This window comes from Apus apus, chromosome 10 (assembly GCF_020740795.1).
Source record: "Apus apus isolate bApuApu2 chromosome 10, bApuApu2.pri.cur, whole genome shotgun sequence".
Taxonomy (NCBI): domain Eukaryota; kingdom Metazoa; phylum Chordata; class Aves; order Apodiformes; family Apodidae; genus Apus; species Apus apus.
In genome coordinates this window covers 19,540,626-19,683,290 of record NC_067291.1, presented here as the reverse complement: position 1 = coordinate 19,683,290, position 142,665 = coordinate 19,540,626, and the positions used below count along the sequence as shown (strand labels likewise).

At 41.7% G+C, this 142,665-nt stretch overlaps 5 protein-coding genes, 1 long non-coding RNA gene and 4 other non-coding genes across 16 annotated transcripts; 7 read left to right on the top strand and 3 right to left on the bottom strand.

Annotated features, from left to right (window-relative positions):
* Nucleotides 1-23,429: 23,429 nt before the first annotated feature.
* LOC127388628 (uncharacterized) lies at nt 23,430-71,368 on the bottom strand. Its single transcript, XR_007890419.1, has 5 exons — nt 71,011-71,368; nt 70,235-70,457; nt 67,302-67,405; nt 24,680-24,831; nt 23,430-23,545 (listed from the first exon to the last, which is right to left on the bottom strand). It is a non-coding gene; the product is annotated as an uncharacterized LOC127388628 (long non-coding RNA).
* A 5,505-nt stretch (nt 71,369-76,873) lies between these two features.
* On the top strand, nt 76,874-85,462 carry LCTL (lactase like). 3 transcript variants are annotated; one of them, XM_051628327.1, is made up of 13 exons: nt 76,874-77,309; nt 78,370-78,530; nt 79,073-79,160; nt 79,415-79,521; nt 79,801-79,929; nt 80,461-80,556; nt 81,218-81,272; nt 81,366-81,527; nt 82,099-82,373; nt 82,715-82,841; nt 83,299-83,498; nt 84,037-84,100; nt 85,347-85,462. In XM_051628327.1, the coding sequence occupies exons 1-13, from the start codon at nt 76,943-76,945 to the stop codon at nt 85,460-85,462; spliced, it is 1,947 nt and encodes a 648-aa protein (XP_051484287.1). In that variant the 5' UTR covers nt 76,874-76,942. The 3 variants fall into 3 exon arrangements, with proteins under 3 accessions (XP_051484287.1, XP_051484288.1, XP_051484290.1); XM_051628328.1 differs by lacking the exons at nt 76,874-77,309; nt 78,370-78,530; nt 79,073-79,160; ... (1 more) ...; nt 83,299-83,498; nt 84,037-84,100 and having other exon boundaries at nt 79,840-79,929; XM_051628330.1 differs by lacking the exons at nt 76,874-77,309; nt 78,370-78,530; nt 79,073-79,160; ... (2 more) ...; nt 83,299-83,498; nt 84,037-84,100 and having other exon boundaries at nt 79,840-79,929.
* Nucleotides 85,463-87,050: 1,588 nt separating this feature from the next.
* ZWILCH (zwilch kinetochore protein) lies at nt 87,051-97,123 on the bottom strand. Of its 3 annotated transcripts, XM_051628325.1 has the most exons (19): nt 97,044-97,058; nt 96,749-96,800; nt 96,368-96,498; nt 95,517-95,612; nt 95,293-95,411; nt 94,409-94,605; nt 93,869-93,948; nt 93,468-93,623; nt 93,154-93,225; nt 92,716-92,809; nt 91,800-91,855; nt 90,432-90,534; nt 90,054-90,133; nt 89,682-89,838; nt 89,227-89,255; nt 88,695-88,831; nt 88,299-88,394; nt 88,091-88,209; nt 87,051-87,437 (listed from the first exon to the last, which is right to left on the bottom strand). In XM_051628325.1, the coding sequence occupies exons 3-19, from the start codon at nt 96,443-96,445 to the stop codon at nt 87,346-87,348; spliced, it is 1,761 nt and encodes a 586-aa protein (XP_051484285.1). In that variant the 5' UTR covers nt 96,446-96,498; nt 96,749-96,800; nt 97,044-97,058; the 3' UTR covers nt 87,051-87,345. The 3 variants fall into 3 exon arrangements, with proteins under 3 accessions (XP_051484285.1, XP_051484284.1, XP_051484286.1); XM_051628324.1 differs by lacking the exon at nt 96,368-96,498 and having other exon boundaries at nt 97,044-97,123; XM_051628326.1 differs by lacking the exons at nt 90,054-90,133; nt 90,432-90,534; nt 96,368-96,498 and having other exon boundaries at nt 97,044-97,123.
* A 402-nt stretch (nt 97,124-97,525) lies between these two features.
* RPL4 (ribosomal protein L4) lies at nt 97,526-103,279 on the top strand. Its single transcript, XM_051628286.1, has 10 exons — nt 97,526-97,602; nt 99,121-99,292; nt 99,962-100,068; nt 100,500-100,638; nt 101,172-101,296; nt 101,685-101,814; nt 102,243-102,399; nt 102,570-102,653; nt 102,869-102,989; nt 103,068-103,279. The coding sequence occupies exons 1-10, from the start codon at nt 97,600-97,602 to the stop codon at nt 103,194-103,196; spliced, it is 1,167 nt and encodes a 388-aa protein (XP_051484246.1). The 5' UTR covers nt 97,526-97,599; the 3' UTR covers nt 103,197-103,279.
* On the top strand, nt 98,951-99,051 carry LOC127388984 (small nucleolar RNA SNORD16). Its single transcript, XR_007890532.1, has one exon. It is a non-coding gene; the product is annotated as a small nucleolar RNA SNORD16 (small nucleolar RNA).
* LOC127388980 (small nucleolar RNA SNORD18) lies at nt 99,812-99,883 on the top strand. The gene has a single exon (XR_007890529.1). It is a non-coding gene; the product is annotated as a small nucleolar RNA SNORD18 (small nucleolar RNA).
* On the top strand, nt 100,337-100,436 carry LOC127388982 (small nucleolar RNA SNORD16). Its single transcript, XR_007890531.1, has one exon. It is a non-coding gene; the product is annotated as a small nucleolar RNA SNORD16 (small nucleolar RNA).
* LOC127388981 (small nucleolar RNA SNORD18) lies at nt 101,860-101,930 on the top strand. Its single transcript, XR_007890530.1, has one exon. It is a non-coding gene; the product is annotated as a small nucleolar RNA SNORD18 (small nucleolar RNA).
* Nucleotides 103,280-103,510: 231 nt separating the features above from the next.
* On the top strand, nt 103,511-126,096 carry SNAPC5 (small nuclear RNA activating complex polypeptide 5). 3 transcript variants are annotated; one of them, XR_007890404.1, is made up of 5 exons: nt 103,511-103,622; nt 104,353-104,442; nt 122,314-122,428; nt 123,025-123,343; nt 126,058-126,096. XR_007890404.1 is itself a non-coding variant. In XM_051628205.1 (3 exons), exons 1-3 carry the CDS (start codon nt 103,533-103,535, stop codon nt 105,153-105,155), a joined length of 288 nt encoding a protein of 95 aa, XP_051484165.1. In that variant the 5' UTR covers nt 103,511-103,532; the 3' UTR covers nt 105,156-106,215. The 3 variants fall into 3 exon arrangements, 1 of the variants encoding a protein (XP_051484165.1); XR_007890405.1 differs by having other exon boundaries at nt 123,025-123,158; nt 126,058-126,092; XM_051628205.1 differs by lacking the exons at nt 122,314-122,428; nt 123,025-123,343; nt 126,058-126,096 and adding an exon at nt 105,048-106,215.
* On the bottom strand, nt 107,765-141,663 carry MAP2K1 (mitogen-activated protein kinase kinase 1). Its single transcript, XM_051628204.1, has 11 exons — nt 141,321-141,663; nt 127,581-127,791; nt 125,705-125,851; nt 122,550-122,627; nt 121,984-122,035; nt 115,984-116,108; nt 112,911-113,118; nt 112,371-112,435; nt 110,636-110,697; nt 109,631-109,676; nt 107,765-108,679 (listed from the first exon to the last, which is right to left on the bottom strand). The coding sequence occupies exons 1-11, from the start codon at nt 141,398-141,400 to the stop codon at nt 108,566-108,568; spliced, it is 1,188 nt and encodes a 395-aa protein (XP_051484164.1). The 5' UTR covers nt 141,401-141,663; the 3' UTR covers nt 107,765-108,565.
* Nucleotides 141,664-142,665: the final 1,002 nt, after the last annotated feature.

Here is a 142,665-nt window from a genome sequence, read left to right as displayed (position 1 = left end):
TGAGTAAAAAAAAAATTAAATGGGCAAAGTCCAGGAGACTTTGTTAGAACAGCTGCATGGCTAATGCCTTATGGGTCTATTTTCAAAATTTTTCAACAGTGTGGCACAATCTGAGAAGCTCACATAAATAAAAAATAACCTTGACATACTTTGCAGCATGAAGAAGGCAGCTGGAGTGCATAGAAAAGGTACTAGAAACAACCATTGCGGCAGAGGCCAGGCTGATTGCAGCTGAGACAGTGAGGATGTAACCAAAGAGGTGAACCATTCTCAACACTGCTTTCCAGTCACTTCAATTGGGCAGATACTACAATACTTTGGAGGCAAAGGGGATGCTGTCGTCTCCTAGTTCCTCCCAGTAAACCCACCCCAGAAGAGGAGAGCAATGCTGCCCGCCTTGGTGATACCCTGTTTGCACCCCAGGCACTTCCCTGCTGTCTTCAGGTACGCTGAGGTAGCCATGGTGTTTCCCCGGCCCCGTAACATAATTCCTCCAACACTGCAGAACTTGATTTTCATAGTAACTTTTGTTCCTCCAGCATCTGGTAAACATTGGCCTGGAATCCCTGTGCTGCACTGGAAGCAGAGCAGCTCTGCTGCACAGGGCCCAGAGGAGCCCAGCCACAAACATACAAGCCGCGGACTAAGGTAGTAAATACCTCCAAACCAGATGTGCCAGCCTCCCCTGAGCCATCACATTTCTGAGCACACGGCATGAATCAGGTCCAGATAAAAGCTATTTACTGCCTTCATTTGCTACTAGGTGCAATAAGCCAGGAGGCCTGGTGGCTGGACAAACCCCGGTGCCCAGGCTCTCGAGAGAAGCGCAGCTGGAGGGACACGCTCCCGCTCACTGAGCCACGATCCAAGCTCCTACCTGAGCTATACACAGGTTTTCTGCTAGCCCACCGGGTCACAGATAAGCTCAGCCTGCAAGCAGTGCCCTCCTTCCTCATTTGGCTTAAGTTTCTCAGAAAATTTCATCCACTTCAGAAGGTTTAAAATGAAACCCAAAGACTCAACCACTGCAGCAGCATGGCTGGCAGCTTCTCCCAGACATGCACGAAGTGAGCACGTCCCTCCCCCGGGCCCACCTCGGTGAGGGATGGCTGCCAGGCAACACGGGCCTGAGGAAAACCAGACTTCAGTGCCATTAATGGAGTAGCAGTTTTGCATTCTTTGAGAGTTAAATAACCAGTAGAAATAATCATAAATTGATCAAGCTGTAACCTTCTTTTTATGCCCATACATATATTCACATGTATCCATCTGTGTGTGTATACACACACATATATATAGATATGTGCATATATATATATGTATGCATATATGTATGTATGCATATAAAACCTTATGCTTGCAGTATTCCCTACAGAGTAACAAGCAGTTGAGCTGGGGAACAGCCAGACACCCCAGAGCTGACACACCATCCCTGCGTGGCTGTGAGGGACAGCTTCAGTGAGGATCCAGCCCTTGACACAGGCTGGGATATCCACAAGGTGAAGGTTGGATGAACAGCCCAAAAATTGCATTTTTAATTCCTTTAAGTCAGGGAAATTTTAGCATTCACCACCAAGTACTATCAGCTACAAATTATTCTTTTAGTACTTTCACCATCTGGGTTGTGATCTTCCAAGCAAGTGTCTCTGCTAGTTGATTTGTGTACAGTAATTTAAACCCAAATTGGTTCCAAAAGCGAGTATAGGAAATAAAATTTATTTGTCCCTGCGTCCACATAGTTGCAACATCTCCTTTGGGACGGCTTTGCACTCTCATCCTTTGTTATAGGAAACTGGTATTTGCCTGGGGATGAGACAGGCAGGCTTTTGTGGCAGGCACACACTTTCTCCTGGTCTTAAACCAGTCTGCCCAAATTCAGGTAAGAAAGTACACGTATCTACATTGCAGAGACAGTGGCACTTCAATAGCTGAAGTCTTCAGTGACTCCATTCTCCCAGATCATACTCCATTTCCCAGTATCTCTCCCATGTTGGAGCAGCAAATGAGTATGGTCCTTCCATCCCAAGGCTGGGGACCACAGACATGAATGACCAGCCAGCTGGGATGGCAGCCGGTGCCTGAGCCAGACACTCCTGTGTCCTCACTAATGCCAGAGCCAGTGCCTGGGCAGCCTGGAAAAGGAGGAGCCCACCTGATGCAGACGTATACAGAGACTGCAGAAAGAGTATTTATTAAGGCTGCAAAGTCAAAACCAAGGAAATTACAGGAAAAAAAAAGAAAAAAGCTGCCTTTGCCTGTTCAACCTCTGTCTGACCTCTCCGAGTGTGTACATTATGACACAGTCTAATTACAGGATAACATGCTATTTTTCCATAGGACCTGCTTATAGGATGGTCTGGCTCCAGGAGCCTAGTGAGGCAAACTGTTGTCCACAGAAGCCTTTTTGTTGAAGAAATGGTATAAAATGAACAGTGAACAAAGTAAGAAATTTCATTAAGACAGAGGCTGGTGTTAGCCTCAAACAGATGGCTGGTCGAGAGTCTATCAAGCACATGTCATAGTGTTAAATGCTGTATTAAAGAGTTCAATGACACAAACGTAAAAGATTCTGATTCTAGCTGTTTCAGACTAATCAGTAAATAGTTCTGCCAGTCATGGTTGGGATGCGGAGTTTTGCTGCCTGAGTGTCTGTACCTTGCACCACAGTGACTCTCTCACAGCACAGAACAGGCGTTAGGGATGTGGCAGCTGAAGACGGCAAGAAAATGTTGGATGGGCTCACCTGAAAGTTTTCCCCACAATGGGTTAAAAATATAAAATTAAATCTGGGGGGTTTCTGCTGTGAAGGATAAGGCTTTCAAAGATTATCCCTTTTACCTGGACACCCAAATGCCCTCTGTAAATTTGAGCACCCCAATCCTGCAGGAAATACACATGTCTATTTAAAGGAGCAGTTCTCTTACATTTCCTCTAGTGAACCTTAGCCAGGATGGACACCTGAAGGGACAGGCAGGAGGAGGCTGAAGGGCTCCTTCAGGCCCACCATCCTGACACATATGGACAAGCTACAGGCTGCTTAGGAACGGCCTGGTGGAATTACAAGCACTTGAAATGACAGCCCAAAAAGTGGCAACCTAAAGGGCTCCACTGTGACTCATAGATGTGACAACATTGAACCAAGCCACCTTCTGTCCCTCCCCAATACTGCCCAGCCCTGCTTCTTGGTGATCCCTGTGTTGTGTCACCTCCACTCACTACTTCCCCCAGGTATTAAGACTTACCCGTTCCACACGAACCCCAAAGGGCTTCAGAAGGTGTAAGTCTTGGTTTGCAGGTTTGTTTGTTTACTTGTTTTTAAACGGGAAACTGCCAAAATTCAGGACCTGTTTTCTAATTATAACATTTCATTTTCAACAGGGGAAAACCAAATCCCCACACTACAAGTAATTGCCATTCAATCTATACACTGGGTAAGATTTCCCAGTTGGTTTCTCATCTTCCAGGGCTGAAAGAAAAGATTTCCTTTGGGACTTGCAAACGATCCCTCCATTACGAGAATGCAGTGCATGCACATTCGTACTATTACAAGTCTGAGTTTACTTGAATGACTCTGGCATGGCTATCATGAATCTATATTAAGGTATTCCCCAATATTTATTGTCAACAGCACTGAGATTAGAAGATGCCTGCCTCCTGTTTCAAAACTTAATGGCCCATTGACCGCACTTCCTCCGAAGCACAAACTCTATGTCCCACGACACTAAATCTGTGCCACGCTAATGAAAAGCCCTCTTTCTTTCAGGCTAGGATCCAGAATGGGAATGATTTAGGTCACAGTCACTGCGTATTTTAACTCACTAACTCACTATTTCTTTAGTAATTAGAGATGAGGACCACAGCAATGCCAAATAGTATGCTGACCTAAACATGCCTATCTATTCTGGATACTCTCCTGGAGACTTTTATTTAACACATTTCAAATTAGAGCTGAGGTGGGAATGAAAAATTCTTTGGCACAAACCAGGGACACAGATGAGTGCATTTTCCACTTTTTTTTTTTTTTTGGTCCTTCACACAGCAGTATTTTATTTCATATTACAGACACCCAGATGAGACGTGACAACAGTGACAAGCATGGATTTAAATGGGGTCCTGCTTAGCACAACAAAAGAATTATTTCCCCTCACCTCCCCTGAGCAGAACCTTTGGGCTTGTTCTGCAGGGTGACTGGGGCAGCATTACACACAGAGGTTAGCAATAGCTTTCTTCCTGTTTTTATGTTTGTTATTTTTCTGAAGCAGAGGAAATGAGGTAAATTGGTCCTAACACAGGCCAGAAATTGCTGTCCTAGTACTGACGTGGGGTTTAAAGATACTGTAAGAGTGGAACAGTAAATCTCTGGAGCACAAATTTCTTGAGATAGCACTAAATTTACCCAATATTTATTGCTAAGATACAAAGTGTTATGGCAACATGAAGAAAAACAAGTTATAAGCTTTTCCTTTAAGGCATAAAACCCCACAAAACTCCGCATACTGCTGCCTACATTTAGCAAAGACACAGTGATATTTCAGTGACGTAACTATGCACTTGCATGCTCTTTCTCCCTTCTCTGACACCAGAATTCAGTTTTCATTGCTCATCATGCAGATATAAAAACCTGCTATATTTTGCAACCCAGGATCAACTTCCTTCTGCTAGATTTGAAAGCATCACCTTGTTTCCATTGTGGGTGCATCAACCAATCCTTCCAGTATCTTGGGTTGAGTATTAACTTACATGAGAAGCAGATGTTTCCCCTTTGCAAGGCAAAGCATCTTCTCAAAGGTTCTCGATGGGAGAGAAAGACTTCCAAAATTAACAAAAGGCAGTGGCAGCTGCCACTGTCCCTTCTGGTTTTAAGACCTTTTCTAAACAGCTTTACACTACTAATAGTTTTAAAGAAGTTGTTTCATCCTTCTATTTGTAGAAGGTATTTTCAATACTTTCATTGCGTTAAGATTCATGTCGTGGGCCATTCCTAAAACCACAAAGATTATTTTCTTGAACAAATCCAATCCCTCTGTTCATCCCTAAACATAACTCAAAACATCTCAATGGTGCCTCCCCTTCTTTAGATGTTTTTTATATTGGATAGGGAGATTTGCAGGACGTAAGCTTTATAGCCTGTGAAGTTTTCACATCTCCAGGTGGAATTGCTTAACTGTTACAAAAAAAGAAAACTTTAAAAACCCCAAAAAAACAAAGAGAGAGAGAGAGAGAGAAGAGAAGAACTGGAGCTGCTGGTCCACAAAATAAAAGTTAATAAAATACAAGCAACTGTGAAATTAGTAAAGTTATCCTCACTCATTAAATTTAATGGAATTAATTATCTGAGTTTCAGTGATACCTAAAGTATTGTACTACTGTGTATAAGGAATAAACAGGCTCTGTCCCCTTACACTCTCACACCCTCTTCAGGAGGGCAACAAAGAACATTCATAAATAATAATGTATAACTATGCATATGTGCAATGATAAATGGCACATGCAGACAGACAGGCAAAGAAAATCTCAGACCAAAATTAGAGATCAGCACCCACAGAATTAAGAGAATCTCATGAGGAATCCTTGATCTCAGCATATGAATAAATTGGGTTTGAGGAAAAGGTAGATCTAAACTGAGATGTTCAATGTGGATCTGTTAACCGAGTGTGAGGCAGGCAATAGCACTGGAATTCTTTACACTGTCAGCCATGGGAATATTAAATCTTTGAACGAGGAGACTGAGAATCTGTGAATGGAGAACTCTCTCTTAGCCTTTGCTAACAGGCTGCTCCTCACTGATCTTATCTGATCCCACTGAAGGTCTCAGACCTGTTCATGGAAGACTTCACACATGCAGGGCAGCACAGTCCCAGTATCAGTATGGCTCAGATCCACCCCTGCAACCCCTCATTTAAGATTACCAGATTTTTTCCCAAAGCACAAGGTTTCCACAGGACTTCCTGCCCCCTGCCCACGCCAGCTGTGGGCTGTGGTCCTGTGCTTAGGAGAGGGAGAAGCATCCCCAGCCTGGCGGCTGTGGCCCATGGCTACCCTGACAACACCCACTGTACCTCCCAGAGCGGAGGCAGAAGCACACCAGGGAAGAGCAGAGTGATGCCAAACCACAGGGCGGGGCAGGGAGAGTGTCGGCACGAATTCTGCAGCACCACCAGAGATAGCATCAGTGACTAATGATTCCAGCATCTTGCACATTTGGAATTATCAGCAAGTCACCCGTTGGGAGTGCACAAACAACACTGCACGGCAACGCGCTGACTTGGGCTGGTCCCGAGCCTTTTTTAGGCTTTAAATAAACAGAATCAAAGTCCAAGAGTTAAAACTCTATTTCGGCTCTTATAAACTGCCAGTTTTTGAAATTATACAAGCAAACAATGCTAAAACAAACAAAACCTAAAAGCGAACCCTTTCTAAGAGCCCATACCATTGTTAATGTCAGTACCAGAGAGCGTTTGTCTTTTGTAAAGTTATATGAAGCCTTGGTTTGGCTGAACTCACATTGTCTGGTCACTTCTAGCTTCCCTAGTGAGAATATGAATGGTTTCTATTTAGAGGAGCTTACAGGTAGCCATAAATTATCACCTAAGTGTGGGTCTGCCCTGCTGGCCTGAGCACCTTGCCAGCTCTTCACATCACTTGATGGCTGATGCTTTGGCAGCAAAACCTGCCAAGTCTTGGTTCACGTAAACTCAGTTTTTGACATGTGTTATGTTGATCACAGGGAACCATTACAGAGACCTAGTTATGGAAGAATGAAGCATTTTTTCCCCATCTATCATAGGTACTTTTCAGATGACTGCATTCCTGCATGACTACATCATCCTTTTTTAAAAACCATCTTCGCTTCCTTGCTGCCCTTCCCTAAAATATCAGCTCTGAGCAGGCAGCTCAGCCTGTCAGTATCATCAGCTGCTAGACACAGCATACAGAACAAGCTTAATTATCATCTGGACATTATGGTTACTTGTGGAGCTTTGGCTTTCAGGCACAAAACAATATTAATTACCACATTTAAGTTTCTGGCTCAAAGAAGCAGTGAGTTGCCATAAAATACTGCCATGAGTGGAGATGCACACCAAGACCTTTTCCAAAGTATACAGTCACTTAACACCCTTGGTATAAAGCTACTTATACATAATGCATATGACATATGTTAGTAGACTGATCTTCTGTAGCACATTAAGGAAAGTACTTTAAAGACACAGATTAATTAAGCTTTATAACACTCCTTTGGGAGGATAAAATAATCATCCCTGTTTTGCAGTCAAGTGCTAAAAAAAGTAAATTAAATTACAAGAGCAAGACAGTGACTTAAAGGCAAAGAAAAGAGGTCGAAAGACTCAGTTTCAGTCCCAGTGGATAGGAAACTCTCCCCAGTGAATGAACCAGCTCAAGTCCAATTTCATCCGATTGCAGATGATACTTCAAACCTCGTATTTTAATGAAGAGGTGGCTTGAACAGTGAGAGATGTTGCTTTTCAATAGAAATAATTTAATATTTTAGGTAATGCAAAATGGTAACAACGATAAAAGAATACTTTGTATTCCAAACCTCAAAAACTCAGGAAAAAATCCCAACATTAAAATGACAGATATTAAGCAAAGCTGCAAGAACCTGATTAAAGGCAACACAATAATTGATTTGTTTGGATTTTGAAACTTATGAAGGGTTCTGCCCTTTTTCTTTCCTTTATCAAGTCCAAAACAATCAGAAATGCACAAATGGTTATTACTGGATATGAAGAAACTGTTTGAAAGAAAAACTGAGCTGGAGGGCAACTGTTAAAATGATCCAGGTAGAAGGTCCACTGATTTACATAGAGATTATTTGTTATTATCATATTCATGATGTCATTTTTTTTATCAAGTCACGACACAAACCAAGCCAAGTGTTTGGCAGGTGACTAAAGAAAAGCTGTTCACCAAGTTAAAGTGCACAGTTTCATCCTTGCAGAAGAAAGTTTGTATATTCAGGTCACTGTGCAAGCATTAGTTTGATTGGGTTGATTAAGTGAATTATGTAAAAACCTTCTTCCTTGCCAGGGTAGGCCAGACTGGAGGAGCAGTGGTACATACACACACACACCTCTGCATCTATTTGTATGTCTCAGCTCCCTCAGTCTTTCTCATTCTCATTTATCCTCAAACAGCTTGTGAGAAAGAAAATACACTTGTTCTGAAAAATCCTCATTGAGCAGATCTTGGGCCAGGACTCCAAGTGTTGCTGCTCATTCAAACACAGATTGGAGTTAATCTAGTGGCAGATCCAGTCTAGGACAAACACACACACCATGGAGAAAGGAGCAGTTCAACTACATGAGAATTTCAAGCAACATTGACTCAAAAATATTTTCAGGATCAGGATCATTAAAAACCGAGGAAAAGTCCATCTGCTCTGTGCTTTCCAAGGGCAAAGCACTGCAACGTATCTGAGCAGAAGGGCCCTCCCCACAGAAAGGATCTGGCAGCCAAATTCCACCCTCTACCACACTATTAATAATAGCTATTATTCCCTGAGCTCCCCCAGCTATCCTGGGTGGTGCTCAGAAAACAATGGCACAGTCTTTGCCTTGAAATGGTAATCTTCCATGGAGACATGATACAACAGGCCAGATGAGCAAAAATGAAAGAGGTGGGTGAGGACCAGGGAAGGCAGGACAACGGTCACAGTAATAGGTTCAGTCGTTAGATCCTGTAACTATCTTGATGCTCCCATTAAGTGATTTCAGTAATGACTTAAGATATATTTCCAGGAAGGACTGAAAAGAGTATAGAGAAGGAGGGTGTGGCAAAAATGTTTAGGAGCAATAACCGGGCAGGCAGACGGGTGAAAGCAAAACCAGTAGTTCATGAACACTGGAATTAGGGAAACTTGGATGGATTTTGGTGGATGACACAGCCTGTGGTCGAGACATTACGATGCCTCAACTCTCATGTGGATTCTTGGTGTCTAGCAAGGTGTGAGACCATGTCACAGCCAAAACATTTATGGCATCTCCCTCACCAGTGCAGCTTCTTTCTATCACAAAACTTGAAGACAACTCTTTGGTGAACAGCTTCAGCACTTGAGAGGCAGGGAGGCAGATATGCAAAAAGCAAATGAGACTGAGAAAAAAAGCTTTTCCTTGGGAAACCAGCTTCCAAACATGCAGGGTGTTAGAAACCCTGTGTCATGAGTGTGAAGGTAAGTGCATCCTCCAGGCATCCCTAGAGAGAGGCTGGGCAAACTGCGAGGCTCTGGAGAAACACACCACTTGGATTTGCCCTATGGATACACTAAAGGATATTTTGTTGCTTTTCAAGACTGCCAAGCAGCACTTCCCCTAAAACCAGCAAGTCTCACAGCCTGGCCTGATTTCCTGCTGTCTCTGACATCATCCAGCTCAAAATAACTTGCAAAAATGGAGCAGGTAAAAATGAAAACATAGGAGCCCGTATTACAGATCATCTTTCTGTTCCATATAAAAAGTAGCCACACCTTTGCCTTTAAGCTCTCAGGACAGCTGAGGAAGACATTAAGTTTTATTTAATGGTGGGTATACGGGTTCTTCTTGAAAAGTTACTTTGATTTAAAAAGAAAATCTATGATGCTTTCATTAGCAAAAGCAAATTTTAACACAAAAAATCCCTGTGAAAAACTCTCTTTGGGCTGAAAAGGTACTTCTTGTACCTAACAAGTTTTGCCTGACTTGGTCGTTACTCTCTACCAGCACTTCAATGAGGAAACCTCATGTCTCCTCCTGTGAACAGGACTCCCCATGTGCAGATGGAGATGTGAGCAGGACACAGAGCCTGTGTACCCTCCCAGCAGCGTGTAACAGAACCATGGGGCACAGCAGGAGGTTCCTGCTGCACGTGCTTGTCCTGGAGAAGCTGGGACACACACAATGACTCCTGAGCCAGAGCCACCCTGTGCAGCACACCCTGGGTCCTTTCTGCAGGCAGACCTCACTTTTGGTCAGTGCTGGAAGAGCTGTCCTGCACAACACAGAAATGCAGACCTCCCCATCACCAGGCGTGCCCCCCCACCCCAGCTTGGGCAAACACTATTGCATGGAATAAGCAAAGAGATTTGGGGAAGCAGGAAGTTTTCTCCTGGCTCAGTCTGTCTGTTCGTTGGCCTTGTCTACTCCCCAGGTGCAGAGGTGAGCATGAAGTAATCACACCTAGTGAGAAGAGGTTTAGTCTATAGGAAACCAGGAGTATTTCTGTGATTTTGGCATGCAGTGGCTTTCTTTGCTGTAAACGTAGCAGGGAGCAACACGCTCAGCTCCAGAACAGTGTGTGCACTATATCACCTGTGGATCCTCCCAACCTCACTGCATTAGAGGAGACCCTCAGTGGGGAGAAAGGGCTATGAACGTGGGCATCAGTCACCAAATACTCCTGTCTTCCTCAGCACTGCAGTACCCCCATCTGAGCTGGAATACCTGATTCACACTCAAAAAAAGGGATTTGGACAGAAACTATATTTATTTGCTGCCAGAGTCTAAACTCTGTGTTAGGGGTACATTTCCCAAATGATGCTAAAAGAACAGGATTTATCCCAGCTTTGTGGAGAGCTGGAAAAGAATGTTCAAGGATAGGAAGAATCATTCAAGCTACCAGGCTCAGGGGAGACGAGGAGGGAGGGAAAGACCCATCTCTTTTATATTCTTTAATTCTCCTGAGTGATTCAAAGCTTTTGAGGTAGCAACTGAATTAATGTCGTATCTCCAGGCTAGGCACAGCTCATATCCAAGCAATAATAATCCAACAGCTGGAAAAATCCACTGAGACAGAGTGGACTTCCTTCTGAATGGCTTTTTTTCAGATCTCATTCACAGCCCACATAAGTGAATGCTCAAGTCAGTGCAGCTCTGCCTGCAACGGGGCTGCTCTCACCCTGGTGAGTTTACTTAACTCCCACCAAGGTTAAGAGACTCCCCTGCCTCGCAACAACCCATAATCGCCTGGAGCTCTCTGCCTCACCCCATGCCTGTGACATTAACAGAGCACTTCAATCTGCAGGTCAAAAGCACCCTTGAGATAGATCCCACAGCCCAGCTGAGACAATCCATAGCAGCCATCGAGCAGACCCAGTAATCTTTTATACTGGCTGTGGCAGAAGGAAACTAAATCACTGCAAGCACACAGGCACAGAGAGAGTGACAATATACAGAAAGAATTGCTGTTATTCTCTCTACTCAGCCTTCATGAGGCTCCAACATAGTGGCCAGATTTGGGCCCTCTGATATGGATTTTGGCATATGATATGGATATATTTGCACATAGACAAACTGGAAGGAGTCTAGTAGAGGGTCACTAGGATGGCTGGGGCTGACAAAGAGAAGCTGAGGGCTTGTTCAGCCTGAGGAAGAGGAGGAGCTGACACCATACTGCACTCTTCACCTGCCTGAGAGGTTGTTGAGAGCGGTGATGGAACCAGGCGATTCTCAGAGGTGCTCAAGAAGGGACAGGAGGCAACAGACATGACACGGGAGATCCTGCCTGGACGTGAGGAAAAATATTCCTCACAATGACAGTGGCTCAGTGCTGGAAGGGGGACCAGGGAGGTTAGAAAATAATCTCCAATTTTCGCTATCAAAACTCAGTAACACCCTGCACCCCTTCATCTAGCTTGGAAGATAGCTCTGAGCAGATGGTTCACCTCCAGGCCTACAGAGATCTTTCTAAATTCAGTTTTCGTATGAGTTTATGATCACTGAGCCTTTCTGAGGTGTTGCTAAACACACAGCTGCACATTGAGGCTGCTTTAATTTACCTCAGTGGAAAACATACCTCTGTCTCCTGACAAAATGCTTCCCAAAATGGTACATCATCACAGATTTCTTCTTCTCCCCCCCTCCGCCCCTACAGAATATATCCACATAGGTGCTTCCCAAGCAATAGTAACAGAAGGCAATCCTATTTGGAATTAAAATGTCATGATAACAACTACAGCAAAAGCTGTCATCTCTTCCATTCAAAGGGCTGAGGATCTGGGGGAGGATTTTGCATTTTTGTGATTTCAGGGTTTTTTTTTTAATTGCAAAATGCTTTTGTAGATACAGGTCCCTTACCAAGTTTAAAGTCTAAATTACATTTTGACTCCTAACTCCCCATCTCAGAAATCAGCAGAGCCCTTTCAATGAATCAAAGGAACTTAAAGGAATGAAACTTACTGTTCCAAAGGTAAATACATTCCCCAGCTTATTAGAGTTATTAATCCTCACACTCATAGACAATGAGTTTTAGAGGTTTTGCAAAGTCATTGAGCCATCAGTCCTGTGATTAGATTTTAAAAATGTATTAAGCTCCTCATTCTGTGGCTACACAGTCCCCTGTGCTATGGCACATGTGCCGTATCAGAAGCTGTGAACTTCTGCACACTGGTGTTTCTGGGTTCTTTATTTTGTTTTACCAATGAGAAACATTTCATAGAAATACAAGACTTTATTGTAAAAAAATTTTATATTTCCCCAGTGCCTTTTGTGTCAACAAAGGACTTGACTGGCAAGTAATGACTTTGCACTAAGTGGGCAAACACAAATAAATGAAATCTATGTGGGTAACCACGTGTGGTGTATGCATATATTGCATTTCCAAGAATTTAAAAGAAAAAACAAAACAGCACAAGAAATCTGGTCTTTTTATAAAACAATAGACATTTATGTAACATTTTTTGCCCCTTATATTTCCAGAGAAAAATTAAACTCCAGCCCATACGCCCTGGTTTTTAATTAGTCATTATATACCAAATCATGTATATGGCGACCTATCAAAAGGATATGTGCTAAATACCTATGGATTATAACAGAAGAGCAGTTCACAAAGACTGCAAGTTACAAAAGGGTTTGCATAACCAGAGCTGTGCCACATGCCTACCCTTTTCCTAGTTCTCCTTAGGATAAAGGATATTTGGCTCACAGAGGCACAGTCTAGCTGATATGATTGACCTTCTCAACATGTCTGAACAAAATCCAGAATTTGTTAAATATTCAGAATACTTAACCTAGGATTGTCTCTGAGAACTGAGAATTTCTGTGCATTGCAAAAGCAGCAAATCTGTGCATGTGTTTGGTTCCTTTCAGACAGACTGCTGGACTAGACAGTCCTCCAGTCGGTCCCAGGACACCACTGGCATGTTCTTTTGCTCACTTCAAACACTACAGTGTTACAATTCTCCCCAGCACTCTTCACTGGTTCACCAGCATGCCAGTCATTTTGCTCCAGTCGTGCTTGCTTCAAAAGGGAGCTGGAACAGCTATTCTGGTGGGAAGGTCAGCCAACAACACAGAAAATTGATGGGCACAACCCATTTTGGAAGGCAAAGGGAAAGGACAACCAGAGACTGAGAGTAGGCTCCAGTTACCCTCTCCGGCAAAGGAAATCACACTTATCACCAAGATTCAGCTTGTTCAGATGGAGAAAGACAAACTGTGCCAGCCCCAGCAGCACTGGCAGGTTCTGCTTGGTGCAGGTCAGTGTGTGTCTGTCCCCAGGTGTGACTCTACCCCAGGCAGGGATGGGGCAGCTCCCCACTCTGCACTGGGCTGTGCAAAGGGGCTGGGAGAGACCCCTCCTCATCCGCCCTGCAGCAAAAGCAGCAAGGCAGGTTTTTATTTCTTGCATCTTACTTGGAACTACCTCCCAAACACCACAGTTTGCTTATTGCAGGCATTCCCAAAGAGAACAGGCTGGATGGAGGCTTGGAGCTGATGCAGGGTCATGAGCATGGCCTTTCAGCAGCTCCAACCTGGAATTCCCAAGGCCACTGAAAGACTGAGGTGCCAACATCCCGCTGATTTCAACGGAGACAAAGGGTTAAGCTTCTCCAAAAGTTTAAAAATCCCGGCATAGACATTGGACTGGCTTCACCACCACTGTGCTGGAACTTGGCAGGGGTTTAAGAGGACACATCAACACTAAACAACAGTTTGGAACAGCAAGAGAAGATGAATACCTAATCCGATTGAAACTCCAGAGGTAGTATCACACAGGCTGACTGGAAAGGACCCCGGAGTCTCGGGCTAACAGCTCCGCTCTTCCGAAAAGTTCTGCTCTGCTCAGGGTCTCTCACCACCACTCATCGATACCACCCATCAGCATCTGGAAGCCATGATGCATTTTTAGTAGCCAGAACCTCAGGCTTGCAGCACAGCTAAAAAGATCAGTCATGGATCTTTTAAAATCAAAAGCAGTCTGTTAATAGGCTCAGCCGGGGATGTTTGGGAGGAGGTGGCAGTCAAACTCATTTTTTTTGTTTCTCTTATACAGAATGTCTGAAACAAGTGTCTTCCAAAACATAAATGATCCCTAGTTAGGATATAAGTAGTGGGAGCACTGCCTTGTTGCTTCCAAAGGAAAAATAAATATCTAATGTCTCCACCCAGAAGTCCCAGAGGACTCCAAATTTCCTGGTTATCTAGGAAAAACCATTTACACAAATGCTATTTCCCAACACACAAGCTATAAATCACCTCCAACTTCTGTACAAGGCCATCCCAAGAACTGAAACACCAGAAAACTGGGAAGCCAGCCAAAACCCTAAGGAGCAGTTGATCAAGGTTCCCACACCAAAGCTGTTACATATGAAGTCTGTGGTGTCTTGGCGTTCTTCCTGAAGGCTGTTCTCATGCAGATACAGTAGAATGTGAAGAAACCTGTCTCTCCTAACCTGTGCCCATGGAAAAAAAATGCTAATGCACTGAAGCAAGGAGAAGATTCCACACAGAAGAAACTACACCAGGGAATTGCTGCACACAGAGGTTTGTCCTGGCAAGGTTTTTGGATGCAGGGAGTCGATGCTTTGAGGGAAAAGAAGTTGGCATTTGAGTTTCCCACAATTCATTTCTTAGCATGTTTCCCTCCTAGACCTTTATGGGTAAATTTTAACAGTTCTGTCCTGACTTTTACTCCTACAAGCTGCAAACTGCAGAGGCACTAGGGTCTTGGCCTAAGACCAAGTTGGTGGGTTTGTATTTATTTATTTATTTGTTTAATAATCTAGCTAGTTTTTAGCTGGATCAGTTTTCTGATGTAGGTCATCCCATGAAGACAAATGCTGGAGCAAGGGAAGCTGCACAAATAAACATCTGGGGCTAGAAGAGAGTGGGATGGGATTTCCCTTTTGCTGACAGCTGACCCTTATTTCAGGATGCAATGACCATAGAGCAGCTTCCTTACTTGCTTTTGTGAATACCTTCTCCACACGCCACCACAAACTGCATCTATTCCATTGCTTGTGAAACCATCCTAGTTTCACTGTATCTGAGCAGTATCTCCTAGGCAGCTTTAAATGGTTTTTAACTGCATCTACCTGAGCAAGCGTGTTCCCCCAGGGCTTGACACACACACTGGCTTCCAGCCACTCTGCAGACACCTGATGGACCCTGTCCAGGTATTGATATTCTCCTCAGGGCAATATGTGACCACTGGGTTTTCATGGACGTACCAGTAGAAGAGAGGGAGCAATAGTATATTTTAGATTCTGGGCATTTTGCTATTTTTCATAAAGCAGTATGTCTATTTAAGAAATAGAAGACTTCAAAAGGGAAATGGACTAACCACAGGAAATTCAGGGGTTCAAAAGACAACAATTGTTAGTGTTCAGGAATGCCTGGTTCTACAGCTTTTGTTCATTCACTTCAGAAATAGAATATACCTACACTGCCTTATTCCAAATTCCCATTGGTCTCCTCTGCTACACCAGCTCATGGTACACTTTTAAAAATCCCATGTATATGTGATACAGAGCTTTCCAGCCCGAGGCAGGGCATAAAGCCTTGGCAGCTGCAGACACAGGCAGGGCTGGCTGAAGGACGGCTCCCTCTCCTGCTGCTCCCTCCCAGGCAGCCCCTGCCCAGAGGTGAGGCTGCCTTGCTCACAGCTGCACACACACAGTGCCGTGTGATACAGAGATCAAAGTCTCTGATGTACAAGGATTATATTTAACAAAGGTCACTTACATCTCAAGTCCTTATTAAAACGTATTTCAGAACTGAAATCTCATGAAACATGGTTTTATCAAGGGGATCCGGTCAGGGTGAGGTCTTGCATGGCAGGGATTTTGCTCTACTGAACGTGTCTAATGCTTTCTTACAGGAAACAAGCAAAACAAGGGTCAGTATTAATAGCCACTGCCTAAGGAGCAGCAGTTTTTGTGCTGGCAGTTCCTGGGTGAGCACTGCTATGGGATGTGCTGAAGTTTAGTAACTGTTGTCCAGCTAGCCACCCTTCTGAGACAAACACAAACCATCACCCTTTGCTTATTTCTGCACCATAGTCTGTGTCTAAGCAATGGGAAACTATTTGCCCTCAAAATTTCAGATAGATGCAGAAAAAAATGAAATAAATGAAAGGGAACAGATACGTGTTTTACCTGGATAGCCCCTTAGGGAAGCTATTTGAGCTCAAGGCTGCAGCAGTTGCATACTGAGATTAGACACTGCACTTTGTTCCACAGATACCCCAAAAAGTGGTCAGTTTTAAACCAGGGACATATGTACCTTTCTGAGGAGAAAAAGTTGGCCCAAGTCAGGTTTGGATTATTCCAAAAATTATCTATCCCACCAGGACTTCATTAAGCTTAGATGGGCACTTTCTATTTACATCCCACTGTCAAGGTCCAGAAAAAGATCTGTTCCTAATAAAACATCTTCATACTATGGCTTCAAACTCTGGGACTTCCCCTCCTTTCTCTACATGCATACATCATTTTCACCTACAGGACAATTTTTATGCAGCTTTTCAACACTCTTGACAAAACCAAAGGCATTTTTTGCATAACCCACTTTCTTCTCAAGTCACAAATCCCACTTGGAAACAGTGTGACTTGCACACACACTAATTAACAGCCAGACAATTATTTTAATGGAAAACACACCTGAAGATTGGAAAACAACAAGAGATTAAGCTCTGGTGGCTTTAAGCTGCACAGAGACATGAACCTGCAAAGTAGTACCTTAAACAGAACTTCTGCTACCAGTCTCCACCCTTCTCTCTCCAGGCTCCAGACACTCACTTTCACAACACATTGACACTTCTTCCTGTGAAGATGCAGTCTCAGCTCGTGTAGAGGGCAACCAGGTGGACACATGGAGATACAGATGACAGCATGATAATCCAAAATTCTTCAGGACAAAACCCAGCTCTCACTAATAGTACAGTACACAAGGTTGCCTGGAACTTAAGAGATTTGAGGCCATACCCGAGTATAAATGACAACATCTGACAAAAATGGCCATTAGCAGTTTTCTGATGTGCAGAATCTCCATCCCTGTTTCCTTGAGCTAGATGATGTTTTATGGACATAAGCCTGCAAGAGGACTTTTGCCATAACTATTCTATATTTCTTCACTCTCGGTCAGATGGTGGGAGAATTTTTTTGGGGGGTGCCTCTCATGTAAAATTGCCAAATATAACTGTTCCTTCTCCTAAAATGGCAGCTGTAACCCTGTGAAAACAGCCCCGGCGGGTTCCTTTCTGAAGTGACAGCAGGTCTTACCAACATCAAAGGGCATGTGAGGTTTTTAGTGAGGGCTGTTTGTTGATTTTTTCTCCAGTGAAGTGATATTACATGGCATTTCCAACCCTCAATCCTATTAAGTGACAGAACTACCTAATAGCACTCATTAAATAACATAACTTGGTGTCAGAAATTCACTGACAGGCTCATGCAATTGAAGTGGTAGATTTATGTCCTGAAACAATGTGGGTTTGGTGTTACTGTACTGGTTTTTTAAATAAATGTCATTTACTTTAACAGGTGAAAGCGTAAGAGCCAGGACAGTTCATGAAAAGGTTATCACCGATCAGCACATAACTGAGTAGAAAAGCAGGTACCTGAATTTTATATTTAGAGGGAAGAAAGCATTAAAAACATGTTCCTTGCTGCATTTCTGGACCTCTTCATTACTTTGAGATAATTTCTTTTATGACACCAACCTACTCTGCAGTGTTGTCACAAGGCAGTCATAAGTTGTAACATTATTCAGGAACATTCCATCTTTCTGTCCAATAAGATATGCAAATTTATGCATAAATGAACATATTGATATTTTTTCTTTTTTTTAAAGTTATCTGTTGCTTATGTACCAAGAGCAAACACAGAAAATAAAGACACTGAGGTTTCAAATACCACCATCATTCCTTGCTCTCAGTCAACCACTAATTGCACGTTTTAAACCTCTAACCCAATGTATTTATCTCATAGAGTTGATGACAAAGTTCGTCAGTGTTCACAGAAATAAGTTCATCTATGATTTCTTGCTTTGTTCCTTCTACAGCTCTCATCCCACTGGAGCCCTAAAGGTCTGTAACCTGTACACACAAATCCTCCCAAGGTCTGCCCCTCTACACTGAAAATTCATGTTTTTCATTATTTCTCCACTTGCCCTTTCTTACCACCCATGCAGCAGAAATCTCTCTAGGTTATTCTATCATCTTAGCCAGCCCATCTCTGGAAAGACATAGGACATTATGAGGCCATTCTCAGCCATGAGTAGCATAAATCAAATATTCATCCTCTTGATGCTGTGAGGAATTTTTCATTTTTAGTCACTGGGAGATGGTCAAGCCTACAAGAGCAGTTTACAAAAATCCCCTATTATATTCTTACAGTCTCATACACTCTTAAAGACAGAGAAAGAAGTAGCATCATCAGCAGTGAATGCAGAGAGAGACCAGATCACATCAGTGACAGAGTCCTGAACCATTGCTCTCAGAAACTGCCAGCCTTTGACTGCCTTTCCACTACAGTTTATCATCCATGCAATGATGTAACAGAGCACACTGCAAACAGGTTCCCTTTCTCCATTTAAAACAAATCATCAAAAGAGAGCAGGGAATTATTGTTAGCAGAGAGCACACAGTGATCTACTCTGCACGACGGTCTGGCAAGTAGTGGCAGTGAAACACCTCCAGGGGAGGTTAAACCCAACAGGCTCAACTAGCAGCCTGTGCCACCTCAGCCACGGTCTCATCCCTCCCTCCCGTGCTGCTGGCTCCAGTACTTGTCTGACCCTGCAGTGAACTGCCTCAACTGACTGAACTGGTTGAATACTAACCAGGAGGGAAGAAGTTAATCAGCTCACAGGGTCATATGAGCACCAGTGCTGATGGGAGGGAGAGGATAAGCTGCAGCCTGAGGAAACTGCAGGATGGAAATGAGTAGCCACAAACTTCTTCAACCAGCCTCACCAGTGAAACTGCTGAAGGACAATCCCTGCAGGGCTGCTCGCTTCCTTGTGCCAGGCTGAGCCAGGGCAATGACAGTCATGTTTTCCATTGTCGTGATAAAATCATAATATGGGTATGTTGACATCAGGTGAAAACTGAATAGTCAAATCAAGGAGACCACAACCTGGAAAGAGTCTGTCTCCGTATGTCCCTGCTCAGGAACAGTAAGAGATGTGACCTGCCCCTGATACAACCAAACCCATCTGGAGGTAAGGACAGTAACCCAGCTGAGCTGCTACAGCAGCCCAGCGCTGCCCAAAGGTCTGACCCACGGCCTTCTCTTTCCCCACAGCACTCCCCGTCACCCAATCCTGTCCCTTCCATTACACTGGCTTCAACATTCCCTGGACCTTCACTGAGCACTCCCAACCTGCCAACTGCACTGGAAATCCACAGGTTAGTTTTCTGCAGATGTTGTGAGTTGAATCTGCTCTAACAGGATTAAAAGTGCCAGAACAGCACATGGGAAGTGGTGGAAGGGAAGACACAAGAAGGAAAATGAGGGGAACCTACCATTTTCAAGGGATCACAAATTAATGTAGGTGTAAAGGAACTTCGGGAGGTCATCAAATCCAGTCACAGTCAATCACTGCCTTGCTAGATCATTGAGGTGAGGAGGCAAACCAGCCAGCAGCCTTCTGGCTTGGGCATCAAAACCCAACTTTCACCATTTTCCAATGACATTTTTCTTTTTTTTTTTTAATGGAACATGAATGTTGTTGCAAAAGTGACTTATTTTTGTACCCTAAAGGAATAAAATAAAATATTCTTCCTGGAAATAACAATTAACAGTTAAATCCCTGACTACAACGCTCCAAGTAAAGGCAGAATGCTCTAAGGAATAAGGAAACAATGCAGTGAGTATTTGTGCTGCAGGAAGAGTTTGGAAATATTTACCATACAGTTTGTTCCTACTTGACAGATTCCTAAAGAACCCATAGAAAGAGCTCTGATTATTAATAGAGTCAGATGACATGACACAGTATTTCTAACCTCTTTACAAATGGTTTAAAGGAAATTACAAACACATAAAAAACAAAACCAAGTTTACAGTAAAAGGCTAGTGAGCTAAATTTGTTCTTCCAGTAAGCAATATCTCCTGTGAAACAGAGCTGAGTACATCTGCCATCCTTTTACCTGGAAAAAAGCAAAGCTGGATGGGGAGGAAAGATTTGGAGTTTGCCAGTTTTTTGCAAAAGCAAAACAAAAGGAATAAGCCCCATATATTGCACTGACTTATTGTACATATGGATAAGTAGTTTACATAACACGCAACGATTTCACAATGTGCTTTGAAATGATTCGTTAATGTCTTTGGAAATATGGGAAAGTAATTTATAACACCACATAAAAAAGTAAACGAGGGCCTGATCCTGTCACCACTAACTTAAACTGGGCAGAGTTGAGCTTGCACGACCTTCTGACAGATTTAGAACATTTTTCAACAGCCTAGTTCAGATATTAGCAAACCCCAGCCTGGCTGGCTCCCACCACATCCCCACTTGCTAAATTACTCCCCTTTCCTCTCCCCCCCCCTTTATTATAATTTAAAACAAAAATATTTTTTATGCGTTGAGCATTTGTATATTTGGAAACAATGCCTGTTTTTTCTCCATTCTGACAGCTGTGAGCACTGCTAGCCATTAGCAGCCTGCAAATCAAGAGATGCAGACCAGCCAGATACACCAAGTTGGAGCAGTCCACCCTCAACAGCATCCCTGAAACCACCAGCGTTCTGTGAACTTCTGATTTTCTGCATAATACTGCCATAAAAACCAATGTTTCCTACACAATCAGAGGGCAATTCTTCAAATACCAAAGGGAATTGAGTTTCCAGAGCCCTTTATGATCTGAAATAAACGTTTTCCCTTTGTCTACACAGTAAGAGAAATGACAAGGATAAATGCAAGGACTGAGAGGCTGGGTTAGGGAACCAGCTGTTGTCCCCAACAGTAACATCTGAATATGGCCCATTTTACAATGTGATCCTGCACCAAAGAAAGAGCCTTTCTCTTGCTCATCTCACATCAACACTGCAGCTCCAAGTGGCTGCTGGAAATACCAAACCTCTGCATGTGGCACATGAGATTGAAATCATTATCCTGTCAACCTGTTGCACTTTCACAAGGTGCTGCTCACCAGACCAAAATTCTGCTGCAATTTATTTAAAAAGAGGAAAAAAACCAACCACCAAACAAATGAATAGTAAGTTATTCTTTATCATGCAATCCCTGGCCAAGTCTGCATTGCAGAGCACATCCATGACTCTCTTCCCTGGCTTCCATCTGGAACAGACCCAGCATGCTCAGATTCAAAGGCACCAAATCATGAATTAGGCAGTTAAATGCAACAAATACAAGGGCCATGATCTAGAGTTCTCATATACCTTCTGCTTGTCTTGCAGCATTCATTTGTCCAGGAGAATTTCTTCATTTGTGTCTAAAACTTATTTTTTTCAGTCAACTGATGCCACTTGTGAACTGAAGCTGAAAACCTGAAGTCATGCAAACGTGGCAGGACTGCTTACAACATGCACTGAAACTCAGGAGTCCTCTAGGCTGCCTTTTTTGAAGCCAATTTTCCTTCACCACCAAAGTGTTACACTCTACAAGTCAGATGAAACCAACCACAGCCTCTAAAAGATCAAGTGGTTTCTTCTGATCCCTGAACCAGGGGCAGCCAGCCAGAGGCTGGTACACCCAGCTGTACCACAGCATCTCACAGTGTCCCTTCCAGCCCTGAAGAGTCCCAGGACCTCTAGTTAAGCTTCAGTTGAGACAATCTGGACACATGCCCCATCAGTTGTAGGACACAGATCACAGCTTCTCCCATAGGGTTTTGAAACTGCTTTCTGGTTCATTAACTTCTGTTCCCCTGCTGCATGGCTTGGCTCAGACTGAAATGCAGTGCTAGCTTCTAAGCTCAGCTCCACTGCAAATGCGTCTATCAGTGCCTGGCAGTTCTTTCCATTTACAAGACAGCTCATTAAGGCAATGAAGGCTGCTACCTCTTTCTTCCAGTTTGATACTACCCACAAACAATAGAACTTTTCCTACTCAATTCTCTTGCTATTCTTGAAAATCTGAAACAACGTGGTAAAAAAGCTCCACCATAGTGCAGTAGGACTTCATTTTACTTCTTGTGCCTTTTATTACCTTGCTGCCATTTCCTATCCGTAGGCTGGAAGTGTTAAATTATAAAAAATACAATATTAATCAAGCAATTGAATTGCCAGTTCTAATTCTGGATAGAAAAAATAGACAAAGAAATAATCAAAGAGTTACCAAAAAAGCAGATGGCTGGAGAGCACTTCTGGCAGTCATGCTACTCGCACATGGGACCACTTGAGTTTAATAAATTGGACAACAGAGAGAGAACTGAAATGGAAACTGGGGCTCTACTCCATTCAAATTCTTCAAAATGTTTGTTTTGGACTTGTACCTCTGCTGCAATTTATAACTGTAGATTAGATATAGCAAGAGTAATATTCTTGACTAGAAGAAAAACAGAATGACTAAACCATTTGCCAAATCACACAGATTGTCTCCCTGTATACAAATAATACCAACATATAAATGGTTTCCTAAATAAAACCTAGTACTAAACATGTCTTTTACTAACACAGCAATAAATGTCCACCAGCAGTAGTTAGAGCATAAGACACTTCCCTGACTTAAACTGCAAAACTTACTCAAGCAAGGCCTGTATCTGTAAATAAACATGTCTAAGTTCCTTCAGCATGAAAAAAAAACCTCTACAGGAACTTGAGATTTCATGGCCATCCCCAGGCAGCAGGGACAGACATTGCCAGAGAGACAACAGCCCAGAGCTGTTGTTCTTACAGCAGGCCCATCACTGCCCACGAGCTAAAGGGCAGTTGCTTATAACTTCAGCCAGTTTTGAGACTGTAAGGCACAGTGCAGCACTTCCTACTCAAGCAGGGAGGGCAAATCACTACCATGATAGTTATATCAAGACAAAGGCACATAGGTAGTAGACAACACCAAAAAAAAGACTCATTCCATCGGTCTTGCAAGAAACCAGTTGCCTCAGTGTTCAACAGGAAAAACATGAAGGTCTTTGTGAGCGAGATGCCAGTTGCAGCTCAAAGTCAATGTATGGCCAACTATGACGTCACCTACCAGCACCAAAAATTAAGAGGAAAGTTCTGCTGGTCTCAGGGACCAGTCACTCACCAGGGAACCAGTGGTTTTATATGCACGCCTTCCTGGAGAGTCCAAAAATAACATTTTTCCATAGTGTAGAAATTCCTGTAGTGTTCAGGCTTCTCGTTTCAGTAATGTTGCAATCCAGCCCCCTGTAATGAGGTAATCCAACAGTGTAATTTGTAGTACTTTATGCTGTCAAAATTGATCTTAGTATTTCTATAGCAACCAGATCCAAACAAAAGATGGAGCAGACAGAATAATTCTCTCCCTGCCACCACCCAGATTTTTATATAAATATATATGTATAGAGAGAGAGCATTACATATATAGAAAGTTAATGTTCATGATTCATCATTATACAACACTAGGAAAACAGCACTGGAGAAACAGCAACACAGTAGGATAATGTTTTAAAAAACAGAGAAAAGCTAGCAAATGTGTAAACTGGCAACAATAAAATATATGAAAAATAAGTAATTGTTCAGTTACCAAACACCTGGGAGTATGTCTTTCCCATTAAATCCAGTCAGGAAAAGGTTTTATCCATTTCTGGCTGGGATAGACTGAAGTGAACACTGGCTTTGCTGATGTGAGGTGAAGAATACAATATCTTCCCCCAGAGAAAATCACATTTTAACCTCTGCTGTTAACATATTAAGCTTAAGAAAGCTTGACTGACATTTAGCTACCTAAGCTTAGCTGTGGAAGGGCTGTGTGCAATAGTCTTGTAAATATCTGTCAATTTATTTTAGTGCCCTTGTAGGAGATGAGCTCAGACCAGACACTGTGATTACTCTGGATGTGGAATCCAATGCCATTTCCAATCAACCAGTATGATTAATTAGCAACAGCATCCAGCCCCTTCCTCTTGAAATAACGATTGACCTGCTGCAGTAGTGGGACAAAAAGCTTGATTTTCCTACAGACCACTTCTCCTTAACACCAGAGTAGCGTCTGAACACTTCTCAGGAGATCTGAGTGAGATCCTGAACACAGATTGCCAGGCACACTGTGTGCAGTGCACACCTACACCTGCAGGCTCCACGTGTTACAGCTACATGGGTCCTAGCTTGGGCTCTAAGGAGAGGATGATCCTCTCCTCACATGTGACATGCACCTGCCTCTAGAAATCTGTGCAGTGTCCCAGAACAATTTTCTGAATATCACATAGTATCACTTACAGCCCCTGGTATAAAAACATGTGACAGTCTTAGATCTCTAAAATGCTCTGGAAGGAATTTCTGAGAAGGGCATGTTGGCTGGGTAGAGGATGATACACTCACTTTTGGTGTGCTGCATCACTGCAGGTCCAACCTTGGGTTTCCTGCTGGCTGCCATCCTTGGAGGCCATCATGTCTCTGCTTCCCAAGCACGATATATCAGCCACAGTAAGACTGGAAGGCAGTTTGTCTTCTAGGCCAAGAGCTACTGCTTGCTAAGAAAAATGAGAGAATGTTGAGTTAGAGAAATACTGGTCATTGAAAAGCAACAAGCCAACTCAAAAGCAGGATATTTCTTTGATCCCAAGCTCTCCTGTTAGAAAACAGAATTTCCCCATCAGTTTAAGAAGGGAGGTTTGATGGACAAAAAATTACTGGTGAATACAAGAACAAAATTGTGTGCATGCATAATGTGAAGCCTAGGAGTGTTTCCACAGATTACTCACCCTCCTAAAATGAAACACACTCAAGTCTTTCACCTGAGTAAAGACCCTGATCCCAAGAAGCACTCTTCCACTTGACGGCAATTCCCTCAAGTAAGGACAGTGAAAAATTCAATACTGGTGGAGGCTGAACTACATTTTCATACTGAAATCCCTGACACTTCTGTGATAGCTTCTGTCCATATATGGGTTTGTCATATTGGCATTCCAAAGCTTGTCTTACCACTGACACAGACATTGGCATGTTTTCAGCTGAACATAAAGGTAGCAACAAGCTGTTACCTTTTCTGTAACTTCAGAAATCACTGATCTCCTACTACTGCAGCAGACGCAAAGTGCTCATTTAGGCAAGTGTTTAAAAAGTATAAAAATAAAGTCCGGATTTCTTCCTGATTATCACTAGTTTCTGTCAGAGAAGATGTACCTTTTCTGTGTGAACCCCCTCGTTACCCCTTCCTTCCAATAAAGGCAATCAACATTGAACTTAAAAGTTCCCATCTGCACCCAGTTTACAGGCTGCACCATCCTGCCCTTTGAAATGGAGTCTTGTACAAGGCACATCAGAAAAACTGGAGGAAATTTGAGATAAAAAAGATTTAAAAATAAAAACAGTATTTATGTCTCCCAAATGGGAAGTTTGGAGCAGCAAGGGCAGGAAACGGGCCGGTATTTAAGCTGATTACCCAAGCAAAGTCCTCTGCCTTTTCAGCAGCGCCAGGGTCCCTCAGTGAAACCATTTAAACTAATTGGAGCTTGCAGAAGGGGGAGGGAGGAGGAAGATGTCAAATTTTATCTGGAGTGTTAGTGATGGCTGGCTGGAGAGGGGCCTTCAGGCCTGTTAATTGGGGCTGTTTGCTCCGAGGCCACAAACACGCCGACATGGAACGTTCTGATCAGCCGGCGGCGCAGGTGGCCGCGCGGCCGGGCCTGTCGCTTCCACTCAGGGCCGGCCCGGCTGAGCCGGCGGCGCTGGGCCCGTCCGGCCTCCGCCCGGGGTTCTCCCCCTGCCGCTTCGCAACCAATTAAGTAGCCGGGATCTCTAACATTTGTACCAGAAATTCACACAAGTAGAAGTCTCTTGGGCCACGCCGGCCTGATAGACATGGATCTTATTATGCTTTTTACCTAATTATCAGCTTGGCTTTTCTCTGGACGCGTCTGGAGCAGGCCGGGCGGCGGGCAGGCCCCGCTGAGCGCCCCGCGCCCCGGGCAGCACTTCCAGGGGTGTTTGCATGCACGGACAAATGGCATCTCCTCACTCACACTTGCACGTAACTGACTAGATAAATAAGACGATCGTAGAGGGAAGAGCCAGAATTAGAAAGGAAATACTGTAACATTTAGATTTAATCTGGCGAGCATTAGATCATGATTCACTTTGACATAAAAGCTCAAGAGCACATTTAGCTGGGGCGAAACACAGTGCAGTGTTTAAATGAGAAGGAAATAAGTCTAATGTTTCATGGGCTGCATTATTTGCTGTTGAAATCCTAATAATTGCCTATGCTCTACACTTGCATTGTGCCTTATGAATTGCTTTTAAATTTCAGAAAGCTTCAGCAAAAAATTGGAAGATCTTATTTGCTTCAGGCTTTCGAACAAAGAGGAGTTTTTTGGTAGACTAGAACAGAATATTGACAACAAAAAAAAAACCCAGTCACAAACACCACACTCCGATTATCTTCACCGCATTTCACAGCAGCATTTTTAAAATAAGCATTTTTTTTTTTTTTTAATAAAATATGTTTTAAAGCAGGTAAATATTCAAACACTGTAAGCAGAACTGGTATCATTGTTTTTAAATATCCACAGGCAAATATGGAGCAATGCTTTTCAAAGGCTAGTGCCTGTTCAAGTCCCAGAAGTTTTGCTCTACCAAAAACCCCACGGGATTACTGAATTAATGCTCCATATACACCAGGGGCTGACTCAACACAAGTTTTACAACTGGCTTAACCCAATCTTCTGCTTTCTTCTCACCCACATCCACAAGATCCCATTGCTTCCTTCCCATTGCCTCTTGCTTTTTGGTGGCCACAGGAAAAAATAAATCCCTGCAGCCTCCTCCCTGCTCATTCTCCATCACATCAGCTGACAAGGCAGTGGATCATTTCAGATGGTGGTAGAGTCCTGCCCTGGCTTAATACAAAACCTGAAAGGGCAGGCTCCAGATAGACATTTTTCATGGTACATAACCAGGCCCAGATGTGTTTTCCAACCATGCCTCTCCATCAACAGTCCCCAGTGCTCTCTCAACAAGACAGAATACACTCCATTTCACCTCTGTGGGATTCATAGGAGGAAGTTAGAAATGTCTTTATAGTTGAGATGTAAGCCACAATGTGTGAAACCAAGTCTGTCAAGCTGGGCTGACTTTCTACTAATACGTCTGTGCCTTCCTCAGTCTGAGACATACCAACAAAACTCCAATGTCTGGGTCTCCAGCTTAACTTTTTTTACTTCCTATTTGTGTTCATCTCAACACATTCCTTCATGTAGCAACTGGAATGAGCGTATCTAGAAGGAAACCAGATCACTCTTTCTCACATATACAACGACGATGCCAGCTCCCAGAAGCTGATGTGTTCTCTGACAACCCCAACTGAGTGTTGGGGCTCTGGAAGTATCTGCAGTTTCAAGGCAGATAAATGTCACATAAACTCACATCTTGCCACTTGTGTATTATTTCATGCCAAGTTGTTCTTTACATGGAAAGCAAACATCATTTAACTTTATTTTTTTTTTTAGAAAAAGCAAAATAAAGTTTACAGTTCTGCTTGGCATAAATTTTGTTTATAAACATAGGAACAGACTGGTCTTATTACAATGGGAATAGCAGAAAAAAAAAAACCATCTTCAAGCTGAATATGAGCCAACAGCATGTTCCCAGCAGGTGAGCCAAAGTGGAGGCAGGGCTTCATCTGAAGCACGGCCCTGGCCTGTCTGGTCTGAGATGATGACCTAGGAAAAACTTTTACAGAAGAAAGGTGATGCAGCCCTAGGGCAGGTCACTAGAGAAGCAGAGGACCTCAGTTCTCAGAGATGTTTCATGCTAAACATGTACCTTTTGACACACTGCTATTTTTGGTGATGAAGTGTCCTGTTCAGAAATTCTTGACAAGGTACTGGAAGAAACCCAGATGTTTGGCACCTAACCACCCAGTAAAATTCTTCAAAGCACCTGCCCATCTTTTTAAAAACCCAAATGCCTTTATAAGCGTTATCATCAAATGCCTAATAACTATGGCTCCATGCCCTGAATCCCAGAAGACTAGACCATTTTGGGGTTTCATTTACATGCAAACCCTTGCACTTCATTCTGGTGGACTATTCCCTATGAATACAGACTAAAGAATAAAAATGCAGGATCTGGCCATGTAACTTGCATCACGAGAGCAAACTCCACATATTTTAGAAGATTATCAGTCAACTACAGTTCTTTCCACTGTAGAAACAGTTACTCAGTTAAGATAAACAAAGAAATTCCCATGCACTGAAAAGGAAAACCTATTAACTGATTAAACATGTGAATCTGTTGATAAACTGGTTATCAAAGTTCTGAAAACATTTTTAACAATGACCCTTCCTGCCATTTTTAACAATGACCCATAAAAGCTAGAATAATTCAGCACTTTACAGGAAACCAGCTGGAGAGAAAACAGAACTTATTTCTGATCTAAGAAGCTGCAGCTATGCCATATGAGCTGACAAATGTAGACACTAATTATCAGTAGTGATAAACATTTAAAATACCAATTAAAAGCTTTGGATAAAATCTTTCAAAGGATTCTAACTCTTCTCAGCACACAGAAAAAATTAGCAGTCCTATCACATCTGATGTATACTTTTAATTCATTCTTTGTCTCACACTTTTCAAATAAATACAAAAATGTTATTAAAAAGAAAACAACAGCAATAAACCCCCTCAATTTTCAGGACAAGTTGAAGATTGAAAGCAGAATAGGAATGCAAATACCTGTGTTTTTCTTACAACTGATCATGCAAATCTCATCTCAGAAAAAACTCCACCTCAAAAATAATTGCAGGCAGGGCAAAGCAGAATGTCACATATTGTGATAACTAGACTTCACTTCCTGGAGAACTCAATTTTACTTCTTAGTACAATTTAATTAAAAAAAAAAAAAAAGTAAAAAGCTTAAAAAAACTGCTAGACCCAGCTCTTGTGATAGATGAAAGTTCCCCATAGACAACTCCAGATCCATAAGAGAGCTCGGAGCAATGTTCTGGTCAAGAGAAAACTCTAGTGCCCAATTAGTGTCCTCATTCCTCAATAACATTTCAAGTGCTCAAGTGCAAAGCATGGACAGAACCTGCTGTATTTAAAGAAAGTGCCAGCCATAAACTTCAAGTAGAGATGTACATTTTCCCCAAATTCAGAGAAATATTCAGGTCTAAGGCACTCTTCAGACCATTCTATACAAATGCTTAACATCTATTCCCCTTCCTCATATCCTTTGTATTAAGCATGTAAAACACCTGGTAACCAAAATATACCCAAATCTTGAATCTTACTTCTGCACGGCTTCATGGCAGGTAAACTGTCTATAGCCTTCATTTTTATTTCATTATCAGAAAGCTAAAAAGCAGTATCACAAGTCAAAGAAATCCCAGAACGCATTTCCACCAGGATCTTGTACACCACTCTAACAGTTAGACAAGATTTTGACATAAAACTTTTCCATCAACTAAGGACTTTTTAAGAAGTCATAGAAAAAGATTCAAGCTCTGCACCAATTACTGCAGAGCATGGGAAGTAAGTTAAAACAGTCAGAATTTAAACATTCAGCTATACAATGATATTAAAACAATCCATTCTTTGTAAAAAAAACCCAACAAAACAAACCTCTCAGCCTTCACACAAGCTGAAATAATAAGGCACACAGAATTAAAAGCTAGAGTTAAAAGCCAGTATTCTATTTTTGTTCCAGAAATACAACATTTAAAAGTAATCAAGCAAGCCATTTGTTAACAGAGGAGCATAAATAAAGTGACTAGAGTTTTTTAATTCTGAAGAGTTTGCTACCATTTCTGGGAAGACCATATCTCAAAAGCATGGTTTGCTCATGGTATAGAAAGATTGTATTTTTCTGGCTCCAACCCTCATCCCAGTAAGTCCTGATGCCTGTGCTTTTGGAAGAGGAAGAAAACAAGAAATCTGGAGAGTTATTTTTAAAAGATTTAAATGTATGCCAAGGCTATGATGGATCCAGACTACAGCTGAAACCTATGCAGACCTGGGTTTGGAAGGAGATGATGCACTCAGCACCTCTATAAAGAACTCTTCAGTTCACCAAATCTAAAAAGAGATGAATACACAAAGAATTTGATACTTTCAGTTCTGTAATTTGCAAAAGATGCAGAAACTACCCAGTTCGTATACTTAAGGTCATGTTGCACTTCTTTGGTCTACAGAACCAAAGCACTAGTAGAACAGCATGTTCTCTCCACCATCTTCCTCCCACTGGAGGAAGAGAATTTCCAGTGAAAAGCTAAGCACTTTGGATTTCTAAAGAAAAAAAAAAAGAGGGGGGAAGCTTTCCAAAATAATTCTGAGATCACAAATCCCCTTTGCAACCTCTGATCCCTTTTTGTAAATGACAGCATCCTTTTCTGAAATAGGCTTCAGGCTTTGCAGATGAAGGCAGAAGGACTAGACAAACAACATGCAGGTCTAGTCCTTGCCATAGTTCAGGCCAGATCAGAGACAGCAGGTCCGGCATGCCAGACTTTCCTGCAGCTCCTTTTTGCTACTGGGAATCCCTGACAACTCCTGTGCAGCACTGAAGGGTGTTTTACTGCTCACACACTCAGCCTGACTCATCATTGGCAGTTTGGTCAGCATCAGGCATTCCTTTGATTGTCAGCAAGGCCAGTTTGTTCTGAAATGGCAACTGAAAGGTGCACTTGGAGCACTTTGATGTGTGGTCACCTCACCACAACCAAACAGCTGAGCAGATGCTTAAGTTGGTGACTGTTCAGAGGACAAAGTAAAACATGGGCATCTGCTTAAGTCTCCCTTGAGCCTTTACCCAACCAATGGCTGCCGTGGATCACATGTCAGGGGCTGGAATAGATGTATGACAACTTATGAGGATGTCTCAGCTGGATCCAGGGCTCAGCACCTGGCTGCTGCCCTCAGTGACTCCGCAGCCCAAAGGGAACGTGTGTCCCAGCAAGTTGACACGAGTGGGGATCAAGACTTGTAGGTGACCACAAGCCTGTGGGCCAGGGCAGCCTGCAGACATACCCACCCTGGCTGGCTCAGACCCACAGCCCAGGAGCAGCCCGGGGTGACCAACAGATTTTTCTTATTAATTAGTCATTCTGGATTAGAAAAGCAGACTAAGTTCAGATAAAAGTAAAATTTTTAATTCATGGTAAAGTAAAACTTGAAGGAAAAAAAAGCTGTCTTTGTTATCCAGGCTTTGCTTGAGCATTGAAAGCATTTCGTTTTGTTTTTGAAATTATAGAAAAAATCAAAACAAGTTGCAGTTTTGTTTTAGAAATTTCACAATGAAACATTTCAGCTCTTTGCACCCTTGAGGCAATTTTTCAAATTGAATAATTCAGTGAAATCACCCCAGACTGACAAAACAAAGCAACTGTGTTAAACTTGCACTTTCCCTAAAAGAACTTAGGGGGGAAAAAAGAGTTGACAATGACCCCATTCTGTCTCAGAATGCCTTGATTTAAAAATAAACCATGTGTTAAAAAAAAAAAAGAGAAATGAAGGGAAGGAAGGGAAGGAGGAAGAAAGGGAGGGAGGAAGGGAGGAAGAGAGAAAGAGAGAGAAAGAGAGAGAAAGAGAGAGAAAGAGAGAGAAAGAGAGAGAAAGAGAGAGAAAGAGAGAGAAAGAGAAGGAAGAGAAGGAAGAGAAGGAAGGAAGGAAGGAAGGAAGGAAGGAAGGAAGGAAGGAAGGAAGGAAGGAAGGAAGGAAGGAAGGAAGGAAGGAAGGAAGGAAGGAAGGAAGGAAGGAAGGAAGGAAGGAAGGAAGGAAGGAAGGAAGGAAGGAAGGAAGGAAGGAAGGAAGGAAGGAAGGAAGGAAGGAAGGAAGGAAGGAAGGAAGGAAGGAAAGAAGGAAAGAAAGAAAGAAAGAAAGAAAGAAAGAAAGAAAGAAAGAAAGAAAGAAAGAAAGAAAGAAAGAAAGAAAGAAAGAAAGAAAGAAAGAAAGAAAGAAAGAAAGAAAGAAAGAAAGAAAGAAAGAAAGAAAGAAAGAAAGAAAGAAAGAAAGAAAGAAAGAAAGAAAGAAAGAAAGAAAGAAAGAAAGAAAGAAAGAAAGAAAGAAAGAAAGAAGAAGGAAGAAGGAAGGAAGGAAGGAAGGAAGGAAGGAAGGAAGGAAGGAAGGAAGGAAGGAAGGAAGGAAGGAAGGAAGGAAGGAAGGAAGGAAGGAAGGAAGGAAGGAAGGAAGGAAGGAAGGAAGGAAGGAAGGAAGGAAGGAAGGAAGGAAGGAAGGAAGGAAGGAAGGAAGGAAGGAAGGAAGGAAGGAAGGAAGGAAGGAAGGAAGGAAGGAAGGAAGGAAGGAAGGAAGGAAGGAAGGAAGGAAGGAAGGAAGGAAGGAAGGAAGGAAAGAAGGAAGGAAAGAAGGAAGGAAAGAAGGAAGGAAAGAAAGAAAGAAAGAAAGAAAGAAAGAAAGAAAGAAAGAAAGAAAGAAAGAAAGAAAAGAAAGAAAGAAAGAAAGAAAGAAAGAAAGAAAGAAAGAAAGAAAGAAAGAAAGAAAGAAAGAAAGAAAGAAAGAAAGAAAGAAAGAAAGAAAGAAAGAGAGAAAGAGAGAAAGAGAGAAAGAGAGAAAGAGAGAGAGAGAGAAAGAGAGAAAGAGAGAAAGAGAGAAAGAGAGAAAGAGAGAAAGAGAGAAAGAGAGAAAGAGAGAAAGAGAGAAAGAGAGAAAGAGAGAAAGAGAGAAAGAGAGAGAAAGAGAGAAAGAGAGAGAAAGAGAGAAAGAGAGAGAAAGAGAAAGAAAGAAAGAAAGAAAGAAAGAAAGAAAGAAAGAAAGAAAGAAAGAAAGAAAGAAAGAAAGAAAGAAAGAAAGAAAGAAAGAAAGAAAGAAAGAAAGAAAGAAAGAAAGAAAGAAAGAAAGAAAGAAAGAAAGAAAGAAAGAAAGAAAGAAAGAAAGAAAGAAAGAAAGAAAGAAAGAAAGAAAGAAAGAAAGAAAGAAAGAAAGAAAGATCACTGCCTGTAATATTATAGTTTTCAAAGACTGTGCAGCCAGGAATTACAGATAAGCTCTCTTAAGACCATAAAGAAAAATCTTTTGATAGTGCTCAGCTTATTGAACTGGTTTCTTCTAGTGCTTGCAGTAATAAAGCTGTCAAGCAACACAGAAAAGGAGAGCTAAGCATTTCAAGACTCAGACAGATGAACTTCTATTAACCTACATTAACATGTAATTGTTGCTGTGAGCACACTGTGCTCAGTGTCAAGTGCTTGTAAAGGACACAAGGAGAGTCTTTCCATGTGAGACAGACAGGGTAACTGCTGCACTGTCCTACAGCTTTCTGAAAGAGTCTTCCTGCCAAGCACTGCATCGATATGTATGAGTTATTCCTGGAAACTTCCCATATGGTTAGTAAATTTCAGAATGGAAATATATGTTATTTCACTTTAATAACTTCCATGTTTTACATCACACCAAGTAGTTGCTGGTTTGCTGAAGTCTAAGAGCCGAATGCACAATGTCAGGTTGATCATGTATGACTGCTTCAAGAACAGCCTGCAGTCCTGGAAGGCAGCAGGGGGCTGGTGATCATCTGCTTCAAAGCTTTGAGACACCATGGCCAAATCAAAGAAGTAGTATGGCAGGAGGAGATTCAGGACACAACTTCAACAGTTTCATCCTCCATTCACTGAAGCTGGCTGTGTCCTTCTGGACATGAACCCAAGCTACAAAGCACCTCAGCTCAGACAGCTTTTTGGACCTGGCTGCACAGGCCCCACAAAGCCTGTCTCACATCACCTGGACTCAGCAGCATAGAGGCCTCAGCACCACTCCCTTGGGCACTGCAAAGATGCATCTTTAAAGATGCAGCAGAAGTGAGGTGGAGAGGAGGTACCCGAGGCTGTCTGTAAATAAATCAGAAAGGCAAACAGCAGGAAGAAGAGCCATTTAGTCTGAAGGAAAACATTTGCACAACAAGCAGTGGATATAAGCCAGCCATTAATAAATTTCAGCTAGAAATTAAAAAAAGGTGCAGAAAGATTCTGGCATAGCCTTTCAACAGGATGGAAGAAACACAAACCACACAAAAATCTTACTGGGTTTTAAAATGGTTGTTTGGAAATCTACAGAGAGGATAAGAGGACATAGTGACCTGGGACCGTAGGGACATGACTGTCTCAGTTCTTACTTTCGACTTGTGCTTCATGTTTCCTTGAATACCCTTTCCCTCCAGCCCGGGTGATGATCTGGCATTTGTTGAACACTCATGAACTACAAGGGTGGCACTAAAAAGATGATGTAGGACTATTACCAGAGAGAAAGATATGATGGGATAGAGTGGATGTGTTCACATGGAGATGATTGTTCTGTTGTGGATGTTGCTGCTGCAGGTCAACAGGTTCCCGTGTCTAGCAGGCTGCTCATCAGGTCCTCTGCCCATCCTTCAGACCTTACCAGGCAGGTTTACAAACAAAGCTGCACAGGTAATGGTGCCCTAACTGCAAGTCACAGTGTGACAGAGGTTAAGAAGTGCTCCAAGCTGAGCTGGGATGAGATTACAAATGCTCCAAGACCAGTGGATCCAAGGGATGGTGCTATCCTGTAAAGCATAGCAGCTAGGAAAAGGAAGGTCTGATAACCCCCACCCAGTGCAGGATCTGCCAGAGTAAGGGCAGTTTACAGGGAAAAAAAAAAAATAGTGCTGTCCTATCAAAATAGGTTGTATTTTCTGGAATTCCTCCTGAGCATCCTGACACTTCCTTGAAGAGACTGCTTCTGCACAGGCTGTTCTGGTGAAAATTCCACTGACTGGAAGTAAAGGCCAGCAGATCAAGATATAGTGCTGAGCAGGTAATTATGAAGTCGACTCTAGGTTTTGTAAAAACACAGCAGAAGCTTAAGGTGCATTTATTCCTTTGGGTTTCATTCCATGCATTGTAATCTGCCTCCCTCACCTTTCACCATCCTGCTTTAACAAATACAGCCAAGGGGGATTGCAGAGCCCGTGTCCTCACCTCAGGTAAAGTGGTTGCTGATGACAGACAGCTAAGCACCCGCGTTCAGACCCTGGGCTCTTCAGGCAAGAAGCACGTAGCTCAACTTTGCCAAATTACTTTCAGAAAAGCCCTGACTGAAAGGGAGCTTCATTGTACAATGCTGAAAGACACAAACACAGAAATCCCCCAAACCACGGAATTGCACAGACAACCAGCAGGAACCAGCCTGGGTTTTCTGACTCTCACGGAACTGCTCATTTTCAGCTGATGACCACATCGGTTTAATGCGTTTCAGAGCAAATGCCCTTCCCACAGGATTCACACACAATCCAACCCAAAAGCCAGCCTAGTTTCCACTGTAGCTAGACAGGCTGAAGAGTCCCTTAGAGCTGGAAGAAGCTTAGGTCTGCTGAAATTTATGCAAGCAGTGAAAATAGTGTCTCTTTCCATGGATTTGTTCAAATCACTTTTGCTCCCTTGTTTTTTGTCCTGACTCAACACAACTGCTGCTCAAAGATTCAGCCATCAGACTTGTAACTGTGGCTGTCTAATGATCTTCCTCTGTTACAGTACCATCCTCATCATGGGAGACTTCAGGAGAAGCTGAAGATGCTCTGGGGATGAGGCTAACAAAGAAAGAAATAGAACAAATACATATTCCCAATTCAGCTATTTCCGTGGCATCTCCAGCAGTGGAAATGCCTCAAGGCTGTATTAGAACTGCTTGTGCACAACCTACCTAAATCCATCTGATGAAAATCCCCCAGAAGATGGTATGTAAAGTTACAGGTTTGGTAAAGAGGAGCTCTCTTGATGAGCACAAGCTTCCCCTTCTCAGTATACAAGAGCAGACAAAGAGAAGGATTAAACACTGTTAACACAGGCCATTCTCCTTCACTTCCTTGGCACTGATGCCTTTTCATGTGGTTGCTCGTTCTCCTACACCATGATTTCTGAAATACATCTCTCCAAACATCTGGAAAACATCCATCATTTGCTCTGCCCACCATAGCAGGAACCAGAGAAAATTAGATTGTCTGTGTACTCCACCAGGGCCACGTTTGTGGATTACCTCTGCCCTCCTCTAAAGGCTGGCTTCAGAGCTCATGTTGTGGTCACCTGAAAGCCTGCCATTGCCCCAAGAGAGCTTTTCACAACACAGCTCCTGACGTGTTGAAGGCTTTGGTGCCTCTGTCCCTGACAGCCATGCCTCCTTTCAACTCTCCGCAGTTGCCATACATCACCCTGGGATGAAAGAACTCACGATATACTCTACCATATGTTTAAATCTGGAAACAAAGAACAAGCAGCAGCGCACCTCTGAGGACTGAACACTAATTTTCATGTAGAAAAGGCTCTTTTCTTAGCCCTGGGTAAAGCCCACTTCCATACTGGGCAGAAAGGGGAGCAGGGAAGGCCTAGGGTTCTCCTAAAGGTAGTGGCAAGGAAGAGGCTGTAGCGTCTTCCTGCTGTTTCAATATCCACAGCACCACCAACCACTTTGTAAGTGATCCACACTCCTGCCTCTACCAAGTGCAGATCTAAGTGCCTTTTCCATTCTGATCCAACATCCCTGTGGACTGAGAGCCACAAGAAGCTCACTGCCTACGCACACAGAACGTGGACTGTCTTGAGGGATGTGCGTCCAAGTGGTTTCACCTTCATTCCCAAGACACACTTCAGCCTGAGTGACCTTCTTCAAAACTTCTTGGGAGAAGGGACAGGACACACAGCAGGTTTCCCACAATGACTGCAGAATTCACCATCTGACTGTTCTCTTTTGTGATTCCAGAGCTCTAGCAACCAACAGTGACCAAGATCTGGGAGACGATGGCATTCACTAACCATTTCATTGAGTTGAATGTATACGAACAGCAAAAGGAAACATCAACAAATTCCAGATGCAGAATGTAATTATGCTTGGATGGCAGAATGTTTCATATTGTTTTCTATAGGAAAAAAAGTCATCATTAAAGCAGTGGAATTTCAGTAAACTATGTTTTGGGTTACAGCCCGGAATAGTTACACTTGGCAGTTCAGAGGCATGGGTAAAATATTCCAAGGTTCATAAATCCTTGACTTTAATTTGTAGATATAGGTTACAGCTTTAGTATCACTGCAAGGGGGTAAATCATGCTCCCACCTAAGCAGCTGCCAAAGGGCCCTGTACCAAGCTTTTCAGCTCTATTGGGCAGCTTTTAGGAAAACTATACATCAATGTCTTTCAGGTTCCCATGCCACTCAGATACTATATACTCATAGCACAAGGCTTCCTTGGCTGGAGCAGGCTCTGCAGCACCTATTTTTAACTCGTACACTTAGAGGGGAATGAACCATCAAGGAAAAGACACCCAAAGGTGGACTGGACATGAATAAGGTGATCCCCCTTTCATAGCAGGTTACATCAACTATGTCAGTGTGAGGAGGCATCTTGGAATTGTTAGGAATTAATTTGTAAAACAAAAAAACCAGCAGCATTCAGTGGCCTATAAAGAATTGTGTTTAATTTGCATTCTCTGGAAAAAAATGAGTGGTTCCAACAGCACATGCCTATGAAAAAACAGCTAATAATGTCTGGGAAGAGTTACTTGACTAGATCCCATTAGATATTAGACACATAATCTGCATGCTTTTTTCAGAGCTTGGGTTCTTTGCTGAGTTAAATTAAGGGTTTAAGAAAATGGTACAGAGGACTTACTGGTAAGACGCAGGTCTGTACAACAAAGGCCAGACCACTAAGATCTGTCACACAGGCAATGTATCCTGCCAGGGTAATAAAGTTGTAGGATGAAGCACAAGCCTGTCTCAAAAGACTGTACTCTACAGCTAGCACCCAATTTGCCCTATTTTGTTAAAATCCTTTGCTACAACAAAGCTTTTACACAGCTAAAAGAAAAGTAATTTAGAGATTATAACTTAAACTACTGAAGAATGAAGGGCTGAGTACTGAAAATGTAAGCACATGCTTTAGAAGCACCTGAAGAAATCCCAGTGAAGTCAGTGTCAGTTCTGAAGTGTTTAAAAGTAGGTCCTTGATCTAACAAATCACAGCGTCAGTACTGGGAAAGCCAGGAAGTTGCTTGTAACCATGTGAAGTGTGAGTTTAGGAAAATATCACTCCTCCTTCTACCAGGTCTCAGTCACTGCTTGGATGATTTCAGTTCACTTTTGTACTAGCTGCATAATTATTCCATTCATATTCCCTCTCAGAAGTCTTTCCCGAAATCTTTTCTTTGGAAATTGTGATTTCCCTAGCATCAGGCCATGCTCTGAAGCCCTGTGCTCTGCATGTAAACCCTATTTCTACCAAAGGGTCTCTAGAATTCAGTACCTACAGTTCTTCATGTTTTCACATGGTGACAAGAAGAGCAATCCTTCATTCCAGGACATTTTGAGCCTTTGGTTTTCAATCAGTTACAACAAGGTTATGAGAAAGGCTTTCTTTAAAGAGCAAAGAAAACTAACAAACTAAAGAGCAGTCTATTTTACTTGTGTGTCCTACCACACCTTTATCTTAGTCTAGGCAGTACTGGTTTCTTCAAAACATGCACATTGACACCAGTGTTAACCCAGCTCTCTCAAACAGTTTCCAAATTTTGGAGAAAAGGAGTCCCTTATAATCTAGCCAGACTTCCTTTGTTCTTTGAATTCCTGCTCACCCAACATGCAGTCTGAGGTCAAGCCAGACTCCTCCAAGCCATAGGTCCTACAATTGTCCCATAAAAGCACCAGGCATTTGGGTGGTTCACACTGAGACATTGTTTCCTTGCTGCTTGTTTTTTCAGACAGCCTCCTATTAAACTGAAGCAACATGTCCACACAGTAAACATCCAATAACCAGGTCACCACCTAACATTCAGAAATTAGAGAGCAGCTCCACTTCCACTACTGAGCCAAACCCCTAAATGAAGAGCTGGCCCAGAATAAAAACTCTCCCAGAGAGGGAGAAATTTGTGGCCTCATGTATTATGGTCTTGCAGGGCTTGGAGGCTTGCACCAAGCTGTGCCAGACAGACAGTAAATCTGTGCTGGAGACAAACGTGCTTCTCTAGAGAAATCTACTTTCTTGAAACCAGTGCTAGATAAAACACAGTTGTCCTGCATCACAGCCTGTCATGCCAAATGTATCTTCTCCAATAAATGTTCTGAAAGAAGTTGAAAAATAAGTAAAGACATTTCCAATAAATCCACATTTATATATAATATATATTAGACTGCAGATGTCAGAGGACTGTAAAATGCTTTTCTAATGGAAAAATTCAAGGAAAAAGCCAGAGCTCCAACATGTAAAGAATGCAAATATCCTGCAAGGTCTGCAGATGCGTGGCCCATTAAGTGTTCAAATCAAATGATTGGGTGTGCAAAAGGCTGTCTAGAAACCCAAGTGCCATTTGTACTTTCATGTTACTAACTGACACCCTCAATTACTATAATGTCTCACTATTTGGGTTCTCACAGACCCAGATCCTCAAACACATTCAAGTCTGTGAGGCTTGGGACTCACGATGATGATACACAGCACCTCTGGTCAGAAACCAGGCATTGAAAACGCACTTTACAAAATGACAGTTCTGGCTACAAAGTCTGAATTTGGAACAGGAAAAGAGATGGATATAAACAGGCAGGAGAATGCAAGGAAATGCTTCCAGCTCAGGAGGACAAGCAATATTGGCAACCCAACTTTATCAGCCCAGCCAACAAAATCCCCAGCTCAGCAGAAGGCTGAGCCAGGTACGTCAAAGCCATTGGTTCTAACATCCCCCTACAGCAACCACCCGTCGTGTAGGTGGCTCACCTTCAGACACTGGGCGGATTTTCAACCCCCGTAAAGATCCAAGCATCAACTGTATGGAACACAACAAGGGAGTTTTAAGGGACTGTGCCTGCAGAGCCAGGCAGTCTTTTGCACAAGCAAAGGTCAAAACCAGGACACCCAGTACTGCGTTGGAAAAGGTCTCTGCTTTCCGGTTCACATCCGGCCCGTAACAATTTCTTTTTTGTATCTTATTTACATCTTTTTTTTAATAGATACACAGTAAACGAGGCAAAGTGAAAACAGTAAACAAGAATTTCAGCTCTAAGTTTTGATTCAGATGATCTGTTTTCTGATAGGGCTTACGTGAATTGTGCAGTTCGGCTATTTCTGGAAGAACAGCAGGCAGAGTTTGTAAACAGGTAACCTACAACAATGTTTCTTATTGCCCCCACCCACTTAATAAAGTGAAGGATCACCTAAATTTAAAACAATATATTTAAAACTTTAAGAATCATTTCCTGGAGTGTCGCCTACTTTGTTTTACATTTTTTTTAACAACAAAAAATAGAAGCCCAAACTGTGAATGTTTGTTTATTGCTTTTATGTTTCAATTGTACTTATTTCTGTGCTTGTACAACTGGAAGCAAATAACTTTTCTTTATTTTTACAGCAGCCCTTTCAAAATAGGAAGTCACTTGTGCTCCTAATTGTGTGTGTTTTTCAGCTAAGGACTACAAGATATGAGAAGGTGGACCAAGAATGATAACAATGATAACTAATGATAACTAATTTTAAAGGTTTTTTGCTATACACTAATGAGTAACTTGCAGCCACATTCAGACACACCTACTTACAAGAAGCACATCCAATTTCTCTCTTTTTTTTAAATTTTATTTCAGACTTCCCCAAATTCTTAAATTTCCTAATCTAAATATCTGAAGACTTTAAAGTCTCCCTCCCCCAGCTTCCCCATTTCCTAATGCACCAAGAATTACAAGATAAGCACCCTGTGATGGTGTTCACACTGTTTGCTGCATTGTTTTGTTTCCCCCCAGTTTTCAAAGAAATACATACAATCAGGAAAACACCTCTCTCAGTGAGAACATTTGTTCCCACCAACACAAGACAGCAAAACAAGCAAGGAAAAAAACCCCAAATTAAAACTTTGTCCATGTTGCAGTCCTAAGCATTATGATTTTCAAAATATGCACAGTTTACTACCTAAAATGGAGCCCCCAAGACTCAAAGTGAGTTTCTGCCACACCTTCACCTCCTACTGAAAGTATTTTTTAAAGGTTTTTCTTTAGGATTCAAACACAACAGATGCAAAGCTGCAACTATGGAATAAGGATAAAGGTCCATCATAAAGTGATGACAGGAGGAAAGCAACAAGAATTGTCTCTCCCTTACGATTCCTTCAACATATGTTTCTTCCCTGGCATGGAGGACTTCATGCTAAGCCCCATGAAGATACTGCTTCCTTTTAAAAGCATGTCTTCTATATGCAGCTGTGGTTGGGCCACCTCTGTCATGAGATTGACCCCTGGCCCTGCACTGCCTGCCATACCACAGGCTGCCTTGCCCCAGGGACAGGCAGGACAGGGTAGTATTTCGCAGCTGCCATTCCAAAGCAAAAGCTAGAAATCCAAGAGACTTTGCTTAATAAATAAAATTCCAGCACTATTCACTGCAGTGATGTCTCAGTTTACATGGAGAGTTGACAGTTTTCTTCTAGCCAAGGGGCTCAAGTGAGTTACGGCGATGAAGGAAGACCCAAGAATGTTGATTAATAGATACAGCATTCAACAAAAAAGGAGGACCCAAATTCCCATCCACTCCAGCCGTCAGGAAAAGCAAGACAGCAGAGCTGAAGCAGCAGAGGTGGAGCCATGTGCAATATCAGTGACACTCTTACTGATCAAGTAACACTCGGCTCTTTGCAAACCCAGGAACAACTCACGTTTAAAAAATTCTAAATATCAGTACTTCCAACTGCACTAGACAAGGCTGTGAGGACACTGCACTCACTGCAGGGCATGTGATGGTTTTCAGGCACTGACCAGAAGCACGGACAGACACTTTATTGCTCTGTACTTTTTTTCTTGAATCCATTTGCACAAGCACTAGTTCAGTTTCTACTTCGTTGGGTTCTACATTTCCGGGGTTAAACTATTTTTAAAAAAGGAAAAAAAAAAAGCCTGCCTGTTAATGATATGGCACACTGCAAGTCCATACAGCACATTCTACTTCCAAACCTGCATATCTCAGTTCCTACAGAAAAAGGAAACCTCTTGCCTGCAGCCAGCAGCTTCCAGCTCTGCTGGCTGCCAAGGAGCTCCTGGAGCCCCTCGGTACAAGCCTCCCGTGGCTCAGCAGGGAGACCCTGAGCTGCCACCACAGCAGCTTTGAGAATGGCTTGGAGTGACACTGGTGTAGGTGTTCAATGGAAGGGACTCTCTGATGATCTGAGAAGCCTCCTAACCCTATCTTCCAATACAATGAGCATTTTTTCACATTAACAGCTATAGTAATTCCATTCTTTCTCCCTACCTAATTTTACAGTAACAAACGCACGTCCAGCATCCTCAGTTTCACTGATGACTGACAGTCTTCCTGCTACATCGTCTATAAAACAGATATCTTTCAGTTTACAGCTGCAGTGAAGAAAGGGAGCTGACACATCTAACCCTAACAGAAATTACCTGCCAGCCTCAGACATCCCAGCAGAGCATCTAGCTCATGGTTATTACAGATCACTCTCCTGAAACTGAGATGATTATGAGAAGCTGTTTTCACAAATTTCATACGAACGGCGAGTTCTGGCATGGTGACAATGCAATAAACACACATTTCAAAGCCATTTTTGTCAGGTTCCTCTGTTGTTTGCTGGACAGTTGCCAAAAAGAATAAAAATGTTACCCAGGGGTGAGCTCTCTGAAGGCATTAGGTGCTGAAGCCGAACTGCTGCACTGATGGATCTTACAGAGCCTCAATCATAGGGATGCCAGTAATTCTGAATCCAATCTTAGGTTTATGGAAAACAAGATGATACTTTTATTATGTTATTAGACAAAGCAAAACACAATCAGTGTTTCAATACTGTGATTGCAAGTTCCTCAAAATGAAAAAAAAAAAACAAACATATAAAACTCCAAAAACTCACACTCTCAGGGAAGCTAATAACCATGAGTCATCTGTTAAATGAAACCTGCTCTCTCTTTCAGATTAGCTACTGTCTAGTGGTACATAATTAATATTGATTTGAAAGGCAGTCTGCCCAAGGGATGCAGAACAAGTGATTGTAGTACATGCTGACAAATGAAATATAATAGCCAGTCTACAGCATGACTTGAATGCATATCTATCAGTAGGAGGGGTTTTCCCCCCTCAGACTTCCAAAAGGCTAAATTCTAATATGACCAGATTTCAAACACTGGAAAATGGAAATGATATCTGAGGAAACTGGAAAGTACTGTTCTACTTTCTTCAAATACTTTAATCAGTTTTTCCTGTCAAGCCCAGACTGCATGTCTCAGTGCAGGAATTCCTTGGAGAAAGTCAATGGACTCAAGGATGGCATTAAAACTTGCATTCCTGTGTGGGGTTTTTGTGCACGTTCTGTTAGCCAGAGACATCCAAACGCAGTGAGGGGAAGGAAGGCTTGAGGTCAGTGCTGTCACCTGGGATTTTAGCAACCTGAATTTCATTTCTTGCCCTGCCCCAGACTTTCTGTGACACATAAGCCAAGTGTCTATCTTTTTGTGGCTTACTTTCATACCTGTGAATTGGGGATAACAGGATCACCTCACAGAGACATGGAAGTGATAAAAACTGAAGAGCTTAGGAAAACTAGGCCTCTAACATAGAACTGATTTACTAGTGGGTCAGAAGACCCTAATCTTCTGCAGACAGTGCTGTCTGACACACTTGCTTTCAGAGATTCAGTGGAGGGACCAAACTTCAAAATAGGGAGTGCTTTTAATTGATATTTTGTTTTGTAAATACAAGGAGAAATTTCCTTGGAGGAAAACACAGAGGCAAAAAAGCCCCCTAGGGTTATCATTTCTCCCTGTCAAGCCTCCTCCCTCACATATCAATTCAGCATTTGGCTCTTCAGAGGGAGTGAGACTGGTGGGAGGAAGGAGAGAGCCCCTCTTGCTGCCTTCTGTCCATCCTTCCCTCGCCTGACTGGAGGGTTCAGGGAAAGGGTAGGAACATACTGGGGTTGAGAACATCCTGAAGTGATAATTAAAAGAATAAAGCAAAAATTGTTTGCACAAGTAAACAAGCTGTTGTATAAGAGACCTATTTACACCTTGCATTGGGCTTTCTTTCATCTCTCTAATGACAGAATGCAAGAAGCATTATCAGAGCTACGCAGGCTTCTTACCCTGGCAGCTTTGCCACACTGAAATATCAACACCTGAAATGCAATTACTCTGAGAATGCAAGAGAGACAACTAAAGCAGGCAGCAACATGACATGATGCAATAGAAGCTGTGGTCACTATGAGGACAGGAGCTGGAAAGATTTCTTATGTTTCCATAAAACATCCCGTTTCCCTCTATACAATCCTATCTCAGGAAACAAACAAAACAAAACAAATCTATTCATTCTAGGTTCTAAGACTAAAGAAAGAAATGACAAATTATATTAAGAAAAACAGGGTGGCACTTTAAAAAAGAAAAAACCAAGATGTCCCCATTTACTAGAAGCAGATACGTGTGTCCCCTTTGGCACAGAAGCAAAACTGAAACAATTCTGGAACTACTCTGTTTTCTTCAGCTTACTTTGAAACAAGAACACTGAAACAGAAATTTGTCTGAATAAAAAAAATTCAGGATTAATCCCAGAAATTAACAACATATTTCAATAAGATTGTTTAATCTCCTTAAACTGTTTGTTTTCAAGTCCAAAACAGTTTAAAGCTTACTATGTAAATATGGGGCTACCAAGCATCCTGCTGAATTCACTACAACAGAAAGTCTAAGGAATCATTAAAAATAACACGTTGTTTGCATTTTTCATAAAGACATCAAGAGTATTTCATCTCTCTGAAACACAATCTCCCCTGGGGAATTATGGATGAGCAAAAACAGAACAAGTGGCAGTTAATTTTTTTTTTTTTTTTTTTAAATGCCAAGAAGCCAATGGGTTAAGCTCTCAATTTATCTTTGTTTCTCCAAAGATACAACACTATTCCAGAGACATTAAGAGCCAGACCACACCTGTGTTTCTTTAGTGGTGGCCTGCTGAAAATATTTGTCAGGCATTGTGTCAGAATCCAGAGCACATTCTTTCACTTTATGATTAACCTTTAAAGAGATTACGTTGGGAAAACGCTCCGAGTGACATTTATACTAAATTAACTATGTTCATACTGGGAAGGGTTTACCCTTGAAGGTAGGGGTGTTTTTCAGACAAAGCCTAAGTCCACAGAGGACATGTCAGTAGGAAACAGAATATGCAACCAAATGCTGAAAACAAGCCAGGAATGTTTTGGTATTTAGACAGTAGTAAATTCAATATTCCATAGAAAAAAAAAACCACAACAAAAAAACCCAAAAAATACAGATCAAAGAAACTGACCCTTCATTTAATAAAGAGTTGGTTGTAGAGATGAGCAAATCAGCTTAAATTAAGTAAAACCAGATCAGAACCTGAGCTCGTGTGCACACAGATCCCTTTTTCCCCTCACCCCACAAATACCCCAAACATCTATAAAAAGTTCTGCCACCTCTGCCGGGCTTGGCAAGGCTCCCAACTGTTCCTCCTGACAGGGTTTGCTCCCTGGATCCATGTCAGCTGGTGCAACTCCAGCGTTGTTTCATTGAGAGTTTATCTCGGAGACTAAAGCAAGAGTCAGAGACTGCCTGAATCTGGGCACTTGGCCAAATCTCCAAAGACAAAGAACTTTGTCCAGCACAATGCTAATAAGTGATTACACCCTCCCTTTACAAAACATTAATTCACTTGACTTGGGGCATAGGATTCTTTTTTCAAGTATACAATAGAGGTTTAAAGAAAAAACATGTTCATTTGCAAAGCAAAACTGCAACAAGATGTGATCAAACATAATTTTCCCAGTATTCCCTTGAAGAGACTCCCTCATCCCATACCAGAGTGATTAGTACCATAAAGGAAGTGGCAGGAAAGATACAAAAGTAAATGTAATCTGCATGTTTTGGAATAAGTGTTTCAGTAGCACAATGCAAAGGCTCTGCTGCATTCCCTGCTGCTCTGCATGTGTATGGCCTCTGATGGTGGCAACCAGGAGAAGAATGATCCCTGAACACTCAGTTTCTTATATTCCTCAGTTTAAGCACCAACTGTGGGCTGCAGTACTGTCTCAGCACCCTGATTTGGACCCTTGCCCTTAAATACTTGTTAAAAAATAATGAAGAATGCTCCCAGAATAGCCAAATCTGCATCCCCACTCCTCTGCAGGGGAGGATGACAAAGCTGCTGAGTGACAGTGCTGTCTGTACACCAGCAGCCATTTAGAGTGCAAAACCTCAAAAGCTCAACAGCCCTCAAAACCTTGGGAGAACATTTCATGTTCTTGAGCACCATCTGCTGGTACCTTGGCCGAGGACACCCGTACCTCCACCTCCACCTGCACTTCAGGGCCCAGCGCCTCAGGCTCCTCTTCTGGGGAGCAGGACAAGGGCTACCTTCTCCCTAACAACTGCTGAACTGCTTCCTTATATATGTCTCAGCAGCTATCAGGCAGCGGTTTATAATGAGAACAGCAAACGGAGAAAGCCAGATCTTTTCCTCAGGGGTAGCATCTGTAATACAGTAATTTGAGGTGTATTTATAAGAGCATTTTAAATTCTGATTAGAAATCCAATTTAGTGAAGTGAAGCTGCTAGTTATATCCCCTTCTCTGTGCTTTAGCTCTCCACGGGGCAGGCCTGAGCAGCAGTCCCACCTCACCCATCCCTCTGCTCACAGGATTTCCCAGAGGACTGGGGGAAGCTGCCCTGGAATGCTCCACCCCAGGAGCTGCTCCCACCCAGGCCGTCAGATGAGCAGGAGGAAGAGGCAGAGCACCACTGGTTTGACCACTTCCCAACCAGTCCAAGCACTTTCCTTGCAAAGCCTCCCCCCAGCCCTGCCGAGCAGCCTGTGGTCTGTGCTCACATGGGCCCCCAGCCCAATCACACAAGTGCCTGGAACACTGCACAGTTTTGCATCTGCCATCACAACCCATTTCCTCTCTTCTCAGTCTCCTCCACACACCCAGGCAAAGGGAGGGAAAGAAAGCTGGAGTTAACCCTTTGTTCATCCCCGGCCAGACAGTGCCTTTAAGCCCTTGCTTCAAAGGTGCCTGTTTCAGGGGCTGGGGCTGGAATTACCCACCACAGGCCAAGTGCAGCTTTAACAGGCACACCCTGCTGTGAGCACCCTGCACTCACTGCTACGCCAGCAGCATTGTTGGATTTGATACTGTCTTCAGTTTCACGAGGACCTCAGCATTAAAAAGAAAAGAATCTGGTTCTCAACGTTACAGGGAAAAACTTAAAAATAGGGCTAGGATGCAAGATTTCCATGCCAGAAATGAAAACTTGAAAAACCCAGGATTATTTCCCCTTTGAAGTTTTTGTTATTCTTAAAAGCATTGAGAGCCCGTCTTGCTTCTTCAGGGCTGGTATTGCTGATAACTGCCTTTGCACTGTTCAGCACCACTCTGAATCCAGCTCCATTCTTATTTGCAATGTATGTCACCAGCCAAAAGTCCATCACTTGAGGATGAACATGCAGCAGTCCAGCCTCACACAGAAAATGGATGGTGCCCCTCCTGGGAACAAAGACTTTCCCAAAAAGTGCTGGTCTGTCAGGAAAACCTGCTTACAGGCTGTATGATTTCATCTCCCTCCCTTCTGTTCCTTCTTCATGAAAGGCATGAAGAAAAGGAAAATGATAAAGTTTACTACAAGAGATTTTAAATACTCTTTGGAAACAAGTTTTTTCTAAAGGCCGTGCGTATTTTTGTGCAATTCCCTGTCTTTAGTCCTTAAGAGAAAAGACCTGTGCTCACAAAGTAACATTTGTTGACCAAAGGTGAAAACACTGTGAACTCATATAAAAGGGATTTTCTTGAATGCTCTGGCTTCTGCAGAGCCCCAGTTCCTCTTCATGTGCTTCCATTTCCTATACTGCTCTGCAGCAGTTTGCTTGTGCCCTTGGAACACAGCGACCTGGCAGCTACTGTTAACGCACTCATCAGGAGCCTATAAACTCCAGATGGGAGCACAGGATTAATCCATCTGTGTAGATCCTAAAGTATCTGATCTTCCCAAACCTCTGGGATTTTTGCAGAGTCCCTCAGAGCAGATCTTTTCTACCACCAAATTATAAAATGCAGCTTTTTCTCAGGTAGGAGAAAAGTAGCAGGGCCGCTTGGTCCCGCTTAGGCTTACTCCTGGGTTTTGGGGAGTTCTGGTTTTTGTGTTAATTAGAAAGATTTCATATCAAGTAAATATTTGGAGTTTACAGATGTTCTTTTTTTGTTGAGTGAATTCTCAATACATGGACTTTCTGTCAATGTCAAGGATTTCTGCTTTTTCTTTTTTTAATAAATTCCAAAAATCCTTGAAAAACACTAAGACAAAGGCATGACTCACATTCAGAACTTCCTGTTGATTTTTTTTTTTTTTTTTAATGACCAGGATGTCATTGGACAGCTTGTCCTAAAATAGAATGATTACAGTAATTTTAAAAAGACCAGGGACGTAGAAGGTTTAAAGCAGCAATTCTGAGCTGTGAGTGGAGGCCCCAGGGCAATCACTGAGATTTCTGCAGGTACAAGATTCTCAGAAATGGGCTTTGAAGAGCCATTTCTCACTGAAGACTGACAAAGCTGTTTGTGGAAATGAAGAATCAGTAGAAATGCAAAGCCAGAGCCATCTTCAAAATCAGAAATGCACTTCCAGGTTTGTCCTGCTGTGAGATTGTCAGATATCTCAGCAGCCTTACAGGGTGGGAGCTCGACACCAAGGGCTGAGAATCTCTTCCCCTGGAACAGGGAATGGTGAGAAATGGCCAGTCCTGGTCACCATCCCCCCTGCACCAGGTCAGACATACAGCTCTGCCACCCAATGTCACCTCCTGGTCACTGTCAGCAGTATAAACTATTTCCTTTTCTGGGCAAGTGGCAGAGAAGACGATTAGGAATGAAGCACACTAGTAAAACACTAAGCAGAAAGGAAGTGGTTTGGGATGGCACTTGGAAGCGTCCCAAGAGCATTTGCCTGACTACAGCCCTGAAGAGGAAGTTAAGGCAATTATGCTCCTCACTGGCCCATTAACTGGAAAAGTGAATTTTCAGTTTTTCTCAAGCTCTCACATTAATCCAAAGCATTTCTCTCTCTTTGAGCAACATTCCATTTTTTCATTAGACATGGGGGATTTCTGCTGACCTGAGAAACTGAATTGGAATGCCATAAGCTTCATGAATCCATTTTGATAATTTTGATGATCTGTTAGTGATTTCATTAGTATTATGCAACTGCAAAGGGTGAGAAGCCACGTTAAACTCCGTAAAACATTTAGAATCCTGTGGAGGAGAGGTGGTGGGGAGAGAAGGAGGGAATGAATCAGCCTTAGGGAAGCACTGGGGAAAATAATACAAATGACACATTATGAAATTCAGTCTTGGTCAGGCTGACAGGGTTAGCAGGTGGGCAAAGCTTTCACATTCAGAGACACACAGATATTTTGCAACTGCAGAGGAAAGCACTGGTACAAAATTACAGAAGACTGAAAGGCAAGAAAGCCTGTTCTTCGATAAGTTTGAACTGAGAGCATGAATCCACAGAACCAGCTGAACACAGGACGCTTGCTAGTAAAAAGGCAGGAGCAGATTCTCACTTTGCACCATATTAATCTGAAAGCAACAACAAAACAGGGCAGGAGGTGGTAAAGTTGTGATTCGGGAGCACAGTCTGTATGACTCATTTCCCAATAAAAGATCTTTAAAAGTCTCACAGCTGAGAAGCAGTCAGCCAAGAGACTCTTACTATTCAGAAATTTAGTTTACAAGGAATAAAAATTTGCTATGTAGTTACATATGGCACCACATCTGCAAATATTTTACATTTTCAGATGTTTAGAGAATTACAGAAATACTAACTCCTGCAGCCTCCCTATAAATGTTTTCTGAATGCATTTTATAGAAGCAGAGGCAGAAAAGTAGCTTGCTCCAAAGCCAGACAGTCAGTAGCAGTTTTGAAGACATCCAGAGCTAAAAAACATTGCAGAAGACTGAGAATACTCAATTCATGGCACAAGCAGATTTACTTAAACAGCAATTCTGTGCTTTCTGACCTGGGGCAGCAGGTTTCCAGCCAAATAATTGCTCTGTTCAACAGAGAGGAGCACAAGTCTCAAATATTCACATTTTTGCATCTCTTCTGACAACTTTTACCATGTAATGCACATTTCACCAAATGTGCATGGTTTTAAAACCTCAGCTTGTGGAATCAGACCTCAGCTTTTATTCTTATGGTTTGGAGATTACTTTTTTCAAATGAAAATTCTATCATATTCTACACTTATTTGTGGAAAAGAGATTGGCAGCAGCAGCACCACCACCTTTACAACAGCTGTGATAAAACAAATAAAGAGAAACTTAGTTATCTTTAGATACTCATTATTTCTGCATACATCTCATGATACTAATTGATGTTATGTTGATAAAATCAGGGACTACATGGAGGATTGATAATGAAACATCCAAAGTAAAGAGTCTTTTCAGGACAGCCATTCAGGAAACAAGATCATCATTGTGCAGTTTAGTTGCCCCATCAAGAACTACACATACTAAATGATGAAAGAAACAGGAAACAAAACGTTTAAGTACATCTAATGGGCTCTTATCTGTTCACAGGAAATAATTTCTGTATAGTATATATAAGTGAACAAGCAAAAGCAAAATTCTGTTAAAAAACAATCTATAAAGAGGAGAAAAACTCAGGAAATTACTAACTGCAAGCTCTGGTCAGGAGTTCCTGGCTCCCATTCACCAGCTCTCTCTTCTAAACCACATTGGTTTCTGCCACACAAACTCCAGATGGAAAAGGCTCCACTTTGGGTCTCCTGGTTAAACAAAAGAGCAAGCAGTGCTGCAGCTGAGGGACTGTAAACATTCTGGCTTGGGTTTTTGGCATCTGCAGTACCCAGCTCTCTCCTACATGTGCTCGTGCATGTGCACACACACCCGTTAATAAATATGGACTGTTACCTTGTGGGAATAGCCAAATAGCTCTGAAGTGGTGACCTATTATTGCAACAGCATCATCTTGAACTTACAAGGAACCCTTCCTCTCTCCTCCCTTTCACTTTCCTTCTGCACTTTGAGCACAGATGGCCAAACCCAGACTTGGTATTAGGAACTTCCACTTTTCTGAGCTGTCTATCGATGTAAACGAAAGCTCAGTTTGGCCTGCAGGATTGTGTATGTTTGTGAAGAACACAGGAACTGATACAACACATCTGCTCCCACTGCTTCTACAACACTATTTCTTTCATCTGTTTGAATTTTGGCTTCTCTGAGAGGAAGTAATTGGCTGTTAATTATGGGGGCTGAGAACTGGTCACATCACAGAACTGTGTTTGCAAGCATGATTCATGACAGCATCATTTCTCAGCAGCTGTCAGCAGTAAAGGCTCAGCACTTACAAGAAACTATTATTATATTATACCAGCAAAGGATGAAGACAAATGCTGTGCACAGCTGAGAAAGCAGCAAACAAAATATTTTTTTAAAACCTTTATTTGATAGAGAATCAACTTGAAACATGCTGTTTCTCAGGAGAGATAAACAACAATCCTGCCAGCATGGCTTCCCAGGCCGTGAAACTGAAATCCAAACTCTTCAGATGTCCTCCCCAGAGCTGGATGAAAAATGAAAGACCTTTTCTCATTAATAGCTGGAAATTTTAAACTTGTTCTTAATACTCCCCAGACTGTCTCTGTTCCCGGGTCTTTCTTTTCTTATGCTTAAATTGTTTGCTCCTTGGGGAAGACATTTTGATTTATCTTCACACAGGCCCCAGGAGATCTGGCCAAAATCCAGTACTACAGTATTTAAAATCAGGAAACCAGTCAACCTGCGTCAGATCAGAAGTCCATATAGAACAGCATTCTGTCTCCAGTGACTCCCAGTAGCAAATGCTTTGGGGGAGAAAATGCAAACATCAGAGCATGTGTGGACTGAACTTCTCCCTGACTGTATTCTCCCTGCTTCCTGCAGTCAGCAGTTCAGCAAGAAACAAAGAATAAGAACTAACAACTGACATCATGGCACAGTGCACAACAGAGAGATCCAGAGACCATTCCGTGCCTCAGTCCCTAATGCTTGTGCTGCCAGTGTCGTGGCTGCTTCTCTCAGAGGGAGCTTTGGCAAGGAAGGGAGGGTTTGTCCTGTAACTCCTCATCGCAGGAATCATCACCTGAGGCAGCTCCAGCTCTGCTGCCAGCCACTGCCAGAGGTAGCTGTACCCATCCTATTTTACATCCTTGGGTAGTAACAGACTGAAAGCAGTGGCAGTTCAGGTTAAAATGCTGGGCTATAAACTGAGGAAATTAAGGAGCTGTCCCTGCTGTTGGGAGAGAAGCTCATGTCCCCATCAGCCAACCCAGCTAAATCTGCCCAGACACATCAGACAAACACTTTTATTACTCTGAACAAAGTCTGTTCTTGGAAAAGTTATCTCCCAAGAAACCAAGCAATAATGGACATTGGAAGAGAGAGCCACACGCAAATAGCTTGTCATAACCTCAGTTCTAGATCAGGTTTCCATGGCATGAATAAAAATTAGCAGCTCTACGCAGGCTCTAGACAGCTTTTTGCTCCCCAGTGAAAACCACCAAATCTCCTGCTCCTTGCCAGAGTGACCGCCCTAAGGAAGAACACGGTAGAAGGGACAGGACCTCTGCCCCAACTTAGTCATCAGCAATTGCAAGCACCATGATGACCCAAAGACAACACACATGGAGGAAACACAGCCTTTTAGAAGATACGAAAATACATTCATACGGGTTTCAAACTTTCTGGTGTGGTTTTACATACGCAGCTCCCTTCAGGGTAATTGATGCTGGGGAAAAGTCTGGTTTGCAGTAGACAGGAAAAATTAAGGCATTCAAAGCAGCTTCATGTTGTTTGTGGGCTAAAGCAAAATACCAGGGCTTCTATGTAAAACACAAATGAGAAGAAAGGAAAAACAATGTTACAAAAATCCCAGCAATGGAGCCTAAAGCGAGTTGATAGATAACAACATCTCTGACCTACCCTCTCAAAACAGGGCCTGAGCCGTTTTTCACACTGACTTCCTTAAACTCTGGAGGAGAAACTAAGCAAAATGTTTGTTTGTCAATACCCAGGAAACTTTCCATTCAGGACTTATTTCAGGAAGATGGGAGCTTTAGGAACTTGAAGATTATGATATACTGCCCTCAACAGTCTGATCACGTGGATTTCCTTATTCTCATAAAAACTGCCTCTCCCTGGTATTAGAAGCAAAACACTACAGTTTTACTGATGGAGAAGTGACTACCACAGAGAGAAGTCCTTTGCCCAAGACCCAGAAAGTGAATTTTGATCTCTCAAGGTATAGTAGCCTTAACCCCAAGACTTTTCTCTCACTCACAGTCATCTAGCAAAGTCCATTCTCTACCGACTCCACCAAAAAGCCTCTCAGTCCCTCTGCACTTTGAAAATCTGAACTGAAGCTTTTAACATTTTTAGGTTGTAACATTTTTTATGAACCAACATCTCAGCTGGATAATCTTTAACTAATTCATCACAAAGAAAAAGAGAATCTTTTGCAGAACTGAGAGGAAACGTGGACAGTTCCTCTCTGCACAGATTTATTGGAAAGGTTTTAATAAACACAGATGTTGGGAACGGATGGCTACCATGTAATCAAGTGTAGAAAAAGCCAAAGGACAAAGTATCCCTTAATGAAGCCCTGCATACCATGCAATATTCCAAAACAAGAAAGGATGAAACATGGTCCATGTTACAAACAGACAAATCATAAGAAACCAGATGCAAAGATTTTTTTTTTTAAAACATTGTTTCTTCTCCCACTCCTCATTTGTAAGATGAAGAAAAGCCCTGAAGGGGCCTTGCTCTGAGCAGCAAACAAGACAGCTCCAAGAGTTAAGAGACCAACATGGCATGAGTCACTTCTATAAAGAATTCTCTCCAGTTTTAAACAATGACATTCAGATACAGGACACTCATTATTTCTGATATCCTCATTTTATACTTAACAGTCTTGCAAAGAGTGCACACACATGTTAATGTCAACAGGGACACAGATGCTTAGATAAAGAGCTTTTAGTAGATTTTAGTCTCTGTTCTGTTTTGGTTTTTATAGGTATAAACAAATATTTTAAAAATCTCCGTTAATATATTTCTGAGGCAATGAACCCATTATTGGCCTGTGCAATTCCCAGTAACACCACTGTGATTTTGCTGTGACCAGAAATAAGCTTAGATTAGCACAAATGTGTTCACTTTTTCCAAAGAAAAAAGAAGTTGGACACCGAAAACAAATAAAATGTCTAAATTCCTGCCTTTAACAGTTTTCAGTACAAAAACACAAATTTAAATTTTTCCTGAACTGACTATATAATATGCTGGCAGAATATGAGAATAGAGTTTTTACTGAATTTCCTCCTCCCTCTTTGTCCCCCCTCCCTTCCTTTGGGATTTACATTCACTAATCACAGCTAAATAATCCCCAAGGAGAAAAAGGGTTTTTTTGCAAGTCCAATATCCTTGTTATGCCAGTGAACTTCACAGAAGAATCCAAAACTGAGGCAACTTAAGAATATATTTGTAATATTCAACAAAATAATAAATTCAGCACATGACACAGGAAATAATAATCAGATGATCTCAGCCCCAGAAGTATTTCACTGCTATGGAAATGCCAGGTTGGAGAGTTCATGTGGAAAAGGAAAAGCCTTGTAACTTCTCCAAACATCAGTCATCACTTCCAGATACCTCTAAATACAGCCATTCATTTCACACTGCAGGATATTGTATTGAAAAGCAAGGCAGGGCCAACACAGCACCTTCTACCACTAAATATGCACTGCACAAACCTTAGCTAAGTGTGTTTTTCCTATTCGGAATAGGGCTCTTTCATTTCCAAAGAAGAGGTTCATGCTTCTCGCAGAGCAAAATATAACCACATGCAAAAAAATATAACAGAGCTTGAAAAGGCAAACCCAGAGGTATTCCAAGATAGCTCCATGTCAAATATAGAATGACTCATCCACCTCTTTCAATGAAAATGTTCATCCTAGATAGATCAAAGGCACTAAGTACACCAAGCCCTTTTTGCTAAACCTGGCAAGAAAGTAAAAAGGTTTTCAATCAGCAGTCACTTAGTGGGAGGTCTGTGAACAAATGAAAGCCATAAGACGCTGGCATATGAAAGAGACCATCCCCTACAATGCACAATAGGGACAATGTATATAATCCAAGCATAATTTGCAAGGAACAGAAAGTCTAGATGAATGTTTTTGTGCAGCTCTACCAGATGCCATATGGATCCGATATTAGCCGTTATGCATTATTTTTGATACAGACTTCCAAAGACATTCCATACTGCCTATCATCAGCTCTGGAGCTGGGACAAATGCAGCCCCTCGTCTCACTACATGTTTACTTTCGAGCCTCACGCAGTCTCTGCACGGTTTCCTAGCAGCTTGCAATCGGTCTGAATATGTCTTGCAGTAAACGAGTCTCTGCAAACTGTTACATTCCTGTTAGATCGTATTTTACCGCTCGGGCTTCCACCTCTTCCACCACCCTCCCCTAAAGGTCGGGCCGAGCGGGGAAGGGAAGCAAGAAACCACAAAACACAGGAAAGTAAAATGTCAATGTCTAACTTCAAATAACCCTGACCTGCTGCAGGGACTGCTTGCAGCAGAAGAACACAAGGCTAAAGATTATCTTGCACAGTGGTGGTTTGCGTTCTGCTGTGGCTGCAGCCTCTTCCCCCGGGCAGCCCCGGCCGGGCAGCGGCCCCAGCGCCGCTCCCGCCCCGCGCACCGGGAGCCCCGGGGGCCCCGGGCACCTTCCCCCGGGCCGGGGCACGGCAGCGAACCACCCGCTGAACAACGTGTGTCAAAGTACTGCCCCATCCAACACAAGGACTTTATTTCCAAAGGAAGATCGCGGAGACCTCGCTGCTTGCCTCGCTGCTCCAACCCACGCATGAGCCCATTCAAAGTTTGCATTTCTGCAGATAAACTTTTCGACCTCACCGGAGCCATCTTCCCTCGAGCAGTAACTGGGTTATAATTCATGCTGCCTGTTTCTACCGCTCGGGGGGTCCTTTATGGTGGCTCTGTTTCCTTAAAACCGCTGGTTGATGGGAGCAGGAAGGGTCAGGTCAGGAGAAAAGACTCATCAGTCACTTAGCCCCGTGGTGCTGCTGTTCTGCCGTTTGACCACCATCAGCCCAGCCAGGCCACCTCAGCAGGGGCACAGACAGCTTCCTAAGAAGATGATGTGGCTGTCAGCCCTTCAGGATGCACTATACAGAAGCCCTCCAGTTTCCAGAGAAGCTGGAATTGTGTCTGGCACTTCAGAGCAACCGATAAATTAATTAACCCACACTAGTAGTTCAGTTCAAAGGCAATAAAGCCCCTGTGAGAGATGAGCACAACTGCCCAGGTTACGTGCCTAAGTGTGGATGTTGAACCCCTTCAGCAAGCACTGTGTGAGCTTGGGCAAACCCAGCTTTCCTTGGGAGTAGTTTCCTAGACTGAGGCCCCAGAGGCAGGCAGGACATGAGCAGGCCCCCCTGCCATGATTAAGTAAGAGTGAACATCTCTGGGCAGAGCATATTCCATCCCCAAAGGTTTAGCACTTCTGTGTAGTAAAGCCAACATCTCATATTCCTCTCCCTGAACACTTCAGCTCATTGTTTGTGGGAAATGGAGAGAAGAGCATCCTGTAAAGCTTCCTTCGCTCCTTCCCAATTTTCTTTGTCCTCCTACTTTACTAGCTGTTGTTTACCCCTTTCAGCAGCAGAGGCATCAGGCCACGAGACCTCTTTACATCCTACAGTGTGGCTAATCCATGGCCAACAGACAGCCAGAGGGACCAGTAACACACAGGCTGGCCAAATCCTTCCTGGTGAAGGAAGCTCTGCCAGACCACAAGGCTCAGCCTCCAGCTGGCTCCTGGCTGTGACACCACCACCAGCGCGGAGGATGACGCAGCCGCGGGTTAGCACGGGCCTGGGCAGCACCTGGTCCCGCTCCAGCTGCCCCAGCAGCTCTTTCCTTACACACACACACACAAGCCCCGCTCATGCAGCTCTGCTCACTCCTGCAGTTGAGCAGCAAGTTTTTAGGAACTTTACACTTCATCATGAGGAAATTATAGGGAGAAAAGCTGAGCTGCAAGTTTCTTAGGTTCGAGGTTGGGTTTTTTTGTTAAATTCTTGTAACCCTTTTTAAATATTAAGTGTGCAAAATTAATCACTACTCCAGAAGATAAAATCCTGACACTTATATCTTTCTTACTCATAAAGAATTAATGCATTTTACCCTATTTTGAAACTCATTAAGCAAGTTTCTGGAAGCAATTTTTCCACAACCCTCACACTTCACCAGTAACAAACAGTTTGAAAATTTCTCTGGCTCAGAGTTGCCTACGAAGCACTTGAAATTTATAAACTTCTCATACAGTTTCTGACATTTATCATTGCTAAAGTAAATGGAAGCAATGGAATCGACTATGCATCATGAGTAATATAATGCAATATTAAAGAACACCCAGCGGAGCATTTTAGAGGCTGAGGAATCTAAATCATATGCTCAGTCCTGGGAAAGCACAGAGGAAAACGCGCGGCACCGTGTGTTGGTTGAGTGTGGCTGTGACTGCTCAGCGCGGTGTGCGAGCGCCGCTGCGCCGCCTCCAGAACTCACAGCAGGGATTTACTGTTGGTGTGGATTAGGAGAGAAAGGAACTGTGGAAAGAATTCCTAATGAGTGATCACAAGCATTTCCACACTGCCCGCCACAGCCTCAGCTCAACAAAAACTTGCAGCCAGGCCAGGAGATGGGCTCCTGCTAACATGACCGGGGTTCCCAGGTGGGCAGCCTGCAGCACCCCAGCTCTGCTGGGGATGTCCATCTAAACTACTTGAGAGAGAAGGAGAGATAACAGGTATGATGCTAAGTAGCACTGATGAGATCAGAAAGACATTCCCACCTTAATCCCTATTAACTTCTTTTTTAGAATCATAGAATGAAGGTTGGAAGGGACCATAAAGATCATCTAGTCCCGACCCCCCTGCTATGAGCAGGGACACCTCCCACCAGACCAGGTTGCTCAAAGCCTCATCTGACCTGGCCTTGAACACCTCCAGGGAGGGGGCATCCAGAGCCTCCCTGGACAAGCTATTCCAGTGCCTTACTGCCCTCATGGTGAAGAATTTCTTCCTAATATTTCACCTAAATCTACCCTCTTTCAGTTTAAAACCATCACCCCTTTTTGTTACCATCTACTGTCCTGGTACAAGAAGAAGATGAACAGGCACACAGTAGATGCACTGAGTAGAAACAAGATATTTGAAAGCACATTTCTAAGCACTACAATGGCCATTGTGACCTCTGCGTGTCACCAGGCACCAATCCTGGCACCATTTTGGCAGATGTGTGGCTTCCATGAGCCTTGAAAAATATGGATACCTCTTCCTTTGAGGCCACAGATTTTGAAGGAAAATAATTTGAAAGTTCTAGCCAGATGCCAAGGACTTCCAAATACCCAACAGCCTGGTTACAGAAACCACTCTCCAAAAAGGACCACCAGGGAAACTACATGTTATTATTAGCAAATGAGCAGCTTCTGAAGTCATGAAATGGATTTGCAGAGAGATCTGCTTTCAGGTTTTTTAATAAGAAGCTTCTAACCACAGCAATTACAGAATAGAAGTTTGAAATAAAATAGGTAAAAACAGTCTAATGGCTCAAAAACACAAGGCAAATGACAGATTTTGAAAGTGTACGTCTCTGCTTTAAACTTATGGTCCTTAAGAAAGTCTCCTGACTTTGGAGAGCAATTTTACTTTTAAAAGCACTTTGATACATAATGTTGCTCTTAACATCCATTTCCTTAAAACCTTTGCAGAAAACATCTGCAACCAACACAGAGAACAAACAAGAAAGCAAGATCCACATAGATTATGACTGCCTCGTGTTTCCCTGCTTGGATGGTTTCATGGCATAAGCACATATAGACATAAAGCCAGGGATGCTTTATTAGCTACCCAATAACATGGTTCCCACAGTGCAGCCAGGCAGCAGATCTGCCCCAAGAAAAGAGAGATTCAACTTGGCTGGCATTATTATTTACACACAAGACTGCCTGGAATCTCTGTTTCTAATTATAGCTGTGCCTAACTGGGCCAGATCAAACGGGAAGTTCCCAGGCAGGAGGAATGTGCCAACAGGACATCATCCCCTTCAGACAATTCTCGGGTCAGTCTCCCACCTACCCAGTCTGATGCTACCAAAAGTAAACTTGAGATGGGTGCATGTTGCATCCTCACCAGTAACCCATATTCAGTCTGACAGGAAGGAAAGATCAGAGGATCATGGGTTTCCCATTCCCAGCTCTGCTTGACAAACTATCTGGTCACTCCTCTCCACCTCCAGATTCAACAAAGCACTATCACACAGCCCTTCCACTAGCCAGAAGGAGGGAAAAGGACAATCCTTATGGAGTCCTTGGCCACTAAGGACTGAAATATGGAAGAGGACTCCAAATCTCTTGCTTTCTTCTAAAAGTCAGAGATCTGTAATCAGTTGACATCTTTGTAGGGACTGTGACAACAACTCTTTCACCAAGCCACTCCTACTCCCACATGCAATACATTTGGCACAGGGAACCACAGGAGAAGACAAGGGACAATACTGAGACATCTGTCATGAAAGGGACAACTAACCTTCACAATGTGTTTGCTGATTGGACTTGTCTGAACACAGGTCTCATGTCCACCAGAACTAGAGGTCATGGAGAGGGGCAGGTGCTGGTGAACGGTCCTAGATGCAACACAGTGAGAGGCACGAATTAGATGTGCCTCACAGCAGCATCAGATTTCATTTAACATACAGATGTATTTGCACTTGCACACGCAAAAACATACCCACCCACCCTATTTTCTGTGGCAAGCTCATGGAATGGTAAATTAGACTGAGCTGCTTGAAGATGTTTTGGGAAAGCATTAAAAGGAGGCCATATTCTAACAGTGTAATGTAAAACCTAGTCTCTGCTGCTCTCATTTGCAAAACACCAGGTCCCTGCAAGAAACACACACTAAAAAAAAACCAACAAAACACCATAAAAAGATCAAAGATCCCCCTGGGAATACATTCTCTGCACTCTTCAAAGCCAAATGTCCCCTCACTTGCCCCCTTGTAAACTGATTAATTTCAGTGGGAAGAATCTGCTCACAAGATCAGCAGATTCATGCAGTGAAAATAAAGTATTTGTACCTGTTAACTCAAGAACTGCAAGTAAAACCAAGAGAACCCTCTGTATTTTTCTCTGCTCAATAGAAACAACAGGATTCATACTAATTCTCATTTTCAAGCTGCCATTGGTATTTAATCTGTTACCAGGCAGCTTTTCCTTGAGTCATTTTGCACATGGATCAGATGCAACCCCCCTTTCCCTGAATTAAAGAGTAAACGAGTGCACCATCTGGCCAGCCCCTTGTCTGATTCAGCCCCAGCGCCTGCGGTGGGATTCCAAAATGTGAGGAATGCTCACCCAGTAGACTCAGTTCACATCCTCCCTCCTATTGACTGAAGCTGCCCTGTCCCCTTCTGGGCCACTTTATATAAGAATTTGGTGGGAAGACCAAGTCTCTGAAATCTTAACCATCTTCAAATGTGCGTGTGTGTGGTCTGAGCAGGCAGCTTATGCAACGAGAAATGGGAAGCCACTAAAATGATTCTGCTTCTAAATATTTTGACCTTTATTGACATTTATAAGTAGCAGGCAGCTTAATTACCAATTAAAGGAAGTTATTAGCTACAAAAGGAGCCTGTACTTTTTTTTTTCCTTTATGGCTCCTTTCCCAAACTAGCGCTGTTAGATGAGATTACTGTGGCAGGACAAGGCAAAAGAGCTCAGGAGACCGAGGCTATTTTACAACTCACTTATACAGAAATCCTTGTAGGAGTCAAAGAACTTTCATAAAGTGGATACTCCAGAGACAGCCCATTCAGAACAGCAGCCTCCCCATTTCTGTTGGTGTTAAAGCCCAGGATCACAGCACTGTCACATTTTTCTACATGGAGTCACTTGGTAGGCATCATTGCTGGCTGGTTTTCTTTCAAGCACACCCATAAATAAAGCCTATCCAAACCGGTGGGGTTTTGTGTTCACAGTATGCAATTAGGGAGCTGAGAATATGGAAGACTTGGCTGCTAATCCTCATACATAATTGTTAAAACAACTGGAAGTTCTACCCCAGAGATGGCTGAATCCCTACAGCAAACATGGCAGCTCCTTTAAAACTGCCTAGACCCCAACAGGGGCCTGGGCTGGTAACTCTACACACACTTATGGTCCCTCTAGAGCATTAGGATTGTTTGCTGGGTGATGGCACTCACGAAAACATCTTAATTAGAAAATATTTATTAGAATGAGCTATGCTCTCCCACATTTTTAGAGTCTCTTTCTTTCAACAAAAACAAACTAGGAGGACAGCATACTAAAACTGCAGGGTCAGCAGAGTTCTGGTACCTGACAGAGATGTGTGTATATATATATATATAAATAAATTATTTTTTAATCTAAATGAGTGCCAATATGAATTAAAAATAGCCTCATGAAAGTACTCCCCAACTCTGTATATCCATATTATTTTTAGTTCTGCAACACATAATAATGTTGTTTTAAGTGTCTTCAGATATGAAGGCAGAAGCAATGTAGATAAGACATGGAAACCCAAAGAAAGATACTTAAAACATTATTTCCTGACAGGGTGAATAATCCCAGGGTGTAACCTCCTCAGTAGCTAAGAAGGTAGCTGCCTGATCCAGACCATGTCAGAATACATCAAACCCAAGACATCATGGAAGCCCCAGCTTTCTCCCAGGTACAGCAATTTAGCTTTTCATCAGTTCTTCTCTTTCTTATATCAAAAGGAGTTTAAATAGATCTTCCACCAATCCCAGCTTCTAATTTTCTGACAACTTCTGGACTCTCAAGTAAGACATTTAACACTTTTCCCCACCCCCTCAGAATTTTTTCCACATATCCTCCCGGCTTTTTTTTTTTTGGCTCTATCTTCTTCACACCTTATTTAGTGAGTTGGTAATTCACCCTCAGTTTCAAAAGAAAAAGTACTTGCAACCTATTTGAAACTACGAGTTTGATCTGCAATCACTGAAGTCAAAGGCAACAAGGGCGTTTCTGTTCCATACCAACAGAACAGACCCAGAGCTCCTGGACAGTGTGGTTTTAATCAGGGAGTCTTCACATTTAAAAGGAAATAATTTGCATCATATTAGTATTCATTGTCCACCTACACAGGATGGGAAATGTGCTGAAACAAAAGGTTAAGTGTCCTGATGCCAAGAGGGCTTGCCCGTTGCAGAGCCAGTCCCAGCAACGGAAGCGCCTCAGCTGTACCTGCTCCAGGAAATTACAGCCAAAAACCTCAGCTCAGGGGACTCAGACCTGCTTCTTACGGTAAATAAAAGGTCAGCTGAGATCACTGTATTATTTCATCCCAGAAACAGTCCAAGTGTACAAAAAAAAAAACAACACACAGCTTGAGGAAAATAAGGTAACAGAAGGGAAGCTGCTGCAGCCCATCTGACACGGTTTACTCAAGCATGTCACTTGAGATCAACAGGGAAATGTCCTCCTGCAAAGTGTTTATCAAGGGACCCTTGACTGGAAAAATGATACAAGAGTTCTTTGTGCCCCTTGCAAAAAAGCATACGTGGTCTTTACTATGCAAAACAGTTCTTTCCAGCCTCTGGTTCACAGAATCAGCTGGAGTTTGGGGCTACTTCTGAAGAACCTGTAAAACAGGACTGCGACAGAAGAGCCTGTTGTCAGAAGGCTACAACTTCCTACAGAGGTGTAGCCCTCTCCTCTGGAAAATTTTAGGCACCTGCAGTTCACAAAGACTGCAAGTCACTTGTTCAGGTGTTTTATGCAAGATTACTTTCTTCCTACAATGTTTGATCTGATATTAGATATTACCTCAGGAGAAAAAAATACTCAAACCCCTAATTTTCTTTCCAAGAGGCTTCCCAGAGCTTCTCTGAGTCCTTCCCCACTGTCTTTTACCAGCTTCATTTTAATTCACTAAATCATTTTTCTCCTCAATTTTCAATCTAGAGCAGAACCTGAAAGAGCAAAGCTCATCTGTTTCCAAGTCTTTTTTCTTTCAATGGGTCTCTGATGATGAACAATCAGCACCTACTCTTTTTATGTAAATCTTTTAAGCATGACCAGTAAAAATGGGAGCTCACAGAATGGAGATTGTCTTGTTCCTACCCTCCTGTCCTGGAGAGCCTCCTAGAGACAGTGAAAAATGTGCCATAAAATTAATCTGAGGCATAAAAAAGGGATAGAAGGGGTGCATGCAGGGTAAGTGAATTTAGTCTGAGTCTTTGTAACTCATTGATGGGTGGCTCAAGAAATCTGGTGGAACACAAGAGGTGTGGAGATATCTTTTAGAAAAAAACACACAGCGCTTGAAAACAAAAATCTACAAGGCCTGTTGGTGTAGGCAACTTGCTGACTGCTCAGATTCAGAGGAGCTCTTCCCTGTGCTCTGATGGTGTCAGAGCAGTGAACTCCTCCCAGCCCCTACAGTCCTGAATACAGAAATAATATGGATCCGTTCACCTCTTTGGGAAAAGACTAAAGAAATCAGTTTTCAGGATGGGAAACACCTTATAGGGAATCATTTTGCTGACATGTTGCGGCTGTTCAGGACCACCAAATGTCACACCTTAAGAAGCCTGTGCATCTTTGAGGAAGATAATCCCCAGCGTGATCCTTCTCCTTTGGTACCTATCCTGGCAGTTTCTTCCTAACCAGCTATTACCGAGGGACAGAATGGGATCTCACATCCTGTTTGAACATCTAGTTATCAAATGTCTGAGAAATTATTTCCCAAGATATTTTCTCCAAGATTATTACACAAGGAAAGCTTGTGCAAGTATCAGCTGATGTGCAGGCTCCAAAGACTTAGAAAAGCAAATCTAATCCAAGCTTGCAACAGTGAACAGGTATCAGCAGGCACAAAATATTTGCCTGAATTTTTATGACCTTGAACAATTCAATAAATCACATCACTCCACGTACACAGCTTGATAGGAGTCTGACAGCTGCCCTGCCATGAGAACTGGGCAGTGGGTTCTAGGAGGAAGGAAATAGCTGCCACGTGCAGTAAATAAAAAGAAGTTAAAAAGAAAAAAAAGACACACATAGTTCTGTTGCAGAATCATTCCATTCAGCCTGGCTAGAAACACAGGCAGCTACAAACCCATCATTCATCTCCAACATAAACACAGATTTGGTTAGACTAGCAGTTACATAGGTTGAGATTTTTAGTAGATGACATAAACGTATTTTTATATTTCCTGACCACATTAAGCTTGAAATCAGAGTTCAAAAATGTGAGCCACACACTATAAGACTTCTAATAGCCAATAAATTCAGATAGTCACAGTGAAGCAATGTTTTCTCCTTAAAGGTACACTTTGCTGCAGTGCATATAAATACAAGGGGACTTGGTTTTTTTAGGGATTTTAAATTAGCTGAACATGATAATTCAAAAAAGGTTAAAGTTCTCTTAGGGGGACAGCAAGATGGAAGCCACTTCAGAAGGCACAATCTCAAATTCCAAATATTATTTCTACATGGCAAGACATTAGTAAGGAGATGGGAGAATGTTGGGGAAAAATACTTTCTTCCCAGAAGGTACAACCCAGGAGAGAAGAGCTAAAACATCCCAGCTAAGGAACAACAATGTATTCCTCTGTTCCTATCCCACCTCTGCTATGCTAAGAAAGCTCAAAACTAGTTCTCATCACGCCCAGTGCATCCACTTCCCATCTCTAAAGTAGGGATTGCAGTGCCAGAATTCTTTTAGGTGGTGTTAAAGGAATCTTAGAGGATTACCAGTAATCCTTAGGAGCTAAAATGCTTAGGTGCTAAAGGTCCTTTTTCATCTATAGCCTTTACAGTACTTTGAAGTGGAGAGTGGCATTGTGATCATGACATTCTACCCTAGGAAACTATGTACAACAGATAAAACGAGTTTTTCAGCTTCTCTGAATGGGTCAACAGCAACATCAGGAGTGGTTTTCAGATGGCAGTTGGCCATTCAACACTTGAGGTGTCCAAGATCCATAAAGGCTGATGTCCAGGAGCCAGAGAAGTTAATGATGAGTGAACCTGCAGGCTGACAAGGCTGAGCTGCAGAACGGTGTTGCTCACTGAGCCCTGTGTGGCCCTTGGGTGCAAGGCCTTCCATAGGGAACAACCTTTAATTTTTGGACCTACTACTTTCTGTGAGTTTCTTACAAAGAGAGATGTTCCCAGCAGGGGAGCTATGGAGCGAGTCAGCGTGTGCTGGCTCTGCTGCCCCTTATTGACTGCACGTTGATGGAACAGCCAAGATGAAAATACCCCAGGGCTGATGTCACTGCTGCAATTGCTTTGGAGGCCACTCCGTTTCCCTTGGGGCGCCTGTTTGTTTCAGGAGCTTTGCTGATCTTTGATGCTGGAGTTTTATGACCAGAAAGTGAAGATGGCAGCTCACAGCCTCTTTTCACAATGGGTGAAAGAATCATTTTAAGGGAGAATTTGTCACTCCTGGTTCAGTTTAGAAAACAGCAATTGAGATGAAGTAGATGGAATGTACTAGCAGAATAAATTTTAAAACACCAAGTAACTTCAAGTGCAATTTAGCTGCATAATGACAAACAAAACAAAAATAATAACCACCTCTCCACCCACCTATACTAAGGTTGAAAAGTCAAGTATTCAAGAGCTGGAAACACCAGAATTAAGGTTGCCTTGTGCAGTTCTAATTCACTTCTCCTGTGTGACACAATTAAGAGATGTTTTTCCCCATGGCCTCACCCCATTTATTGGGCAGGATGAGCAGAGCTATCCAGTATTGTTTTTTCTACCTTTTTGAGTCAGTGTGTGGCCTGGGTTTTATTTATAGCATGCAGTTTAAACTCTTCACTGAAAACAGAATTATTCATATCCTTGTGGGTTTTAATATAACACTTATCACAGAAATATTTCCTCCAAAAACATAACAAATGTCTCATGACAAAGCCCCTGCCAATGAGGTATGGTGGCAGCATGGTCCCTTCAGCCCCAGACCTTAATCAGAATCAGAGGTCCCACAAGATTGTTTTGATTAGTATGAGATCATCTGAATGCAATACAGTGTATAATATATTCTTGTTTTTAGCAAACCAGTGGTAACAAAACCCCATTTCTCTAAGAGAGAGCTCCAAAACTTCTACTGCCATGAGCTCTGTGTGTGAGAAACCATCTGTTTCCTTTCAGGATGATCCATAGCATTTGCAAACCTTGTTTTCTGTGCTTTTAAGAACCTCCTTCTAAGACCACTGGGCAAAAAACAAGCAAGGCCTAGTCTGGAGCCAAGCAACATAGAAGTTTAAGGCTAGATTGAAATTATTCCTAGCTCACTTGATTTTGGAAGATTCCCAGTGAAATTTGCAATTTAAAAGAAAAACAAATTACTGCCTAGATCGGTTTGCATGCCTTATTTAGCAGTGTACATTCATGTGATTATGTATATACACCCAAAACTGAAAAAGTAGTCATATATGATTGCAAAAAAAACCTGAAACCACCTGTAGGATTTTTCTTTGAGCACAATAGTGTTCATGTTCTTTTTCAGCAGCTATTCAACCATCAGGAACATTTTAAATAAACTCTAATTCAAAGACTACATAACCATTCTTCTCACAAACAAGACAATTTACATCCATCCTTTTGATTTGGATCTAAGCTACAAATCAACTCTTCCTTTGAGACATCATCTCTTTAAAAAAGTTACCTCAAGATCTTCCACCAGGGTGAAACCCACTTGAGAAATACATTTTTCAAGTTTATGCAAGCCTGCAGTCCCACCTGCATAATCTCTCAAGGAAGTCACTTTATGATCCTATATGTCAGACCACTTGTTTGACATTATAGTCCTAAAGAAAAATGCTTATGTTAGATATATTTACAAAAAACCTAACTTACTGTTCTGGCAGCCATCAGGATGTCTTTGTGCTCTTCTGGTTCATATTGGTTATCTCAAACTGCTCCTTAATGGTACTCTGTCTTCAGAGGAGAGGAACTGATGGCTGAAAGAAAAATGTACAGTGCTTACAGTTCATATCCACAAGGCTGAAAGTTTGGCACATCTGGAGGCTTTAGCATTGTTATTACAAATATATTTTGGAATTAATATTTTTGGCATTACTGGAATATTCATTGTAAAGAATGTAGCTCTTTAAAAAAAAAAAGTGTTAAATTCAGATTATTTCAAGTTCAAGTACTTTCACCCATGATTGTAACTAAGATTCTTTTTTGATTTGATGTAAAATGAAAGTTGACAAACATGATCTTAAGTATCATTTATCAGCATCTTTAAAAATACCACCATAAATATACTAGAATGCAGCTACTTGAAATACTGACACTGCTACAACCTGCAGTGGATCAAGACAGTCTTGTGACTTACAATGGCTTTCTTCTTTAATTCAAGGCTATTCTGAAGTTTAAAAAGTTTATGAAAGCAAAATAAATCAGCCCTAACTGGAACCACTACTTTTCAGCCTATCTTCTGCTCTGGATTTACAACAACAAGCCTAATTCACAGTGTAAGTTACCCCACTGTAACACCTCCTAGTCTAAGGTAAGGCCTCTAATTTATAAAGGGAGAAGTCGATGTGACTGTCTGGATGATAAGTCCATCCTCCCACCCACCATTATCCTCTAGCAATGTTAGTTCTGCAGCTCAGTACAAATCAGTTGGACTACTACCAGGGGTCTTCCATTGCAGACATGAACTTCACTCAATTAATTAAGTGTTGTACAAACACAGCAGGGGAAAAAATAATCGCTTCCTCAAAGACATTGATGCAATAATTCAGTTGTTCCAGCATGAGGATCACAAGACATTTTGCAGTTAAGTCTTTCAGGAAGGAAGATTCTATTTCCAGTCCTGTTTTACAGACAGGAAACTTGAGGAAGAATGAGTTCAGTAGCAAGACACAAGGAACTGTGTGTTCTCTCTGAAAGTGGACAAACTCTGAGGGCTGGACCTAAAGCTCAGAGATGTTCCATTTTGACAGATACTAGCACTAACACTCAGAATCCACAGAAACTCACAAGCCTTGTATCATTATTTAACCTGGTTTAGACACACCCAGGTCCTCAACCCGATTCAGAGACCACCTGCTATCCATCTGATGGCCTCAACCATGCAAAAATGCCTGTCAAAGGAATGAATACAGGCTCACTAATACACTGGGAAACAAAAGTCAGCGTTGCTTCATCTACATGCCTTGGGAAGCTATGGTGATGGAACAGTTGCCACTATACAAGGTACAAATTACAGAGTATAATCATCTTACTGCCAACATCTGGTCAAGTTTAATACAAGAATCTCATAAAGCTTCTAGCTGCATCTCTTCGTGCTCTTCTGAGCTTGGACCCAATTTCAGCTGAGGGTTGTGGGTTTGTTTTTTGTTAATTTTAATAAACACATTATCTGATTCAGAACAATGTTTCAATTAATTATTTGCATTATTCCCTTTTTCACTGCCTAAAATGGAAAAAATGTTCCTGAAATGTTAACCCTTCACATCACCAAGCACCAAACACTCTCAGAACCTCATCCAGACCTTGCTGGAATTTGCTAGACTTTCTACTACTTTCTACTAAGTCAGCTTTGGATCAGTCCCCAAAACAGCAAGGGGGCTGTGATACAGCAGAGCATCAGGGCAGGTATTTCACTTCAAGGATACATTAAATCTTCATTGGCATCACCTCATATTCCTCTGGAGTTGAAGCTGCTAATGAATTGCAGTAAGGCTTCATCTCTGAAACTGATCCTTGAAAGGGCAAAAGTAAAAGCCATTGCTTTTTGAGGGTTTTTTGTTGGCTTTTTTTTTTTTTAATAAATAAGCTACAACAAGTACCAGGCCATGCCACCTATAGGAGCTCACCTGAGCTGTACAAGAACTGAGATTATCCTAGTTCATCTTGACATTCTCCCCATGAAGTCTACTTACGAAATAAGGAGCCTGGCAGGTTAGGAAGTAGATCTCCCAGACCGTGCTCATATCAGTAAATTCCTCCTTTCCCTGGCAGACCTGACACTCCACTCCTATTGGCAGCTATCCTGAGGCTACAAATTGCCTTTTCTACTCCTTTGCTGCTGTTCTCCACAGGTATTGGACAGGCAGAAACAAATTCCTACTGCTGAACTAGTAGTAGTAGTCCATTCATAAGTAACAGATTCCCACCTACCTGGCACTCTATGCAGCACTGGCCATTCACATTTTTCCGTGTTCTGTGGAATGGGTGTGACCAGCATTGCAACCATTTCACAGGTGAGGGGCTGAGGCATCCAGCCCAAGGGCAGCCTGGCCCCCCCACCTCTGCCCCAACTCTCCCAGTGCTGCCCCTCACTGGATCACAGCTGGATGCTCTACAATCCCCAGCCTAAACCTCCTGACCTGAGCAGAAGCAAAAGTGGTCTCAGTGTCTTTGGCTATTAAGGTGCTTCAGCTGTCCACTTCCTCAGACTTTGTGTCTGCCTGCTGCATGTGAAAAGGACTCATGTCTTATCTTCTAGGGCACCATTCAAGAAAAAATGTTCAAGGGTTTGCTTCAAAACTGGTAGTTAAACTGGACAGCCAGAAGCACCAAATTTGAATGTTTCATAAGCTGAACATCCATAAAGAGAACAATAGTATGATTTTACTAATGATCTAATTCAATAATGAACCAATTCAACCCCTTCCAAAACAATTCATGAACTCTTACTCATTATCAGCTTAGAGTGCTTAGGGACCTTCATTAATTATCACTACTCCTAGTTGTATGTATTTATGTTATGGGTGCAGTGTAAAGATGGACATGGGAAAAAAAACAAATAACTGTGCCTTTTTGTTGATACTCACAAACAGTGATGGGAAGAGCTCCAAAAGCATCCTCAGTGTTTTGTAGTTGTCAAGACACTTCATTTTCTCTCATTCCCAAGCTTCAGAAGCTTCCTCTTTGTGATTGCAAACAGATGATGGTAGAGCATGCAATTAAGACTAATACAAGTAAATTCCAATCAGTGGTAGCCTGCAGCAGCTTCTCAGTGTTCACATCAAATGGAGGCCAACTCGTAGCATGAAGCTGTCAGCAGGAAAAGATAAATTAAAATTGATTTTTAGAAGCAAACTTCTGTGACCTTCTTCATTGCACCCAGGAGTATCTCTAACATCTGTCATTTATTATATATCATGGCTGGGATTTTAAACCATCCACTGAGCTTGGGCATTGAACAGCCAGTAGGTACCTTTCACTAGCAGTGCAAAACCTCAGGAGTTCTGACCATTTGGGAGAACAGGGTTCTACGAAAGGGGGAAGTTTCTGCACCTTTCTACATGCAACAAGAAACATTATTAAGAATAGATGACTTATGAGCTTATTTAAAAATGAGATCTTTAGAATGTGAGCTTTTAGTACAACTAGAATAGATTCTGCAGATTTACTCTCTTCTCACCAGCCTCTACAATCTTTTTTTTGCAAAACAGAAATGGCAGATTCTCAAATGTGACAGTTTTTCCACAAATAAACCCAGTAAAACCAGTAGTTACTGATCACAGCTATTTAGTGTGCCCAGTGGGCATAAAGTATGATAGAACTAGCTTTCTGCTAAAATATACGGTGCAAGTTTCAGATTTACCTATCTTAACCTCATCTCAGAGATCACAGCTGAAACACAAGATCTTCCAAACTTCTGGAGGCTTGCTTAAGATGAAGACTGTCTTCAGAACCTGTCCATAGATTTCCCAAGATACGAGATTGGTGGGAGGCCAGAAATACCTCTGTCAAACTGAGTTCCAAACAGTTGCATGTTAAAATTCTGCTAATGGTTCATCCCAGATGCTCCGGAAGGGGTGTTGAACCTCCTGGTAGTCCAAGGGAAGGCAGGCTTGTCAGCAGATCAGGTCAGCTGGTGGCATAAAGAGCTGGGGAAAAGACATATAACAAGGTCAGGTCAACCAGTTTATTGGGTAAAGGGCAGAGCTGTGCAAATATGATCAGATAAGTCTGGCTAAAAAAAAAAAAAAAATAACGTAAGAAATAAAAATGGCCCTAAGCCTGGAAAAGCTAGCAATCTTTATTCTAAAGTCACTGGGCAACCCTGGTGTATATATGCAAGTTCAAAACCAGGCTTTTTAGAGCAGAATAAGCCTTCAGTGTGCAGGATCTCTTTTTACAGGCAATAAAATGCATCTCCCACATTTCCTTACTGCCTTTAGAATTCACTCCAGAAGAAACAGTTCCAAACATTTTCTCTATTAACAAGTATATTCCTCCAACTGTTTAAAGTCAAAGCAATATGATTAACTGTAAAGCCAGGCATCCTCGTTTCACTTACTTCCAATTTTCTATTTTTCTCTGAAAAGCAAGTCCAGGCCATTAGTACAGTGGAGCATTAGACAAAAAGTTTCCAAAAACAGCTACCATAATGCAACGAAAGTCATTTTGTAACACAGAAAAATACAAGCACAGTTATACAAGTGTTCTTGTTCCAAGAACAATTGTAAGTGGGTTTTGTTTTGATTTTGAAAAATCTCCAGTATCTCAGGGTAGTTGCAGCAGACCACACACTGGAAAAATTACGTGGTTTTCTGGTCACTGTATAAAAAGAAAGGATTTTTCTCTCTGAGACAGAAAAGGCCTATTCAGGGTTTGAAAGGGAGTGCAGCCCAGAAGAACAAAGAATCAGGAAACTGGGGAGATAGGTTACAATTGTTTGAGAATTATTTGGTCTAGTTGTCTGAACAGCTGCCAGGGAATTAGAAAGACAGCTTCTACTTTTTCATCAGCCTAGGCAAAACATAAGGACTAAAAGGAAAAAGCAAATCAATACCAGTTTTATGGTATCTGCTATTATGGGTGACTCCATCTCTGATTGTCTATCTAGAGATAAGAGGTTTTGCAACATGAAGTGTAGCATAAAGAGAAAATTAAGTGGGAGGATAAGTATTAATTCGTTTAAGCTGTTGGGGTTTGTGCCAAAGTTGTGGTGATAGAGTCACAAAGTATTTCTGCAGCAATACATAAATATCTACATCATTTATGGCTGAAGATCCACTCCAGGCTGCAGACAACAGCAGATAAGCTCTAAACCGGGAGTCAGTGGTGACTGTCCCCTGACTTCACAACCCACTGTAGTGAGTCCATTGCATAACCTACTTTCCAGGTTATTTAACTGCAATCATTGGGCAATTTTGGAGGGATTCCATTGAGTACATTTTTTTAACATTCTTTTTACCAATAAAGCAAAATAAAGGATTTTATAGCCTTGATGTGTTTCTGGCACATTTTAAAAACTGCTGCTAATAAAACTTTTTCCAGGATTAAACAAGAGGAAAAAATGACCAAGCTTTAGCAATGTAAATATCTCATGATTTTATTTTTTTTTTTGTAGCTGGGCTTTAATGCAGAAAACTGGGAAACCATCACAGAAAAAGATTGTGTTAAGAGAAGCAAACCTATGCAAGCACAGCTTGCAGAGTGGAACAGCATCATGTTTCTAGCAGTTACATGTAGTTTGAAAGAATCATGTTTTCAAGCACACCAAAGGCTTACTCCTTCTGAAGTCAGTGACAATTCACCAAATGACTTCAGTGATGCATCAGCTCACCCCCAAAGCAGCCAAATGGCTTGTCCATCCAGCTTGATACAAACTCCCTCTGCTTTTTCTGTCCCATTTCCCCGGGCCTCAGCTTTTCACCCATAAAGAGGAGTGATCTCTCTTTGTCTGCTTCCACTGTCAGTTCTCACAACAGTCAGTCTCTCTTCCTGGCATGCCAAAGCCTTTGCTTTTAGTGTGTTTTTTAGGTGTAATTCTGATTGAACAATGAACAACTAATGCAGGAGACAGAGCATGCCAAATGCATGACAAGGATCTAAAATCATGCCTTGAGCACCAAACTCATCTGCAGTAGGCAGACTGCTGTGTGCAATACTGGCTCTCATGGGCATCATTAATCACAGAGTGCATGAGCTGATTGATTTTCAAAGATCACCTTCTCCATGCTTCAAAAAGGTCCATCCTGATGATTAAGAAGCCAATCCAGGGTACCAAGACACCTACAAGGAGATCCTGCAAGAATTCCCTCTGTGGTTTTAACGCACGTTTTCTCCTCTGAGCTCAGAGGCAGGCTACGACCTACAATATCTTTGCTGACTTTATGCTACCAGTCAACATTGTTCATGTTAATGTTCTTTCACAACATTGACCACGAGAGGGCACCAGCGCCGCTCAAAAAAATAAAAAAAAAACCCAACCAAGTAGCTAAGGAAATAAGTGGGAATTTACTGTATAGCTACAAAGGCCCAAGACCGCAGGTTCCAGGGTCATGATCCACCCACAGAACGCCCGAGTCAGGCAGCTGTGAGGATGCACTGCAGCAGGGAGAAAATCACCCAGGTATCTGGAGCCAACAGAGCTGCTGTTTTTTCTGCCTCCCCTACAAGACCCCTTTTGCTTACAGACCCCCTTTCCTTAGGGTGGATGAGTGAAAGGGTCACATATCATGTTTTATCAGTGTTGTGCAGAGCCTCACTCCACAGCATCTCTGTCCTACCACAGGCCTCTCACCCAGGACCAGTAATTACCTCCACTGCTGCTCTTGGGAGGCTCATCCCCTCCTCTCAGTAGAGAAAGGCTTTGTATTCCTGGAAGTCAGGAAAGTGGCAGAGTCTGAAACCACAGGTTTTCAGCCCAGAGCCTTAGCAATAGGTTGCTCATTTCAGTCTTCTCAATCCCTACTGTCTATGAGAGGGGACTGAATGGAAACTCACAGAACTACAAGCATGAACAGCTACAGCCCAAGCTGAACAACCTTCAACACTGAGTCACTTTTTCCACAAAGACCATTCCATGAGGAATTCCTCCAGAAATAAATGACAAAGAATATTATTTTCCGAGGCTGCCTTCGGAATATCTGCTTCAAAATGATGCCATATAAAAACAGAACCCTTGGCCTAACAAAATCCTGCACAGATCTCCCTGCCAAACACCACCTGGGACACAGACATTTGCACCAAGAGAAAAATGTCTACAAATACCCTACTGAAGAGCAAGTGCAATTACGTATGAATGTATAGATCACTCACAAAGCTAATTTTGCTTACAAAGGAAAATGCCTCATTGCTAAAAGATTCGAATGGTTAAGCTAAACCTTTTCCTGCAGCATTGACTGAATACAAAAGGATTGTTCTTTTTTGTTTTGGCTGTAAGTGAACAAAATACTGTTTTCAACTAGATGTTTCTCCTGAGTTTTTGTGACAGGTCAATTAATTCTGTGCAATTATTCCATGAAAGTAAATTTATTCTGAATGCCCTGGTAAATTGCTGGCAGTCCAGAGGAATCTCCCAGCTGGGACACATCCACACCAGGTAAGCCAGAAATGGGGGAAAATGAAAATAACTCAATCTAAAATCAGGGTAAAGGTAATACAGCTGCTAGAGAACAAGAAGGTTGATAGTTTTACAGTACCAGCCTTACAGTCTAAACTTGATACAACTTTTTGCACTATTTGATGAGGTGTTTCTTCTATTGTATTTTTAAAGAGAAGTACCAGAAAAAGAGAGCAGTGAAGAGCTCCAAAAAGCATGCATTCATTTGAAAGGAAAAGTAATTTATAGAATATTCCACTATGAGCTGTGCATAAAATAAGATTACGTTCTTCAATAAAGGTTGTTGTAAAATCATGATCATTTAAAAATGTGTTTGTGCTTGAGCAATTGTTGAAGTCCTAAAATTATTTCTAATACAGTTATCAAGCCAAAGAGTGAAAAAATATACTTACTCTGATTCAACTGTTATTCCTAGCTCCAAAGAGTAATCCAAAACACAAATCAGATAGTTACCAATGTCTAAAACCATAATAAACACCCTAACATGTTATGAAAGATATAACTTTGGAACAGAATTATCAGCACCCTTGCAAAAGTTAGTGCCTCAGAAACGAATGACACACCTTGCAGAACACATCTCCTGTGCCCCTTGCTATTTTTCACGACTGTCAGTCATTGCTAACCAGAATATAAAGAGAACACTAAATTTAAACTAACTTATTGACTAGGCTGAAGTACTAGATTTGCCTGTCAATATCTAAAAAAATAAATAAATCACATATATTTGCAACCTTTTATATTCAAAGTAAAAAATACTTGTATTCAGACCCTGTTGGTTTTTTTTAATGGTCATAGTCTTTTTTGCCCCTTGCTATCAAAACATCCACATTAGAAATGCAGAGAAGATTCTTTTAATCCAAGGCTAAAGGCCTTTGATGCAGAAGTAGAGAGGTTTTCCCAAAGCAGCTAGGCAGTTCCTGCATTAATTAGGAGATACTGCTCTCTATTCACAGAATGAGAGGTCTCTGAGCTCATACATTTATTACATCTTCTGAAAAGCAGATCCATTGCTTTTGGTTTTAGCCAAACTTGTTTCTTCACCGTGGTCTGTAGGCACCACAGGTGTCACACAGGCTCTTCAGGTCTGGTTATCACAGATCGCTGCGGGCTTGACCTACAGCCCTGGGATGTCCACGCAAAGATTCCCACCAAGTTGTGGCTCAGGTCCTAAATTTTTATATGTGGGAGACAGATGTTAAAAAATGATAGTGGAAAGCAAGTCAGAGAAGAACTGTTGGTCAGACCTGTTTAGCCAGTCTCTCCCATTGCTGAGGTCTCCTAGGACAGGTGAAGGAGCACACAGTGGGCTCACCTGAGTCTGAAGGTGGTTTCTCCACCCTCATTCTGCCCCAGGGCTGTGCAAGGAGCTGATGAGAAGAGCTGCTGTGTAAAAATGCAGTTCCCTTTTAGCACGGTGCAGAAAGACTGCAGCAAAACTGGTTTAATACAGGCAGGCAAGGATGTGGTGTTGTCAGCTCTTCATTTACCTCCTCTTGGGACACTGAGGGCAGTTAAATGCTCTGTCTCACATAAGCAGTCTGGTTGCCTTGGCATGATCCTGTCATTCCAGTTGGCTTTTCAAAGGTCCAAATATATTTACTTTTTATACAATGCTCCACCGTAAAAAGTGATTATTTTTAATATGGTATTTTTCTGCTTTTCCTCACTTTCTAACCTCTTCTTCAAATTCACCAGCAGAGGCTCAGGAATGTAAAACAGATCTTTTGGGAATTGTATAAATTTGGAGAAAATAATGCTGCTCTTTGGAAACTCTATTTAAAATGGTTAAAAATTGTCATCCTACTAATAGCTTAACCTGATTTAGCAGTTAAAAATATAGTGCATACATAGTAGCACTTTAAATTGATGCTGGAACTGGATAAAAGTGACATAATCAAGACAAAAGCTGTAATTATTAAAACTGCAGCAATTGAAAGTATTAATTTTCCTTGTGATCTTCCACCAGGTTTGTTTCATTACATATTCAGGTGGCAAGATGCTGGCAGCATCACCACTTTTATCTCTTGCTCCCACTCACACTATTTGCAGGTTTTAGTTGCTGACACTGATGGGACAATTTGAAATCCAGAACAGAACAAAACAGCTACCAACAAACAGAATTTTAGAATCTAGCAAATATACGGAACATTAGGGAAAATCTGCACAGACCCCTTCTAATATGTCTAATTTTGCACTTGATTCTTCTTGTTTTCATCAGAAGCTTAACTGTATCTTCCTTCCACTTACCCAAGCACCATTTTTAGCCTTCAATAAAAATCATCCCTGTTCAGAAGGCAAAAGCAGCTTTTCCCTGAGGAACACCCTAAGCCTACTTTGCAGAGCAGCAATACTTGACAATGCTCTTCTATTTTATCAGGTGGGATCTCATAGAGAACACTCAGCAGTGATGAAATCACCAGCAATGAAGACTTACAGCTTGAGGATTTGGTACATGCTTGTGTTGCTAACACATCTGAACGCAGCTGCGGAATTCCGCTGGACACAGAATAATCCAGGCTCCTTCTATTATGGCACTTTTCCAGAGGGTACTTTTGAACTACAGTTCATTGTGGGTTTTATATAATGCTCCAGATCCACTTGTCTTGTTTGCACAAGCTACCAAAAGGTCTTCCTTCTCCTTTCAGGGAAATGGCAGAAAGAAAAATTCAGGCTATTGCAGGATGCAGAGAGTATCATCCTCTGCACCCAGTCTTGGAAATACAAGGATTCACATAACCCTGCACTTCATACAGTCACTTATAACAGTAAACTCAGAGAAAATGCTAATAGTTACTATTTCATATCCAGATCTCCCTTTCCTGTGATTGAATAAGCAGCACAGTATAACAAATCACATCTGAGAACTCTTCTTTTTCATAAATTACCTACAACAGTGAAAAATTATAACCTAAAAATATCCTTTGTTACTGCTGCTAACTTAGGAAATGAACATGAGTGAAATAATTGTTGGGTTTGTTTCAGGCTGTTTAGCATTATCTAATTCACTGTTCAGTACTGCCTTGTGAAACCTTCTCCTTCCTGCACCACAGATTAATCCACACTCCCTGCATTCAGCCACAAGCAAAAGTAAAAAGAAACAGGCACTGATTTGTGGGTCAAGTTCTTGAGTGGCTTATGAAATGGATTAATCATGTCCTTTTGTATAACACTAGGAATGCAGAATCTATGTATTTTATGTAACAACAGCTAAACTTGTAATCACTAAAATTTTAACCCCAGAAAAACAAGCAGGCAAAAATTATGTGGGAAGCTCATTTTTTCTCACAGACATTTCTGCCACACAATCAATGCACTACCCTCATCCTGTAAAATAATAGTAGCAAGTTTTAGTATGTGAAAGAATTAGGTTTTCTCATTGCATCAGCAAAGGATACCTTTAGTCTATCCTGTATTTTCAGCCCCTTTTTATGCAATTAAAACCAATGCTTTCACATGGAAACCTCTGTAGACCTGCCATCATGCCCATTTCACACGAAGCCATGCAGCTGTGAAGGTCCATCAATTACTCTGTCATATGAACAGGTAGTATGAAGAGCAGTTTTGCAGGAAAATGTTAAATTGTAACTCACTTCTTTCTACCTTCAGGTTTTTTATGGGGTGTTGGAAGCTCTGCATACCAGACTGAAGGGGCCTGGGACAAGGATGGGAAAGGACCAAGTATCTGGGATGCTTTTACTCACAAGAAAGGGACAGTGCTTAGAAATGAAACAGGGGATTCAGCATGTGATGGCTACTACAAAGTTAAGGTATTGTTAAAGAGGAGCTATCTCTCTAGAGACACCCTAGAGCCATTTCATGAGACTGATTTCCCATTCTGAAACAACAGCAAAGATTAAATGCTTTGGTTGCTCTACAGACACATTCAACCCAGGAAGCCAAAGGCTGATGTATTTTCAAATACTTCAGTAAACTCTTCTTTCCTAATAATCTCACAGAATCAACAACACCACAGGATTTCCTAAATACATGTCAGGTTTCCAGGATTTGCCTGTCCAAAGAAATAGCCTGCATTTTTTGGAAGTCCAATTGCTTAGTCAGAACAACAATGAACTTAATTGAGATTTGAATAAAATTAACATATTTTTGTGTGTGTTCATGAAGTTTTACAGGTTTTTAAGAATAAAACCATCAAATGCTTTATAATTCAGTCTGAGAGTGAATGGAATGATGGAATCCTTTTTTGTGCAACTCTTCTAGATTTTCTGCCTTCGTGCTTTTTAAGAAAGATGAGTAACTGAAGTTATTCTGCTTGGACTTGAGATATGTCAATTGGATTTTCTTTTCACAGGATGACATTCAGTTACTGAAGGAGCTAAAAGTTAATCACTATTTATTCTCCATCTCATGGCCTCGGATTATGCCCACTGGCATCAAGGGTAAGCAAAACAATTTCATCCTATTCTTACCAGTATTAGTATGCAAGCAATTTTACTGGTGAGTAAACCATAGCTGTTTAACATTACTGGTAAATAGATTTCTGTTTCTTTTTCTGCAGACTTAACCATTACACGTCCACTATAGCATACCCACCACTATTATATAAGATTCCTTGGTTAAAAATTTTAGAATTTCTATTCTTCCAATTACTTTAAAAACAATCCAGGTGATTTCTTGTCTGTTTCATCAGCAGAGAAACTGAATGAGAAGGGAATACAGTTCTACAATGATACAATTAATAGCCTTCTGGAAAACAATATTATCCCTATTGTGAGCCTCTACCACTGGGATCTTCCACAGGTGAGACAATATTTAAGTTAGTGAAATATCTAATATAAATGCTTCTGATATAAATAAATTCCCTAAGTTTAAGGACTATGTGTACATGAGAGGAACGTTTAAAGATGCCTGCATACTTTTAAGTGTGCTTACAATTATTTTCTATTAATTTGCAGTTTGTATACAATGAAGTTTTGAAAAATTCCCCTCTGAGCTACTGAAATATAAATGAAAGTTTTTGTTAATAGGCAGCTGAACTTTGAATAACGTTACTGATCCCTGAAATTCTTATTTACGAAGGTTCTCCAAGAAAAGTATGGTGGCTGGCAAAACAGAAGCATGATAAATTATTTTCATGATTATGCAAATCTATGTTTTGAGAAGTTTGGTGATCGTGTGAAACACTGGATTACTTTCAGTAATCCTTGGGTAAGTTATCAATACTTTCTTTTCCATCACTCCCATTGCACAGTTCTGTTCCCAAAATTCTATCCCAAAATTGAATTGACATTACAGTAACCTGGGTTAGAAACTGGGAGAGGGAAAGACTTATATCATTAATCTTTGTGCCCAAAAATCTCAGTGGCCAGTTCCAACCAGAGCCTGCACAGAGTTTCAAGATATGAAATTTTAGTGAAGCTTTGAAAAACCATCAGTTGGATAGAGGCACAGAAATCAGCACAGCAGCAATCACCTGCCCTCCATGTATTCCATCAGGAACAACAAGCTGGTGAGCCACCCTGCTAACACCAGTCACCAACAGGGTGTTCCAACAAGCCACAGCATCTTATCAACCAAGCAGGGGGGTAGGGGATAGGAGCTGAGGGGAGGGGAAGGAGATAGAGAAGGATGGAAAGATTGAGAGATAGATGGTGCAGAAAAGCATAGGATCCAAGGCCACAGGATGGTCGCAAATCCATGAGCTCTGCTGCAAAAGAATAACCAACTCTGTGTTTGCAGGCAGTTGCTGAGAAGGGTTATGAAAGAGGAGAACACGCACCAGGACTGAAGCTCGGTGGATGTGGAGCATACAAAGCAGCACACCATATAATCAAAGTAAAGCTCACATCACGCTTTAAATTTCGTGCAAATCAAGAATTTTTAGCAGACCAAGTTGCTTTTTTTTTGGCTACTCTTTAAACAGAAATAGTTTCGTCTTTATGTCATTTCCAACTAACACACCAGAATTATCACCTGACTTCAAATCACCAGTGCATATTCAGGTGTAGCATGAAATGCCAGGTTGCCTGTTGCAACAACTTCCATTGCTCTTTATAATTTGAGTGTCTCACACTACGTTCCAAACTGGTTGAATAAGTAAATATCCAGGTTACTCTAGAAACAAGGAGTAAAATCCTGACCTGTTGAAATTAACTGGAATTCAGCAGGTGATTCAGTCAGGCTGGCTCTCATGAAAATCTGCTTTCACTTCCTGAATAAATAAGGAAAGACATCCAAGGACTGGAGACCCTGAATAGAACACTGCTTTGAATGCTGGGGATTGCCTTCATAGGGAGCTCATGGAATTTAGGGAAGGAATCTTCATTATTTGACAGCTTATATGAAATGAAAAGTTCCACAATACACATACAAGAAATGACGCAATATTTTCAGACAAACCTTAGTGCAAAAACTCCTCTTGATCTTCACTAACTTTCCATACTATGGCTTAACAGATTAAAATGTGCATGTGCCTGTTTTGTTTATTTGTACCCAGAGTCACGCAAAGGTGTGGCACTCTTACAATAACACGTGGCGCAGCGAGCAGCAAGGTAATAAGGATTCGTTCTGTAATTATGCTCCTCTTTACATTAAGAGCTTAAAGATTACACATGAACTGCAGAATTGTCACTTTGTGTTTTCAGGTATGGTTGGAATCTCCCTAACTAGTGACTGGGGTGAACCTATTGATCCACACGACCCAACAGACAGAGATGCTGCTGAAAGATACATTCAGTTCCATCTGGGCTGGTTTGCAAATCCAATTTACAGAGGAGACTATCCTGAAATTTTGAAGAATTATGTAGGTAAGGCCCAGGCACCAACATGAATACATCACACACTGACAGCATAACATAGCATTGAGCCCAGCACATGCATAGCTGAGGCCTCCAAACTGGAAAGGAAGCAACTACTTCACTTTTCAGTCATAAATCATTTTTAATAGCCTAACAAAGACAACTTGTTGCTAAATATTTTTCTGGAATTTCCACCAAAGGACAAAGAACCAGCAGTTTTACATCACTAAAACTTGCATTTCTAGAGTGTTCTACTATCTTTGTTTCACAAAATGAAACAGATAGTCAATGTACAGCAAAGCACTTCTGTTCTTCTTACATTAGGATGCCAAGCATTCTGTTGATATTTATCAAGCTCTTTGGAAAACAAAAAACACACTTTAATTCACTGTCTTCTCCATGTATTGTACCCAACTTCTCAGAACCAAAAGGATGTAAGATTATTTCATCTTAAACAAGCAAACTCAACTGTCCTCTACACTAACACTACATTCAGGAAAACTCTGTTTATTGTTGGTGAGGTAAAGAAAACAGATTTCCAAGTTCCTCAGAAGTTTGTTTCCTACAATTACTTTGATAGGTAGGAAGAGCAGCCAGCACGGCCTGGGGACATCAAGATTACCAACCTTCTCAGCACAAGAGAAAAACTATATTAAAGGCACATCAGATTTCCTGGGAATAGGTCATTTTACCACCCGTTACGTTATACAGAAGAGCTCTCCCCTCCTCCAAGTGCCCAGCTATGACACTGACAGTGATTTGGCCCAACTGGTGGACCCAAAATGGCCAGCTCCAGGACCCAAATGGTTATATTCTGTGCCCTGGGGATTCAGAAGACTACTCAACTTCATTAAGGTGATTACAAGTAATACTTTAAAAGGAAGTTTACAACATGTCTGGTTACATGCAGAAGCTGCACTTTTTAGATTTTCAAGTTTAACCTATATATTGTTTTGTTATACTGAGAAGTTTTTTTGCAAAAAGAAACCAACACTTCCTAGTTCAACTACAGAATTCATTATTTTAAAATAAAAAACATAGTTAACCTAAGCTCCTAGATAGGCATTTTTTTTCCTAAAGGTAACAAAGTAAACCTAGAAAATCGCTTTTAATGCATTTTACTAAGAATCTCGTGTTCTGTCCAAATAAGATGATTCTGTTTCAATGAACCAGTCTCACCATATCTTTGTGTGCAGACACAGTATGGGAACCCTCTCATTTATGTGACAGAGAATGGAGTTTCTGAAAAGGTACAGTGCACTCAGCTGTGTGATGAATGGCGGATAGAGTATCTGAAAGGATATATTAATGAAATGCTGAAAGGTAATTCTAAAAACATCTTTTTAGTGCACAAGCTTTTTGAGCACTTTCACCTTCTATTTTTTACTCTTGTAATTTACATCATAGAGAAATAAATATTCATAGGATCAAAATGGACAGCAAACTAGACTAATACATTTTCACAAAAATGACAGCCTAGCCAAACATACTGATGCTAATAGACATAATAACCTACATGAGATTTAATACTGGAATAGATAATAATTTTCCATTTGTTAAAAGGAGAAATTGTTTAATTACCTTATCTTACATAGCTCTAGCATCTCTAAGCTAAACAACATTTTCAAAGCACCTAAATTACTTTAAACTTTACCACCTTTCTGTCCTCCTCCTACCCCCATCTCTTGCTGATATAAACCAAAACACCTACAGAACTATATCTCATGGATGACAAACTTAGGCAATGAGTTTAAGAGAATAATTGATATTGTGTTTACAGCTCTAAACGATGGAGTTAACGTCAAGGGTTATACTGCCTGGTCACTGCTGGATCAATTTGAATGGAACAAAGGCTTCTCGGAAAGATTCGGATTCTATCACATTGATTTTAAAAACAAGAACAAAGCACGATACCCAAAGGCATCTGTTTACTACTATAAAAAGATTATCAATGCCAATGGATTCCCAAATCCACGAGAGGTGATGTCACTTGTTAACATTTTTTCCTCTTGTTCTTTTTTCCTCAAAATATGGGAAAATACCTCACTGAATGTCATGAAACAATCTGCACAAATGTGCTACATGAAATCTGACTCTTACTCTGTAGATCAGGGATGTGTCAAATAACACAGGCAGCCAGAGACAGAGGGAACAGTCTCAATTACTGCTTCTCAAACACTTCACAAACTCCAACTGGACTTCCTAATGTGACCAAAAATTCAGAACCCTAAGTCACCAGTGATATTTCTAGGCAGAAAATTACACATTCATGCTACCTTCTTGGAAAATAATATGGAACCTAATATGCACTTTTACATTTTTATAAAAGAATTAACTATTAGAAATATATTGTAAAAAAAATTTAAATTACCAAGATGCAAAAGAAGCTTTCAGAAAATAATATGTTGGCAGAATAATTTCAAGTCAGTTTTAGCGGACAAAGGGACAGAGAAAAAGCTGCTGTGAATGAGACAGATCACTACAGTCTAACAGAACTGCTGCATGTCAACCTTCTCAGGTGGAAAACTGGCATCACAAGGCCATGGACACCTGCTCTACCACACACCAGCTCCTTGAGACAGGTAACTTTTTTAGTTTATAAACACTTATTTTGTAACTTTCAGATTTAAAATTTCTCTGTGAATACTACTGTTGGCGGGTCCTACAAGGAATTTTCTTCCTGAAAGCACAACTGCTTTAAATACAACAAGCCTCTAAAGAAAAAAGTCTGTCTTTACTCTCTCCAGCTAAAATCACAGTAGCTAAATGGTTCAACTTTGGATGTTAATGGAATACACAACCAGTAAGAGTTACTATTTAAAATTAAGGCTAGGAATGACAGTATTCTCCTTAAAATACTTTAAGTGCTAAATGCCCTTTCAAACATGGAATAAAACCAGACAAATCCAGACAACCACACAGATGGAAAATCTCCAAGATGTTTGACTTCTGCATACAAGGAGACACTTTAAAAAGGGTGCTAAACAATAGCCTGAGGAACCAGTAAACCACGTTCCTGCTCCTGGTAACAAAAGCTAACAGCAGCTGCACCAGAATACATAAATACAGCAGACTTTGCCTGCCATTCCCACAGAGCCAGGCTAATCCATCTCACTTAAGACCTCCCCAGTGTAATTCAGGACCTCTAGTAATTCCTGAACTAAAAGGGGATTCCCAAATTATTGCAGTGGATTTATGAAACTTCTAAGAAAGATGAAAGAAGTATTACAAAGTCTCACAGAAGGATGAGATAAATTCCACATGGTAGAAAACATCAAAGCAGTCATCCTAAGTGTGTACTACCTTAGTCTGAACTGCTGAGCTCCATGTTAGATGTGAATTAAAGTCTCTTTATACTTAACTCTTAGAGGTTCATCTGTGGGGCAAAATTCTACAGTATCAAACCCATTTCATTTTTTGAAGTGCTGCAAAATAATTATTAAAAAAAGCTAGAGTGCTTCCCTAGGGTTTCTCTTTTACAATTTTATTTTCTACCCTTCCCAAGGGGTGGGAGAGAATAAAAATCAAAGAACAACAGAACACTGCTAATGCACTGGAGCCAATTCATAGTGATCCCAATTTCTCTGGGCACTAATGTATCTTCAAAAATCTACCCTAGAGAAAAAAAGAGGGAAAACTGACATGGATTTATCCCAGCTTTTGCTAACTTAGGAATTTTGTTTTGTTTGTTGTTTATGCCTAAGTCAATATTTAACAAAATAATTTTACCATAAATGTTCAAAAAATCCTTAAGTGGTATGAACTTTAACAACTGGCACACTCTAGAAGATTAAATTTCTTACATATTACTCATTTCTCAAATTTTAGATTCCCTGATTACCCACATGGAAACAGTGACAGAGATTGTCCTTCCTACATTATTCACACTCTGCATTCTCATCAGTGTTGTCCTGCTAATACTCTACCTCCGAAATCACAGTTAAGATTGCACGTTGACATACAGCTTCATTTTGCATAATTAATAAAATGCAACTGTTTTATTATATTGGTTAAAGTTTACCATAGATACCTCTTTTTCTACAACTGTAAAGACAATGAAATATCACTGTGTCTATCCACCTAGTGCTTTGTAGTTTTCCCTAAATATTTTTTGAATTGAAACCCAAAGTACATTTTCTTGCTGCATTACTTGCTAATAATTTAAAATAGCAGACTTTCCTTCTTATTTTTGAAACTACTATACATTTTCCTCACCAGAAAAATAGTGAGCTAAGATTAGTGTTTCAAAACTCACCAGTACATATTTCAAGTGATTCAAAGCTGTTTGCAACTTGTGATTTCTGACTGTTCATCAACAGCCTTATAACTAGCTCGTAACTGCTTAGTGGAGACAGGCACATGATTTTAAAATAGAAAAGGATTTAAATATTCCAAGAGCACTGCTTAAACATTAAGTTATTATTCATACCTAAAAGTTAGGATAATATATGCCTTACTGTTTAGGTGTGGAGAAGAATTATTTGAAGTGATTAATCCAAGATGACAACTACTGAATCAGATTTAAACCAAGGACTCTTCTCTCTGATTTTGTTTACAGGGAATTAAGTTTGCCTCATGCTACTTTCTAATATATTATACAAAGAAATGTGGATTGTCAGTAATCCAAGCACTTCCAGAATGTAATATTCCACCTCAAATTTATTTCTGCTGCAAGTAGGAAGAAGCTAAGTACATGATTACAAAAATGTTTTGCCAGAATATGGCCATCTGGCTGTATCTGTCCTTCTGTTGTGTTTGAAAATGCTTCTCTAAAGCAAAGCAACAAACTAGTTTCCTGCTTAGGATGCACTATAGTTTCAACACTGCATGTGTATATACGCAGTGCAGAGTAGCAGAACATAAATCCAAAAGAGGACCTTTTTCTTAGTGTGTCTTCAAAGGCTTTAACTATTAAACTAAGCATTATTAAGATGTAACATTAGGAAAGGAATAAGAAATAATATTTACTGATAAAACCAGAAATGACATACATTTGTAGCTTTTCAAAAGCATGAATATTTGGGTTTTGCTCACTCTTATTAATAGTTAATAGTTTATTTTATGCAAAATGTTTGTTTTAATGTTAACAAGCATATACTACACAATGTTTAGAACTACACTACCAAAATGTTACATACACTGTCTAACCAATGTAAGATCCTATGCAACTGTCACCCCAAGATATTTAAATTATTACACCCAGTCAATCAGACTGAAATTTTTTTGCAGCAAATTATGCAAATTACACAAGACAACACTTAAAATAATTCAGTTTGCATTGAGGGAAAAAAATCAATCCGAAGAGGAGAGAGAAGTATATCCAAGAATGCTCCAAAATATAAACACAGGGACAAAGAAAATCAATCTGTCAGAAGTTCACAGTGCCCTGGATGAAGAGCTTTCCAAATAAATCTGGATGATGAAACATCACTTGACACCAGGAAAACATGACAATGTTGCTTGCTTTGTTGGGTTAAGATAACTCACACTTTCAACTGTGTCTGATCGCATTCTTAACAAATAAAAGTAAAATTTAAAACCCCACAGTGCAGAACTTTATTGATGGTTTGTAAATATACCAACACAAATATCTACTGTTTTCAAAATTATTATACTGTACATTAACTGCACAACACTTATAAACAATCTAGATGGGTATAGCTGAATTATGGCTATATGTGTCAAACTTCAAGCATATCAAATTAAATAGGTTGGTAAGATGTGATGTTCTTCAAATCAGTGTTTCTAAATCTGTTGGGACACAGGTAACGCTGAACTCCCCCCTTTACTGTACCTTTCAAGTGCCTGCCTGTAGAGTAACCTGCATTTACATGAAATACACCTGACTGCACTTAGCCATTGAAATAAAATACATTCTCTCTTCACTGCTGCCATTAACTGTGGATTCAGAAAGGAGGCCTGCAGAAACAAAAGAAAAAGTGAATTAGCCACTGGTCTTAGAAATTGCGGAGATTAGTTCAAAGAGCAACTTCAAAAACTGGTTTTGCCAAGTCAGCTTTACTGAAAGGACCACTTCATGCAAAAAGACAAGAAGCCTTCACTAAAGCATTACCCTGTATCATTTTACCAAAATGGCAATTATTTCTGTACCAGTCTCTATGCTAAATTCTTCCCCATTTCTCATGCTTTTTTACTTGTTCTACATCTGATTGCTGCAAGGTATGTATTCTCTCTTTAGCATCTGCTTGCTTCTCTGACCAGAAGCCAGCACTCAATCTCAGGTAAACCTCTCTTCAAACCCATTCTCAGATACACTGGCAAAGGTTCTAGAAATAAGATATTACGTAGAACATTTAACAATTACATCATTTTTGGAACTACTCTGTCATCTTAATTCTAAAAACATAACTCAAAGGCAAGATGGAAAGGCACCACTTTGTGCAAATCTTTTACATTCTATAAATACCTTCCTTCCCTTTTATTAAAAGGCAAAACATCATTTTGCTTTTGCTGAAGACACAAGAAAAAGTTCAGATCCACTGCACCTAGTATAAAAACTGAATTTGAAATGTATACTTTCATTATTTCATGTCACCACAAATATTCCTTACCTGTATTGCTGGATATCATATGCTCAACTGGAGGATTAGTACTAACTTGCCATGTTGTTTTAACCTCTTTCTGTCCATGCCCACTACTTATGTCCACTTTCCATATTTCTGGGTGATCACTGACAGAAGAATCAAGAAATGCCAAAATTCAGTCAGGTGTTCATTCACATCTGAATATTAATGCTGCAGAGATTGAAGTTTCTCTTACTTTTCATATAACTTGTTGACAAGTGCTGGTCTGATTGGCAGTTGAAACTCATGCTGCTCATTCAGAGGGTTTTCTTTATAATACTTCATGCAAATTCTACAAAAGGAATCAACTAGTTACTAACTTACTCTGGAGAAATGCTTGTGCAACACTGCATAAAACTTGTGCCAAATTAACTGTACTATCAGATTTTATAATTTCCTTTCATTTTCTATTTTAGTCCCAAAGCAAAATGCAACAGGAAGATCCAACTGCTACTTCTGCAGTCTCATAATTACCAACCTCAAGAAGGGATGCTTTTTTTTTTTTCTTTGCAGATAGTTTCTTTACAACTGTCAAACAGAACCTATTTGGTGTTGTCACTTAAAGAGCAAGAAGCAAAAATTAAGTAATTACTGTGTCAAAGGGAAGAGGTTCTCATGTTTAAACTGAAGTAAGACTGTACAGCTGACCATTATTTCCAGCATATGGTGAAGCTTTTGAACACGATGAACTTGCTCTTGAAGATCTACTGATGTGGAAATGAAGTAATCCTGGAACAGCAAAGAGCTTCTGCTGGTAACTGGACACTCAGTTTCTACAGACACACAATGCACCCTCGGTTTGCTAAAATAATTTCCCTGCTTCTTTTGAGATGCCAAAATGTTAAGAATGACCAGGCAGAGTCAGAACAAACTTCCATGCTATTGAAGTATGACCAAAGGTTCACTGTCCCTCCTGACAACAACCCGTATCAGATACCTAGGAAATAATATATGAAAAAGGAAACAGCCTGACATTTTTGCAGTATATTGTCCCACCCCCATGATTTGCAATGCAGCTTCTCAGCTCATAGGAATGGTATGACTTGCACCCCACCATCACCACCACTCTAGTTCAGACTGCTGCCAGAGTTTAAGGGAAGAAAAAAAAAAAAAAGACATCTCACCAAGTAGGTTAATGTTGCAAGTTCCTGACCTGTAAAGTGAACAGGGGAAAAAAAATAATTAAAAATAATAATAAAAAAAAAATAAATCAACATTTACTACATAGTGTCAGATGAAACATAAGCAACATTCAGATAATTAAATAGGGAATTTCACCAAATAAAAGCACGAAGTCACTAGGACTGCAATGTTATTTAATGACATGGTAACTGATCTTTTCTAATTGAAAAAGAAAAGCAGTTATGTAACTACAGTTATTTTGAAACCAATTTTTTTTTATTATTTTATTTTTTTTTTAATTTTGGAACCATACACAACTGAAAAGTACAAATTATGAAGGAGCCTGGAAGTAGCACCTCAGCAAATGGGAGCAGAAGTGAGATCAAGGTTACCAAAAGCAGATTCCCTGCATGGATTACGTCTTATCTTGAATTTCTAACCACGTTAAAAGACTTACCTATGAAAAAACTGACATAATCCTTCTTCATCTTATCCAAACCAATCTCCAAGAGCATTTGAATTGGAGTGATGCCACTGAGGGAAACGGCCTCTATCTTTCCATGATAAGACTGTTGAATCAATTTGCTTAGCAAACTGCTGCTCCCTTGGTGAATCTAAAAAGCAGAGAAGTTTTTTTCTGATGTAACTGTGTACAAAACATCATAAACATTGTTTAGAAGTACAACAAGATGGAAAGAGAGGCAAACTGACATGTAACAGTCATTTTCAAACAATGCAGTACCAATGAGGAGCAGTTCAGTGACAAGAACTATATTCTACTTCCCACAACTCAAAATGATAAAACTTTCTGTGAAATACAAATACATACCCATGGTTGTATCTCACCACATTCCAAGCATTTTATGACCAGTGTGAAACACTCTATCAACTCCTGATAGGAACTGACACCTTAAGGAAAAGAAATGCAGTATTTTATCAATCCAGGCTTGCTCTCTAGCTAAGTCAGTAATAAGGAGCCCACACACACTGGCAAGAACAGAACCCCTCAGTTAAAGAATGACAGCTGAAGTGACAGACTGCATGGCTTTTTCTTAAGTTTCTCACATCATGGCATTAAAAAGGGTTACTCTAAAGAAGTGATGATCAGAAGAGACCACTGAGCTGTTAGAGAGCAGCACATGGCAGAGACAGATTGCCATCTCACCCATTTTGGCTACATTCTCTCAAAACCCCACAATGCCCTTACTTCTCATTTTGCACCATAACTGTTCAGCAAAATCCAGGTCTCCTCGCTCACTGAAGATGGATTTCAAGGAACTGTCCACTGCAGCTGTGTCACATTTGATTTTCTGAAAGAGTTGGTTTGTCTCAAGTAAGAAAGGTTGCCTAAGATTCAAAGACCTTATGAATTCCAGTTTTCAAAAGAGATCAAAACTGGGTACATCACCATTTTTTCCCCTTTTCCAGGGAACCTACCACAAAGGAACTAGTACTGCATAGTCACTTGGAAGTGTATTTTTATTTGAAAGCAAGACTGACTGTTTTCATAATTATCACACCGGATAATTGCTAGCTCTAGACCAAGAAATGAAGGCCATTACCACAGAAAGACTTTTGAAGCCCAACCGTTTAGCTCAAGAAGGACCTTTTCACCTCACAATTGACAGAGGATTGGTAAATAGCAAATATACAGTCCAGGAAGTACCAACTCAGCATATGACCTGTGCTACACCAAACTCATCCATGATTAATAACTTTATATATATCCAGCAGTGCCCTGGAAGGCTGAAATTAATATACAGTGATTCTCACAACAGAGAACTCTTTTGCTGTTAGCCTGATCCTGAGTATTTCTGGCTTAGCTGACACAAAAATAACTGTATTTTTAGCTTATCAACAAAATGAAACTTCCCTCTCAATAGGAAAAAGACCCAAATCTTTCCTGATAGATTGAATGGGAAAAAAATCTTAATATAAGACTTTGTATAATTTGTCCACTGCTTTAGAATATCATACATCTCTAAAATAGGGCAGATATCTAATTGATACTGTTAAAATTGTCCCAAAATCATTAAATTAGGCAAGAAAAGCAACATAGTGATAGAATGCAATGATGCAAAGGTCAGAGATCCTGGAAGAAATCAGGACATAATGAGACTGATAACTTTAGGATATAACAGACAACAGTGAAGACAAGAGTGATTGCAACTGATTTAATACAGTTCGTTTGCAAGCTTCTGGTAATGAAAAAAAAGGGAAAGAATAAACCAAAATAGCTCCACACTAGTAGGTTATATAAAAACCATGTATCATGGACACTGGCAGAACATTTAAAATAAAATTAAGAGGGAGATTTTCTGAAGGTAAAAATTACAGTGAACATATTATTAAAGGACAGCTAGCTATGGCATTCCTAATTTTACCTGCAAGGTCTTCTCCCTTAATTTATACACAGCAGAAACAGAAAGCAAGAGATTAATCTTTCTTTAGATCCTTCTGTCTCTGTCTTTACACATATACATACATAATAGACAAGGCAAAGTCAAAACCTAAGATTAGTGCAGTTATAGGGGGAAACAAGACAACATGGAAATAAGTAGGAAACTGCACATACCTCTGCTTCCTTAGTGTTTCCAGATAGACAGTATCCATCCAGCTTCTTCTTTAAATCTAGTAGAGAAGGAAAATTAAATTTCACCACTATGAAGGAAAAAACAATCAACAAACCAATCCTATAAATCCCCAGGCACATGATAATTAACAAATACACCACCTGGATGGCTAATAGTAAAAATGTAGTAATTTTAAATTGGTTTTACTGGGTAAGGACATAGTCTGAAAACAATTTCTTAATATTTTTTATTACAAGTGATACAGTTTCCCCATATACCCTATGTGACATTCTGTTACCTGAAGATTAACTTCTTAAGTTCCAGTGTGGAAGCCCTAAGGGGTAGCAGGTGGTTGGTCTAATAAGTGTCTCTGGTTTTCTTCCACATGTATTTGTCAGAGAAACTTTTTGTCTGTTTTATTTTTTTTAGCCAAGTTTTATCTACATTCTAAAGATATTCACAGTTGCATTTTAAAATCTCTAGGTGCATCCCTACATGAGAGTCTGTTTTTAGATTTGTTTTCCAATATCTTAGCCTTCTGACAAGGCACACATTGTTCACAAGTTTCCAAAAGGAATCTGTACTTTTGGACACTTTGTTTTAAAATGTCACTGAAGTATTGTTTTCCACCACCAAAGGGACACTAGGCAGGTGTAGAAGTTCATGTGCATGTCAGATCACTTGAAAGACACATCCAAAACTCTCTCAATTGCTTTTTAAACAGAACTGTGTAATTTTATAGAGAAACAATTATTACAAGGTATTAGGACATAAAAAAATGACAATGTGCTGACTAACCTATTGAACTACTCTGTCAATAGAAATTAACACCTCTAATAATTGTATGTGGAATTCTTTTTATTTCTGTGAAAAGTGACATTCCCCCCCCCCTTTCCTGATGTAACCAGCAGTAATTACCAGTCAGAAATTCCTGGACCAGTTCCACAGCTGATTCGGACTCCAAGGGCTCAGGCCACTCTGTCACACCTGACTTCAAACCTTCAGCCAAAGCCTAAGGACAGCAGGAAAACCCAACCAGCACAGCTCAGTTCCCCTTCTGCACGTGCCAGACTTCAAAATGTAGTTAACTTCTCCAAGAACCACACACCCCTCTCTGTACAACTAACCATGGGCTTAGAAACTTCTGGAATTTCCTGGCTTTTATGATCACAAGTTGTTCCTTTTGTCAATTCCCACATCAATATTTTTCAAATTGAACTCAGAGTTTCTTCTAAACTACAAGCTTAAAGAGTTACCTTTGAAACATCTGATGAAGTTTTAAATAAAGCAAATCATTAACACATAAAAACCACCATTCAGCTTAAATCTGAAAAAGAATTTCTCATTTATACTTACAAGGAGAAACTGCAGCTCTCTGTACAGCTGATAGACAGGACTTCTGGGGTCCCCAGGCTTCAATGTAATATTCTGAAAGTTCCAGAAATTTAAGTCACTTTCAAACTTGAGAAATCAAATTACCTAAATTTTTTATTACTGAAATGCATATTAGCATAATTTACAATTTAGATTATGCACACACTGTATTGCTTATACATAGAATAATAAACACACATGTCAAGAGTCAAATTTATTTTCTCTCCTTTACACTACTAATGATTTAAGACATGGAAAAAAGTTGGGACTTGTTTGCTCTTCCCTTCTTGACTTACCAGTGTGGCAGCTGAAACCAGTGGGGGTGCCTCCAGAATCTTATTTACAGCATTCCATGTGATATCAACATATATATTGCTTTCAGATTCCACAATTGTGTCCTCCATTGCAGCAGCTCTAATAAGCTCATACTGAGCAAATCCTTTTGTTGTCACCTAGAATGAACAAATTTTAAAAAAACATTTAAAATGTCACCACAACACTGATTATTTTATACACAGGCAAGATGTTTTTAAAAGCATTTTAAACACACACAAATAGGTCTAATATCAGATAAATACATTACAGCACAGAGAGCTCAACTGGTACTTCAAAACAGATTATTATAGTACAGAATCACACCTAAACCCAAACCCAGAGTTTTTAAACTTAAGAGGTTTGACAGACTGTAAAAACCTACAATGGATGAATGATGTTTCATTTTATGTGCCATTTTCAGCTCTTCCAGATTTGCAAAACAGGCTTTATCAGTTGTAGGACCTAGGAAAGGAAAAAAGCAAGAATCATAAAAAACTTTTAACAGTTCAAATGTGGCACTTAAAAATTAATTCTCAAATTCTCTAAGTAGGACTCATCTTGTACTTCAGAAAGCAGACATGCTTCCTTTATTTCTCCTTGTAAGAGCTGCTGTTAGCACATAAATCTCTAGTAAGAGTCAGTACTTGTATAGGAAGTTGAACAGCAGCAATTGACATTTGCTAAGTTACTGCACCTGAGTGAAGCAGGATCTGTACAGTCACTGCTGCATCAAGTGTGCTAAAAAGTGATTTGCTCCACATGGGTTAAAAAAACAACTTTTCTTTCTCTTGGTTTTTAAAAGAAGGAATTTGGAGCAGTATCAGGCCCACATCACACCAAGGACAAAGATAACATCACTACATCAATATTCCCACATTTTTAACCCCTCCTCATACAATTTTGTGTAATGTTATAACCTTACCATCACATGTAACCATATAAAAATTCATTCCTGTGATCTTGTTTCCAGCTTTAAGGGGCTCAGCTCCAAGCCAACAAGTATGTTCAGGGTCAGAACCATCACACCTTATCCAAAGAGGAGGAAGCACAACCGGGTCACTGATATTCAAGTGGGTCATGTTTGGATTTTGTACCATTGTATATAAGGAAATCAACTGCCTAGGGATATGAACAGGAAAAAAAAAAAAAAAAAAAAGATGCCAATGAGTACAGCTAAATCTGTCTCTTACATAAAACTTAAATGTGATCTACCATGCTTCATTAATCAAATGAAGCAAATCATTTTGCAAAGAGAATGCAGTGTTATCATCCTCTGTTTACAGATAGAACAATAAAGTCACAAAGAAGGAAGATATCATAACTGAAAATATATTTAATATTATCTTTTAAAGATTCTTAAATCATAATTGAGCTTTACATTTTAAGCACATTAAAAGGGTATGTTAAGCAAAGTAGTCACCATGGTTTAGTGCCATGCCTTGGTATTTTACTGCCAGCCAAAGACCCCATCAGATTATTTTTTTTTAAACAGAAAACCCTGAAAAAAAACAAGGCCTGACCTCTCAGTAAACTTTCTTGCTCATCTACACCCAGACAGTCCTATTAACCTGACAGGGACCAGCTCACAAGTGCTTCTCCAGTACCCTGAACTTCAGCTGCACTTGGTTAGGAACACTTTCAGCCAGGGGAGGCCATTCTGCAGGATGAAAAAGGGTCTTATCTCCTTCCGAGTGTAATGTAATTGTGGGGGGACTGAAAATAATACAGGTTCTGAATGTTAGGAAGAGAGACAAAAGTTGCAGAAGAAAATGACATCAAAAGGGGAGGCAGAACTTTGACACTTACTTTGCTCTTGTGACAGAAAGAGCAGCTGGTCCAGAACTCTCCTTTGGCAAAAGCTCAGAGGCATAAACAGAATCATCTGGTTTTAATTCACTCATTGGGTCACTGTCTTCATTGTGTCTCTTTAAGAGAAATGTAGAAATAAGTAAAAAAATCCAAGGTTAGAAAATATTTGGTAAGAATTCAGAAGTCTAGATTCTATTTTAAAAATGAACAGAGACACTTACTGCTTTCTGCAAAACATAAATCTTATCGTTTCCATTCCAAAATCTTTCAATGGGACTTTTGCAACTACCACCAACCAAACAGATCTCTACATCAGTCTGAAAAAATAAATACAAACTTTTAATACAATACTGCTGCGTTTCAGCAATTTTGCATACCAGAAATTGCAAAATTAATTCATTTCACAAACTGTTTCCCAACCTTATTGCAACCATTCATTAATTTAAGGCTTTCTTACCTCAGAAGAATGCAATGCATGCCACAGGTGGAATCCAATCAACTGTAAAAATGCACCAACTTTCAACTAACCAACAGAGGAAATTTAACCTCTAAAATATTGACTCTATCAGAAACTGAAGTATGGTTCAAATAACAAAACCTCAGATAATCTCAGATATGAGGGATTATTGTTGTCAAGTAGCAACTGCAGTCACCAGATACCCTTGAGAGGGAGAATAGTTATTTCAAGTAACATTAAATATCAATTGATTGCTTCTCTGAATGTCTCACAAGAGCTCTAAACACTGTTTGGAGACATTAAATAACTTAAGCCCGTTCTTGAGAATGAAGGAGTATCAGCCTCTGTTTAGGCTTTTCCACACAGAAAAGCACTGCTTAATTCTTCACATCCAGTGTGTTTTCACACCGCGGTAACTTAAACAACCGCGATTTTATTTTCAAACTCACACAAAATCCCACGATTAACACAGCTAAACAGCATTAGAGATTTTGCAGCCATTCTCAGGTTGCAAAAGCCCTCAGAAGCAATTGCTACATTCATACAACTATCCTGTTTCCTACAGAAGCACGCAGATAAAGAGCCTGTCAGCAGAAGCTGCAGGTCTGAAGATACCTGCAGGAAAGCAGCACCTGAGGGCAGCTGCCGCAGGAGCCTCCTCCGAACCCCCAACCTCGCACGACCTCCGCCCATAACCCTCTCAGGTGTACTTGATCCTTACGAGCATTTAACACAAGTGGTAACAGCTGCAAAAAAATCCGGGTGAAGGCAGGAATGAGGCGGGAGGGCAGGGCAGGGCAGGTGCCCGCGTCCCCCCCGCCCTGGGGGACAGGCCGCTCTCCTGAGGTAAACCTTCCCTTTTATGCGGTATCCCCACACGTATCTCAGCTGTTGATCAACCGTTGCATGTTTTAAACGCACAAACTCCGGTTGCACGACAGTGTTTCCACGTATTTACCTCAAAGAAATGCGGATTTCGCACGTATATTTATTTACCTCGAAGAGACAGGGGTTTCCAGGGTTACCTTCCCTCCCTTCTTCATAGACTCTGAAAGAAAATAAAATCTTAAAGCACACAGGTTTGGTCGGTTGTGTTTTTTTTTTTTTTTCCCCCTTCTGCATTCCTCATTAAGCTCAAACGCAGAGAAGGAAACGACGCGGCTCCGCCCGCGGGGCCGCAGCAGCCCCTCCCCAGGCCGCGGCCCCCCCCGGGGCACCCCCCCCCCAGGGCAGCCCCCTCCCCCGGCGCGGCGGCCCCTGCGGGGGGAGCCCCCCGAGCGGCGGGACCCACCGGCAGAGGCTGCGGTGCAGCTGGGCCGCCTCCCGCGCCCGCCGCCCCGCGCCCATCGCCCCGCGCCCAGCGCCGCCCAGCGCCGCGGCGGGGCGGGGCGCGCAGCCCGGGCAGCTAGATAGGCCTCTTTTTTATTTATTTTTTTTTTTTCCGCCTCACAAGAGGTTTTATTAGGATTTATTCTCTCCCTGCGCCTTCTCGTGGAGAAAAAAAAAAAAATAAATGAAAATAAGAATTCGTCAAAAATGCGGTGACTTCTGTCAAAGTGAGCGACTCGTAATGCCGGATCCTTCCGCCAAAAAAGAGTCCCCCGGTTTAGGAGGCGACGGAGAGCAACGGAGGGGCTCTCAGGGAAAGAGCTCGGCAGCGCCAGCCGTAGCGTGCGTGAAGGAGCTCGGGTTGAGGCTGGGGTGCGGATCCAAGCGGTAGGCACGGCAGAAGGTAGCGGGCACCGCGCGGGAGGACATCGCTCTTAGCGACGGGGCAGTGACAAGTCCTTCCTTTTCCGGTCGGGCAGCGGCGGAGACGGGCGGGAGCACGCGCGCTCGGCGCCGCCATGGTGAGGCGCGGGCCGGGCCGGCGCGGCGGGGCGGGACGGGGACCCGGGCACCCGGCCCGGGGAGGGGGTCGAGACGGGCGGGCGCCAGACCCGGCGGGCAGCGCCGTGCCGCGGGCAGCCCGGGGGCGGGGGGCGGCCGGCCGGCTGGCCGCCATCTTGGAGCCGTCACTGCTGGGCTGCCGCGTGGAGCCCGAGCAGGGAGGCCGGGCGGGCTGCGGAGGGGCCCGGGCGGGCCGTGGAGGGGGTCCCGGCCCAGATCTTGGCCTGGTGGGCTGGAAGTCACCCTTTCCTAGGGCAGTGCGGGAGATGAAGCCCGCATCGCCTTCTGGCAGGGCTTTTTCCTTTTTCTCCTGTTTCTCTGTAGCAGAACAAAGCCACACGAAAGGTTTTGACCTCACACTGAGTGGAAAGAAGGTTTCTGTAAAGCCTGCCGGGGGTTGGTTTTAATACCTTAAAAATTCATTGTAAGTGGGAAAGGGAAGGAGGATCCTGTACTATTCCAGAAGTTATTAATAACAAATACAGTATGATGCTAGAAGACCCTTTTTAAAGGGTGCTATTCAGACCAGCAAGGTATGTTGGACGTTTTTTCATATTTTTAAAGGAAGCTGGTGCTGCTAGCAGTGGGACTTTTCCCCTCACAGATTTAGGGGCACAAGGACTGTTAAAGGCCCTAAACTTTACAGAAAGTTCACTCTGACACTGAAGTTTGTTTGCTTGTAGTCATTGTGAGTCTCTAGATTGCTGGTTACAGCATGGCAGCAGTTAAACATAATTTAAATAGAATCATAGAATGGTGAAGGTTGGAAGGGACCTTAAAGCCCATCCAGTCCCACCCCCTGCATGGGCAGGGACACCTCCCAACCAGCCCAGGTTGCTCCAAGCCCCATCCAACCTGCCCTTCAACACTTGCAAGGATGGGGCAGCCACAGCTTCTCTGGGCAACCTGGGCCAGGTCTCACCACCCTCACAGGGAAGAATTTTTTCCAGATGTCTAACCTAAATCTCCCCTTTTTCAGTTTAAAACCATCACCCCTTGTCCTATCACTGCCCTTTCTGGTGAAAAGCCCCTCCAGCTTTCCTGTAGCCCCTTCAGGCACTAGAAAGCCACTATGAGGTCTCCAAATAACAAAACTTGAATTAACTGTAACAACACAGGTGAGTTTTTTATGGGCTTGTTTCTAAGAGTAGATAGGAAGTAGTTTAGAAGGTGTAACTGAAAAGTGCAGAGATTCATTTCTAGATTAATTGTACCCAAATGACTTGTAAATCACTTGGCTTTCCAGCCTCAGATACAGCACTCTGGCTGTGCCTGGTACTGTGGAGCACTATTCAGAGTGAAAGTTATTGCTGTGATGATGTAATTTGCGTCTTACCCAGTGCTCAGCGACAGTTGCCTGCTGTCAGCCAGCTGGCACTGCTGAACTGAAGACCCCTTCATTCTGAGCAATAGCTCTTTGGATTTGAACACGAGCAGTCGACCTGACTTGGGCTTAAGGAGGATTTTTCCTTTTCCAGGCTTGTGCTCGGCCGTTGATCTCTGTCTACTCCGAGAAGGGGGAAGCATCAGGCAAGAATGTCACCCTGCCCGCCGTGTTCAAGGCTCCCATCCGGCCCGACGTGGTGAACTTCGTGCACACCAACCTGCGCAAGAACAACCGGCAGCCCTACGCGGTCAGCGAGCTGGCAGGTAGGGCCAGGCAGGGCACTGGGCACTTGTGCTGGCCTGGGCCTTCAGTGCGAGGGAGCTCAGAGGGCAGCAGGTTGAGAGTTGAAGGAAGTGTCCTGGTGCCTGGGTCCTCGAGTGGCATCTACAAGAAGAATACAGGATGTCTGAGAGTGTATGAGGCAGAAAACCGGTGACAAGCTGCCCTACGTGATCCCTTTTGCACAGTGAGTGCAGGGGACTTACCTGAGGCATTTCCGAAGGAGAAACTTCTGCAAATCAACATTTGTTAGGGCTGCCTCAGAAGCTTCTAGGTGCAAATGGCTTCTGCTTCCAAATTATTTGTGCCAGGAATGTGCATTTTCAGGTTTGTTTCTGCTAGTGTTTCTCATAAACGTTTTAACCCACTAGGAACAGCACTGGCAGTTCAGATTTCCAAACTGAGGATCAAGCTTAGAAATGAGTACGTTAATGTGCTTGATTCTGACCCAGGCAGATCTTTAACATGGTAACAGTTAATTTACCTGGTTTGGATTAGTTTTGCTGAAATGATGAGATTCCACTTCATTGGTCCGTGTTTCTGAAACACATGATAAGAGTGGAAGTTCTGATTGGTGCTCCTGAATTCTGCCTGTATGTAACTTAGTGGAAATTGCCGTGTTGTCACTGTCTGACTGAAACTCTCTGTTCCAGGTCACCAGACCAGTGCTGAGTCCTGGGGTACTGGGAGAGCAGTCGCTCGTATTCCCCGAGTGCGAGGGGGGGGAACTCACCGCTCCGGCCAGGGTGCCTTTGGAAACGTATCCTTTCATGGCTGCTGCTGCTGCACTGGGTGCCCTGCACTCAGCAAGCAGTAGAAACATATTTTTAAGTATCTAAACATAACATGGAATCTTCTACTTGAGGTAACAGCTACCTACAGTGAGCTGTACCACAGGTCTGAGACATTTGTCATGTGATTAGAACCTTTTCTATGCCAATTCAGACTTGCTTTAATGAACAGCAGCTTTCACTGATTCCCCCCCACCACAAAAGCAGGTATCTTGCCTCTGGTGACACGTACCATCTTGCCATGATGTCGTAATTTGCGTCCGACTCTGTGCTCAGTGACAGTTGCCTGCTGTCAGTGTGCTGGGACAGATGTTTGATGAACAGCAAACGCTGAGCAAGGCTTAGAGTCACCCGAGGAAAAGGAGCTTCAAAAGGTTGTTCTTAACTGTGGATGCTCTAGATGTGTCGTGGGGGCCGCATGTTTGCCCCCACCAAGACCTGGCGGCGCTGGCACCGGAGGGTGAACATCGCGCAGAAGCGTTACGCCATCTGCTCCGCGCTGGCTGCCTCTGCCCTTCCCGCGCTGGTCATGTCCAAAGGTGGGAATTCTGCCCTGGAAGTGAGCACCTGCAGTTCTGTGTGCCCTGAGCAGTTACTGTGAGATGACTTGATAACTCTGCTGTCCCAAAAAGGGTGTAAAGGCTGTTCCCTCTTCAGTAGGGAAGGGGATATTTTTGTTATGCACAACTCCAAGTATTTGCAGTTCCACGGTGCTGGAATTTCAGCCACGCTGAGGTGGTTCTGTGTGTGCTGCTGGCACAAGCCTTCTCCATGTGGTTTATGGAAACTAATGGAATCTTGCATCACGTGGCAGTGCAGTTGGATTGCTGTCCATGGAAGCCCAAGATTTGCTTAATATTTGCCTCAGATACAGAAGGTGCTGCCTGAGGTAGACCTCTAAGGCTCCACTGAAACTTCACTGCTGTAGTTACTGTGGCTGAATGTTAGATCATGAACTTAATTTGCACTGTTGTCATTTTGTGTCATTACTGAATAAAAACAAGGCAATGACTGAGAGATGTGTTGAGCTAAGGTCAGGGGTTAACTTCATGTCTTGTCACATCCTCGCTAGGCCACCGCATCGAGGAGATCCCAGAACTTCCTCTGGTTGTTGAGGACAAAGTTGAGAGTTACAAGAAAACCAAGGAAGCTGTTCTGCTTCTTAAGAAGCTGAAAGCTTGGAATGACATCAAAAAGGTGAGTTGCTAAGCTATGTTCTTAAGAGGAACACCCAGGTGATCTGACTCTGCTACTGTTACAGTAGGAATTCCAAATAGTTCTGGCTTTATTTGATGCCACTAGAAATCCCGTGGTAAAAACAACACAGGAAACTGTAAAAGACAGAGTTGAAGCAAAGTGAGTGTCTTGCTGTGCTGCTTTACTCTGTGTTCAGTTGTCTTCATGTCAGTGTTCCTTCGCATCCATAGTGCTGCTTTCCTTACACTTACGCATGATGAACTTCTCACTGGTCCGTGTTTCAGACAAGCAGTGGTGATCGTGAAGTTCTGACAAAAGCAGTTTGATTTTTGTCTTTCTTGTGGGATCTGGACTGTTTTCAGTATTGACAAGTTTGATGTTTCTGTAGGTTTATGCCTCCCAGCGGATGCGGGCGGGAAAGGGTAAAATGAGGAATCGCCGTCGCATCCAGCGCCGGGGACCCTGCATCATCTACAACGAGGACAACGGCATCATCCGAGCTTTCCGGAATATCCCAGGTAACTGCAGCCTGGGACACACTTCTTGTTTTGTTGGGAGGCTGCCTAGAATGATGAGATTCCACTTCATTGGTCCGTGTTTCTGAAACACATGATTTTGTGGAAGTTCTGACTTGCTGAAGCAGCTAAGATGTTCTTTCTAAGAACTTGTTTTGGTGAGGTTGGGGGTGTTCATGAGAAATTTTCTGGTTGTTGCCAACCCTAAACTGCATCTGGAGCAGTTAAAAATAAGGCTGTCAGGTTTGTTACTGGAAGAAGACTGATGATTTGGTTTAGAATGTAATGTTTCATGGGTAGGTGTATGTAACTGTGGCGTAGAGGCTAATAAGCCCACATCTCTTTGTATTTTCTGGTCTGTTTATTGTGTCATCTTGCATTCCTTGATTTTAATTACAAAACAAAGGGATGGGTGTGCCTGTTTTTGATAGGAATTACTCTTCTCGATGTGAACAAGCTGAACCTGCTGAGACTTGCTCCTGGTGGCCACGTCGGGCGTTTCTGCATTTGGACGGAAAGCGCCTTCCGCAAGCTGGACGACCTGTACGGCACCTGGCGCAAACCTGCCACGCTCAAGAGTGACTACAAGTGAGCACAGCCCTGCTGGGCACCGCGGCTGGGGGGCAGCCCTGCTGTGCCTCAGCTCCTGCTGGTGGGAGGGGGCCAATCAGTACTAGTCCTTTCTCCTAAGTGCCTGTTTTTGTTGCATTAGCCATGTTTTTATTGTCCAGCTGACGCTATGAACGTTGGTTTCACAGCCTGCCGATGCACAAGATGACCAACACGGACATTGGGAGAATCATGAGGAGCCAGGAAATCCAGAAGGCACTGCGTGCTCCTAAGTAAGTGTTCATCTCTAACGAATGTGCAGTGTCTCTTTAGGCACTGCCAAGTGTGCCAGGCTGTGTTGTGAGATCTCTGCCATGGGACATCGGATGGGGCGGGGGTTTCTTTAGCTTCCCCGGGTACTAGGAATTGTGCTTCCCCAGATTTCAGGGACAATTTAGCAAAATTGGAATTTAGAAATGAGATGGTCCTACGTGTCTGTGCTTTTCAGGAAGAAGATTCGCCGTAGAGTCCTGAAGAAGAATCCACTGAAGAATCTGAGAATCATGATCAAGCTGAACCCCTACGCCAAAACGATGCGTCGCAACACCATCCTGCGCCACGCGCAGAACGTGAGTCAGCTCGGGGCCGGCAGTGCCGGGGGGTCCCTGCTCCAGACTGCACCCTGATGATCTGCTTGTCTTTTTCAGCATAAACTTAAGGAAGAGAGGAGAGAAAAGGCCAAGGCCAAGCTCGCTGCCAAGGTCCCAGCTGAGCCCAAGGCAGAGCCTGCAGCCAAGAAAGCCAAGACTGCAGCCAAGGCCAAGGCTGAAGCGTAAACCCGGTGCAGAACTTGATCCTCTGGAGAGCCCGAGCCTGCGCTGTGGGTTTTCAGCCAATAAAGTCTGTTGGAACAGAGAAATGCTGTCGTGGTGTTCAGGCGCGGTTTGCTCTGATAGGCCTGTCTGAGCGGGTTTTAAAAGAGAAACTGTTCAAAGAAGAGCGAGAACTGGGCTTTCCCGTCCTGCCCGGCCCCCGCGCCGTGACGCGCCGCGGCCGCGCGGCGGCAGCCGCTCCCCGGGCACGCGCGGAGGGCGGGGCCGTGACGCCGGCGGCGCGGGGCGGTGCGGGGGCCGCGCGGTGCGGGGCGGTGCGGCGCGGGGGCCGCGCGCGGGATGCTGAGCCGGCTGCAGGAGCTGCGCCGCGAGGAGGAGACGCTGCTGCGGCTGAAGGCGGCGCTGAGCGACCAGCTCACCCGCCTCAAGGTCAGCGGCACCGCCCGGGACCCGCCGCCGAGCGCGGGGGCTGCGCTGCCCGCCTGGGCCTCGGAGGGCGCGGGAGCGCGGCTGTGGGCAGAGGTCGGGGCCTGCCCCGCCACTTCTCGCGTTCTCTTGCGTTTTAATGCGCTTCGTGCTCTCGTGCTTCCTGGGCGCGGCGCTGAGAGGTTTGGGGGTTTCCGGTGGCCTCCCCGCCTTGTCATTCCGGCTCTGCAACCGTTTCACAAAACGGAGGGAGAGACTTTGTTAGAAAGGGCATGTCGCGATAGACTGAGGGGTAATATCTGTTGGAACTGGAAGAGGTAGATGTAAATTAGACACTAGGAAGAGATTCTGGGCTGTGAGGGTGGTGAGACCCTGGCCCAGGCTGCCCAGGGAAGCTGTGGCTGCCCCATCCCTGGCAGTGTTGAAGGGCAGGTTGGATGGGGCTTGGAGCAGCCTGGGCTGGTGGGAGGTGTCCCTGCCCATGCAGGGGTGGGACTGGATGGTCTTTAAGGTCCCTCCCACCCAAACAAGCCTGGGATCCTAAACACAACCCTTCTTGTCCCCGTAGACGGGGCTGTGCTGGTGTCATCAGCGTCCTGCTGTGCACTGAGGAGTGGTGAGACAGGTTTGGAAAGCTTGGATGTTACTGCTGTTGATTATTCAAAATATTTAATACCTCTATGATGGAGTCCAATAAGTAATTACTGCAAAGGCTTGTGTTCCCTGTCTGCAGGTGGAAGAGCTGGCTCTGCAGTCCATGATCAGGTCCAGGGAGGAGAATGTGACAGTCTCTTCATCAGCTGTTGCAGAGGAGACTCACAAAGTAAGGGACGTCCTTGTCTGGTGACAAGTGAGGGTCTGGCTGTCCCCTGTGATGGGCTCTGTCTGTGTCAGCCACAGAGACAGCTCTTTGGTTTAAGTGCTTGTAGATGTTTCCATGGGTGGTTTTTATCTGGAGTGCTTATTAGTGACCTGCTGCTCGTTAACTGAAAGGCGCAGCTGTAAAATGTCTGGTTTGTTGTTAGTTTATGTTTGAAGGGTTTTGCTTTTTCCCATCACTGAAAGCAGCGTGTTGTTTCCAGGGGGATTGGAAATTCCTGCTTTATGTTGGCATAGCTTCAGTTCACTGTTTATTTAGCAGTGTGTCCAATCCACTTAACTGTGACAGGCACATTTAGCCAGCTGACTGCAAGGGTGGAGGTACAGGTACCTTCTGAACCTCTTACTAAATATATGGTCAGCCTGAACTAGTTCAAACTCTTCTCTGGAGAATGGGTGCCTGTCACTGATGGGCTCGTGCAGGAGCAGCTTCAGTACTGAGACTTCTAAAAGACCCTGTGACTGGGCAGTTTTAATAGTGGTTTGAGAAGTGTTCAATATCACTGCTGGTCTTGATAATTAGCAAGTTAAACTCTTTTATTGTGACAGACTCTTGGGCAGATGGACAACGAGGCTGCTATCAATCAAACTGAATTACACCTAAGTCTTCAAGATCATGAAGAGGAGGAGGAAGAGGAGGAGGAATCAGATTCTTGAGAGAGAGAAGTCAGAGATGGTTTTGAGTGCAGACTCAGGAATTTCTTCTTCACTCATATCGAATTCACCAACTGTTTTTCACTTTGTCCTGAACATGGATATGAACTATGTGATGTTCAAGACTTTTGGAGTCTAGGGAGTTACACCTGAACACAGGAACGTCACAGTTGGCACATCTTGACTTAGATGTTAAAAGAATGAGAATTGGCTGCAGAAATATGTAGCATAATCCATTCCACATTTAAAACCTGATGTATCTTTCTACAACCTGCTATGTGGATGGGAGAAGTCCTTAATTGATTCAGACCAATTTAACACGTACACTAAAAGCAATAATTCGTCTGTTGTTCTTTCCTGATGCTGAGAAATAAAGCCAGGCCCTGGATGCTGCTGGCTGAATCAATGGTTGTATTTTAACCTCACTTGCTTGAACTGGAAGTTTTAAGACAGGCAGTGAGATGTGTCCAGGGTAGTCTCCAGGCTTTCCACTGCTGTGTTCTCAGTTCCATGGAAACCTGGACCCAGGCTCCCTGGGCACAGATACTGTGTCAACTGAATTCTGAGGCAGCCTCTCCTTGTACCTACTGGTGCTCTGCTTAGGTACTGTCAGTCTGACTGAAACTGTAGCATTTTCTATTTCTGTGTCAGAGTAGCAGCCAATTAGCCTTTTATTTAGCCACAAATTGTATGGCAAGAATTGGTCCATGGCACTTGTAAAAAGGGACTAATACTGTTAAATTGGTGTAATTTTCTTTTTCCCCCACAGTAACTTCATAAATCAATGTGAGTCCACCTTCTGCTTTCAGTTGATCTTCAGGGAGGAGGAGTTTAAGAGCTTAGTTATAAAATGGAAAGAGATGTGAAGTCCCCTCCACAACTCCTTTAATGGTACAGTAACAAGTTGGTGCTGCTCTTACTGACAAGTTTTTTCGGCTCATGGAGTGCAGAGACCCTGTGGTGCAGCTGAGTATTTTATCAGTTCTTAAAGACTTGTTTTAAAGCACAGAAACCCAAACTCTGTTTAGTGGATTAAAAACAATAAAACTAATATTCTAACTCAGCCACTTTGTCAACTTACTGGGAGAATAGTTATATCCAGGATTGTTCATTGCACAGTGAGTCTTTGTCATCATTCAAGAGAAAAGAGAATGTCTAGTGAAGTTTGCTTTTAAGAGCAGGAAGGGAAATTGGAGAAGTGTCCTGGGTGTGGTCAGAACACTAACATCAACCTCCAATGAGTTCCTGCCACTGCTTGAGGAGAGTTTATTTGTGATAGAAACTGTATGTTGGAATCTAACTGGCTTCAGCCTGTGCTAGGGATAATTGGTTTTTGAGAACTCTGGCTGTCTTGGTGAAAGAGGGGTGCAGACCATTCAGCAAAGCTTTCCCAAGATTCACAGGTAAAAAAACAAAGTCTGAGCCAAAAGTATTACATCTTGGCATGTCAAAGAATGTGTGTGAGGAGGTGGTGTGTGAGGCAGTGGGTGGGCAGGTTCTCCCTCCTGTGCAGGTGACACTGCTCAAGCTCAGGGTGCTTCCCTGGGCTCATGTCTCTGCCTCCCAGCAGGACCATTTGCTGCCTTCCCTTTGCTTCCTGGCAACTCACCTTCTGCAGCAGCCGCTCTAGGGCTTCCTCTCCAAAGGGTAGTTGTGGCTGTTGTCGCTTGTCCCCAGCATGTTTTAGAGAAGTTTCTGTGGCTATCCTTTGTATCCTTTCCTCCTGCTGGTTTTTTGTGATCAAGGCCCTTGCTTGCTGCTGGATTAAACAAACCAGGTCTATTGCATGTTGCAATAAAGTACTTCTGGTGTGCTGCTACATGTAACTGTGCTGGCATTGTTCAGATTGTTGGCTGCGGAGCAAACAAGTAAAATTGGATTCACATCTCAAAACCTAGACATACTGTGTATTTCTTTTACCAAATAGTAAAGAATACTGCTGTAGTACTTCACATATAAAGCTGAGAACAGATTTAAAATTAAACTGCACAGCCTTGTCACCACAGTCACATTCAAGTGCAGACAAGCTGAGGAAGCCTTTGACATGTCAGTGAGTCATTTCCTACTGCTGATGGGCTGAGGGCCACTCTATCCCTCTGATACTTGATACTGTCAGCCAAGTGGAAGCTCATGTCTAGAATTACTTGGATTCCTTATGGGAAGGAATTTCAGCCATTTCCAGGTCAGAAACATCCTTTCACAGAGCCATACTTTTTATAGTGCTGTTAAGAGGGCAAAACATTGTCCTGAGAGCCCTCTCCCTGCTCTGCTGACCAGCAGAAGCAAGAAGGTTGCCAAGTTGCTGGCAGAGGCCAAACCTGAAGAAGTAATTTAGTACAAACACTCCTGGTGAAGAACAGATGCAGGCACACAGGTCCTCCCCCTGCGGGATGGATAGCAACATTCCTGTGTCCACACAGACAAAACCTCTGGAGTCAGGCTTCTCTTGGACATTCCACAGAAAGCCTGTAAACAGGGTGTTAACACACTGCAATGCCAGCTAAGGATGTTGCATGGTTGGGGAAAAATACACAGAAAAAGTGTGTGCAATACAGCAATAACTTAGGGCTAAGACTGGTTACATTTTTGAGTTCAAAAAAAGCTTCAAGAAGTTACTTGATAATATATTTATTAAGAGAATCCATTGCTAAACATCTGAGAGAATAAAACAATAGAGGATCTTCATACACTTTAGACACAAAACACAGTTGTCATGGATTTTCAGGTTAAAAGAAAGCAAATTGCCTGGATGTTTGCCTTGATTCTGTAGGAGACTTCCAAGAACTGACTTAAAAATCAACTGGACATACACCACTAAATCCAAGCATGATGATATGTTTTAAAAATAAATACAGAAATATGAACAAGTCTACAATTAGAATATTGCCCTGTACATTCCAAGGAATGCAGAGCTCTTGCCTTCTTTACCTGGAAAGAGAGATCTCAAAACAACAGCAACAGTGGGACCATTAGGCCTAACTTTCAGATACAGTTTGGCAGCAGCAGAAGCATGCTCAACAGAGACAGTTTTGGAGCATCCCTAATCCTTTTTGCAGGGGAGATTAGGTAAGCATGATTGAAGTACCAACAATTTACAAAGAATCTTGATAAGGTTCAAACAAGTGGGGGGTTAATACCCCCAGTGATATTTTCATTAAGAAAGAATATCCATAATCACTTAAAATCAGCAAGCACTGTAACTTAAACATCTGAACATTTTGGTCAGTAAACTAATGCAATCCAATACAATACCAAGTAGTTTATGACAAAGTTTAAAACCATTTGGCACATGCTATAAAGACATTCTTCCTTAAGAGGTGAAATACATGTTTGAACAGGTACAAGCTGAGGAAATAGGACCAAAATAGCATTGTTGTTAACAGATGTACAGTACAGGATTTGCTCTTCCACATTCAGACTCCAGCAGCATGCGTGGGTGTACTGGGTTGGTTAAGGCCTATGGTTGAACACAGCCACCCTGCAAAATCCACCTCCTCCGCCTCAGATCTCTTAATGAAAGCATGAATCTGAGCAGAGGAGAAGCACAGCATTATTCAAGCACCCAATCTCTTAAATAATCATTTTGAATAACATGAACTACAATCAATCCAGTTTACTTTCAGTATTCAAGCTACCTCTAACACTCAAACCACTGGCAGTGACCACGAGAGCTTTCCTGCAGGATGTGTGAAATAACCAGCACCTGAACTGTACCCACTGCAGAGCATTCCAGAGGAACACTGCCCACACAGTGCCTGACTTGCACCATGGCATGAGATAAGGATGTGACTCAGCCAATTGAGATAATACTCTGGAAAATATTTGCCTGTGCACAGAAAGGCTTTTAGTCAGAGAAAGAGTCTTGACACTGCATTTTGCACCCTTATTGTGCAGCAGGATCAGTGCAGGGAAAACCTGATTTTCTGCAGTGGAATTCAAGTCTTGGCAGGACACTGGAGGCCATGAAAAGATCCACTGGAAATGATGAGGTCATTTCATGCAGAAAAAAAATGCAGATTTGTTTGTGTCTAGTAGTTCTACATATTTTGCAAGACAAAGTTGATGACCAAGGCAAATTCTGTGTTTCACCAGACAAAAAAAAAATCTAGAAGATGTGGAATTTTGTTATTTTGTCCTACTATAAGTAATAATCTATATACTTTCTTATTGACTAATAAAAACAAGAGAGAGAATTCTTTTGCTAATTAACTCAATAACATTAGGTAATATACTAATTGTAATTATCAAGTGACAGACTCCAAAACCCACCAGCTGCTGTTGCAGGAGTGTGTGAAGCTTGCAGCCCTTCATCACTGGATCAGAAAAACAATCCCCCCTCAAACCATATGAGCTGCTTGTGTCCAGGGCCACAAACTACACTCTGGGCCATATGCTCTGATCCTGATCTCCAATCAGCTGAGGAACCCAACCTGCAGGGAGGAGTGCTCTTAGTTCAAAAGTTAAGAACTTTCACTTACCATCAGCTGCTTCAAATCAGCTCTCTCAGCAGGGTTCTTAATTAAGCTAGGAAAAGAGAAAGTGTTACACAAGTTACACACTATTATCTTTTAAAATAAAGATCAAGTATTATCACTTTGGTGTACAGCTTTGGTCTGAAGAAGGTACCACTCTAGAGAGAAGCAATGCAGTGACTCTCAAATATAGACCAGGGCTGTGAGCAGCTCCCTTCCATAGGGAATCACAGGAACAGTTCTAGGTAAAAAATCCTGAGTTGTCTGACACTGTTCAGGGGGCTGGGAGTGCCTAACCAAGCTGGAGAGATCAAATTCCCACTTAAACAAAACCTCAACAGTATGAGCTGCTTCATCCCTCAAGTTTCTTTTACCCAAGCCATTTCAAGGTCAGTACCAAGTACAGGTATTGAACTACTGTTCTTCCTTTTAAACAAATAGATATATGTAGTTTTTAATAATGAAATTAACTTTTCAAACTATAATGAGCTACCTCCCTTCACACTGAACACACAGTGCAGGGACCACTGAAGTACAATTAGAAAAGTAAACAGATGGGAGAATGACTGGAGTGATGAAGACTGCAGTTCAGTGAAGCTCTGGGCAAGGAAAAAGCAGCTGCAAGACTTCTGCATCACAGAACATTGTGAGGGCTGCCCTGAAAGTGAGGATCCTCTACAACTCTGCTGTATGATCAGAGCCCCTAAGTCCTATCATGTCTCCAGTGTGAGGAAGTACTGAACTCAGTTGCACAGAGAACAGAAATTCTATCTTAAAAGAGGGAAACAACCCTCAGCTTTGAGGTTCTCTTTGGATGCACGTCCTGTCAGCCTGGTGCCTGTAAAATGAGCTGTAGGCACATAAACAGGTAGAGAAAGAGAATTATGTTCATTGAAACTGCTTTACGTTTGCCACGGCCTACAAGTGGGGACTCTTGATTGCCACGTTATCAATACAGTTAAGACAGCAAGGCTGATCCCTTTTCAACTTAGCCATAGAGACAATACTCACCATTTGTTAACAAAATCTTGAAATTCAGAACCAAAAACACCATTGGGCAGTTTCGGAGGTGGCTGAAAATAAGAAAATCAAACCAAATCAGGAACCATTCAGTACAACCAACACACTACAATGCATGACCTACCCAGAGATCTACCCACTGTGTGTCCTGTGTCTGGGGGAAGCTGTGAAGCCTAAGCACCACCCAGGCTGCCCTTCCAAGCTGAGCTCTGAACCAACTGTCAGGCAGACTTCAGCTTCCAAACATATGAACACAGGATGTGCTGTCCTATGACTTACAAAGTAAAGATGCTGAGTTTTTTCCCTGACTAATTCTGGCTATTACACTCACAGCTGCTGGAGTTTAGGTGTTTCAATAAGAAATCAGACCAGAGACAGTTTCTATGGTGGGGTCATTTTTGTTGAGTTTTGGTTTGGCTTTTTTTCCTACACGCTCACCTGAACGGGGTGAACACAGCCTTGAGCTGTCATTAAAGAAGGCTCAGAGCAGCTGGCAGTAATGAGCACCCTGCTATTCTCCTCACTACTCATCTCCAGTCTGGGGAAGAGAAGATGCCCTGCACATCATTAGCTCCATAATCCTTTTGCTCTAAATGGTCTGTCCCAGGGAATAAGTTTGTTCAGGTTATGAATTCAAAAATAATTCTGACAAAGAAAGAAGAGGTACTATATAAACCTGCATATTATTGTCTTGTTCTCCATGACATTTGCTGTAGAATCAGAGGTAAGGTTTCATTCTTATACTCTGGGTGCTGGGAGCACTTACTCTTGGGTTACTTGTATGTAGATAGCTGAGATGCAGCCTGCATTAAGCTACCCACTGGTGTACAGATCCTGTTGGGTGCAGCAGCTCAGGCTGAAGACTGTGTGCGTGCTACAGCAGAGGGGGCAGAAGATAATCTTGTCAAATCCTCAACTACTGCAGCTCTTCAGCTTCAGCTGACCTCTGCAGTCAGGAGAGCAGGACCATAGCATCTCAAATAATCCAATGCTAACTCTGTTCCAAGAGTTGGTGCTGTTATATTAAAGTGTTATATAATATGCAAAATAGGTCTGTGGTGTGAGAGGAGACAGGAGCCTGTGGATGAGGAACAGCAGCTCCAGAGCACCAGCCACGCCAGGCTGGGCAGGGACCTGGACACCAGCTGTGCTTGTTAAATAGGTGTGTCAGGAACCTGTCTAATTCATTCACCTCAAACAATTCTGTTATCCAGCTGTTACAAATGACAGCCAACAGGAGTATGCTGGCTTTTTTTTTTGGAGGGACACAAGCAGTGGAGTTATGTGAGTTTCAGCAGCTCTTGTGAAAACATTGGAAACCAGATTCTCAGCTCGAAAAGACCAGTATCTATTAACAAGCCTTGCAGCAAAGCTATTTGGGAATTACAGTATTAGAAACTAGGTTTTGCATAAGACTAAAACAAATTAAGTAAAAAACCCAGTTATTTATATGCTCGATTGTACTGTTTGCTATTAACTGTCCTAACAGGTTGCATGATCCAGGCTGGAAACCACATAAACCTACTGAAATGATGCAGAGAAATGAACTAAAATTTTCATGGGAATAATTTAAAAATCAAGCTAACACACATAACAAGGATGTGTCTCATACTACAGCAATAAAAGATAACATGGCTTATTCTAACGTGAACTCCATAAACCCTCACATTCTGGATGGCTTAAAAAATGTACAATTGTATTAGTACAAGTGCAAATAGTTAATTACCTCATTGACGATGTAATCAAGAAGTTCAAAGATTGCCATGGTGGGTCTGCTGTCTGGGCCACAGGCTGAGAAGAGATTGCAGAAGTGGAAAAACAGTGTTACTGCCCTTCCATGGTAGGGGTGTTCTAAGAAGCTAAGTCATACTCTGTTCTTACATGGCATCCAGTAGATTTACAGGGAAAAAAGTGGATCAGCAATAGGATAGTACTTTTTTTGCAAAAAGACACTGTTTTCAGGTCTGATCCAAACCATTAACTTCACTGGGAATTGTCCTACTGCACTTTGACCCACATTGCCTAGAGGAGTGAACCACAACAACAGACTGAAGTCTTAATGATGCTCACGAACAGCTTCAGTTATTAACGACAGGATCTCTGGTCTCAGACACCTCCTCACAGTGAGACTGAGGTGGGTGCCCAATACAATCCTGATTTTTTTAAAGTTTAACGTCACACTATGCAGACCAGTATCAGGTAAGGAAGAGCTTTAAACTAATGAAGAAGGTATTAGAAAAGAATTTAACAGATGGTTGTAACTTACAGTTCACTGGTCGACCAGGTGTTCTTTGCCTGGGCGAGGTCTCTGTGACTGGAGAATCTCCCTCCACGGGGCACCCAAACATTAATTCCAGCTCCTTGGAGTCAGGAGGAGGGATGGGGTACCTGCCAATAGCCATTTCTACCAGTGACAGCCCCATACTCCATATATCTGATTGCACTGAGTAGTGAGTTCCTTGTAGTCGTTCCGGCTACACACACACACACACACACACAAAAAAAAGGAAGGAGAGACAGTCGTGTAAAGAAGAAAGGAAAAATTGATGAAATGACGGATGAAACATCAATTAATAGTATGATATGTCCCAATGAGTGATTTACTGATATTTTCCTTTAAATGTAGCCTCTGGAGTTCCAAAAGTTCCACAAACGTTACATACAAAAACTCCAAATAAACTCTGAGCTTTTTTCTTAAATTATGCCATTATGCTGCTGGTTTATTTCTTTAGCAGAATCTCTAAATCTTGCAACTATTAATGACAATGGGGTAATTAAAGAGCAAGGCGGCAAAACTAGTATGAGCAACTGAAGATTCACCTGGTTTCCCTGAGAAGCTGCTCTTGGTTTTCAGCTTTGGGAAGGAGAGGGAAGGGAACTATTGATTCTATGTGGATCCAAAAGTGACCTGCTGCTCTAGCAATAATCTTGTGGTTTGTGACACTTTTCTCAGCTGATTCAATTCTGGTAGCTCCCTACAGCAGAAATGCATTTATGCAAGGACTGCTATATTTGTGCACACTGAAGTTTTAGATCCATATTCAAACAACTGCTAAATAAACTGTTGAGCTTTATAGTCCATTTAAATGATAATAAAATGTAACGTACAAATGGAATGATAAAGTATCATGCCAGGCACAGAGCTCTCCTGGAGGCAGAGTGATTGAAAAATACATACAAGATAGGAAGACAGACACTTTTTCTGCCAGCATAACCCCTCACACATTATGGCCTGACAAACAAAAAAGCAATAGGCTTAAATTTTTCTCAGGAAAAAAAATCTGGAAAGGACAAACACAAATACTGGGTAGATTATAAGCACACGCCAGTGTAAGGATTCCAAAAATGTATGCAGGTAAGACAGACTCAGCTAAAAACATTTTTGTATTGTCTTTAGAAGACCCAAACACTGGAAAAATAGTAATGTATGGGTTTTTTTGTCAATTGAATCCCAATTAGAACTGTATCTGGATATTCCAGTCACATGGCTCCAAAAATCCTCAGCTCTGACCAGCACACCCATCTTCTGTTTCTGCCTGAAGACTAAGGCATAAGATTAGCCCTTAACTAACTCCTTTTGTGTGGTTTTTGTACTTGCTTTATCTATGATGAGTGCTGAATGTGGTTTCTGCAACTTTTAATACACAGACCTACATCATCTTTGGACCCATTTCTACTAAGACTTCTCAAAGAAGGTGTTGACTTTGCTTTTCTGTTCTCTTTTTTAAATTAAGCTCATATTTTACAAAAATACTGCAGATTCTTACCTTACTATATGGATATTTTGAAAAAATACATAATTTGAAAGTTCCTCTCATAGAATGCAAGAAAGCAGAATTCCTGCAGAGTCTCCTCCCTCTGCCATAATGGGTGATGGTTTTATTAAGTTAGTTTTGTAACATCAACTGAGACTATATTTGAGCTTTCTGTCTCGCCTCAGCTAGTCCCAAAGCTGTCTGGTCTAACTACACAATTGCTGGACAATGGACAAAGGTGCCCAAAACCAAAGATAGGCAAGTGATTTCCACAAAATGTAAGTGTAGAGGAAGTGAGTGGATGAAAAAAAGCAGTAAACACACATAGTATTAGTTATATGAAAATAACTGAAATCTAGAAAATGTTGAAATTAAACATTGTTGATTGTACACATCCTCACATGGTAGAACAGGCTGTTGTTTAGCATGTAACAACTCTATAGCTGTTATCTGAAAAAAGTGTGCTAGGGGAGATCCTGCAAGTAAAGGTACTTCAGATGCTATCAAAAAGAATAAATAAAATCACCACCATGGCTCGGTGTGTGAGGTATGATGGTGGAAAGCAAAGCTAAACCTCAGTCTGTAAAAACAATATATTCAAGAAAACTGAAGGTAGACACCACTTTGCTCTCATTCCCTCTAGCAGAAGAAAAAGGCAAAGCCAGCAGTATGAAAAGGAGCCAGAAGAAATGGAGCTGTTTTTTCTGCTAATTAGCAACAGGCTCTAGATGTATGTGGAAACATAAGCCACAGTTTATTCCAAGTACATTACCAGTACCAAGTGGGGAAAAAAAAAGGGAGAATACTGCCTTTGATGTTAAAATGCAGGTCCCATGCTGAGCAGAAGCAGCAGCATGATGTTTTTTTCCTTTAAGCTTAAGCCCACACAGTTTCAATCCTACAGCAGCTCTGTGAACACTAACTGCAGAAGCTAAGAGGCTGTCTGCTGAACAAGGCGTGTGCAGCAGAACCAGAGACATGTTATGCCCCAGAACTGTGACTTTCACATCATGCCAAGAGTTCATCCTAAGAGCATGTTTCAAGGTATTCCTCATATAGAGGAACAAAGAACACCCTGTGAATAGTCTCAGATGAGCTGCTGTGGCCTTGTCCACACCAGCCACCTCTTGTTTTCCTGTGTTGCTGCAGCTGTGCTGGGTTCCTGGAGCAGTCCCAACAGGATCACCAGTGAGGTACCAGCACGCCTGCAACAGCAGCCACAGCAAAGTGCTGGAGTGGAAAGAAAACCACACTCCATATGGAAAGAAAACTAGAAACACTGGGCTTTTTTTGGAGGCACAGATATACAAAACCTAAATGCATTAACCCACTGGATTCTGCAATGTAGATGCAGTTACATCTCCTTTGTAGTGCTACAAAATATTCCACATTGCTTGGCTTTTCTTGCAACAGTTCCTTCCTAACACACCAAATCTGATACGATACTGCAATATTCCTGGGATGCAGGAAGCACTGAACTATGAACAGCAGCAGTAACAGCAACAGTTGGTTCCTTGATTACAGGAGTTGTGATAACTCTACCATCATGTACAGTAAACTCAAAGCTATAAAATCTGTACTTACAGACATGTAGGAGCGTGTGCCAACAAAGGAGTTTGCCATAGAATCTATCAGTTGTCCACTGACACCAAAATCACAAAGCTTGATTTCACCTCTAGAGTTTACCAAAATGTTAGATGGTTTAACATCTGGAAAAAAAATGAATGGATGACTTATAAGAGATAAAATGGAAAAATTGACAACGAAAGTAACATGAAAGGTGAAAATTACTACATGTCTGCTTTTGTTTCCCTTCTAAACAGGAAAACCCTACCCCTTCTCTGAGAATACTCAAAGATTTAGTTTCCTACCTAGACCCATATCACAGACTCACTATTAAAATAGAAAATTTTTCTTTATCTGTATTTAAACTACAAGAGCAAAAAGACTATTTGTTCCAAGTTTTGGTTTCACCCCGTGTCTTAGCTTTCCAATATTAAGGTTGGGCATCCTTATCCTCACTGCAATGGCTGACATCTGACATCAACTTGAAAGTGTATGTCAGCAGGATTCCACTTCAATGTTCTTTTGCCTGGATATAACAAAGAAAGAGGCCCTAGGTATTATTTTACAAAGGTCTACTTTGTAAACTAAGAAAGCCCATCACTCCCAGCATCCCCTCCTATGTACATAACCAGAAACCATATGATAGCAAAACAATTCTTGCAGTGTGTGTTCTTGCTGTTCTGGGTTTTGTCTGGTTTGAGGTTTTTTGTTGGTTTGGGTTTTTTTTGGGGGGTGAGGGCGGGAACAGAGGTGGTGGTCTTGGTTTTGTTAGGCTATTGTGTTTTTATTTAATTTAAAGCTCTGAAAATATCCTATTACTGAAATTCTGCATTTAAAACACTTAGAGATTGTTTACCTGTGATAGGAACCCCTCATTATTTTGAATTAATCACTTTTTCTAAGTGGAAATATAATAAGGGTCACTGGTAGCTAAGCAACTAATAACAGCTATTTTTGGATGCAAAGGTACAGAGAACAATCATCTGTTTCTTTTACAGCTGAAAGAAGGTTTTTAATATATTTTTCTGCTCAGCTTGTCATTTCCAATGCATTGTCAAGATAAGGAATCAACAGCTCACATACGCAAAGTAATGCTACAGAAAAAAGGGTACTAGAAACTGGTTTTGAAGAAAGATCAGCTCAGCCTATCCAAATTTCACTTAAAATTCTGCTATTCAAGAGCAGATCCAGAAGTCTATAATCTGTATCATATTTTCACTGGCTTTTCACTTTTAAACACAAACATATTCCAACCAGCTTTCATTTCAGTGACTGAGCAACTGACTTTAGTCTGTGATGTCAGCTGGAAAGATGATACTAATGTGACTCCTTGTCACTGGAAAAAGATCTCCATGCAGCAGGTTATGCCTCACTGAGCAAGATCCATGGAGACTGGAAACTGTATTTTAGCAGTTTCTCCCCTCAGCCTCCTTTTAAAGAGCACAAAGCTTGAATACATTACCCACTTTTGAAAATTCTGGCCAGTTTTCTGGTTCCTGACATCATCTTTTTAGGTAACTGAAACTGTCCCAGCACACTGACATATTTTGTGATCATTTGTGTGTACACAAGTTCTTCCAGGCTGAGGAACAGGACAGCGAGCTACAGCTTGCCTGTCTTGCTTGGAGCCAGCATCAGCCAGTAGAAAATCCACACGGTGCCCTAAGAAGAATTACTCCCTGGTCTTAACAGAGAGGCAGTCATGCCTGCATACACCTTCTTTCAACTGTAAAGAAGAAAATTCCAGCTGCTTCTGCCAGGCACAGCCTTCCTCCTTATGGGGAGGGAAGAACAGAAGCCCATATTTTGTGTGTATTACCCTTAATTCCCATCCCTACACAAGTAGCTGCCTCATAAACATTGTTCTCCTCAATAGATCTTCCTCCTGTAAAAGCCGAGGTGCCAGGCGGTTTGTGGAGATGTTACACAGCATTTAACTTTGAGCAGGGCTTCAGTAAAAAGGGATTTTAGAGGCCTTCTGGGCAGACAGCTGAACCTTATGCAAGTTCTACCTCCTCTGTGCAAGTTTGACTACTTACGGAGACACCACCACGAGTCCACTTCACAATGAAAAGGCAGAATGAAGCTTAGGAACATGACCTATCAGTTTAAAATTCCAGCAGAAAAAAAACGCAAACAAACCCAAAAAGCAAAAACGAGGCAGATGTTGGTGCAGTAAAGCAGGCAGCAGAGGTCAGAGACCTCCAGCTACACAGGAATCTACACCTAAAGTAACAGCAAGGTGGAAAAAACATTTGCAAAAACCACTGGAAGCACTGCATAGCCTGAACAAATAGATATTGCCTCTAGATTTGTACTGCTCATCTATGCACATCTACTAGTTCAATTTGAAGGAGAGAGAAAAATCCTCCCTTATCTCTATAGCTCATGAATATTTCATGTTCCTAATTAAATGGCAAAAAAATAACATCAGCATTCCACTGTCAGTGAACCAAACAGCATCCTCTTCATAAGCATCTTACATGCTCTAGAATCCACCTGGTCTTTCAAAGACTTAACTTTCACCCTCAGTGTCTCTCTGGCTGATAATCCCCCACTGTATCTTTCTTAGAACAGCACAGTAAGCCAGGACTCCTCACTGCAGTTCTACATGAAGCTTGTCTTGCCCTCAGCATTTCCATTTTATAGAATCATAGAATCATCTTCCTCACAAGGCACCCAGTGTACTCAAGAGTGTGATGTTGGGAAGGCTGTTCTCTTTCCACCTCTCTACATGTAGCGTGCTCTGCTATTTTAACTCCAGTGTCTGAGCACTTAAGCAGTTTCTCTGGAAACCAGGGACTTGTATTGCCAAATGGAACAGGAATGCCAAGGCACCCTCCAAAACGTATCCTCTAACTTGCAAGAAACGGACAAATCTAGCAAGGAAGACCAAGTGTGCTACTGAAGTGAAAGGACATTTAATGATCCATCCCAGACAGCCCAAGAACAGAGCCGTGCAATTCTAGAAGAGTCCTTAGCCAGTCCAGAGCGAGGGACACACAACACTGAAAAGGGAACTAGTTAAAACAAAGAAGCTTCCAGGATTTACAAGATGTCTTGCAATCTCTGTAAGAAGTATGCCTCCTCTGCCTGACCCTGCTGCCTCCCCAGGCACAAATCCATTCTGAAAGAAATCTCATTCTGAAAGAAAGGTGGCTCTGGACATTATCCTAACACCACCAGGTTAAGAATTCCTTTCCTACAGAAGTTATTGAGTAGCCAGACACTTGAGAACATACTTGTCCCACCAGCTCGTCTTTCAGATGTTTTGCAATTTCTATCAAGTCTTTTCAAAGATGACCAAAACAAAGATGAGCTCATGGTCTATAAAAATTAAGTATTTTCCATTGCTTCCTTTGTAAGCCCCAGTGGCTTCTTCCTTGAGCTGCCTGGAATGACAAGCCAAAACTTTTCCTTAGAGGTCACAGTTAGTCCAGGATACATCTGGGTGTGGAAGCAGTTTAAGCTGAACCTCCTGTTGAGCAGCTACCACACTGCATTGCATTTGGTGTTCTGCAGTCCTGTCTTGACAAGTTCATTTAAACCACTTTTTCTTCCCTAGATTTACATAGAGTGCAACAAAAACAGTGATGTGAACAACCTATTTATAAAATTGTACATTCATGGGTGAGATTAGTCAAGAAACAAACAAACAAGCTGGATGCCCAGGATTTCCAAAGGAGGAATCCCATACACAGATTCCTTCCTCTCAGGATTATTTTATATATAAAAACCCACCAAAAACCCCAAACAAAAAAACACAAGCAAAAATACTGAGAATGGTGAGTTTTTTGCTGGGTAGGCAATACAACTGTTTTGACATGACAACTCCTTTCTTAAAATAAAAAGATCTGAGTTCACATTTTGCATCTTACTGTTAGATGATGCTTTATAGCATCCTGTTTCTCCTTTTCTTGGCAATCTCAATGGCCAGGTCAACATTACAAGCTGTTGCTGACACGGCAGTGTCACACACAAGGAATAAAACAGTCATGGAATAACCCTAAAACAAGTTATCACAAGTCTTGCTTTCTTTAGACTTTGTACAAATTTTTTAGGTCTTATGTTGCTATGTACCCATGTTTAGTGAGGATGTCTACTCATTTTTAAGTCTCCCACTCTCACCACCACACAAACCCCCTTACTAAACCAAGCCCACCAACTGTACATATTCTCACCCAGGGAGAGACTGAGTGAGAACAAACAGCACATGTCAGATCTTGGTCATGTTATGTCAGCACTAGGTAATCATTGAGGGCAAACTAGAGGGGCTAGAGAAAATAAGTGACAAAAAACTCCAATTATTATAGCTGCGTCACCAAAATAATGCTAAGTTATACCAGAAACGTGCTTTTACTAATACTATTAACTGCAGATAGGATTAAAGATAGACAGTCTGGAAAAGGGAAACTTTGCCAGAAAGTGCTTTACCTGCACTACAGGGGTTTTCCCAGTAAAACACATTACCCTTGTTTTGCTACAGACATGGCTTCATTCTGGCTTCACTACGTAGCAACCTTAACCCAGGGCCACGTGTCTCCAAGAGTTCTTAATACTTAAACTAAAAAAGCCTAAAAAAGGAAAACTATAAGAAGCCTTTTTCTTTTTAATTACAAAAAGTGAAGAACTGAACACGTCAAAGGGCAGTCAGTACACTTATAATGGCATTCCTGCATCTGAAGCCACATTTAACATTCAGTATCAGAGCTATCTGACAACACTAAACCCTCCTAACACCACCTCAGTCTGCATACTTTTTGTCTATTTTTTCCTCTTGCCAGCCCCTCCTTAAGCACAGAGTATCACACAACAGTATAGCCAGTATCCAGCTTAGCATCAGCCAGCCTCCAGAAGAGAGCTTCATTCTGCAGGAGAGCATCTTGCTCAGAAACCTGACCAGCAGGAAGCTGGAGCAGGGCCCTCCTCCAGCAAGACGCTAAGCTGTAACACCTCCATCTGGTGTGCCAGCTCCCACCTGAGGTCAGCTTACAGATGGGGGTCTACAAGGGCAATCTGTAGCACAAACAGGCTGGTGGATGGGATCAAAGACAGAAGTCAGCAAATCTGGCTCCATATGTCAAGAGATGGAAACATAATGCTGACTGGTTTTCTTTTCAGCTGCCAACACTGGCCATGATCAGCTTCCAAAATGTCAATCTAACTCCCACTTTATCAGACATCACACACTTCAATGAGAATTTTTGCAAAAAAAAAAAAAAAAAAAAAGAGTACAAGGTCTTGTATTTCTGATGTCAGAGTGCAGCCCATGAAAGGTGAGCAGAAAAGCCAACAATCCCAATTTGTATGTGGAATTTTACTGGATTGAATGTGCCCTGCAGTGTAAAATTGGAAGCAATATAGGAGAGGAACTCTTCTTGGTCCAAACACGAAGTGTAATCTCTGAAGTAGTCAATACTGTGAGGTTAAGCTGCACTGAAACAAGATCAGAAGGGCTTTATTTTTGGATTTATCAGATTTATAGACTTTAAAAACTGAAAAAAGAAAAAGAAAAAAGAAAGAAACAATTGCAGCCAGCTGAGCAAGAACAACCTATAAAAGCCACAAGCAACCAACGTGGTAACAAACCACTGCTATGGCTGAACTGAGATCTACAGGATAGAAGTCACTCTCCCAGTATGCCCCAAAATAAGGTGTTCTCTTTCTCAGGAGTGTCTCTCTCCCTTCTGCTCTGAACAGAAACAAATGACTTTGCAACTGCCAGCCACAGAGCCTGCCTCCAGCATCCTTTCTCCAGAAAAGAGCTATTATTTGATTGTTTAAAAGTAAAAACACAAACCACAAAAGAGAAGCCTGCAATCAATACAGTCTGCTTCTTAGCTTCATAGCTATAGTAAGAGATTCAGAATAAAAAAAAGTTTGCCTTAAATGACCCAGGAAAGTCCCTCTGAACCAAAGTAATATTGAACTATAAAGAATCAATCAGAAAAAAGTATGTACTTTAACGTGAATAAAAACTATGTTCAAGAAAAGTTACAATGTACTATTTTATCTCACCTCTGTGCATTATTTTATGCTTTTCTCTCAGATATGTGAGTCCTTTTATTACCTAAAGACAAATAAAAGAAAAAAATGTTAATTTATGAAACATAAGAGATAATTACATGCTTTGTCTGTACAAGAATTTCAAGGGAATGTGAGATAACAGAAATCCCAAAATGTAATCACTGCAAATGAGTATTTTAATTTGTACCTCCAGTTCATACTAGAAAAATGGAGTCAAACAACCCCCTATTCAAGTTTTGCATACAGAGCTTGTTGCACAAAAGATATGAAAAGATAACATCCAAAATTTGTTAATGAAATGTTAATTCTGTTCTTATCCAGAAGCATCAGCTGATACAACAGCAGAAAAATCAAAGCAAACACAATAGAACGTGTTACTCACTCCAGTGCCCTGAGCTACCAAACAACATCATGCACAAAGACAGCTTTTTAAAAGGTAATATTTTATCTCTCACACATCCTTCAGTCTCAAAGTGGCAGCTTCCTGGGCCTGGCATTACCACACCAAGACACAAGTGCTCCCTGATGTACCCACTTCCAGCCACGAGCACACTCACCGCAATGCTAACTTTGCCCAGTATCTGCTCTGGAATTCTTCCAGCCTTCTTCAGAACTTGATCCAAGGAGCCACCATCCTAACAATAAATGTTTGAACAGTCAAGCTTCAATTAAATTACTCTAAGACATTTTAAAGAGGACTATGGTCTCAAGCTGAAATTTGGTGAGGAAAAAAAAAGTGTTGCTTTTCATGTTTGATTTAACATTGTTATGTATGAAAAAAAAACAAACCCAAAACATTATTCCCCAATAGGAATTTGTCTGTTTTGTGTTTATTTTAAACAAACATTTGGCCAGGAACAACATCCACTTAAATAAACACTTTACATAATGATCTTCCATACTAGCATTCATAGTCTGGCCCTTGCTAAGGCTGTACTGTGCACAAATAGCTGCCAACCAAGCATAAGGAATTTTACAGATTTCTGTACCTTTCAGCCCAATGCAATTACATGCCTTTTTTTCTTGTCACAGCCATCCCATGATACTCTGTCACTCTGAAGACAGAGCGAGGAAGATGGAAGCAGCACAGAAGATTTTACAATTCTGATTATAGGGATGAAAACTCATCACAGTGGAAAAGACAGAGCTCTCTTCCTGAATACAAGGTGTGCTAGTGGCACCCCATGGTCGTCATTCAACCCAGATCCCCCTTTCCCTCAACCCCAGAGGAGACCCAACACAAATAAAGTTGGCCTCTTAGCTCTGCACATCCAGGGTGACTCTGTCAGCTCCCAAGGATGGAGGGCTGATTTGGCACAGCTCTCCAAGAACCAAAATGGGAAGTTTCATTGTAAGTAACAGTCCTGCTAATCTTACCAGGTGCACATTCACCCTCAGCAAAGCCAAATATATTCCACTGTTGCTAAGAGCTTTTGAGAAGGAAAACTGTACAAAAAAAATATTTTTAGCCATGGATTCAACAATAGGTTTATGCATAAATTTCAGATTCTCTATAACAGAATATAAAACCAAAGAAAAAATGAAAAAGTTATTTCTCCAATTAAAAAACAATATCCTGTTGTCTGGATCAGTATTTGACACCTCCCAGTACTCAAGACAAAAACCCAACTGGAGAAAGTAACTGCCTGCTGCCCTAATCTCTCCTTTGGAAGTTTTCCTCACCATTTTTACATGTGAAGAGAAACAATATTATATGTGGATTAAAATCTAAAACTCTTGTGAGAAGGCTAGTACATAAATACTTACTTGATCACCACACTTGATTAAAAATAAACCAACAGAAAAAAACAATAGTTCTATTTAAGTCTCGTGTAAACCAGTCTGCATTTCTGGGCAGCTGTCTCTGCTGAGGCACCAGTATATTAACAAAGGCTTCCTACAGAAAAACACCTTTTCCTTTTCCCCCTCCCCAACGACTAGCTCCAATCCTGGAAGAGACTGAAGAAAATCCAACTTGCCTAGTGTTGGCTGCAACCTTCAGTGTCTTTCAGGAGCAGAATCCAGTCCTTTTTCCTTTTTAAATACCTGCTGCTAAGCTAAGTTATGCATTGATTTTGAGTTTCTGTACCTAAAAATATCAGACAATCAAACCTTCAAGTTCTGTGCCTTTTCCACCTGCAACTTTTTGTTCATATTCATACTTACATTTTGTAACATAATTTTTGACTGGCAGTAATTGAAAGAAAGTTATGTAAAAAAATAATCATAAAAACGAGATTTTTGTCTGTTCTATGATCCAAAAGGAGATTTAAACCTTGCACCTAATGATCTGCATTAAGCTGATAGCTTAATAACTTAATCAAGACTACAGTTTACATAAGCCACCTTCTCTTTCTATTTCATATCTTATTGATCTATTGTTGTAAAATCCTGTACCCAGTCTGACCTGGAGCAGATCTGGCACCAAAGCCCCAGCTTTCATCCTGCCTCATTTGAAACTGAGGAGATGTCTCCTGTCAGAAAGATCATTCCTTGTTTAGGAATTTACAAACCCTGACTGCTCCTGTTAATTTTCTCATTGATAAATAGATTCCTTAAGGCTTTTATTTCTGCCTGTAATTATACCCCACCATGCCTCCTTCAGCACGTGTCAACAATTTTTTTAGCAAAAAGCAGATGTGCACACCTGTAACATTGCACCAATGTATTCTGAAACTATGCCCACACAGTCATTTTTAACATCTCTTGCCTTCCTATTTTTCATTTTTGTTTGCACTTTTGAGAAAATAACATCTTTGTAACTCCCAACAGTCATTTGTATTTTGGGGTATGCACACCTTCTATTCTGCTAGCACATGGCTAAAAACTGGATCATGACCACTTGTTCCTAGGCAACCATTGATTTCTTCTAAAAATTTTTTTAAGAGAAGACCAGAAAAGCATTAAAAACAGCCACATATACCTTCCAGAAAAAAACAAGATTTCTCTCCAAAGAAACATTTTTTTTCCAGAAAAAAATAAAAAGGTCTTCAGATTTATCATATTTCATATCGTTAAAAAACCTCCTCTACTAAGCAAGTGAGGCAAAAAATGTGACTGTCCTTTAAATACAAAAAAATTTACTTTTAGTATTTGGCTCCATATGGCTACAGAAAGGCAAACAGATGTCCAGAAGAATGTGTACTTTTCTATTAAAATGAAACATGGTTAAAAATATTCTTTTAATATTAAAAAAGTTGCATAAGATCCTTCTGGGCTTGTTCACTTCCTGTGCACTATTCCTTATGTTTGCATTTTCTGTGAAATTTGAAAAAAAAGGAAACAATATGGATTCAGCTAAGACAGATTCTGATTGTCATAGGTTGTGAGAATGACACAGCTGGAGTATCAGAGTGATCTGGTCTGTTCTGCGTAAAACTAGAACGAAACCCAAATCCAAACAAGTGTCTAAGTGGCAGAATTGGGTAAATATTTTTAAATAAAACAAAAAGGACCATGGATTAAGCAGAAGCTATTGGGAGGCTACATTTGTACAGCTTGAACTTAAACAGGAGATCAGATACTGGAGAAGGGGAAAAACCAGATCCTATCAGTCCCAGCCTCAGGTTTGCAGAGTAAATCCAAAATACAGTATTTGATTCTTTATTCCTGCAAAAGGCTGACTTTGTTAACTTAGGTCCTGTTGACTATCAGGTTTTGCATTAATGGTCTGTTATTAACTGCAGGCTGAAGCAGATTTATACATACTTACCATGTGTTCCATGCAAATGCTGATTTCTCCATCACTGTAAAAAGCTCCATAAAAGCCCACGATGTATGGAGAGTTGCACTCATGCAGAACTTGCAGCTCACGAATGATCTGGTTTCGAATGGCTGGCTTGATCTCTAGGTGAATTAACTGTAAAATAATCCACTCATTATTTTCCTAGTGGCAAAGTGCCATTCAGAAGGAACAGGTTGGTCAGAGAGCCTTTCAAGGCTGCTCTGACCCTGTTTCTGACTCCGTTTGGAGCAGGAGGTTGGGCTACATGACCTCCTGAGGCCCGTTCCAGCCAGAATTATTCCGTGACTTAGCTGTAAAATAATCCATTCTTTCTTTCTCAGTGGCAAAGAGAAAAGACTCCAGTACTGCACAAGAAAGTTGAAACATCAGTACCCATGAAAAGGTGAGATTTCCATCTCTTGTTTTCACAGAACACTTCTCTATCAGAAATTCCAGCACCTTTTCTTCACTTACCTGTTTTTTGAGTAGTTCATAAAATGAAGCTCTTTAAGTTGAAGAAAGGCCCTGAACAAATGTCTAAAGGAAACGTGTCAAAGACACACTGTCTCAGAAGCAGCTGCTGAAAAATATCAGCACAGGTGTTTGCAAAGCTTCAGTGGAATTAATTCACTGAACCTCAAATTAAAAACTCTCCAAACAATCTAAATCTAGAGGGAAAATTACATAAAATCCTTTGTTCCACTAGACTGTTTACCTCATACAATAAAAGTAGCGTATTTCTTTTGTGAAAGAGAAGATTCAGAGACATTATGGAAATCTAACTTCAGTCAATAGATGGAAGAAAAACTGCAGTTCAGCAGTTGCATCAAATATTAATGAATTAGGGCAAAACTTCCTGTTAAACCTCAGTAAGTAGAAAAAAAAAAATCAATTACATTGATTTACTTCAAGAAAACCTCAGAGATATTTTGTAATTGTCACACCTCAGAAGTGGACATTTATCTTTGCTTCTCTCCAAACTGCCAGTGTGCTGAGCATGGTTTATTCTTAAAGTTAGTACATGCACATTTTCCTTCAGTTTTGCTGAGGATGACAGTGTCTTCTTTTTAAAAAAAGAAAAAAAAGAGAGATCTGAAGTCTTTCAGCATCTCAATGAAAAAAAATATGGAAGTTTTCTATGTATAAACAAAGTAAGAATTAAAACATCAAGCCATTCCAGTTAAAATAATCTCATTTCTCTGACACACCAGGTCAGAACTGCTATCAAGCTGAATCACTGAGAAATACTCTCACCAGAAGAAGTACTTTTTTCTGCACTGAAGCCACTTGCACCCCTTGATGAGACAATAAACCAGAGGATGTCACTGGACCACAGTGTACTCCCTCATTCTCAGCTTTTTGAGTTCTCATCTTTTCCGTTATCATCCAGAGGCCCTTTTCTGGTCTGCAGCTGTGAAGGAAGATCTTAGGACAGGAGATAGCACTTCCATTCCTCTAAATCTATGGCCCAGAATACAGGCTATTGTCACTTTTCCCTAATTTATACCTTTCAGTAATTTCTTTTAGGCCTTTTACCCATTAGAGAGTCTACCACATTTTCTTTGAAAGACACATGCCCAGCTGAGATGACCATGTTTGTCAAAATGGGGGGAATGAAAAGGAGGAATTAATTCCTATCCTTTCATCACTAACACAGGACACTATTCCTAAAACTGGGAAGTTTAGGATAAGCAAGTGCAACTTTTCCTACTTTTTGAAACAAATTAACTTCTCTGAAAGCTGGCATTAGATAGCTTTTTTGTGTGTGTTAACACCACTTATTTCTTGTAATAAAGTCATATTTCATCAGAGACAATCTCCTTAATAAAAATCATCCCTAAGTTCCTATTTTTGAGGCACTCACCTTTCTTGCCATTATGAGACCAGAAGGTTTGTGAGACACTTTGAAGACCACACCACCATTTCCTGCTCCCAGCTCACTGATCTTCTCAAAGTCATCATCCTTCAGCTCTCCAACTTTTTGTTTCTGAGTAAGAAAAGCTTCGAGGCGCTTCCTTTGCTGTTCATCCAACTCTAGTTCTTCCAGCTTCTTCTGAAGGGCTTCCAAATTTGTCCTGTACAACAGAGAAAGGACAGATGATTATTAAGCTGCAGGAGCTTACCCAGCTGTTTTACAAGAAGAGCAGCAATAGAGCATGGAGGTCAGAGATTAAATCCATTATACTTTTGCATGTATGTACCACCCTGTTCAGGAGGAACCAACTTGCAGAGTCATCCCCATGAAAGAGATGCATTATTGGAACTCTAATTTAAGTAAGCAGCATTTTATTCTAGATAAAACAATGACAAAGACCAACAGATGATACCCAGTTTCTTTGAGGTTCTGTCCAAACTGATGCATGTTAAGCTTCACTACCTACAGGAGTGGCTTCATGACTCAGCAGTAATGATCAGAGACCTCACGAATCACAGCACACCACTCCACACTACTTTTAGTTTTCCATTTTCAAGGATTGTGTTGTAACTTCCTACAGAGTTTTTCTAAATGTTTTATCTCTTGATATTCACAAAACTATATAACTAATAATCCGTTCAGAAGCTTCTATTAAGACACCAGGAAAAGGTTATCAAGCACAGCCAACAAACACCCATTAAAAAAAGGCCACTGGAAACAATTTTTTCCCCTCTAATTTAAATGGGGAAAAAAAACAAAACAAAGGTTTTAAGCTTTTTGTTTTGTTCAAGGGCACATCTACCAGAAGTCTAGGTTTAAGATCATTAAGCAATACAAAACAGAAATACAAAACTTTAAACAGTAGCTAAATTTGGGACTACACAAGTTCCATTTCCCCAAAATATTATCTTTTAATAACTTCAGATCCCATGAAAACACTTCATTCCAATAGTTTGAAAACTTAAGAGTTCATTTGAATGTTCCCACTTTCAACTGCAACAATAAGTTGCTGCAAGAATAAATATTTAACAGTTAATATCTGGTTTGCTTGGGTAAAGTTAATGTGATGTTCTCAGGGAATAATAGAGTGTTGCTAGTATGAAAGGCTCAAGGAACAGAATCTACTTCAAAGCCTGAACCACTTCCTGTCAACAACAAGCGTATTTCACCACAAAATAATGAAAACTATTTCTATTAATCACTTCATAAAACATCCACTTTCAAAATGTGCTGTACAAAGAGACATTATCTAAATGCCCAGCAAGGTGCTGGTCAGTTGAGAAGAGACAAGGCTGATTCTCCAAGAAGCAATGACAAACTGCACCAGACTCAACAGAAAGGCAGAATTAAAGGATTAAACCCTCAACTCATTCATCAGAGAGCTGCACTTCCAGGCAAGATTACAATCTTTGTTTGGCTGTATGTAAGACTTAATCCAGACAAATCAAAATAATATAAATATTCACAGCTCTTCTTTATTACACAATGACTCCTAAAGTTTAAGCAATAACACTCCTACTTCATTTATCAGTTGAAATATTTGAGACAGGATGCAATTGTTAAGTTAACTTAGGAAGTGATAATGCTTAGAAGAGATAAATACAGGAAACAAAATGAGACCTTTGATGGAAAGGTTAGTTCTATTCAGTCTGTTATTTTGACATTTTAACTGCCCAAGCATAAAATTACCAGGCAACACTGAGAGCAAGTTTCAAAAAACACTCACCCTGGACAAACAATTTGGCAATGATGCTCAAAACGAGAACGGCCTCACATCGTACGTTTCCATGTACTTACCCTGCTGTAATGATGCCACCATAATTGTCCCTATCTTAGTAAAAAATAACCTAATTCTGGTGCAGATACTTGGTTTTCAGGCTATCCTACAAAAAGAAACATTCCCTTCTTTCTGTCCTCCTACCATGCTTTGCACCAGTATAGTCATGTAACAAATATCCTAGAGCAACCACAACAAGAAACTTCCCTGTGTAGATAAACGTGGCTTATAGGAACATCCAAGTTAATCTGACCTACAGACTCTGTTTTAAAGAAGAACCATTAAGAGACAGACACTTTTAAAAAATCTAATTTCTAAAATGTAAAAATGAAAGCAAACTAATCACTGGATTACTCTTTCCCCTCAAGTGTGTCCAGAAAAGCAAACAAATACCAGGTCTGAAGTCAAGGCAATTGACTTGTGTCCTTTCTAGAACACAGCTGAACTAGCTCTTATTCAACTAGGATCTCAAAATTAAAATTGGAGCAAAGTTAAGCATCCGTTACTTTCCTACAATAAACTCTGGAGCAATTAATGCTGGGCACAAACTATTTTTTATCATAGAAGATAACTCCGGAATTCTTTTTTTCATTACCATCCTTCACTTCAGGAACTAAATACCAATACATTTTCAATGTAGATAGATACATTTTTTAAAAGTATTTGTGTCATCAAATGTGCTGGTGGTAATCTACTCTCAGTATTTCTAGGAGGCAGGACTTCTATAGTTCATCTTTGAACTGAAACTACTGTAGGAATGTTATTCCCTGTCCAGTAACTATGGCTGTTATCTCACCACATAAAAGCAGGACCGCCAAGTTGCAGTGCAAAGCACATCCAGAAACAGGTGGACAAGTAAATCACAGCATATAAAGTCTTACAAATTAAACTAATCAAGACATACAAAACACAGAAGAGGGAAAACCTGAATCAGTTCATCCCTAGGACACCAAGAAAATGGTGATGAAACTCTGGTAGCTAAAAATGGCAGCATGCTAGCGTGCTAATATCTGCCTCAAGGAGCACTAGTAGTTACTTGATCTTACATAAAACTTTTATTCAGAGACAATGATTCCTATTAAAATTCATCACCATTACCTGCTGCAGTCTTGGAGCTGTTTTTTCACTGTCAAAGCACAGTGTCTTTGCCAGAGTTCCATCAAAGCAGGAAATCATCAAACCACCTCAGTGCTTCCAAGCACTACTCTAAAGCAACAGGTTATCATTTAATTTATTGCTATTGGTTTTAAAGCCAAGCACATACTAAACATACTGCACTAGGGCAAGAATCCAGCTTTTGTAATGTGATCATCTGAATGAAGCTGCAGGGACATCAGCACTGTTTGCTCTATTTGTTAAAGAAACAGTGTGGTTTCACAGAACACCACCAATACATACATTCTTACTCAGCTAGCAGAACCAGATAAATATGCTGCACAGCAAGCAGACAGTATCACTGTAGAAAGGGAAGTGTCTGAATCACTGAAATTCAGATACAATTGTTACAAGATCTCTCTTTTCCAGACCAAATACAAAGTTTTAAAAAAAAAATACACACTTGGGACAAGTTTTTGGGGGACTTGTTTGTTTCCCCCCTCAAAGTGCAGCACCAAATGCTCTAGAGGGTTGAATTATCTCTACCCACACTTGATCAGGTTGGATCCTCCCCATTAAGTCAACGTGACTTACTCCTTTTTGTACTCCAGGAATTATGCTGACAGTGCAGGGTCCTCCTCCTAGTCACATGGCACTTCTGTAACCTCAAAGTTTAAAAGACTGCAGAATTTCACAAGAGTGCAGTCTGCTCCCAAATACACCCCACCCACCTCCCCACTGACCCTCTGGTGGTGCAGAGAAACTTCACCTCTATGGCTGTCAATTCACACTGTGCAAAATGCCCATTTTAGAGGCCAGAAGACAACTGCAGTCTGACATCCTGGGGAACCCACATCCAACCCTTCAGCAGCCAGTTTGTGGAATATCAGAGAGGTGAAAAAGGTTTTCTGAAGAGAATCACAGCAAGGGATATTGGGATCTTTTCATATTCAATGCCATCTCACCTGTACGGATGCTCATCTAAGAACTTCAGAACTGTCTCACCTAACCCAGTCTCTCATCTCCTGACAATGGCCAAAAGCGGATGCTTAGAAAAAAAGAATACTGAGTGGCAACAACAACAAAATAGTGTAAGTGCACAGCAACACCTCTAGTTACTGCTGGAATAAATGCTCTGCTCTCTGCTTTCCAGAGATGCACACAGTCTTACCCACAAACTCCTGAATGGACAAGATTTGTCACAAATACCATCACTTCACCAGGTTACCAGGTCACTTTTTGAGCCTATCCAACTGTTCTTTCAAGGTTTGGTTGTAGGTGTTTTCAGACTAACTGTGCTTTTAAACATCAAAACCCCTTGGTTTAAAACCACTGCAACCATGTGCAACCCACACACAGCTGGGCACCGTAGGTATGTTTTAGTGAGTTAGGGGATCCTCAGCAAACCTGTATTCCCGATGCAGAGGTTGGGCAGGGAGGAATTCCAGATTTTGCAGAGTGTTCTCATCCTATACACCAAGGAGGGCAGAAGAGACCTCACTTCATGCTTTTGGGAGCAGCCACCCCAGTGCTGAAGAAAGCACTCATGCAAAAGATGCATTAACATTTTAGAGCATACTTACTCTCTTTGAACCAGCACAGAGAGGGAACTGCTGCCTTTAGTATGTTAACACATGATGTCAAAACAAAAACAGAAAATAAATCCTTATTCTTAAATCATACTAGTAATACTCCAAATCCTTGAGAACTTCTTTGATTCACATTAGTGAGGAGTTAATCATATACTCAACCCTAAAGGCTACAATAAAGCTGTACCAACCCTGGAGTCTACTTCAGAGAGGAGAAACAAAGTGCTACAGGAGAAATCTGACAGAGTCTTTAAGAGCAATTTGTCAAATAGTTGTTCCAAGTTATTACTATCAGTTTTGCAAGCGGAACAATTAGTATGAGTGAAAGCATAAAGTACATTGACTTTCAGATCTCCTGTCACACGAGGATACAGGCTTGGGGGTTGTTTTGCAGAGCAGTGACAGTAATGCTTTCCCCAAGCCTACACAACTGTCAATTTAGAGAAGAAAGTAGGCAGTTCACTACATCATTTCCATTAACAACCTCAATCAGGGAGCTGAAATAAAGTATTAGGAACATGAAGACATTCTGCAGTTTTGAAAAGACAGACTACTATTTTGCATGATTGTGCCAAACCCAGGCAGCAAGACAAATTTTTATTTCATTTTTCCTTTAACAAAGAACAGTTCACAGAATAAGATGGAAGGTAAAAGTAATTACAATAGTTTCACAGCTTACACCACAGGTGTCTCTATCTGGGCTAACTCCAGTCCAACAACATAAAACTTGTAGTTAAAACAACAACTCAAAAAGATCCAAAGTTGTTCTGGAAAAATCCACAATTTTTCAATTCCTCTTTATTTTCAATTCTTGTAACATGCTAGAGATCCTTCGTAAGTTACCCTTACCTTTAGGTGGGATATATGATTGCCCAATAAATATATCTGCTCCTTTCTAGAATTAATTTTAAAATCTGAAAATACTGTTGCACTTTCACAATGCAACAGATGTGGCAGGGCATATTTTGAGATTTAATACTGCCAGAAGAAACACTGCCTGTAAGAATAAGAGGCAGACAATTTGACTAAAATATTTCTCCTAGTAAAAGGTATGTAAAACAAAACTACTAGAAAACTATTGTTCCATGCAACGAAGCATCTGGCTAGGCCAATTCCATGTAACAACTCATTTTTCTAAAGCTGAAAGGCACGTATTTTAAAGAAAATACAAGATACAACTTCAAGTCTCTTGTTGAGTCCCCAACCAATGGGACAGTTCAACTACATAAACTCCTAATAAGCTCAGCTGCTGGGTAGGAATACTTGCTTTAAGCTTCCTCCCTCTTCTGCTTCATCCTCACCACCACACCATGAAACACCATATTCTCTTAAATAACCTGAAGCATGTCAAGTAACATGTTTGAATTGAAGACAGAGCTCAGCAAAGAGAGTAAAGTCACAGATGCTAGAAGTGGCACAAATTGACAGATATCAGATTCATGTCCTGGGTGCCTCTTCCCACCAGATTTTTTGGCAGCTGTTCCCAGCCACCACTTGGAGTTAGATCCCTTTATCCCGGGTGGCAGCAGCAGCTGCCAGCAAGGCTCAGGCACCCTTTTCTGGTATTTAGCTCTGTGGCTAAACAATGAAATTGGGTTATGTTTTTTCAACCCCTCAGTTACAAGGCTTCCTCAGGACTTACTGCAGCATTGAATTCAAAGTCTGCCACAAGTAACCTTTGCCATCTCAAACAAAGAAATCCAAGAATCAAATCTCCAGAACCAGAAATCCAAGTTTTTTTATCTCCTGTCATAAGTATCTGTGCACCTACCACTGATCTTTCCTAGCCAGCACTACACACAACCACAACAAAAGAACCACAGGTCAATAGTGCTTTCTTACAGACAGAAAAAAATAACTTATTTATCAATTATTTAAAACACAACACAGAGGATAAATAGAAGCTATAAAATGCTGATCATCTGCCAACACATGTATGTACAGTAGTCCTGCTTTTCCATTGTTTAGTGTCCCTGAAATATGAGTTAATTATAAAAATTAGGGATAAATATGTGCAATAGTAATGGGAACAGCATCTTCACAACTCTAATGTGGTACACACACAGCCTAGGAGAGACACTACAATGACAAAAAAAAGTTACAGTACTGCTTTACAAGGCCTATGAAGAACCAGGACTAGAATTCAGACACCTTCTGGGCTAGAGCCAAGCAAGGAGCACAGAAGCACAAACTCCATCAAAAGCTGCAGTTAACACATCAGGGACTGGGACAGAAACCAGACAGAATGTGCAGATGAAAACATTATAAAAAAAGCCAAAATACATAACTGGGACTCAGAGACAGCCACGGATGGAAGGTTTAGATCTTTGCCTGTATTTGTGACACAGAACACTTGCCAGCACGGCTATCCAGTGGAAGAAAATTTTTATTATGTGCATCTACTGTATCAATCTATACAAAAATATTCACATATAGATACACACACACATCTATATCCAAACAGAACATCTTCCCCCTAAAAAATGCATTCTGAAATAGTTGTATTTGCTGTGCTAAATCTGCTGACTCATCTTTCCACCACAATGAGAAAAGTTCTAGAAAAGCAGAGAACAATGCTGAGTTGTAAAAAAAACTGAAAGAAGGAAGAGTTGCCAGGAAGTTGTAACCACTTGTTTTAAAATCGTGTAAGTAGATTTTTAAGAAGATACTTATTCATCCATAGAATCACACATTGCTGGAGTATCTCTGTCCTAGTTGTCAGCCTGTAAAGGAAAAGAATCTGCTGCCATTCTTATTCCTTTTGCATGTGTTACCCTGTCAGACACCATTGGACACTTCCTTCTGCCAAGGCAAGGCGACTAAATCCAGGAGAAAGACCATGTCCCTAGCTGTCAGGAGGGAGAAGTTCTGCAGGAATTCACTCTCCTCCTGCTCAGACAAGACCCAGGATGACAGCAGCTTCTCCACGGATGTTTACAAAGAGATACTGAGCAGTGAATTAGTCTTTCCCGGTTGTTCAGTTCCTGCGGGCACTAAATGGCAGAAAGCCTTGCACATTCTTTCCGAAGTATAATCGAGAGTAATACTGAACGTACATCAAATCAGAAGTCATCTGATTGCTAATTTCTAGCAACACATTAGTAAGTCTTCAGGGAAAAAAATAAATCCACTGCTTCCTTTAAGAAAAAAAAAAAAAAAGTAAATCCTTGGAAGAACAAACCTGCTCCCCAAAAATTCAGCAAGCAAGGAACAGATGTTGCCAACTAACACTGTTACTTCAAAGAGACATTTTTGTTTTGGCAGTGGAATCTATGCACTTTATAAAGCCCAGTCAATCCCCAGGGCAATGATGGGAGAACAAATGCAGCTGTAAAAAGGGTAACAAAGGCAAGAAGCTGGGGAAAGCTTTTTTACTGGAAAATTTAGAACTTAATAATTCAAAGGGCACATCTAGATTTGCCATACATAAAAGAAAATTCCCTCCCCGATTTGTTTCAGAATGCTTCTCTTGTATACACTGAAATTTTTTGTCAATATCCACTCAAATAACAGGCTGATGTCTCATGTAAATTCCCCTAGTTTTTATGTTGGTTTATCTTCTTTTTAAGCCAGTGCTAAAGCAAAACCCCTCTGCCCAGAATAACAAGAGTAGCACTGTTGTTATACCAAATAATTAATTTAGCTACATACTGGTTTACCTAGTCCCTTTTCATCCTTTTTTTTTAAAAAAAAAACAAACCACCCACAAAACAACATACAACCTTCTTCAGCTACTAGGTAACACTGGAAGGTTTCCAAGCTAATCCGATCCTCTAGAGACAGAGACCTAAGACTATCAAATTAAAAGATGTGCTACTCAGAAATTGTTGTAATTACTGAATTTCAACATATCTCAATAGTATCTCTCAGGTTCTGAGTGTTCTGTCACTTAATCCTGCAAAAGCCTGGGCTCTTGCCAAAGGAGGTGGCTGTGCCTCATTCTGCTCCTAGCCTTTTGTTCCTAAGTAACCAATTCAGATAACAGATCCATTTAAAAATTAACTAAAAAATACTGCAAATTTTCAGCTGATTCCCCTGCTTAAGGGAACATGTGGCCACATCAACGTTGCTGAGAGCACAGGAAGACTAACCCGGGCTTCTTTGGGGCTAAGCTCTCAGTCAGATCAGCATGCACATCTCGATGTAAGAGCTGACACAAGATAAGAAGCATCAGGAAGACATGGGACAGCAAGGAGAGGACTTCTTCAGAAGGACCAGGACCCTGTACATGCTTCATTGTGAAATAACACCTTTGTAACCATCTACAGAACTGCTGCTGTAAGGAACAGAAAAGGAAAAGTGGTTGGATTCATGTTTACAGCCTGCACCTTCCTTACCTTTCACCTCATTTGAATAACATTTTTACACCCACTTTTTATTCAGCTCTCCTATGTTTTTTGAACAAAGACAACATTGTAATAACTAGAGGATGCATCCATGACTGTCATTAGGCTTAAATATAAGTGTCAGTACATAAGAGTTGGCATTTACTGTTCCCTCAGTATTAAGGATCTTAAAATCTTTCCTACATCAGTAACTGTAAACTAAAAGCTGTCTTTTACTTTGCAAGTAAGAACAGCACAGGTCAGTTTGACATTTGTGTTTATTTCTGCACTAGCTGTGTACACTTAGCTGTAATTTTTTTCAGTACACGAATCCAGAAATAATATAAAAAGTTAGGAAGATGATGCAGGGTCTTACTTTCTGCTATTTATTATAATAGAACACATGTTCTGTTAGCTTCTTAAGTATTATGAGAATACTATTTCTAATTCAATGAGGAACTATGCACAGGCTTATGCATATTTACAGAGAATGCCATGTGTGAGTATGCTTTAATCTAAATTTGGAAGATTTAGTGAATAACAAAAGGCTCAGAGTTTTCTTGCAATTATCCAGCATTTCTTGCCTGCCTAAAATGCATCCCCTCATATGACATATACTTTTAAGGCAGGTTAATCCTTCAGCAGCAGGGGATGAAAAAAAGAAAAAAATTCAGTTTGTTTTTTTTTCTTTAAACTATTTATGAGTTTGCAGTAATTCAACACATGCATTCAATGCAACTGCAGTCCAGCCAGATCAGTCATAAAATTCCAGGACCTAATCTTCCAGAATACTACACACATACACACAAAGCTCCTCTGAAGTCAAAGGAAATCCATAGAGAGGCTGCCCTCCTCAGAGAATTTTGGTTTTAAAAACAAAGAAACCCACCCCCTTTTCCCCAAAAGAAAGGCAGAAGCAACCCAGCAAGCACTAAAATTAACTCTTTGAAAATCTTTCATTCCCTCTAAACTCACACCTAAGAGAAGGGACCAAAAAAAAATTACTCCACGGAGGACAAATCTTCTTGGAAACAAGTCCACTGGGAAACAGCCCACTGGTTCTGCTGCTCTTTAGTAATGAGCCTTTTTAAGACTTAATGTGTCAAAGAAACTAGCAAAGACCAAAACTGGGGAACAGTAAGATGCACCTATTCTGTTCTGTTCACTACTATGCTTTTATCCAGGGAAAGCAAACAAACAAACAAAAAAACAACCCACAACACCCAAGATATATATCTGAATATAAAAATCCTATTTGAGACAAGACAGTGGTGCTGCTGTTTCAGCATGGTCTGTACATACCACCATATGTGCCATAACTGGCATTCAGCAGACTACATGCAGCAACCTAAAAAACAGTTGTACCTTGTCTCCACTGGCATTTTATAGAATAACTCTCTCATTATAAATCTGATCCTTCTCTCTGCTGCTTTGTAAAGATGCAATGAAAGAATGACAAAGTAACTTTATTTTCATGTGAACAAAAAACTTTGTGTAATACAGAATGTGGCATTATCTTGAAACCTACCCTCCTGCTTCTTTCCAAAGTTTCTACTTCTACATCTCTAGACTGGGCTTAAAGAAACATAGAATGGGGCAACAACTGCCAGGTATTCAAAGGGAATCAGAAGCTTGAAAGGAACAGAAAATGGAGATTTTGCTCTTGTTTCACCTGCATGGATACAGTAAACCATTCCAGCACATTCAGTCAAAAGAAAAGTATTCTTTTTTGTTAATTTTCTTTCAGTCTTTCCTCCCCACCCCCCCCTTATTTTCTTCACAAAATCTTTGCACAAGTATAACTCTGCAGCTCCAGAAGTACCAGAATTAAATTCAATCTGCAGCTGGCCAATGTCACTGCAGTTTCATTCTGATGATCTGAAGCTTGAGAACAGCAGCCCAGGTTCGACTCTCTCTGTGTATCTGCTCCTCAGCAGGAAGTGTCAAATACAGAAGTGAAGCTTGCAGCACAGGGCAATCTTTTGTCTCCACTGTCCAGCAGGCATTTGGAACACCCCAGAGAGAACCACAACATCCTGCACAAATAATTAAACTAATTGCTACAAATGACAAAAAGCACTGCCAGAGAAAAGCCTTGTGAAATTTTCATTAAAGTATTCAACATACATGTATTTAAATTGCAACTACCCTAATTCTCCTTCATACTCCCTTGCCAGGGGAAAAAAAAAAAAAAAAAAAAAAAAAAGTCATACAAGTGAGAATCAGGCCTCATATGCCTACTTCTTAAAGCCCTACAACCTCATGCTATGAGTTTTTTCTTCCTTTAGTCAGTGAGTTCCCGTCACCAAATAAGGATGAAGACAGGAATGGAAAGCAGGACATCCTGAATCATTCAGTCCCTTCTTCTTTCATTTCCTTCCTTTCCTCTTCCTTTCTGCCAAGAAGTCAAAGTATCACAAGCACTCATTCCTAAAAGTATTTAGCTTCAATCTTTAAAAACTAGCACGAGATTCTAGGGGTCAAATACCCATCAGAACGTGTTACAGAACCTTCCACCTCTGACAGAGTTTCCGAATTCCAGCGACTGCTGATGGCCAATCCATATCCGTTTGATTTTGTGCCAACGTTGCCTTTGGGCCTAAATAACTTCCTTCCTTCTGGATGCCTAGGTCCTTCATGTAATCCTACCACCTCGCTCTGAACCTTCATTTTACATAGCAAAGTAACTTGAGCTCTGTTCACTCTCTCTCTTGAGGCTTCTCTGAAAAAGAACAGGGAAGTCTGCAAGATCATTTGCAAAGTGACAGGTTTGTATATGATGGAAGCAAATGAGCAACTGGAGACTCACATAGCCAAAATTCCATTATTCCAGGAACAGAGCTTTAGAAAGTGTTAATGTGTTAGACCACAGATGCATAGCATACTTGAAACACTGGGCAACGTACACAGGCTGACAAACACCTCTACTGTTGATTTCAAGCAGTGACCAAAGAGGGGAAAAAAACCCCACAGAGCAGGAGAGGAAAAAAAAACAAAACAAACTTACATATAAAGGGAAAGACACAACCAACCAACAGTTTTCAATTTAATTCTAAAAATATTTCCAAGCTCTGATGCAACTACTCTTTGCTATTTGAAACCTTTCACAATGAGGATTTAATATTAGCAGGATGAGAGGGTATTTCCACGATTAATTAATTCTGGCTGTTTACTGGACACCAGGTTGCTGGATTTACTTTCACTAAGCTACTTCTTTTAAAAATACCTGACACATCTCTAAGCCTGGCAAAAGCTGGGTAGAAGGTCTTACACATGAGAAAGAGCAACAGTCTCTCAGACATACACCAGAGAAATCAACGTGCAAAACAGAAAATTAAGGAAGATTGTTGATCAGTATAAACAAGACTCAACACCCCCATGAGTCCCCAAATGTTTCCAACAAGGAAATGAGACATGTTAAAGAAATTTAAAATTAATGACATTTTTGAGTGAATATTATATTTAAGGTATTGCTTGTTTGGAAGATTAACATCAATACTAAAAGCAGCAAGTGATGGGTATATCAGATTTATTCTATCAAACAAGATTAATATGTAAACAGGATTCCCAAAGATTAAGACAATGTACCTACTACTACCTTAAAGAAAATAAACTGTGCTATACAAGCAAAAAAGTATTATTTCCTCTCCATCAATCCAAAACAAAACCAGCATCATATTTAGATCATAACACTTGGATACAATTGGTAATTCCTGCCAAAGCATAGTTTTTAAACAGCTCATCTCTGGGTTAATCATCAAAAGAGTTTGCTAGAAATGTCTCAGCAGGAGCTGCTAGATGCTGATTTGTTATTTCTTTTAATTGAGATGGTTGGGTGGTTAAACGAGATGTGAGCCCGTCTGAAAACGTAGCTACACATGGAATGCTTTAAAGCTCGAGCCTTGTAGGTCTCGCTGCAACTCCGTGCCAGGCACCCCTGCCAGGGGGAGCACAGACACACCGGAGCAGCCTGAACTGACCATACAGGGGCAGGAATCTGTTCTTCCGAGAGGCATCTCTGCTTCAAGGCTCAGTTCAGAGCTAGTCCATCACCTTAACCTAAAACTTAAAGCGGAGCACGCAGACCTGTCTCAGCCTCTTCTAACACCTCACGACTTCAGGGTGCAGCCGCGGTACCGGTGTCACCGGAGCCACCACGCTCGCCCAGATCCATCAGCTCAACACAGGTTTCAAAAGCAACACGTAACAATCCAGTGTTAACGCTTTTTCTCCCCTCGAGTGTAACCGTGAGGAGCTCAGACCCATCTTGCCCACATTTACACCGTGTGCGTTACAGAGGAAAGCTCCCAGGCGTTTTCCCCACGCACACCCCCTGACGCACCTGACGTGCCGAAGCCTGAAAAACAGATTTACTGAGACTAGCGGGGGGGAAGGAAAAACAAAACCCCTTTTCCACAAAACTAGCATCTTCAATACAGCATCTCACACATCCTTACGAAACACGCCGCTGGAAATGTAAAGTCTGGCGGTTGTTAGCTAATTATATAATCTAAGGATTCAACAGATACCATTAAGGACTACGTGAAAAGAGTTACACAAGTTTTCCTCTGTTTTTCCCCGGCTTATTTACCTCGCACACCTGACAGAAGTTTGCCCATTGCCGGACACCACCCACTGCCTCCTTGGAGAAGCCTCTTGGCAGCGACCCCCAGGGGGGCAGACACCCCCCAGGAACCACCAATTTTGATTTTTCTGGAGGCCAGGCCGTGCCGTGCCGAAGCAGGACGACTCACAGAGCAAGGAAGTCGGCAGCGCTCCCCGGCCCGGGGCCCCGCGCTCCCGGGGGCTGCAGCCCCCCCGGGCTCGGGCGGGCGGGCAAGCCGCGGCCGGGCCGGCCCCGCAGGGCCCCGCAAGCCCCGCCACCCCGCACGGCTCCACTCACTCTGCGGAGCTGGTCCCGTTGACGGCGGAGCCATCCGGAGCGGGATTGAGCTGAATCGGCCCGGGCTTCTTCTTCGGCATTTTCGCCCCGAGACGGCGCAGAAGGGAACGGACGGAGCGGCCCCGGCCCCACTTCGGCCAGGTTCGAGGGACTTCCTGCGGCGGGGCGAAGTTGGGAGCTCTCCTCGCCGCCGGTGCCCCCCGCGGGCTGCAGGCACCCTGTTCAGCAGGCAGGTGCCTGTGGCGCCGCCAGACCCCGGGCGCGCCTCCTCCCCCCGCCCCGCGGCGGAGCAGCGCCAAGCCGCTCCCGGCAGCTCCCGACGGGGAACGCTGCCCGGGCTCAAAATGTGCCCTTCTGCGCCACTGCGCCTGCGCGCACCGCCCGGCCCGCCCGCCGCGCCTGCGCCCCGGGGAGACGCATGCGCGGTGAGCGGGGCGAAGCCGCTGGGCCGCCCTGCCCGCACTGCGCTTTGCCCGCACGTCGCGGGGCGGGGGCGGCGCTGCCCTCGGGGCTCCCGGAGCGCGGGGTCCCCCGGTGCCCCCACGGTTGGTGACTTTACCTTGATGACTTTGCTCTTTTTTTGCTTTGGGTTGTGGTTTTCTTGGGAAAATTCTAAGAGCGATTCAGTTAAAGCAGCAGCTTCCAACAAGCGACGGCGTTTTCTCCGCAGAGAAAACCCCGTTAAAACGACGTGTCAGGAGCCGCTTCTATACCTCCCTCCTGCGCGATCATTAGTTTACCCTGATGTGGAAACTGCTGTATTGATAATTAAAACGTAAGCCTCAGTAGGGGTACTAACGGCCGCTGAATTTTTCCCATAGTAAAAGCCTAAATTAAAACTGGAAATGTAGGATTACAGTTCCAAAACTGTGAATTATTAATAGTTAGATGAGTATAAAAATGAAATGCCCACGCTGCTGCTCTTTAGAAGCACAGCTGTAGCTACCAGGAATGGCCAGATTTGGTCACATGTATTTCACACATTAATGTGATGGTGGGTTTATGTTGGGAAGTTCTGACTTCCGTCACTACTTGATTTTGGGGCTAAGTTACTGCATTTACATTTTTTTTTAATTAAACCTAAAGATACGACCAAGAAAATGTTGCTTTCCAGGAGCTTTCAATCATGTTTTGGCATAGACCAGCAAGAACGTATGGCTGAGAAAGTGTCATTTATAAAATAAATTTTAAAAATCAGTGTTGTACATGGGGATTGTACTTTATGAACCCACTGCTTCTTTGACAGTTTTAAGGTTAGACATAGAAGTCCTGAACTATTAGAGAGGAAGGCTGCAACCCCATGCCATGGCAGGACCCATGCCTCTTTTACATGGACTATTTGGGG

Excerpts from the sequence above, each read along its gene's own strand:
- LCTL (XM_051628327.1), top strand. The coding sequence starts at position 76,943 with ATGTCTAATTTTGCACTTGATTCTTCTTGTTTTCATCAGAAGCTTAAC. Across the intron at positions 77,310-78,369 it reads TTATGGCACTTTTCCAGAGG|GTTTTTTATGGGGTGTTGGA; the intron begins GTACTTTTGAAC and ends TTCTACCTTCAG. Across the intron at positions 78,531-79,072 it reads ATGGCTACTACAAAGTTAAG|GATGACATTCAGTTACTGAA; the intron begins GTATTGTTAAAG and ends TTCTTTTCACAG.
- ZWILCH (XM_051628324.1), bottom strand. The coding sequence starts at position 97,099 with ATGGGCGCGGGGCGGCGGGCGCGGGAGGCGGCCCAGCTGCACCGCAGC. Across the intron at positions 93,624-93,868 it reads TGAAACATCATTCATCCATT|GTGACAACAAAAGGATTTGC; the intron begins GTAGGTTTTTAC and ends TGTTCATTCTAG. Across the intron at positions 93,226-93,467 it reads TGGTTTCAGCTGCCACACTG|AATATTACATTGAAGCCTGG; the intron begins GTAAGTCAAGAA and ends TGGAACTTTCAG.
- RPL4 (XM_051628286.1), top strand. Across the intron at positions 101,297-101,684 it reads CTTGGAATGACATCAAAAAG|GTTTATGCCTCCCAGCGGAT; the intron begins GTGAGTTGCTAA and ends ATGTTTCTGTAG. Across the intron at positions 102,990-103,067 it reads TCCTGCGCCACGCGCAGAAC|CATAAACTTAAGGAAGAGAG; the intron begins GTGAGTCAGCTC and ends TGTCTTTTTCAG.
- SNAPC5 (XM_051628205.1), top strand. The coding sequence starts at position 103,533 with ATGCTGAGCCGGCTGCAGGAGCTGCGCCGCGAGGAGGAGACGCTGCTG. Across the intron at positions 103,623-104,352 it reads ACCAGCTCACCCGCCTCAAG|GTGGAAGAGCTGGCTCTGCA; the intron begins GTCAGCGGCACC and ends CCCTGTCTGCAG. Across the intron at positions 104,443-105,047 it reads TTGCAGAGGAGACTCACAAA|ACTCTTGGGCAGATGGACAA; the intron begins GTAAGGGACGTC and ends TTATTGTGACAG.
- MAP2K1 (XM_051628204.1), bottom strand. The coding sequence starts at position 141,400 with ATGCCGAAGAAGAAGCCCGGGCCGATTCAGCTCAATCCCGCTCCGGAT. Across the intron at positions 122,628-125,704 it reads GCATTTGCATGGAACACATG|GATGGTGGCTCCTTGGATCA; the intron begins GTAAGTATGTAT and ends ATTTATTGTTAG. Across the intron at positions 108,680-109,630 it reads CTGATTTGAAGCAGCTGATG|ATTCATGCTTTCATTAAGAG; the intron begins GTAAGTGAAAGT and ends TCCTCTGCTCAG.